Here is a 101,465-nt window from a genome sequence, read left to right on the forward strand (position 1 = left end):
GCGGCATCTTGAACAACGAAAACAGCCTCACCGGTTTCAACCCTGGCTTTCTGTGGCATTATCACGTCTTGAAGGGAGCAGCCTGTGCCGCTGCAGTCCTGGCAGGTCTCATCATCACAGAAATGACAAAAAAAGTTTGAGAACCTATTTTTTTGGTCATTCCCCAGTGTGGGTGCAATGGGGAAAAATGACTCACCGGTGTACCTGTTTGGCTGGTGATCATGTTGACTGGTGATATTTGCACACAAACAGTGACTAATCTAGAGGATTTCTGTTCAATTTACAAGCGCCATCTACAGGATTTTCATCAAAAGTCATCAAATTGAACATCGACAGAAAAAAAATAGATAGTTGACTAAATTGGAGAATAATGAAACCATCAAAACAACAATGATAATGTTTTGAAATCAGTTGCGAGCAGGCTGGGAATTTCAACATTCTGGGGGCAAGGCCACTTGGCCTTCAGTTGGGCATATTTGGTGGAGGGCACAAAGGCCACATGTCAGGGCACTAAGGCCAACGTTAACTATACAGTAGTAGGCTATAAAAATGATCAAAGTTGTATTTAGCCTATTCACTGCAGTAGACCTGCATCACTGTATGAAACATTACAAAAACATTAACATGACGCATTACAGTACATATAACTGTAAATCATCTGATCATCTAATATTTGCAGATATCTAGGCTATATTTAACATTAATTTGATATTTGTCCTGTTATGAAATCATGTATTGAACAATTTAAGCACAGCTCAGCTTTAAGAAAGTCAAATAGCCTAGATGCATGCTTAGCATTTTGTGATCATTAAGGCTACAAACAGCTGTCCTCTGATTTACCGATATCTAGGCGACATTTGTAATATTTATTTTGTATTTGGCCCGTTATGAAATAATGTGGAACAATTTAAACACAGTGTAAAATTTAAAGCCCAAATTTGGAGACATCCATGTATGTTGAAATTTACTGCAAATTCAAAACGGGATTACTCTGGAACGGCTAACTGTACAGGGGACTGCTTTACACCTTTGTGTTCGGTAAGGTCTGCTGTTTATTCTAATATATGGTTGGTCGTGTGTTAAACGAGGGGTTCGTGAAGTATTCCGCCGAGATGAATGGGTAGGGAGATGGACGCAAAACCTTCAGTAGAATTTATGATTAAATTGAATGATATTATTTACTTTTCTCGCGAACCGTTCACCACAGCAATTAGCAGCTGACATCGTTTAAAAGCTGAGAAAAAGTTCTTTACTTGTGATGTCTGTGTGATGAGTAGGCTACTTCGCTAGTTGTTCAACTGAGAAGAATGGGTGAATTTGGACACACTTTCTTTCTTGCGCTAACTTTCTCCACTGCGTAATTTGCGCTGTGAATGCTAAGATTGTTTTGACAGGCCATAGGCTAAATATATATCGCTATTAGTAGGACGCAAAGCAGAATATTGAAAGAAGGGGGCACCAAGGCCACCGTGGCATGTAAACCTCTGATTTTCAAAGGGCGTCACGGCCAACGCAAGGGGCTACGACGGCCGTCGTGAAATTCCTACCCTGGTTGCGAGTTTGATTGTCTTCAGTCTTGAACAAAACGAGTGAATGAATAAATAGGCTAGTAGGGCCTATAAACTCAAAAAGTGTAGCCGTACCGCATTGTACATAATTCACAGCCAGCCATTACGTGTTCACTTGAATGGTATTGTTGTAGTCACAGCTTGCTTTTACCTGTTGAGTCGTTGTGTACTGTTTACTGTGTCGTGTTCTGATGACGTTCGCTGGCGCGACTTGTGTGGACCTTTAAACTGACATGCGAACTAAGTTTTACGGTGATTAAAGTTTCCACGAGTTTGGGCTTTTAAACCTTCCCGCTGTGTCTGTGTCTCCCCATAGTATCGACTCCTTTACACTGGTGACCCCGACGACTCTTTGGATGGTAATCCTCCAAGTTTTTAATATGACGACTAACGCCATTGCACTTAAACTACCGGAGTTTTGGGAAGGACATGCGGCAGTGTGGTTTGCTCAGGCAGAGGCTCAATTCGCAATCAGAAGGACAACGGACGATGCTACGAAATATTATTATGTGGTCGTGGCCCTGAGTAGCTCAATCGCTGTCAGAGTGGTGAGTTTGCTGCAAAATCCTCCGGAGGAAGATAAATAGGACTCATTTACAGCAATGAGTGTCGGCCATACAGGCGGTTTGCTGTTCATCACCGATGCTGTTTCCGGACGTCGTTTCCTCTGTGACACAGGTGCGCAGGTAAGCGTTTTGCCTGCTACAGACTTGCACATTCAACAGGGTAAACCGGGTCCCGTCTTGGAGGCCGCGAACGGTAGCTCCATCCAGACTTTCGGTGAGCGCAGTGCCGTGGTGTGTTTCGGTGGACAGCAGTTTAACTGGAACTTTGTGGTGGCAAGAGTGTCCACGCCCCTACTAGGGGCGGATTGTCTTCATGTGTTCATGGCCTTCTGGTGGATGTTAAAAACCGACGCCTGGTCAACGCAGAGACCTTTACCTCACTCCCTTGCACACGTAGCAGTTCCAGTCCAGCACCTTTGCGGCTGATGAGTTTTCACGCCTCCTGGCCGAATTCCCTGCCCTCACCCAACCCACTTTCTCATCCGGCGTGGTCAGACATGGTGTGGAGCATCACATCGCAACGGTGGGTCCTCCGGTTTATGCACGCGCTAGGCGTTTGGATCCTGCAAAGCTCGCCATTGCCAAGGCAGAGCTCGAGACGCTGGAGCGCCTCGGCATCATACAGCATTCTAACAGCCCTTGGGCTTCACCACTGCACATGGTTCAGAAGCCTGGCGGTGGCTGGCGTCCATGCGATGACTACCGTCGCTTGAATGAGGCCACTACACCTGACCGCTACCCTGTTGCCCATATTCAGGACTTTTCTGCTTGCTTGGCGGGTAAGGTCATTTTTTCAAAGGTGTACCGTATCCGCGGTTATCACCAGGTCCCGCTGCATAGGACAGTCACAAGACTGCTCCTTTTGGTTTGTTTGAGTTCCTCCGCATGCCATTTGGGTTAAAAAAACGCCGCCCTGACATTCCAGCGACTCATGAACAGTGTTCTGCATGACTGTTCGTTTTTGTGTACTTGGATGACATCCTCGTGACTAGTACCTCCAAGGTTGAACACCTGGCGCACCTCAGGGTTCTGTTTCAGCGTCTGGACGATCACAGACTGATCATCAACACAGCGATGTGCCATTTCGGTTTGTCTGCCATTGACTTCCTTGGCCACCATGTCACGACCGAGGGGGCGGCTCCGCTAGCTGCTAAGTTGGAGGCCATTGGCCAGTTCCCACGACCAGCCACGGTCAGGGCCCTACAGGAATGTCTAGGCATGGTGACTTTCTACCACTGCTTCGTCCCATGTGCAGCTCACCTCATGCGTCCCCTCTACGAGGCGCTTAAGGCGAAGGCTGCTAAACACACCAGTGTTTCCCCTAGAAAATTTTCCAGCAGCGGTGCTGTTGATCGTAGGAAGCCCCCCCCCCAAAAAAAAGAGAAAAATTTGAAAAAATTATTCCTGAAATGGTGACTTCTGGTGGATTTTGTGAAAGAAATGGACAGATTGAGTTACAAATTATGACATAACCATCAACACAAGCATTTACAAAGCATGATTATTGCAGTACTTGAACAGGATTATTCATGTTATTCTTTCACCTTTTTCATTTACATTATTAGTAATTAGCCACTGAACAACGGTACACTGTAGGCCACTGTACAAACTATTACTATTTAGAATATACAGTGCTGTGCATAAGTTAAGACATGTATTTATATAATAACATTTGTTTATTTACGATACATGATACATTAAAAAATAATTGATGTCCTATTTTTTTTAATTAAGCCATTAAGACAAAAAGCAAAGTATTTTTTATTCCTCCCTTTAGTCAATTTCAGCATGGGTGTCTTAACTTTTGCACAGCACTGTATAAACTATATAGACTTCTCTTTAATGTCAGGTGCTGTGCAAGTTGAATTGAGTGCCTGTCACTTTAATGCCGTGACGGCTTGCTTGATTCTCAAGGTTTTAAGCTAACTTAGTAGCGTTGTTGTGACGGCTTGAAATCATTGCCTGTATCACAAACAAAAACGAAACAATGCGTGGAATTTATCTGGGAATAGGCTACTGAAGGTAGGGGCAGCTATCTCGCTGGTGTGTTTAATTTGGTTCCTTGGTTAACATAATGTAGGCTACCTTGCACAAAAATGCGTCTGCTAATAAACTTAAACATAAACACAAACAAACGTGATCTCCTGTGGAATCCTGACTGCGCCTTCAACGTTAGCCTACTATTATTTGTTGACATGAAACCTGAATGAACGGCAGCTGTTCCTGAAGTTCACTTGCGTCTTTTTTTTTTTTTTTAATTAGGCAACTTTTTTTTGCAGTGGCGCTTGATTTCCAGCAGCGGCGCTGCGCCGCTGATGAATACATTGTAGGGGAAACACTGCACACCATTGACTGGACAGGGGAACGGACACCAAAGCGGCCTTGGCCAATGCCACCATGCTAGCCCACCCATCCTCAGATGCACCTATCGCCATCACAACTGACGCCTCTGACTATGCGGTAGGTGCCGTCCACGAGCAGCTGGTTGATGGTGCTTAGCAGCCTCTGGCCTTTTTCAGCCGGCAGTTGCGCCCAACTGAGAGGAAGTATAGCACATTTGACCGGGAGCTGCTAGGCCTTTTCTTGTCCATACGACGTTTCCTGCTAGAAGGCCGATCATTCATTGCCTTTGTGGACCACAAGCCTTTAACCTTTGCTATGGCCAAGGTTCTGGAGTTGTGGTCTGCCCGGCAGCAGCATCAGCCTTCTTTTATTTCTTATACTTTTATTTCGCGTTCGTGAGTTCACAACAGATATTCTTCATGTGGCAGGAAAGGACAATCAGGTGGGAGACTGTCTTTCTCATCATTTTGCGGGGCCGGTGCATCTTGAAGTGGATTATGCCCGCATGGTGGCGGACCAGGTCCAGGTCGCTGACGTCCAGGACTGCCATCAGTGGACTGCTTTTGGCAGATGTTCATTTTAGCATCGCGGGTGTCACTCTGCTTTGTGATTTTTCCACAGGTCAGGCCCGGCCCATTGTCCCTAGCAGTTGGCGCAAGCAGGTTTTTGATGCTGTTCACGGCCTTTCCCATCCCAGCAGGTTCATTTGGCATGGACAAGGATATCCGTGACTGGGCCGCCACCTGCCTCGAATGTCATCGGGCCAAGGTGCACCGTCACTCCAAAGCCCCTCTGGAAACTTTTCATGTCCCAGAGAGACGTTGCATGTGGACCTAGTGGGACCTTTGCCGCTCTCCCATGGTTTTACTTACCTGCTCACCGTGGTTGACCGCACCACTTGTTGGCCTGAGGCTATTCCACTTCAGTCCATGTCCACTGCAGATGTCGTGCGGGCATTCGTGGGCTCGTGGGTCGTCCATTTTGGCATCCCTTCTGACATCACATCAGACTGCGGCTCGCAGTTCACATCAGAGTTATGGATTGCCTTCGCCAACAGCCTTGGAGCGCAAGTACACAGCACCACAGCTTATCACCCGCAAGCCAATGGACTGTGTGAGCGTTTTCACCGGTCACCAGGGTAGGAATTTCATGGCGGCCATGACGGCCATGGCTGTTGTTGCCCCTTTCGTTGGCCGTGATGCCTCTTTGAAAATCAGAGGTTTACAGGCCACTGTGGCCTTGGTGCCCCCTTCTTTCAATATTCTGGTTTGCGTCCGACTAATAGCGTATTTTATTAGCCTATAGCCTGTCAAAATAATCTTAGCATTCACAGCGCATATTAATTTAGTCTTTTACGCAGTGGAGAAAGTGACAGCGCACGGCAAGAAAGCAAGTGCATCCAAATTCACCCATTCTTCTCAGTTGAACTACTTGCGAAGTAGCCTACTCATCATACAGACATCACAAGTATCACATCAAATGAAAGAGCTTTTTCTCAGCTTCTAAACGATGTTACCAGCTAATTGCTGTGGTGAACGGTTCGCGAGACAAGTAAATAATGTTTTTTTGAATCATAAATTCTAGGTTCTGCGCCTATCTCCCTACCCATTCATCTCGATGGAATACTTCACGAACCCTTCGCTCAACACATGACAAACCATATATAAAAATAAACAGCAGACCTTACCGAACACAAAGGTGTAAAGCAGTCCCCTTTACAGTAAGCCGTTCCAGAGTAATCCGGTTTTGAATTTGCAGCAAATTTCCAAATTTGGGCTTTAAAGGAACACGCCACCCAATGTCAGTAGTAATATATGTTCTTACCTTAACTTTCACGAGTTGAGTCATACCTCTCCCGTGTCCGTACGTGCAGTCAAACGCTCTGGTGCGCGGCTGGACTGTGTTAGCATGTTGCTATGCTAGCGGGCTTTGACGGCAACTAAGCGTAGAAGTAATCAAAAACATCCACGTTTTAGCAACTTAAATACAGTTGCACGAGTAGTTGATAGAAATGCTACGGCCACGCAACGTGAAACGTGGCAATTTTCCAAGCGAATAAACCGGAGAACTAATGTGTGGCGCAATAGCACTTGGGAGTACTTCGACCTAGCGTAGTAGTATTGTTAACACCTAATTGTAGATCCTATCCACCACAGAGTTAAGAATCCATGCTGGATCGACCCTCAGCCTCTCCCTCCCCTTTGAGCGAGAGAGAGGCACGCACACTAGAGATGCGCTGATGGGCTATTATTTCAACCATAACTGCATAGCAAAACTTATCATCCATCAGCCATCCATCAACACCAAAGCACCCGCCCACCATCCGCTGGTTGTTTTAATGTAGGCTATATGGGTGATGCAGCGCTGCTGACGTGAGGCTAGAAAGCCCTTGCCTGTTCTAGGAAGACTGATCCAATGCAACAAATATATTAAAAGGCTAAAGTCGTACATTGGCTATGTTGTAGCCTATCCCCAGAATATCAGCAGCAAACTCAGTCTCTGTCTCGCAAAACAGTCTCCAAATAAAACGCACATCGGCCTGTTGCCTATACTGCCAGCTTGTGACAATATATCGTCCAAAATGCTTGATTGCATTGCATTCTCCACATTTTTAGCTACATTTTCATGTACCACATCAGCATTTTTATTCAGTGAATCTTTTGTAAATTGCTTTAAAATGAATTGCGCTGTCTGTCTGAAAAAGACGCGCTCGTGCAGTCAAAATGAATGGGAGTCTTCAGAACAGGCTTTCAGTCACCCTGACATAACAGTGTGTAAAGTAGCCTATAATGTGAATGACTTGTTATTTTATCAAGGATTTCTTTCTTTTTGCAAAAAATAAAGTACAATAGGCATTAATTAGTAGGCCAGGAGCATGTTGAAATTATGTGGCAAATTGCGTTTTTTATTACAATGATAAAATTGTAAAAGGACGTGACCGAAGCTGAGGCAAGCCAGGCAATAGGCCTATAGGCCCGACGGTAATTGTAAAGCAATTTACAAAAGATTCACTGAACAAAAATGCTGATGTGGTACATGAAAATGTAGCTAAAAATGTGGAGAATGCAATGCAATCAAGCATTTTGGACGATATATTTTCACAAGCTGGCAGAAAAGGCAACAGGCCGATGTGCGTTTTATTTGGAGACTGTTTTGCGAGACAGAAACTGAGTTTGCTGCTGATATTCTGGGGATAGGCTACAACATAGCCAATGTACGACTTTAGCCTTTTAATATATTTGCTGCATTGGATCAGTCTTCCTAGAACAGGCAAGGGCTTTCTAGCCTCACGTCAGCAGCGCTGCATCACCCATATAGCCAACATTAAAACAACCAGCGGATGGTGGGCGGGTGCCGTTTCGAAAATTGGTCAAAAAACTTTGGTGTTGATGGATGGCTGATGGATGATAAGTTTTGCTATGCAGTTATGGTTGAAATAATAGCCCATCAGCGCATCTCTAGTGTGTGTGCCTCTCTCTCGCTCAGAGGGGAGGGAGAGGCTGAGGGTCGATCCAGCATGGATTCTAAACTCTCTGGTGGATAGGATCTACAATTAGGTGTTAACAATACTACTACGCTAGGTCGAAGTACTCCCAAGTGCTATTGCGCCACACATTGTAGTTCTCCGGTTTATTCGCTTGGAAAATCGCCACGTTTCACGTTGCGTGGCCGTAGCATTTCTATCAACTACTCGTGCAACTGTATTTAAGTTGCTAAAACGTGGATGTTTTTGATTACTTCTACGCTTAGTTGCCGTCAAAGCCCGCTAGCATAGCAACATGCTAACACAGTCCAGCCGCGCACCAGAGCGTTTGAGTGCACGTACGGACACGGGAGAGGTATGACTCAACTCGTGAAAGTTAAGGTAAGAACATATATTACTACTGACATTGGGTGGCGTGTTCCTTTAAGTTTCACAATGTGTTTACATTTTTCTACACGATTTTATAACAGGCCAAATACAAAATAAATGTTACAAATATCGCCTAGATATTGGTAAATATTAAAATCAGAGGATATACAGCTGACTAAGAGTTTGTGAAAGTAGCCTTAATGATCACAAAATGCTAAGCATGCATCTAGGCTATTTGAGTTTCTTAAAGCTGAGCTGTGCTTAAATTGTTCAATACATGATTTCATAACAGGCCAAATATAAAATAAATGTTAAATATAGCCTAGATATCTGTAAATATTAGATCATCAAATGATTAACAGTTCTTTGTAATATGTCATGTTTCATGTTTTTGTCATGTTTCATACAGTGATGCAAGTCTACTGCTGTGAATAGGCTAAATACAACTTAGATCATTTTTATAGCCTACTACTGTAGCCTATAGTTAACTTTGGCCTTGGTGCCCTGACATGTGGCCTTTGTGCCCCCCACCAAATATGCCCAACTGAAGGCCAAGTGGCCTTGCCCCTAAAATGGTAAAATTCCAAGCCTGCCGGTCACTGAAAGCCGCACACACGTCTCTTCTGCTCTTGTAGATTGATTTTCCATCTGAAGGTCCATTTATTGGACAGTTGAGTGTAGATAGCTATGCGCAGGATCAAAGGTTTTACTCTTAAACAAAACCATGAATACTACCATCAGGTAATGGGACAAATGGGCATCACTGGGATGACCTGGTGTGATTTTTTTGTCTATTGTACTAAGACTACCACATGGAGAGAATCCATTTTGATGCAGGCAAATGGGAGCAGATGAAGACAAAGTTGGACAATTTTTTCTTTGAGCATTTTCTGCCTGCCCTGTGTAAATAAAAGCTTCTACGTTTGTGTTAACCAAAAAACAAATAGTTGACAATGTTTTAAAATGGTTAATACACTGTTTATTAGTGCAAATTGTTCAGTACACAAATTATATCAGTTATATGTTCATATTTTATGATATATAATATACATACATGGATTCATATGATCTAATGTGGAAACTACAATCTGACGTCACGTGCAAGATACATTCAGTATTGAGATACATTCAGTATTGAGACACAATTTAGTGTAAACATACACATTCTAGTATGAAAAGATCCAGTATGAAAACATCCAGTATGAACAAATCTTCCAGTGTGTAAAGAGACATTCCAGTATGAAAAAACATTTCACTATGAGAACTCTTCATTTAACCCTCTATTCAATCTATCAATCAATCGGTCATTTTTCTAATGTGGGTGAGTGTGTGTGTATGTGAGTGCATGCAAGATGTCTGACAGAGTGTTGTAAATGCATGTTAAACAGGATTAAAAGTTAGGTCCCTGAAAGTTAGTAAGTAGAGCACAAACAGTCCATAACTGGTTAACTGAACCACACAGTGAAAGGGCCATGACACCATCAAATATATGATAGTCTTTAATACGCCTGATTGCCCTCTCTACGTGAATCCTCAAGCGGGCAATCTCTTGTGTGTGTGTAATTTCTTCTTTGGAGAACTGCCAACTTGGCCCCAAGAATGTTGGAATTATAAGTTTTACATTTATGTCAGCAAGGAGGTCTTTTATAAGAAATCCCTTATCTGCCATGACTTCGTCTCCTGGCTGTAAGAGGTTGAGAATGCCAGACTCTTTGGTGATTTCTTTATCTGAGATGGAACCGGCATACAGATTGCTGACTAGGCTAATAGAACCAAAAGGAGTAATGGCAATCAATGACTTTAGTGTTGTGGTACCCTTGTAATGGGAGTATGTGACCGAATTCAGAACCTTTGAGCTTGCCGTTTGATTGAATATGGATCTCGGTACAGTCTAGCACTACCCGTGTGTTGGGGAATGTCCTTTTAAAGGATGGTGGCATCATTTCATTAATAGCCTCTCTACTTGGCCATATTGGCAGTGTGCTTAGCATGAAGAACAAGTAGTTCCCCCATGTTATGCAGGTCCTACTGACTGTCGTTGGTGATACGCTAAACCGTACAGCTAAATCAACAGCAAAAAAACCTTGCCGCACAAAGGAAAAGAAAAAACTGGTGAAAGAGAGATAGGTGCTGGGCATGGAACCCCGGTTTCACAATGTGGTCTTCATTGTGATTTAACCTTTGCATTTGACTCCATCTAATCATTGACTCTGCTGTGGGTTTTAATTAAAGCTAGGAAGACTGCTTTCAGTGTGTCATAATCTTTAAATCCAGTGTAAAACATTATCAACTGTGGCTCACACTGGAAACGTTGGAGATTAAACTGCTCCCATCTCAAACTTTGGTTTTCCTCCTCCAGACGGGCCATCTCTCTTTTTGCCGCTTCAAGCTGTTCTTCCAGACAAGGAGTTCACCACATAGTCATGGTCAGGCACTGCCTCTGAAACCTGTATGGAACTGTGTGAGAAAAAGACAAAAAGGAAATGAGATTACAAATATATTATTTAGGCATGTCATAAAACCATGCCATAGACACACAAACAATAGTCTCAGTCATCAGCTTGTGTAACTGATCCTACCATTTCATTGACCATAAAATAGGCCTACCAACTTGATCAAAGTAACATGTGTTAGTATTATTGATAAATGCAATCCAGCAGCCCTGTACCAGGTAACTCACTTTTCCTCATCATGCAGAGGCCTATCTGAAATGTTTTCCTCACCAATGTTACCAGTATCACTAAAAACAAATAAAAACACATATGTATATATTTAACAATAATAAGAACAGTATTCAAGATCTTCGTTCAATTATCTCAGGCAGTTCCTACTTAAACATCAAAGTTTAAGGTTTAAAAAATGACTGGCTACTAACAAAAGTTTTGCTCCAAACAGGATCCCTATATACAGCTTTTACTTATGAATACCAAATGCTTCAGTGCTTAGTTATGCTTACAAATACCAATGCAGTTAACATCTTTATCATAGCTTATAGGCATGAACATGGCTAATGTCAGATGATGGTTACCTTTGGTGGCGTTGAATGACCCTTCTGACTTTCGGCTGACACCATGAAAACAGAGACGGCACACTCCCACTCTTTAGTTTTTTTAAACCAGTGAGTGACCTAACGATGCAATCATCGGTGAAATGTATGGAGCACACCCTTGTATTGTCTGTAATCTGAGATGAGAGACGGGTTAATGTCAGTACAGTCATGTAGCCTAAATGATTTACTTGTAGAGGTAACTGTCAATGCTTGAGAATGTTGTAAAAACACTCGTAGAAGTAGGCTACGAGTGAGCCAGAGTTCTTGTTACTGGCTAAGAGCATCTTAACGCACCAGCAGGAAAATCAGTGACATTACAGTGTCTATGTAATGTCATTCACTGATCTTCCTACTGGGGACTCCACTGAGGCATATGCTTTTAGACTTCTGCAGATAAAATGTGCTGTATAAATAAAACTGACTTCACTTGTGTGAGTTTGTATATATTCCCAGAGACTTTCTAATAAGGAGACACAGCACTCAAAAAATCCTCCATAAAAATGCATGGGGTTAGTTTGTATCACACCCCTTCCGCGGCAAAACATCGACATGTGAATACATTGAGCCAATCATGTCCTGTGTTGTGAATACAATAAACCAATAATATGGTGTGTTGTGAAGACATTGTGCCAATCATGTGTTGTGATCTCGCAGCTAGAGCAAGATTGGTGTCGTGAAGCCTTGTGCACACGCATTTCTGCCGAAATAGATGCCCGATAAGTGCCCAAAAAGCGTTGCAATATGGTCGCCGAGTGGAGGGACTTGCCTAAAAGGACTTTGATATTCCTAGGTAGGCCTAGGTCATACATGGGCAACATACGGCCCGCGGGCCACATCCGGCCCGTGCGCTTTCCCTGACCGGCCCGCGTAAGGTCCGTGAAAGAACAATAGTCAAGAGCCTAGCATAGAGATAATGCATGCAAATCAATATCGTTGTTTTTATTTTGAAAGCGACTGCTATTTGTACGCCCATACATTTGTGCGTGGATGCATACGACGTAAACACCCTCACTGATGTGCTGGTGAATAGAATTTATGCTTCTGCGTCGACACAATGCAGTTGCCTTTACGTCGGCGTAAACCTTTCAAAGTTTTGTGTCTCTTATGCCTGCGTCGCTCACCACCGCAAAGGTTGTTAGAACGAACTCCTCCTACTGCTGCTCGTTGGCGATACGAAGTGTTCATTTCAAAACGTTACTGGCAGATAGACAGTTTACAATCGGATAACCCCGTAATTGTAACCAAAATATGTCTGAGTTTATTTGCAAAGCTTATGTTAGCGAACTAGTATGATGCTACTACCCACAGGTTGCTTGAAGCAGCCGGCTCAACACACAGAGCGAGTTGACCAATCACAGTTATGTGCATAAAGTTAAAGCAAAAACATAGCCTACATTTTTAAAATAGTTTTCTTTGTGCATGTTGATCAACTAATGACAGCCTACTATTGTCTGCTCCACATTTTCGTAGTCTAATTCTGCATAGAGTTAATTTAATGATGGTAATGATTTAATGATGAAATATTGCTGAGTGTTGATGAAATGGTGGCACAGGCCTATCGGTTGTACTGACTCCTTCACATTTTCATGACCTAGCCTAATTATATAGATATTGTAGTACTTTTTTATATCTGTCTTTGAAAACTGAAAAAAATGTCAATGTCAAAAAATAATTTTCGAGAATGAGGATTAAATACTGGACATAGATTAAATATTGCTGTTTTTCCTTTGTCTCCCTCACATTTTCATCTGTTCTTACGACTAGTAAACAAAACCATATGATTTACTTAATATTATACAAGAAAACTTGAGTTCGGTATTTTGGGTCCGGCCCTCCTCAACAGTCCCAGTTTGTCATGTGGCCCCTTGGGGAAATTAGTTGCCCACCCCTGGCCTAGGTGGTTGGTGCATGAATTATTTAGACTAATGCTGTTAAAGTCATATAGTGTTTTTAAAAAAGGAAAGGCCAGAAAAATAGATATTTTATATTATAAAAATACTATTTTTAGAAATAAAATAATTATTTTATTTAAAAATAAAAATAGGAGGATGTGAAATGTGCTGGTGGTGATTGGTGACACGGCGACCTGTGGGGAAGGGAGGCAACCCAAAACATAAAAAAAAGTTCTGGATCACTTCACAACGGGCCTCAAAACAAGCCAAGTAGTGCTGAGTTTGATCGTCAGGATCCAGTCTTCCCTCACCTGGCACGCCATCAGCCTCCTCTTCATCGTCCTCAGGCTCATCCAGCTCAAGCCCTGCCCGCACTGCAATATTGTTCAACATTGCGGTTGTAACCGGTGGTAATTGGCTCTGCGTTGTGATTGGATGAAGTGGTGGTATATAAATTGTGACGCCGACACAGCTGTTCCTTTCGTTCTTTTACTGTAAACAAATTAATTGATTAATTGATTGATTGATTAATCACCCACTATGTGATTACTGTTCTTTAGAATTGATTTAGATTAAGTTTTATTTAGTATAATTTGTATTTTAGTATATTAGTATATTCTTTATCTTCTACAGTCCTTATTGCTTAGTTGTGTTTTTTTATATTATATACTTTTAATTACTTTTTCTGCTGTTAGTGAATGTGTGTGTGTATGTTGTCTGTATGCTACTGTGACCTTGAATTTCCCCTAGGGATCAATAAAGTATCTATCTATCTATCTATCTATCTATCTAAACCAACATACAGTAGGCTACACAGCTGGGTGTTAATATCTCCTTCCCAAACTCCTCTTCCCCAGGGTGACAGAAACAGGGCAGGTAACTCAATTACAATTTAAACATAAAATAAAGTTAAATAAAACCCAACAAATACATTTTAAGCTACCGTGACAAATCGCCAGGGTCTAGGTTCTAGGGAGTAATTCAAGGCAACACATTCAAAACCTAGCCTAGCCTCCCATTCAGACAGTGTAGCTAGTTAGCTCGCTAGCTAGCGGGAGCTAGCATAAAACAGAAATGAGCTAACTTGCTAGGATCACACTAACAGAAACACACAAACCACAAATCAACAAACCAATCGAAATTAATGACACACCTGTAAACCAACATACAGTACACAGCTGGGTGTTAATATCTCCTTCCCCAACTCCTATAAGAAGCAACAAAGAAAATGCTAAGTCGTTAGCCACGATGCTAATCGCTAGCCATCAATTGCTAACCAGAGTACATAGATATATGTATATCTATGACCAGAGTAGAGTAGCCTACACACTACAGTAGGCTAACTAGGTAGCTAATTAGTCACTGGCTTATGTTACATGAAACCAAACAAATTACCACTACAATACATTAAGGGAAATGTGCAGAAAGAAATAATATACAAAATCATAGTTTTAAAAGTGATGGATGGTAATGTAAAGAAGGGATAGATATTAGATTTAGAAACGTGAATTAGACAGAAAGCATACCTCTTCCCCAGGGTGACAGAAACAGGGTAGAGGTGAAAGGGGCAGGGACATAAAAATAAGAAAAAAGGAAATATTAGAGGGGGATAAGAGGAGGGGGGCAGGAAGCTCCATAGGCACCCAGAAGAAGAAGACACTGTACATAGATATGGTGTATCAAAATAAGAACATCTTTGTGTAATTATAAATACTGGAAAATGTACTCTGTTACACTCACCCCCCTAGAATTACACAAAGATAAAAAAAAAAAAAACATGTCAAACATAACAGCACCCATCAATAGCCTCCAACAGCCATTATACCAGCGTGGCAGCTACCTAGAAAGGTCAGGTGTGAACTGGGGTGATCAGTTCCCAGGACACCCACTGGGTACGCAAGGTGCATATACACCTCGGCAGTAAGGCTATAACTAACCACAGACTATGACAGGTAAACAAAAACTCTGTTATGTCACACACAAAGAACAGTTCACACACACAGAGTAAAGGCTCCATAAACCATGAACAGTGCCGGCGCTCCGCACACGCACATCACGCACTGCGAGTAGGGCACCAAGTGCCTAGGGGGGCACCAAAAAAATCTTGGTCGTGAAAAATCATCACAATAGGCTACTAGTATAAATAACAAATAAAACATGTCTAAACTATGTTAATATGCAAAAGCAATACAAATGTAATAGGCCTAGACTAAATTAGTCGAGAAAAAGGTGAATCTCCTGTGCGGCCCTCTCTCCAGTCTCCCTCTGGTGCCCCCCTCCCCCACCTCCCAGTGGTCTGTTCGATTACGCCTCAATCTTTAGGCAGACACCTTTGACATGGCCTCAAGAGTCGGGGGAGGAAAAAAGGAAAAAGAAGAGACAGCCGGATGATACTCGCGCGGCGCTTGCAGGTAAGACAATGTTTTAAATTAAAAAACAAAAATGTTAGTTTTGTAGCCCTTGCGTGTATGCATGTCTATGCTTTAAACTTTGTAACGTAAGCTCCTACTAGCCATGTTCATGTTCAAGTGTTAACGTTGATTGATGCTGGCTAGCTAGTTATTTTACGTTGTGGATATGGATATGGGTTATTGAATGCAATTCAACTCTCGGTTTCTGTTAACGTTAGCAATCGGTGCATAATCCTTCCTCAGGTTGCTAGCAATGGTATTTCTGATTATGCTTAAACTGGGCTTGCTATTTCTTTTAGCCATCAGATATAGTCAGATAACGTTAGCCTATTAGCCTAGTTTACTTTGCATTTCAGGACGGTTTTTCGGCGTTTGTTATCAATTATGATCAAACGATCTGATTGTGTAGTGAAAAAGTAACGCTACAAGTGACACTTTCATAACGTAGGCCTAGATGAGTGGGAAACGGCTCTTCTTAAGGTGAACTTTGGAAAAACCCTGTAACTGAACGTGATGTGATTTTGCCAAATTAGACAGCTTTAGATAAGTTTAGTTGTTGTTCTATGTGCTTATTTTCAAGAGGTTCATAGAGGGCAACATGTGTTGGTGGAACTGCAATTAGAAAAAAAAAACACAATCTCAGTGTTTGTAGATTTCCATATTCACAGAGTTGTCAAATTATGTACAGAATTATTATATTGTGCCTAGACCTCTTTTAAAGGTAAAATAGAGTTTTGAATTTTACATTTTCACATAGTGTCACATGTGACACATAGGCCTATAAACCTAAAAGACTAGACTAATGTGTGCAATATCTTTGTATGATGGTTCAATCAAAAATGCATTTTAGTAGAATCCCTGAATGTTTTGTCTTGTATTTCTGAATGCAGGGTCAATGCTAAGATACATGCAAGGAGCAACTCAAGGCCAGGAGGAAGAATTAGATCAACCATCAGTTCTAGTCCACAACACCAGCCACCAACCAGCTCTGCAGACTCTGCAACAGCACTCAGCCCTGACCAACAATCATCAAATAGCCCAGGTACAGATACAAGTCGACACACAACCGCATCTGCTTCTGAAGGCAGAGTGAGTCCTGTTACTGAGGGGCCATCAGCAAGTGACACTGCAGAGACATATCTGCCCCCTCCAACTGATCCTGGTCTTTGGTCAGCTCACATTTTGAATGGTTGTTATTCCTTTGGTGGGGGGGGGGGGGGGGGGTAGATTGACTCTATCAATCTACACACAGGTCTAATAACTCTACCAAACCTAGATGCAGGAGGGGGAGGTAAAGGATCAGTGTGGTGAGTATCAGTGTTGTGCAGTGCAAATGCGGAAGTTAAGTTACCAACGTGGGATAGAGAAAACGTTTGAAAAGGCATATGACTTAGATCTTTTTTCGCGTACCCCCTGAAATCAGTCCACTTACCCCTGGGGGTACGCGTACCCCAGTTTGACAACCGTGGGGCTAGAACAACACTGGTCATTAGTGCCCCCTTGAGGTCCTCAAAAGCTTTAACACAGGCTGGAGTCCAATCACCCGGAGACAGCTCACATTAGGTGCCAGGCCTCTGGAGCTTCCTGTCATGCCTACCCCTACGCTTCTGTCTAGCGGTCAGCGCAAACAGTGGCTTGGCGATAGAGGAACAGCCAGGGATAAAATGTTGGTAATACATCACCATTCCCAGGAGAAGGTGTGCACCCGTCCGCCATCATTAGATCCTGTGTGGTGAAGCCTGAGTTTAATATTTTTACACCAGCAAAGACTAAAACCAGCTACCAGCATAAGCTGGTTTCTAGCTGTTTTTTTCTGCAGGGTAATCATAATCATTTGAGTTTAATATTTTTAGACTCTCATGGACTTTAAAGGGCATTGACTGTGATGTACTGATTAGAGCCCGACCGATTTATCGGCGGGCCGATATTATCGGCCGATATTAGCCATTTTCCAAACTATCGGTATCGGCATTTATAATGGCCGATAAATGAATATTTTAAAAATAAAATAAAAACGGACAAAACACCCTTCAACCATGTCATGAGTGTTTGCGTTGTATAGGTTGTCCACCAGAGGGCACTCTACACCGTCCCTGCTGGCAACACTCGTGTATAACGCGCCACACATCCTGCAACCTGCTGATCCAGCCAGAGTCGGGCAGAGAGAACCAGTTATCCGCGAGTGAGATCATCAGTGAAGTGTGTTCATTCATGGTGATTTGGTCACGAGACATACATTGCTTGAAATAACAATTAAAAGAACATCCCCATCAGTTCTCTTAACTCAAATAAGCATGACAAAATTCGTGAAAACAATGTCCAGTTTTGCTGCTGTTAAATAAGCCGAGAGTGAAGAGGAATTAGCTAGTAATTACGTTAAGTTGTTACAGTGTAGTTGACTGTCTGTCCTTTTAACTTTTGACAATGTGACTGAAGATGTATTTCTTTAATAGTGTGACAGTTATAGCAGTGAGACGTATCATCTCTCCCCGGCCTGTTACTTTGAAAGCGTATGTTTTACAATTTGCAGTATGACGTTATCCATTGCTTAATTAGGGCTCATCATAGACTAGCTAACCACAAAGCTAGCTAATGCCATGAATATCAGTGGAAGACCGCTAACGTTAACATTAATGAGCTTGGAAACCACAACAAACTTATTCTGCCTAAATAAAGTAATGATTTTTAACTAGTATATCTGTAGTTAGTCCCTGCATTGTAAAATGTAAGTTAGACGTGCGAGGAGTGAACATTTAGACATAGAGAAAAAGTATCAAACGTAGCTTGTGCAAAACGTAGCTTGTGCATAAAAGTTAGCTTTTCTTTTACACGTGTGTGAAATCCAATGACGCCAAGTGTGCGTTTCAGACTGTCGTTCAGCCGCAGCATTAACGAGTTACTGGATTTAAATCACTAAATAGTAGGTTTTAGAAGGCAGGCAGCAACTGATGATTGAAAATGGTTTGATGTAGCTTGATGGAAATAATTTTAAAAGTGCAGGTAAAGGGATAAGCAAGCTGACAGTGTAATTATAAGGTAGCTTATAAGGCAATAGGGACTAATTATTACACATGCACACTCAAACATTTAAGAGTGACCTTTATCTTGTTTAATGATAATACAAATGATGATGATAGCCTAGTAATAATGTCATCATTATGTTTTGTAATTATTAAGTCTTAGTTCAAAGTTATATTTATGAAGCTTACTAAGTCTTTTAATACTGGTAACTTTGATTTGGTTGTTGTTGTTATTATGTTTTTGTTCAAAAGACTAAGTTTCATATCTTAAGTTTCTATTTTTATACATTTTATTTATCAGAACTTTAATATATTTCGATGTTCCTCTGTTCCACTGTGACAATATTATTTAAAAATAAACAAGTAAATGCATTATCATATTATTTTAGTCAATACTCATATGTAACTACAAATAACTAATGTTAGGGAAATCTGTTAATGTTTTGTTGCGCGTTTCTGAAAAAAAAAATATATATATCGGAATATCGGATTTTTAAATCAACAAATATTTGTATCGGTATCGGCCTTCAAAATCCTTTATCGGTCGGGCTCTAGTACTGATCTTACTTTTAAAATGTATTTCACAACAGATTACACAATACACACACTAAAATGTGTTTTCTAAAGAATTCCGATAGATTACTCAAAGTGAAAAACGTATTCTGAATACTTTGGATTACATCAGCATTGTATTATATTTTATTATAACACTGCTCTTCAACACAAAGGAGTCATGTGTGCAGCCAGGCCATCTCGCCACGATGTCGAGGATGATGCCCCGGTGGTCACACACCAGCTGGCAATTGATGGTCATTGGTCACGTACCCCTTCCTGCAGATGTATTCATGGGTTTCATCAGGTCCCTTTCCACAGGTGTATAAAATCAAGCACCTTAATTATCAATGCAGACTGCATGGTGCTTGATTAAGGGACCTGATGAAACCCATGAATATATGTGACCATATGTATATGTGACCCCTTCCTACAGCGGTCTCAATTCAATTCGTCAACAATTCGTCTGCTGCAGCTCAACCTTGTTGCTGGAAGTTAGCCTACAGGGACTATTTTCAGGTGCTGCATGATATCACTGTGCTGCTGTGCCCATGGTGTTCCTTGATTATTACGCTGGAATGAGAGTATAGTGCCATGTGAAATCAGCCTAGAAAATAGCCACATTTCATTTTCCGTTGGTCTTATTACACTTTCTAACTTGAGAGGAGACAAGTATTAAATAGGAAAATTACCGGAAATCTTAGTCACTTTTAAACATGATGCTAGCAGGTGAGAAGCTAATGGTCTAATCAGATTCCATGATCTATGCTAGGCTGGAGCTAAAACTGGTATCGCCAGACTCAGAGAACGGCTGGGTAGGAAAGGTAAAAATCAATTGTTTAACTCAAGGGGAGGTGGAAAATGAAATTGCGAAAATGGTAGAATATCACTTTAAGTCAGTCCGAGTCAGTCTTTTTCTAGTCCTGGCATTATCAAACACACACAGACACTCTCTCTCTCTCTCACACACACAAACACACACCCTCTCTCTCTCACACACACACCTTTAATAGGCTATATAGAATTAAAAAAAAAAACACAAACAGGATGAGAATTGATACCTATGCCCCTTGAACATCAATATTTAACGTCATTTAGTGCTGAGACGATACAGTTAGTCCAAAACCAACAGAGAGGCTCAAGGTCACGATCCTACTCGATCAACAACGTTACATAGTGCAATATCAAGCGCTCTATGTGCGCACTACCAATGTCAAAGAATTCAGTGACGTTTCAGAATTAGTAAGAAAACTGAACTGTGTTGCTTTACTCTAAGATAACCTTTTAACTCGCACCTGAAGTCGTTGTGTTCTTGGAAGTTGAGCGTGCCTCACCACTTACTGTAAGATAGACATCCAGTTGTGCACACTGCCACCTACTGGCTATACTGGTGCACTTGTACAATCACTGATACTAGAAGAGATTCTGTTTCATTTCGACTTACGCAGATGATGTAGATTTAGGAAAACTTTATTTACATTTTACATTTACATTTATCTGGAATGGGATAGCTATGTAGAGAGACCCTCTATTCAATGCACTGACCAATATGTCCTTCATCAGATCAATTACCATTCACCTTTTAGACACTCATTGGTTATGAGGTGCAAGCTGTACAATAAAACAATGTGCAGATGTAATATACTGTATCCTCATGAGGTGCAAGCTTTACAATAACACACTGTACAGACATAATGTATTATTTGAGTTTAATATCGAGTTTAATATGAGTTTAATAATTTTGCTTGTCGTACCACCTCAAGCTGGTAATTTTAGCTGGTGTTGTTGGTCTACATTGCCGGTTTAATTGGCCATGCCAGCTTATGTTGGTCATTCTAACAAAACCAGCAGGACCATCTTACACCAACAATGTCAAGCTTGGCAGGCTGGTCACCAGCATGAGCATCTTACACCAGCTGTATCCCACATGACAGGCTGGTCACCACCAGCACAACCCAGCTTCCTCAGATGGTCACGCCAGCATGTTCATCTGGTGGCCCAACCAGCTACACCAGAAAAGACCAGCAAGAGCTGGAAGAAAACCAGCAAAGACCAGCTAAAACCAGCATAAGCTGGTTCCTAGCTGTTTTTTTCTGCAGGGTAATCATAATCATTTGAGTTTAATGTTTTTAGACTCTCATGGACTTTAAAGGGCGTTGACTGATGTATTGAGCTTACTTTTAAAAATTATTTCACAACAGATTACAGAATACACGCCCTAAAATGTGTTTTCTAACGAATTCCGATAGATTACTCAAAGTGAAAAACGAATTCTGAATACTTTGGATTACATCAGCATTGTATTATATTTTATTATTACAGGGCTCTTCATAATGCTGCAGAATACACCATTCACTTGAATGGGCCTTCCCAATGTTCGTGGTCTGACATTTCTCGATAACAGACCATTGGTATAACAGACCGCTGTCAAGGAAAATGGGTTTTGTGCATCTAATTCACGTCTTTCATGACACTCCGCAATTATCCCGGTGACTTCTTGCATTGGAACTTAATTCAAAAGGGAAAGCAGACGGTTGATCAGCTGTGTTCTAAATTATGTTTGATTAAAATTCTGTTGCGAACTATTTGTTTCTTAGCAAAAGCCACAATGAAACCGTAACAAATAAATGTAGAGTCATATCATGTGGAGTTTATTTTTTTGTTTTGGCAAGTAGCCGTGTAATAAGCGGGGTAATGTATAGAACACCGGTCATAATCAGAAAATAAGTCCCTTCAGGATGAAGCAAGACCCTTCCGCTGTTCGCCCTGTCGGGACTTATTTTCCGATAATGACCGGCGTTCTGTACATTATCCCTTACTTTATACTGGATGAAACGGTTATGTGAGGTTATTTGGACTTGTAAGACCCATGGTGTCAACAACTCAAAACCTGCTTTACAGTGAGGATGGATTGATATATAAACCTATGTGCTGCGAAATACCTATCTAAGACAGAACCGAGATACTTTGTCTGTATAGGCTGAAAGCCTACCAAATCTCAAACAAAGTATAGGCTACATATTCTTTAATGATTTTCAACAGCACATGGCAAGTTACATTCTTTTTTTGCAAAACACTCTGGCAAGAGACGAGAACCTATACTGGCCTAGAACATGCTGGCTGGATTTAAACCCTATTGGCTTACAACAAAACTAATTTCCATTCTACATTCTTTGAGAGGTTTTCCTAATGAATTATAATATATAATATAAATTATATTTATTTGATTTTATACATGTAACAAGAAATTGCTTATACCAGTACAGATACTATACATTAACCTTTACATTTACAGGCCTACTAACTAGGTATTAACATTACACACACAAATTCACCCACACCCACATAGGACACCCACACTATGACCCATAGTAACTCCATACATACACACTCACATAGGACACATCCACACACTATGACCCATACTAACTCCATACATACACACCCACATAGGACACACACACACACACTATGACCCATACTAACTCCATACATACACACCCACACTATGACCCATACTCCATACATACACACATACAGTAGGACACCCACACTATGACCCATACTAACTCCATACATACATACATACATATCCAACTGCTGGATGCCCTACCACACATAGAACACATCCACACACACCCACATAGACACACAAACACACCAGCTCACAAACATACTTTACTGTTGTCAGGGCACACAGACTCAGGAAACAAGGTTAGGATCAATCAAGTTGTTTTAATTTATAAAACAGCAACCAAGGCAAGATAATTGAAACAAGGTCTTGAAGTGAAGTTAACGCTCAGAAGATCTTGACTTGACAAACAAGGCAGTCCTACATAAAGGCTCCACTCTTGCAAGAGTAAATCGTCCAACAGAAAGAGTCCAATAGAAAATGTCCAACATAAAAGTTCTACAACCTGGGACGTAACAGGAAATTCCAGAAACGAGGAGCTGGGCTTGGAAACAAGGAGCAGTCCGTGCGCTGGAGTAAGTGTCTCCGTTGAAGAGGCCAGACAAAGAGAGCAGAGTGACAGGGGTTTATATGGGCAGTAGGAGATTGGCTACAGGTGCTGGGGAGTGGCAAACGGGAGATTGGATGATTGGGTAATCAGTAGACAGGGGAATTAGATTGGGAGATCGTTGTAGCAGAGTGACGAGGAGGAGAGACTGGTGGAGAACCTGGTGGTGTCGTGACAACTGTACTGTACACAAGGTTTTTTTTATTTAGGCTAACAATATAAACAGAGTGGGGAAGAGAGAGGAGCCACCTCAGAGATACATAGGCTACATGGTGTGGTTCAAATATTTGCATTTGAGTTTCATAAGCCACTGTACTGTACACAAGGTTTTTTTTATTTAGGCTAACAATATAAACAGAGTGGGGAAGAGAGAGGAGCCACCTCAGAGATACATAGGCTACATGGTGTGGTTCAAATATTTGCATTTGAGTTTCATAAGCCATGGCCTATGTGTTAAAATGATATATAATATAATCAAATATAATCCCTTAAATGTGTCAATGTACCTGTATTCTGAATACCACACATTTACATTTTACCTGTATTTAAATACAGTTTCATTTCATTTCATTCATTTATTTAAAGGACAGTGCACATTGATCAACATTTCTGTAAATGTGCCAGTGTTAGCCAGCAGGCTAATTTTCAAATGTAGTCCATTGGCAAGATGTTATACTAGGCACATGGTGGCTAAAAAAAAGAACATATTAAATCACATAGAAATGTATATACAGCAATAAAACATAATGCCATAGTACTGGCTCCATTAAGACATTTAGAACATAAGACATATAACCATACAGCCATACAACCCTTAAGGGATAATAACCATCTATCCATCTATCTACAGTATCATACATACACCATGGGTTACAGGACAGCTAAACTAGAGGCAGACCAACATTAATGCATTATGAGAGGTGCTCACATTACTCATCCATACTACTACTGTTCATGACTGTTTGTTCTCACTTCCCTCTCCTCAGCCCTTGTAGTGTCCCAGCTGCAGTAGTGATCTCACTGAGAGAGGTTTTTGTACGGCTCTGTATCACATTTAGTCGCTCTAAAAACATGAAGATACGGGGAGAGCATGCAAACTAGCATCTCTATGGAAATCACCTTCCTGACGTCACACTAAGCTGCACACAGCTATTACTCACACAAGACGCTAAATGTGTTTGCACACCGCCCCGACAAACACCAAAAAACACCAACAGTTGGGTCATTCTTTTCAGTTTGGAGGTGGAAGATGTTTTTGAAGATTCTAAAGAGAGTCTAAAGACACAATTGCAATCACCAGCGGCCAATTTTCGATATATACTGTAGTAGAACAAGAACTAAGAAAGTAAAGAAAATGCATAGATAGAAATTCCAGGTGTCTAAGTGATTCTGGGTGATTTAATACTAATGTGAATACTTTACTATGAATTTGACACTTCATTGTAATGTGTGACTATATTTGAGGCATGCAATATTTCTCTCCATTGTATTAAAACTCAAGTGAAACATCTACATTCTTTTGAAGGATTAACAAATATGGCCATTTGATTTCTCACATGATCATGCTGTTGAGCCATCAATCCATCACCCTAAGACAGACCCAGTTAAAAGTGATATGTTTGTTTCCTTTATTTTCTTCCTTTTCAAGAAGTAGCTTTTGTTGCCAAAAGATAGAAATGCACTTCATGTAACACTGACTTCATGATAAATTCATCTTTATGTATTTCTGTTCTAAATCATCATCAAATGTACAGTATATATAACATTTCATACATGGTACAGATTTCCTGTAAGGATGGGTAAGTCCTTGCGTGGTCTCCATCGTGTGTGTTCAACTCAGACGCTGTATTTACATAGTCGATTTTGCATTGCCAGCTTACGCTTCAGAGAGGGTTTATATCTGGAACATAGTCTGTTAGATCTACTGCTCATGTTGACAGAATCCTCCACAACAATGACCAACATCATTCTCATGTGGGCACTTTTATTCTGTGTGGAAGGTGAGACTTTTAATGAGTTATTGCAACACATGCAGGCTGCCTACAGTATATACATTGTCAATATGATACACTGAACAGTGTATTAATTATAATGTTATATTACTGCTACCTGTTGTATCTGTGTGTTTTTCAGAATGTCGAGGGCAGATTACTGTAACTCAGAGCCCCACAGCAGCACGTGGTCATCTGGGAGAATCCATCACTTTGACCTGCAAAACCAGCTCTGGCATTGATCGCTGGGGACTCTCCTGGTACCAGCAGAAAGATGCAGGAGCTCCTAAACTTTTAGTTTGGGGTGTGAATGAACTCCAGTCTGGGATTCCATCACGATTCAGTGGGAGTGGATCTCGTGGTGGATCTGACTTCAGTCTGACCATCAGTGGTGTCCAGGCTGAAGATGCAGGAGATTATTACTGCATAAGCCAACACCTCATCATCAGTGGTAGCTATGTGTTGACACAGTGATACAGAGCTGCACAAAAACCTCCCTCAGCCACAGGGACGGCAGGACTGGAACTGAAACCTGCTGCTGCTGCTGCTGCTGAGGGGAGTAAACAAACACTCAGTAAACACATGTTTACAGAGCGGCACATTGGGATGTTTACAGAGCAGCTGATTATGAGGTTATCATGGCATTGTGTTTAATTTATTTATATTTTCTCTAACACCTATTAGAGTCTTTGTGAGATGTACTCTGACCCAGCATGACTAGAGTTCTGCACTAGTTACTCTGCACTGGGCCTAAACACAGTGAGGATGGTTTGTGGTGTGGAATCAGAATACTCAGCAAGATACAGTTACGCAACTGTTGCATGTTTGTTCAATTGGATGTTGATAAGAAATAGTAAACATGAAGGGGAATGTTGTTGTAAGTGGCCACATATTCACACTTGAACAGAAGAGTAGATCTTCTTGTTGGTCGTTTCCCCCATAAACCAACACATATATTGTTTCATTGACTGTGTGAAATCCCAACAGATACAATACATACATACAATCAAATCCTCACTATGGTTATCACAAAGCATCAGTGTAACAGATCAACGCAAAACACAGTCTGCAATCACCACCCACCAGAGCCCACCCAACCTAACAGAACTAGTGGGAGATTTCACCAGTGTGATCTGAGGATGTGGAAACATTACTCATGGAATAATTTAACATTCCCTGCTGCACCCACAAACTAACTAGTGACCTGGACAGGTTTGGGGTGTATAGTAGAACAGGAGATCCAACAACTGTGGAATGCTATTGGGAGAAAGAAACTTTTCATTACAGGAATCTTGTTTCTTTGATTTACTGCATTTCCACTGAATGTTGCATTTGACTCTAATCTACTGAATGGTAATCAGTTTGATAGCACTGGTTGGCTGTTCATATGTATCAAAGGTGGGAAATGACTGCAGGCCCATGCTGGGAACTCATACTCTGTATAGTGTGCAGCCACTGACAGTCATTGAAGCATGAAGAGGTTTTTGTACAGCCTCTCTATGAGTTTGTATCACTGTGGTGGACTTTTGGTGGCGGCACCAGACTTGATGTGGGCAGTAAGTACATTTTTCTAATCATATATCAAAATAGTTTGTCATCATGTCTGTAACTTTGTTAATTTTTACTTTATTTTTATATTGATCTTTATATATTTAAGTGAATGTAGGAATCACACTAACTTTATGGAAAACATACATACAGTAACATCTGAAAGTAATTGTAGGTGAATAATTACTTAAAATTAATCTTAGACTGGCGAACTTCAGGAAAAACTCAGGAATCAAGTTTATTCTATTACAGGCAAAGAGGGTACAAAAAAAGGTCTATGTAGGCCTAGCCCAGGCCTAAAAGGCCTAGGTTGGACTAGAGCCAACTACTCTCTTCCGCTCTACATCCTTAGTCTGACAATCCAAAATCCGAATCTCACAAACATTGCAGTTTAGTTACTTTTAAATGGTTTAAACAAAGAACAAAATGGCGCCAAGAACAATCCCACTTGGTTGGCTCTTCACTTGGTATCAGACACACCTACTCACACCCACTTCACACCTATATGAATAGCATGAGGAGAGATATCTTATATATCAGAAATATCACTTATAGAATGTTCCAAACATTCTCACAATCACATCATTACAATCCTTGTAATGAGACTATCAAAATGATACCAGACATGAATACATTTACATTTCATGATACATGGATACATTATATCAAGGTAGCATCCTTTGTCTTGTGTAAGTGATAGGCCTTAAACCAGCACATTAGCATTCCATTGGGGGAGGGGATGGGGTCTTTGTTTAAAACCATGAAGGGTTACATGGCTAACTAAAAGTAGTCTTGAAGTTAAATTATTATCCATTTTAACCATACATTTTATTGCTATCACATCATAAACATCACACTTTAAAGCTGTGCAAAGTGCCTAATCATTTAAAAACAGACTCTACCTCATGCAAGAGGGTCACATACATATGAATTTGGCTTTTTTATGGCACCTGGTGCCTAAAAAGTTGGTTGTTGAGAATGTGAGTAGGAGGGGAGTTTTTGTACGGCTGCTAGTAGGGTTTGTATCACTGTGGTACACTTTCGGCAGCGGCACCCGACTTGATGTGGGCAGTAAGTAATCGTTTTCTCTCAGAAATAAATATCACATGATGTGAAATTGTGCTTATATAAAAAAGTCTGCCTATATGATGATTACATTTTTGATTTGAGAAAAAAACAAATAGATATAACAGATATATTTGTTATGCAATGCGCTGTTTATGTAGTTATTTTTTTATCGTTATGATTTTGCCAAAAATGAATACCTTTTAAGCCTGCAAAGAGGAACGTGATTGATTCTAAATGCAGGAAAATTATTGTAAAAATTAACATTTGGGTATACGAATATTTAATGTTCTAAGCTATTCCAAGTTATAAAATGAAGAATTATGCTCTTAAAAAAGTGCAGCATTGTCTTTCCCTCTGATATATTTTAAAAGAAATAGACTTGTTCACATTTTCAGCCATCTGAAAATGCTCTTTTGAACAGCAGTTCTGTTTTATCTGATTAGAGCGCCACTGAGGTATAACTGTAATTACATGTAGACGACTATTTCTGCTGATGACTAAACTGAATACAAATGTTTCTGTCTCAGTTCAACCGTGTGGTGCAGGACAGTATTTGATATTAATGTAATAGAGCCAATGCTGATATTACTCATTCTAGACACACTGTTTTTACTTTCTGCATTTAAATAAGGGGGAACATTATCCAATACTGACACTTGTTCTGTGTGCTGATACTTGAGAAGTCATCATTTAGAGATAACGAAAGCAATTGGTGTCTGTTTCTGGCCTTTCTGCTAACTGCCCCGTCCCATTTGTAATCTCCTGATCAATGGTGTGTTCCAGCAAACAGGCAGCCCACGCTGACCGTGCTGCCTCCCTCTAGTGAGGAGCTGAGCAGGAAGAGCTCGGCCACACTGGTGTGCCTGGCTGACCAGGGCTTCCCCTCCGACTGGAGCCTGAGCTGGAAGGTGGATGGGACCAGTAAGAGTGGAGTGGCCAGTCGTGGGCTCATGAAGGACGCTCTGTACAGCTGGAGCAGCACCCTGACGCTCAGTGATGCCGAGTGGAACGGGGCCTCTTCAGTGGTCTGTGAGGCCACCCAGGGATCTCAGACAGCGGTCACTAAAGCCCTGAGCAGAGCGGACTGCTCTCAGTAGGGTCCAGTCTTCTGCTCCGATGAGGCGGCTGCTATCTTAGCTTAAGTCCTAACGTGGAGCGCCACTATAGGCAGCTTCATCACATGCCGTGCTGCAGTTGTTTTTGTTACTTTCTTTTTTTATTCTGATTGTATGTATGGTCTTCCACTCAAGCTGAAATGCTGTCACTGATAAAAAATGCTTTTGCCTGATCAGATTTTTGTCAGTTGAAGATGTATTTTTTAAAGGCTCTAAAATAAAAGGTCAACATCAGTGTGTTTTTGTGTCTTTTTATGAGTTGTAATGTTTCAAGTGATGCTGAAAATAGCAGTCAGTAATTCAGTTGCTAAAACACAATCTTGAATCTAAAAACAGTGATGTTTATCATTTCTAAATTGTACATCTTATTATCAAAAATAGTAAAAAAACAACAACTTTGCCCTCGTTTCTCTTGAGACAGTTGAACATCTGGTAATGGAGTTGGTCTATTTGGGGATCTGAAAAAGCACCTAACCCTGACTATGCAAATAGTATCAACAGAGCACAACCTCCCTGTTTCACAACCTACAAGAGTCTAAACCACCACATGACATGATGTATTAATTTCACAGCTTCAAGGGTGCTTTCCTTTATAAGATAGTGACATGAAACTACAATTCTTACATTGATATAGATTTTTCCGTTCACAACAGAGACATTTTAGGTAATTGCATTTAACATGTTGAGCAATTCAGCACCACAGCCAGACAGGACAGCTCCCCACACTTGTACTAGTCATACTACACACCTTGTAGGCCACCATCCATCAGGAAGTACATTATGATGAACATTTGCTCTGTCAGTACATGGTCCAGTGATCTGGCAAAGTCTCTTGATGAGATGTAACAGCTGTGCTCCATCAGAAACTCATTCTAGATGACCTTCATCACCAGATCTCCTTTCACGTTGGTGTAATTTTGACATTCTTTAGATACAATGAGAATTACTAAAGAGTGGTGCAAGACATTTTGAGAATCCCTTAAAGCATCACTTTACAGTAAATGTTTTATTAGTTTAATTGCTGGATTGCTGCTGTCCCTATAAGATCACCATTCAACTCAATTTAAATCAATTCAATTCATTTCAGACTCAAAAAAGGGTCCATAGCATAGAAAAATAAAATAGATAAGATCATCATGTAATATAATATTATAAGTGAATTACATGTTATACATGTATTTTAGTTTGTCAAGACCAACCAATCAATCCACCAATCAATCAATTCAACAGTGACATGAAATTACAATTTTAATGTTTCTAGATGTAACACAAAAGATTTTCACTAATGGCATTTGTCATGGTGGTGGTGGTAGTGTAGTGGTTAAGGAGCTGGGCTAGCGTGCAGTAGCCTGAAAGTTGTTGGTTCAATTCCCGGCTTCCACTGTTGTGCCCTTGAGCAAGGCACTTAACCCCAAGTTGCTCCGGGGACAATGTGATTCCTTGTAATATAGCTGACATATGTAAGTCACTTTGGTCAAGAAGTGTCTGCTAAATGTAATGTAATGTAATGTAATGTAATGTAATGTAATGTTGGCATTTCAGCACCACATCCGGTAAGGACAGCTCCTCTTATGTCATTATTTAGTCTCTGGACACTTTTCATATCTTTTCAGGGTAATGTAATATTAGACTTAATTAATGCTTGTCATCCACAGATCATATAAACAGAATATCCCAATATCCCAAGCAGTATTTGTGAGAGGAAGCAATATATTTGCAATCCCAAGCAATATGTGTGTGATCTCTTGCACTGAAACACTGTTAATCCAGGAGCAACAAATCCACCTCCATATCAGGACTGCTGATGGGAAGGTGAACCCACAGGTGATCCATGACCATACCTGTCAACACTCCTGTTTTTCCCGGGTTCTCCCGTATTTCAAGGTCATCTCCCAGCACCCTCCCGTTTTGTTATTTCTCCCGGAAAACTCCCGTAATTTGCATGGCCATCAAACTTCATTTTAAAATCATTGATCCATTCATTTTTTCTATTAGTTTGACATCTCCCAGGTTGCCAGATTGTGTATGAAATACACCCTACACATACACGATCACTTAGTTTCAATTTCAACCGTTTTGTCATAGGCTAAAACCAGGCAACCCAAAACCCAAATAAGGAAGCGGGTGCCGACTGCGCAGTCTGAGTCTCGTGGGTCTCGTGGGCAACAAGCGGGCTAGTTGAATGGCCTACTCCGGAACTAGCTGTTGTGAAATTGTTGGGAATTTAATTGATTAACACATCACTGTTATTGAGTGTTGTTGATACACTGAACTTGTGCCCTCGGAACCAAATCTGACAGCAAGCAGGTTGGAGTTTTGGAAGTAGGCTGCAGGCAGGCAGCTGGTGGATACATAACTGGCATGCATAAGGTAATGGTAAGGTAAAAGTAAAAACCGAAATGCAGTGTTGAAACACGTGTATGAAACGTATTAAATATGCAAACACAGATCCGGTATAAACACTACACAGACACTACATCCGGTCAGCTCCAGTGGCAGAGGGTCAGGGTCATCTTCCCCCTGACCATTAGAGTGCTGCAGACTGAAGGCACAGTGTGGGTCATCTCAACTGGGTGTTCACACACAGGATTGAGGTCACTAGGCAGTCTGAATGAATTACAGCTTCTGTTAGGTTAGGTCTCCATGTTAATATCTGTTTACTAAATGACAGTAGAAACAGTCCTTTACTACAACTCCTTTACAAACAAACCAAAACACTAAATCAAGTTTACAGACACAAAGTCAAACACAGCAGCAAATCATTAGAGGCAGCAAGAGCCAACAGCAGTGGCCATCAGCATTTCTCCTGATAAATGATCTTGTTATCTTGAGAAATTGGCCTTTTGTTTTCTGAAGATAGTTAAATAAATTCAATTATTATTACAAGAAAAAAGCTTATGGATTTAACAAAAAGAATTAACTTGTGATCCCGAGATAACAGCATTTAAAAATAATTCCAAGGCTGTTCTTGGCCTCCATATTTTTAAGTAATTAAATAATTTCATCCTCAAGTCAAGGGTAGACAGTTGTGCTTCCAACATGGTTAAAAAGGTAAGATGTTGGTACGTGAGAGACTACTGTGAGAACCTGTCCGTGTGCTTCCAGCATTACATTAGACTAGATTAGATTAAACTTTATTGTAACTGTGCAGAGTACAAGTTACAAGACAACAAAATGCTATTTGCATCTAACCAGAAGTGCAAAAAAGCAGAAAAGTGCAATAGTATAGAATTTAGGTGGTGCATAGACAGGGCAGGATATAAAGTGCAGTGTAGACAGTAGTAAACAGTTGGTTTACAGAAGGTGGTTTACAGTAATATAAATTAAATATAAATATGTGCAGTATATTAGCAGTAACCTTATAAGAGCAGACTATAAATATGACTATGTAGTATGAGCAACATGCACAGATATGTGCAGTGTTAGCAGTAACTTTTAGGGCTGTCAATCGATTAAAAAATTAATCTAATTAATTACATACTCTGTGATTAATTAATCTAAATTAATCGCATATAAAATATTTGCTGTAAAAGTAAATATTTAAATTCAAATGAATCATTGAATAATCAGCATTAGTGACATTAAAGTTCAAAAACTATTTTATTATTATTTTAATAATGGCCATAATAATTTATGATATGACCTAATATGCTGAGGAAATAAATTCAAAAGTGCTTCGGGAAGAAGTTTTTTTCATATACAAGCTATTTCAGGCCACAGATATAACCTAGGGGACACAATGAAAATAAATTAATAAAACACTCCCCTCAATGTCAACACTATTTCTTTGCATTGATGTGCGACATTAGAGGTGATGAACTCCGGTGATATGCAAATTCTTTGCTGCAGACATTGCAGAGGACTTTATTTTAATCAACACCATCAGGCCGTTTTTTAAAAATAAATGTTCCAATCAATGATCTAGGCAGCACATTTTCTTCTCTCTCCTTCTTTTTACAGTCTAATGGTTATTGACTACAACAGCTCGGGGTCAACGGTCATACGGAATCGATTAATCTGCGTTATTTTTTTTAATCAGTTATTTTTTCTCAAATTAATTAATCGAAATTAATCAGTTATTTTGACAGCCCTAGTAACATTATAGATAAAAAGGTAAGGTGTTGGTGGTGAGAGACTAGCGTGAGAACCTGGTGTCATGTCCGTGTGCTTCCAGTATGGTTAAAAAGGTAAGGTGTTGGTGGTGAGAGACTAGCGTGAGAACCTGGTGTCATGTCCGTGTGCTTCCAGCATGGTTAAAAAGGTAAGGTGTTGGTGGTGAGAGACTAGCGTGGGAACCTGGTGTCATGTCTGTGTGACTCCTCTCCACTTCCCTCTTCTCAGCACCTGCTCTGGTCTCCAGCTGCAGCAGCAGGGCTCTCACTGGGGCTACTGACTGAAGCAGGTTTTTGTACAGCTCTGTATCACTGTGTGAACTCATAGACATCCTTTCTGATGGCATGATGACTCATGCAGTAATAATCTCCTGCATCTTCACTCTGGACTCCACTGATGGTCAGACTGTAGTCATTCCCAGATCCACTGCCACTAAACCGAGATGGAATACCAGACTGGAGGCTGCTCACTTCATAGATGAGGAGTTTGGGTTTCTCTCCAGACTGCTGTTGGTACCAGGAGATGCATTCTGGAGAACAGTCCCTATAAATGCTTCCACTGCGTTTACAGCTGATTCTAACTGAGCCCCCTGGACTGCTGGTCACTGCTGGAGGCTGCGTAAGAGTGACCTGTCCCATAGAATCTAACAGAAGAGGCAAAAACAGCATATGGTTCAGGAAGGTACATACTTATCAAATTAACATGTAAACATTGAATAATATAATGTTATCAGAGCTGGTGGTCACTAAATCTGTCAACAGTGAAAGTTCTGAATTCACCTTGAATGCAGACGACGAGAGACCACAGGAAGAGTGCAGTGAAGGCCATCGCTGGTCTGTGCTGATGGAGCAGTTGTAAGCGTTCAGCTGCCCCAACATCAAGCATCTGGACCAAATATGCTCTGCACATGCAAACACGTCCCTATGCAAATGACTCTCTAGCAGCCACTCTCCACTGAACACTGTTGTTGCTGCTGACACCACAATCTCTTCAAGACATGAGGTCAGGTTTGCCACTGGCACACAAAGTCATTTTTATATTCTGTCAACGTAATAGGAGTCATGAAATGCTCATTTTGTTCACATATTATATTTGTTTTGCTATGTTATGGAAAGTAGGCTACAGTGTGCATGGAATGTTTCTGGTACATTATGCGAATCAGCAAGTTACAGAAGGAATTCTGCTTCACACACATACAGGCACACACACACACACACACAAACACACACACACAAGCACAGACACACATGCACGCACACACACACATACACATACACACACATGCACGCACGCACGCAGGCACAACCACACACACACACACATACACACACTCCTTTAAAAAAACACAAAAGTTGCAAGAGTAGGGGATGGAGTAGGAGATGGCAAATTGACAAGCGTTATTTATTTTTGCGGAGAGACTGTGCAGGACTTTGTACCGCTTTGTGTAGTTTCTTAGTGCTTCATGTCAATACTTCATACACCTTTATGTATTTGTTTACATGTCAGGACTGTTTGAATCCTCATCAAATGTATGCAGCATCTGAAACACTGTTTAGATCCCTCTCTCCTGCAGGGTGTGTGAGACCTGGCATATTCAGCATGCTCAATCATCACACACACTCACTGCTGCTATCACAGTGCATTACTTTAACAACGCAAATGCAGCATGCTCAACCCCCCCCATTAAAATGTGATGTCAGAGTTGAGACAAGCATTAAAGCGATCGAGAAGTTTTCCCGAAAAGTTTTCCCCCTTTAGTCATTTTTTGGATCCTTCCATGGTTTCAGAGGTACTTTCATCACTTATAGCATATAGCAAATTGATAAGCAAGCATCTATATAATCAACTACCATTTAAAAATATATTGTCTGGTATGGTCATATCTTCTGAAGAGGATCAGGATTAGTATCAGGATTAGGTTCTGACTTCACTCTGATTGGTGTGGTCCCATCTTAGGTCTCCACCATGATGAGGACGCTCTGCTATGTGTGGACGTACCAACAGAATGCAGAGAAACATCCCTCTCTCTTCACCTCCTGTAGTTAGTGTGTTCACACCTGAATCTGCTCCATGTGCACTCCCACCTCACCACCAGCAGGGGGCTCCATCTGCAGCAGTAGATCACACTCACTGTGCCACCTGACTGACTGAGAGAGAGGGTGAGGTTTTTGTACGGCTCTGTATCACTGTGTGAACACCCAAGTACTGCTTCCAGTGGGCTTATGGTGACTCATGCAGTAATAATCTCCTGCATCTTCACTCTGGACTCCACTGATGGTCAGACTGTAGTCATTCCCAGATCCACTGCCACTAAACCGAGATGGAATACCAGACTGGAGGCTGTTCACTCTATAGATGAGGCGTTTGGGTTTCTCTCCAGACTGCTGTTGGTACCAAGAGATGCATGGTGTGCTAGTACAGTCCTGATTAATACTTCCACTGCGTTTACAGCTGATTGTGAATGTGCCCCCTGGACTGGTCGATATGGCTGGAGTTTGAGTAACGGTCACCTGTGCCCTGCAGTCTGTGGAAAGAAAGAAGCAATGTCAACATATTGTTTGTGTAAACTAGTTTAGTAAATACTACAGTAGAGTGTTTACATGGCGCACAGCAACATGTGCCAGTGTGTAGATGTGTCAGCACTCCAACTCCCAAACTCACCTTGGATGTAGAGGAGCAGAGAGTAGATGAAGAGGGTGATGAACGCCATTGTTGTGGATGATGAGGACAGTAGTCAGTCATGAAGCCCTTAGCCGCTCTAAAAACATGAAGATACGGGGAGAGCATGCAAACTAGCATCTCTATGGAAATCACCTTCCTGACGTTGCGCTGAGCTGCACACAGCTATCACACACACACAAGACGCTAAACTCCAATAATCTCCAACAAACTCCAACAAACACCAACAATCTCCAACAGTTGTGTCAGTGTTCAGCACCATCAGTCAGTGTGTTCGTGTTTGTAGATGGAGTTGGTTTAGTTGAAAAGTTTGTCCTTTCAGCTACTGTCTGGCAGTTTGGAGCTGGAAAATGTTTTTCTAAACATCCTAAAGAGGGTTTAAAGATAACAATTGCAATCAACAGCCATCCTCAGATATGCAGTAGAACTTCCAATAATTGGGCAATGTTATTAGGAGAAATAATGTCTATGGCTAGATGTAAATGAGGATTTCTGAGCCAATAGGTATGCTTCAAATTGGTGGTGGTGGTAATTAAACATGAATGGGGCCACATTTTAGCCTAGAAATCTAGACGCACCCTAGCGGCAGCAAATTACATTTGCTGCCAGGGCTAGTCTAGCAACTCTCTTTTGGCTTGTGAGCTCGAAATATTAAACTTCTGTCAGGCCAATCAAATCGTGTATAGAGTCGTTAGACGGGCTTAACATAATGATTGATGGCCGAGTTGCAACGGTTTGGCTTAAATTCCCTGCTACTTGAAAACAAATAAGATAATGTTGCTGTTGGTGAACGGTGTGACATGAGTTAAGCTTTTATTAAGTTGGCAAAAGTTTGAACTAGCCAACTAGCTCCGCTGGTGGGAAACGCATGGGACTCATAGCGCTGTCCTATTGCGTGCAGAGAGAATTTGAAAGACAACCGATTATCCCGCCCCTCGGACTGAGCACTGCGAACGGTGAGTGCCCAGACCCTACATTTTAATGTGGGTCTGGCTCGTCAGGCTAGCCACATTTATGAATGGGAAATGTTGATTTTGTTGACAAACAATTGAAAATGTTTTACAGGGGCCATTTAAGAATCCAACCAGAACAAAGACACTCTTAAATTACATATCAAATAGAAATGTGTATGGAGAAGCTATTTACATCTGGAGATTTTTGAACCATCAGGGGTATTTCTTATCAGGGTAACAGGAAACCAGGGCACAAATGGCCCATCCATGTGTGTATCCATATCAATGAAATATGTAGAATGGCTTCTCACTTTAAACGCATTTCCACCATGGTGCCCTTGAGCAATGCACTTAACCGCACATTGCTCCTGGGACAATGTAATATGTAAGTCATTTTGGATAAAAGTGTAAATATATAAATCAATGAACATATACTGTATGTCTTATGTTATTCCAAGGTATAAAAACGAAGAATTATGCTCTTAACAAAAAAAGTGCAGTATTGTAAGAAATAGTCTTGTTCATATTTCCAGCCATCTGAAAATGCTCTTTTTAACAGCAGTTCTGTTTTATCTGATTAGAGCACCACTGGGGTATAACTGTAATTACTCGTAGACGACTATTTCTGCAGATGACTAAACTGAACACAAATGTTTCTGTCTCAGTTCAACCGTGTGGCGCATGAGAGTATTTGATATTAATGTAATAGAGCCAATGCTGATATTACTCATTCTAGACACACTGCTTTTACTTTCTGCATTTAAATAAGGGGGAACATTATCCAATACTGACACTTTTTCTGTGTGCTGATAACTTGAGAAGTCATCATTTAGAGATAACGAAAGCAAGTGGTGTCTGTTTATGGCCTTTCTGCAAAGTGCCCCGTCCCATTTGTAATCTCCTGATCAATGGTGTGTTCCAGCAAACAGGCAGCCCACGCTGACCGTGCTGCCTCCCTCTAGTGAGGAGCTGAGCAGGAAGAGCTCGGCCACACTGGTGTGCCTGGCTGACCAGGGCTTCCCCTCCGACTGGAGCCTGAGCTGGAAGGTGGATGGGACCAGTAAGAGTGGAGTGGCCAGTCGTGGGCTCATGAAGGACGTTCTGTACAGCTGGAGCAGCACCCTGACGCTCAGTGATGCCGAGTGGAACGGGGCCTCTTCAGTGGTCTGTGAGGCCACCCAGGGATCTCAGACAGCGGTCACTAAAGCCCTGAGCAGAGCGGGCTGCTCTCAGTAGGGTCCAGTCTTCTGCTCCGATGAGGCGGCTGCTCTCTTAGCTTAAGTCCTCATGTGGAGCTCCAGTATAGGCAGCTTAATCACATGCTGTGCTGCAGTTGTTTTTGGTACTTTCTTTTTTTATTCTGATTGTATGTATGGTCTTCCACTCATGCTGAAATGCTGTCACTGATAAAAAAAATGCCTTTGCCTGATCAGATTTTTGTCAGTTGAAGATGTATTTTTTAAAGGCTCTAAAATAAAAGGTCAACATCAGTGTGTTTTTGTGTCTTTTTATGAGTTGTAATGTTTCAAGTGATGCTGAAAATAGCAGTCAGTAATTCAGTTGCTAAAACACAATCTTGAATCTAAAAACAGTGATGTTTATACAAACTAAATTGTAAATCTTATTATCAAAAATAGTAAAAAAAAAAAAAAACTTTGCCCTTGTTTCTCTTGAGATCGTTGAACATCTGGTAGTGGAGTTGGTCTATTTGGGGATCTGAAAAAGCACCCAACCCTGACTATGCAAATAGTATCAGCAGAGCACAACCTCCCTGTTTCACAACCTACAAGAGTCTAAAGCACCACATGACATGATGTGTTAATTTCACAGCTTCAAGGGTGCTTTCCTTTATAAGATAGTAGGGACATGAAACTACAATTCTTTCATTCATAGATTATGTCATTTACAATAGAGCCATTTTAGGTAATTGCATTTTATGTGTTGAACATTTCAGCACCATAGCCAGAGAGGACAGCTCCCCTCACTTGTACAGTACAGGCTGTGCCTCATCAGAATCTCATTCAAAAGATTACCTTCATCATCAGACTTCCATTCAAGTTGGTTTAATTTTGACATTCTTTAGATACAATGACAATAACTAAAGATATTGAGAATCCCTTAACTTAACTTTAAATGTTTAATTAATTTCACAGATGGAATGGTAATATACAATCATCATTCAATTCAATCCAATCTTTATTTCAGACTCAAAAAAGGGTCCATAGCACAGAAAAAATAAAATAGGTAAGATGTATGTATCTTTCATCTTTCATGCATTTATACTATTAGAAGGGAATCATGTGTAATACATGTGGATAGATAGATAGATAGATAGATAGATAGATACTTTATTGATCCCCAAGGGGAAATTCAAAAATATAATAATGTATAATAGTTTATCAAGACCAATCAATCAATCAATCAATCAATCAATCAATCAATCAATCAATCAATCAATTAATAAATCAATCAATCTACCAATCAATTGACCAATCAATTCAACAGTGACATGAAATTACAATTTTATAGTTTCTAGATTTACTATGACTCACATCCGGTAATGGCATTTGCCATGTTGGCAGTTCAGCACCACATCCGGTAAGGACAGCTCACCCAACATCATTATTTAGTCATCATTCTGCATACTAAACTCTATATAGGCCGCTAACCATCAGGAAGTACATTTTGATGAATCTTTGCATAGCTACTACAATGTACTACATGGTTCAGTGATGTGGGAAGGCTTATTAGTTCAGGATAAATGTAGCATGGCTGGGCTACATTTAAAAATCCCTCCAGACATGACTTTTATCTCCATTCACACTTTTCATATCTTTTCAGGGTAATGTATTTACATTATTAGACTTGATTAATGCTTGTCATCCTCAGATCATGTAAGCAGAATATCCCAATATCCCAAGCAGTATTTGTGAGAGGAAGCAATATATTTGTAATCCCAAGCAATATGTGTGTGATCTCTTGCACTGAAACACAGTTAATCCAGGAGCAACAAGTCCACCTCCATATCAGGACTGCTGATGGTAAGGTGATCCCACAGGTGATGCATGACAGTCCAGGTACTGTACAGCAGAAATGGGAGAGTCCCAGACACGACATCCGGTCAGCTCCAGAGGTTCTGGTGTTCCAGTTCGGTTCAGTGGCAGAGGGTCAGGGTCATCATCCCATGTTGCTTTTTTCTACCATTAGCCCAAGTAGTGACCAGTATTCTACCATTGGCCCGAGTAGTGAAAACAATTGTTTGAAAACAATCAATGGTATTATCTTAATATTCTGGCAAGTTTAAAATATGATGGTCGAAAGTAGGCCAGAGGTGGCAATCCAAAATCTGGCTCACTATGGGTTTGTGTTCACAATTTGGTCCCCCTCACTTTCAAAATATCTCCTGCGCCCCTGGTTTAAAAGGTAAGGTGTTGGTGGTGAGAGACTAGCGTGAGAACCTGGTGTCATGTCTGTGTGACTCCTCTCCACTTCCCACTTCTCAGCACCTGCTCTGGTCTCCAGCTGCAGCAGCAGGGCTCTCACTGGGGCTACTGACTGAAGCACGTTTTTGTACGGCTCTGTATCACCGTGTGAACTCAGCAACACCACTTCTAGGATCATGGCGACTCATACAGTAATAATGTCCTGCATCTTCACTCTGGACTCCACTGATGGTCAGACTGAAGTCATTCCCAGATCCACTGCCACTAAACCGAGATGGAATACCAGACTGGAGGCTGCTCACTTTATAGATGAGGAGTTTGGGTTTCTCTCCAGACTGCTGTTGGTACCAGGAGATGCATTTTGGAGAACAGTCCCAATGAATGCTTCCACTGCGTTTACAGCTGATTTTAACTGTGCCTCCTGGACTGCTGGTCACTGCTGGAGGTTGCGTAAGAGTGACCTGTCCCATGGAATCTAACAAAAAAGGCAAAAACAGCATATGGTTCAGGAAGGTACATACTTATCAAATTAACATGTAAACATTGAATAATATAATGTTATCAGAGCTGGTCGTCCCTGAAACTGTCAACAGTGAAAGTTCTGAATTCACCTTGAATGCAGACGACGAGAGACCACAGGAAGAGTGCAGTGAAGGCCATCGCTGGTCTGTGCTGACGGATCAGTTGTAAGCGTTCAGCTGCCCCAACATCAAGCATCTGGACCAAATATGCTCTGCACATGCAAACACGTCCCTATGCAAATGACTCTCTAGAAGCCACACTCCACTGAACACTGTTGTTGCTGCTGACACCACAATTTCTTCAAGACATGAGGTCAGGTTTGTCACTGGCACACAAAGTCACGATTATTAAATAATTAATTATAATTATTTTTTTATCAATTTAGTTGTTTTTTCCACTAACCATGTGACCGCCTCGGAACTAATCGCACAACGGGATAGCTCAGACCATTCGATTCTCTAGTAGTTGACCAAACTCTCTCTGTATACGGCTCTGACATCCAGTTGTGCACACTGCCACCTACTGGCTATACTGGTGCAGTTCTACTAACACTGATACCTAGAGAGATTCTGGTTCATTTCGACTTACCCAGCTATGTAGAGATGGCCCTTTATTTGGAATGGGATAGCTTAGCTATGTAGAGACGCCTTTATTTGGAATGGGATAGCTATGTAGAGATGCCATTATCTGGAATGGGATAGCTATGTAGAGAGACCCTATTCAATGCACTGACCAATATGTCCTTCATCAGATCAATTAACATTCACCTTTTAAACGCACACTTTAGACATTCACCTTTTAGACGCAAGCTGTACAATAAAACAATGTGTAGACGTAATATATCCTTACGAGGTGCTAGCTTTACAATAAAATACTTTATAGACATAATGTATCGTTATGATGTGCATACTTTACAATAACACACTGTACAGACGTAACGTATCATTTCAGTTTAATATTTTCATAAGGTTCAAGCTGTAAAATACAATACTTTGCAAACGTAGTCATAATCAACTTAGTTGAATATTTTCAGAATCTCATGGACTTAAAGGGCATTGACTGTGATGTACTAAAACAGAGTCCTTCTGAAATGGACATCACCAGCGCTGATTAGTCAGCAAGCCGGACCTGTGAAACTCATTCACTCAGCTGTGAAGAATGTACTCTTAGACACTCATCCACTTACATTTTATATGTGTACATGGTCCAGTGATCTGGCAACATCTCTACATGAGGGCATTTAGCATTTAGTGATCTCAGGTTCAACGTCTGGATAAACCATTCAGGCAAATGTGTAACAAAAATAAAGTAATTATAAATAAACGATGAACATAAATTAGTAGATGTTTGTGATGATGAACGCTCAATAAAGCTGTTTATTAAAACCATGGTATGTCAGTGGCAGCACAATTCATAGCAGTGCAGCCATTCAAGTTGAACACATGGGTTCTAATCCTGTTTGAATGGACAAATGCATCGGCTGAGCCAGGCCTGAATCAAAGCTTAAAGCAACACCAAATAACTTTTCCTTTGTTGCACGCACGCTATTTGTTTATCCAGCTCCGGCTTTGCAAATAACGATGTCCACAGACAAGGTAGAATATGTTGCATGATTTTATGAAAGTATGATGTATTGCGACATTATGCAAGTCAAATTTGTAGCTTCTTATGTCTCATTCCATCGAACTACAGATCCGCTACCCGATCTGGCAAACTTGCATAGTGCAGTTATAGCCGATAGAGGGCCACAAAGCGAATGCAGAATTGCCATTCACCCTGTTACGAGTTGATGAACCACTGAAACAATTTTGGTTCGACTCGACTCGACTCTGACCACCAGTGGATCCAGAACATGACCCCGGCCTGAGACAGGATAGTGTCCTGGCCTCTCGTCATGACCTAACGTCAGGTGTCTAGTCAGGTCTCTAGTCAGGACAATCACCAGGTGTCTAGTCAGGTTAATCACCAGGTGTCTAGTCAAGTCTCTAATCAGGTCTCTAATCAGGTCTCTAGTCAGGTCTCTAGTCAGGTCAATCGCCAGGTCTCTAGTCAGGTGTTTAGTCAGGTGTCTAGTCATGTCAGCTCAGGTCTCTAGTTAGATATTTCATCATATCCTTACATTAGGTCTCTAGTCAGGTCATTACGTCAGGTCTTTACAAGCTCATCTCATGTCATCTTAACTTCCCTCTTCCTCAGCACCTGCAGTGTGTCCCAGCTGCAGCACGGCTCTCACTGTTTTGTTTGACTGAAGGAGGTTTTTGTACGACTCTGTATCACTGTGTGAACTCCCGAGGACCGCTACTACCACTGATTCTATAATAACTCATGCAGTAATAATCTCCTGCATCTTCACTCTGGACTCCACTGATGGTCAGACTGTAGTCATTCCCAGAACCACTGCCACTAAACCGAGATGGAATACCAGACTGGAGGCTGCTCACTCTATAGATGAGGAGTTTGGGTTTCTCTCCAGACTGCTGTTGGTACCAGGAGATGCATGATGGTGTGCCACAGGAGTCATAAAAGCTTCCACTGAGTTTACAGCTGATTGTGACTCTGCCTCCTGGACTGGTCGATATGGCTGGAGTTTGAGTAACTGTCACCTGTGCCCTGCAGTCTGTGGAAAGAAAGAAGCAATGTCAACATATTGTTTGTGTAAACAAACTGTAGTTTAGTAAATAACACAGTAGAGTGTTTGCATGGCGCATAATAATTGTACTGCATCACAACAACATGTGTACAGTGTGTAGATGTGTCAGCACTCCAACTCCCAAACTCACCTTGGATGTAGAGGAGCAAAGAGTAGATGAAGAGGGTGATGAAAGCCATTGTTGTGGATGATGAGGACAGTAGTCAGTCATGAAGCCCTTAGCCGCTCTAAAAACATGAAGATACGGGGAGAGCATGCAAACTAGCATCTCTATGGAAATCACCTTCCTGACGTCACACTGAGCTGCACACAGCTATCACACACACAAGACGCTAAATGTGTTTGCACACCGCCCCAATAAACACCAACAAACATCAATAAACTCCAACAAACACCAACAAACTCCAATAATCTCCAACAAACTCCAACAAACTCTAATAATCTCCAACAAACTCCAACAAACACCAACAATCTCCAACAGTTGTGTCAGTGTTCAGCACCATCAGTCAGTGTGTTCGTGTTTGTAGATGGAGTTGGTTTAGTTGAAAAGTTTGTCCTTTCAGCTACTGTCTGGCAGTTTGGAGCTGGAAAATGTTTTTCTAAACATCCTAAAGAGGGTTTAAAGATAACAATTGCAATCAACAGCCATCCTCAGATATGCAGTAGAACTTCCAATAATTGGGCAATGTTATTAGGAGAAATAATGTCTATGGCTAGATGTAAATGAGGATTTCTGAGCCAATAGGTATGCTTCAAATTGGTGGTGGTGGTAATTAAACATGAATGGGGCCACATTTTAGCCTAGAAATCTAGACGCACCCTAGCGGCAATTACATTTGCTGCCAGGGCTAGTCTAGCAACTCTCTGTTGGCTTGTGAGCTCGAAAAATTAAACTTCTATCAGGCCAATCAAATCGTGTAATGTGTTTGTGTGTGTGTAGTATGTGTAATGTGTTTGTGTGTGTGTAGTATGTGTAATGTGTTTGTTAGGCGGGCTTAACATAATGATTGATGGCCGAGTTGCAACGGTTTGGCTTAAATTCCCTGCTACTTGAAAACAAATAAGATAATGTTGCTGTTGGCGAACGGTGTGACATGAGTTAAGCTTTTATTAAGTTGGCAAAAGTTTGAACTAGCCAACTAGCTCCGCTGGTGGGAAATGCATGGGACTCATAGCGCTGTCCTATTGCGTGCAGAGAGAATTTGAAAGACAACCGATTATCCCGCCCCTCGGACTGAGCACTGCGAACGGTGAGTGCCCAGACCCTACATTTTAATGTGGGTCTGGCTCGTCAGGCTAGCCACATTTATGAATGGGAAATGTTGATTTTGTTGACAAACAATTGAAAATGTTTTACAGGGGCCATTTAAGAATCCAACCAGAACAAAGACACTCTTAAATTACATATCAAATAGAAATGTGTATGGAGAAGCTATTTACATCTGGAGATTTTTGAACCATCAGGGGTATTTCTTATCAGGGTAACAGGAAACCAGGGCACAAATGGCCCATCCATGTGTGTATCCATATCAATGAAATATGTAGAATGGCTTCTCACTTTAAACGCATTTCCACCATGGTGCCCTTGAGCAATGCACTTAACCGCACATTGCTCCTGGGACAATGTAACATGTAAGTCATTTTGGATAAAAGTGTAAATATATAAATCAATGAACATATACTGTATGTCTTATGTTATTCTATAAAAACGAAGAATTATGCTCCTAACAAAAAAAGTGCAGTATTGTAAGAAATAGTCTTGTTCATATTTCCAGCCATCTGAAAATGCTCTTTTGAACAGCAGTTCTGTTTTATCTGATTAGAGCGCCAGGTATAACTGTAATTACTCGTAGACGACTATTTCTGCAGATGACTAAACTGAACACAAATGTTTCTGTCTCAGTTCAACCGTGTGGCGTATTTGATATTAATGTAATAGAGCCAATGCTGATATTACTCATTCTAGACACACTGCTTTTACTTTCTGCATTTAAATAAGGGGGAACATTATCCAATACTGACACTTGTTCTGTGTGCTGATAACTTGAGAAGTCATCATTTAGAGATAACGAAAGCAAGTGGTGTCTGTTTCTGGCCTTTCTGCAAAGTGCCCCGTCCCATTTGTAATCTCCTGATCAATGGTGTGTTCCAGCAAACAGGCAGCCCACGCTGACCGTGCTGCCTCCCTCTAGTGAGGAGCTGAGCAGGAAGAGCTCGGCCACACTGGTGTGCCTGGCTGACCAGGGCTTCCCCTCTGACTGGAGCCTGAGCTGGAAGGTGGATGGGACCAGTAAGAGTGGAGTGGCCAGTCGTGGGCTCATGAAGGACGCTCTGTACAGCTGGAGCAGCACCCTGACGCTCAGTGATGCCGAGTGGAACGGGGCCTCTTCAGTGGTCTGTGAGGCCACCCAGGGATCTCAGACAGCGGTCACTAAAGCCCTGAGCAGAGCGGACTGCTCTCAGTAGGGTCCAGTCTTCTGCTCCGATAAGGCGGCTGCTCTCTTAGCTTAAGTCCTAACGTGGAGCGCCACTATAGGCAGCTTCATCACATGCCGTGCTGCAGTTGTTTTTGTTACTTTCTTTTTTTATTCTGATTGTATGTATGGTCTTCCACTCAAGCTGAAATGCTGTCACTGATAAAAAATGCTTTTGCCTGATCAGATTTTTGTCAGTTGAAGATGTATTTTTGAAAGGCTCTAAAATAAAAGGTCAACATCAGTGTGTTTTTGTGTCTTTTTATGAGTTGTAATGTTTCAAGTGATGCTGAAAATTGCAGTAAGTAATTCTGTTGCTAAAACACAATCTTGAATCTAAAAACAGTGATGTTTATAATTTCTAAATTGTAAATCTTATTATCAATAATAGTAAAAAAAAAAAAAAAAAATTCCCCTTGTTTCTCTTGAGACAGGTGAACATCTGGTAGTGGAGTTGGTCTATTTGGGGATCTGAAAAAGCACCCAACCCTGACTATGCAAATAGTATCAACAGAGCACAAACTCCCTGTTTCACAACCTACAAAAGTCTAAAGCACCACATGGCATGATGTGTTAATTTCACAGCTTCAAGGGTGTTTTCCTTTATAAGATAGTAGGGACATGAAACTACAATTCTTTCATTCATAGATTTTGTAATTTACAATAGAGACATTGTAGGTAATTGCATTTTATGTGTTGACCATTTCAGCACCACAGCCAGACAGGACAGCTCCCCTCACTTGTACGAGTCATACTGCACACCCTGTAGGCCATCAGGAAGTGCATTACGATGCATATTTGCACTGTCAGTACATGGTTTAGTGATCTGGCGAAGTCTCTTGGTAAGATGTACAGTACAGGCTGTGCCTCATCAGAATCTCATTCAAAAGATTACCTTCATCATCAGACTTCCATTCAAGTTGGTTTAATTGTGACATTCTTTAGATACAATGACAATTACTAAAGATATTGAGAATCCCTTAAACCATCACTTTAAATGTTTAATTAATTTCACAGATGGAATGGTAATATACAATCACCATTCAATTCAATCCAATCTTTATTTCAGACTCAGAAAAGGGTCCATAGCATAGAAAAAATAAAATAGGTAAGATGTATGTATCTTTCATGTATTTATATTTCATCTTTCATGCATTTATAATATTAGAAGGGAATCATGTGTAATACATGTGGATAGATAGATAGATAGATAGATAGATAGATAGATAGATAGATAGATAGATACTTTATTGATCCCCAAGGGGAAATTCAAAAATATAATAACGTATAATAGTTTGTCAAGACCAATCAATCAATCAACCAATCAATCAACCAATCAATCAATCAATCAATCAATCAATCAATCAATCTACCAATCAATTGACCAATCAATTCAACAGTGACATGAAATTACAATTCTAGTTTCTAGATTTACTATGACTCATATCCGGTAATGGCATTTGCCATGTTGGCAGTTCAGCACCACATCCGGTAAGGACAGCTCACCCAACCTCATTATTTAGTCATCATTCTGCATACTAAACACTATATAGGCCGCTAACCATCAGGAAGGACATTTTGATGAATCTTTGCATAGCTACTACAATGTATTACATTGTCCAGTGATGTGGGAAGGCTTATTAGTGAAGGCTAAATGTAGCACGACTGGGCTACATTTAAAAATCCCCCCAGACATTACTTTTATCTCCATTCACACTTGTCATATCTTTTCAGGGTAAGGTATTTACATTATTAGACTTGACTAAAATGTTTGTCATCCACAGATCATATAAACAGAATATCCCAATATCCCAAGCAGTATTTGTGACCTCAGGAAGCAATATATTTGTAATCCCAAGCAATATGTGTGTGATCTCTTGCACTGAAACACTGTTAATCCAGGAGTAACAACTCCACCTCCATATCAGGACTGCTGATGGGAAGGTGAACCCACAGGTGAACCCACAGGAGATCCCACAGGTGAACCCACAGGTGATCCCACAGGTGAACCCACAGGTGATCCATGACTGTCCAGGTACTGTACAGCAGAAATGGGAGAGTCCCATACATCCGGTCAGCTCCAGAGGTTCTGGTATTCCATTTCGGTTCAGTGGCAGAGGGTCAGGGTCATCTTCCCCCTGACCATTAGAGTGCTGCAGAATGAAGGCACAGTGTGGGCCATCTCAACTGGGTGTTCACACACAGCATTGAGGTCACTAGGCAGTCTGAATGAATTACAGCTTCTGTTGCTTAGGTCTCCATGTTAATATATTTTTTTTGTTTACAAAATTAGTAGAAACAGTCCTTTACTACAACTCCTTTACAAACCAACCCAGACACTAAATCAAGTTTACAGACACCAAGTCAAACACAGCAGCAAATCTTTAGAGGCAGCAAGAGCCAACAGCAGTGGCCATCAGCTTTTCTCCTGATAAATGATCGATCTTGTTATATTGAGAAACATAACAAAACAAATGAACACATTACTAAAAGATTATTAGCTTTGTTTTTTAGAGGTCATAAAATAATACATTTTTGTTCTTAAGATAACAGCATTTGGAAATAATTTCAAGGCAGTTCTAGGCCTACATAGTTTTAAGCGTGGAGTATGAAATAATTTCACCCTCAAGTCAAAGATTCACAGTAGTGCTTCCAGCATGGTTAAAAGGTAAGATGTTGGTATGTGAAAGACTAGTGTGAGAACCTTGTGTCATGTCTGTGTGTGTCCTCTTCCAGCATGGTTAAAAAGGTAAGGTGTTGGTGGTGAGAGACTAGCGTGAGAACCTGGTGTCATGTCTATGTCCCCTACCAGCATGGTTAAAAAGGTATGATGGGTGTGATTAACTAGTGTGAGAACCTGGTGTCATGTCTGTGTGCTTCCAGCATGGTTAAAAAGGTAAGGTGTTGGTGGTGAGAGACTAGCGTGAGAACCTGGTGTCATGTCTGTGTGTTTCCAGCAAGGTTAAAAAGGTAAGGTGTTGGTGGTGAGAGACTAGCGTGAGAACCTGGTGTCATGTCTGTGTGCTTCCAGCATGGTTAAAAAGGTAAGGTGTTGGTGGTGAGAGACTAGCGTGAGAACCTGGTGTCATGTCTGTGTGCTTCCAGCATGGTTAAAAAGGTAAGGTGTTGGTGGTGAGAGACTAGCGTGGGAACCTGGTGTCATGTCTGTGTGACTCCTCTCCACTTCCCTCTTCTCAGCACCTGCTCTGGTCTCCAGCTGCAGCAGCAGGGCTCTCACTGGGGCTACTGACTGAAGCAGGTTTTTGTACGACTCTGTATCACTGTGTGAACTCATAGACACCACTTCTCAGCTCATGGAAACTCATGCAGTAATAATCTCCTGCATCTTCACTCTGGACTCCACTGATGGTCAGACTGTAGTCATTCCCAGATCCACTGCCACTAAACCGAGATGGAATACCAGACTGGAGGCTGCTCACTTTATAGATGAGGAGTTTGGGTTTCTCCCCAGACTTCTGTTGGTACCAGGAGATGCATTTTGGAGAACAGTCCCAATGAGTGCTTCCAGTCCGTTTACAGCTGATTTTAACTAAGCCTCCTGGACTGCTGGTCACTGCTGGAGGTTGCGTAAGAGTGACCTGTCCCATAGAATCTAACAAAAGAGGCAAAAACAGCATATGGTTCAGGAAGGTACCTACTTATCAAATTAACATGTACACATTGAATAATATAATGTTTTCCGAGCTGGTGATCACTAAATCTGTCAACACTGAAAGTTCTGAATTCACCTTGAATGCAGACGACGAGAGACCACAGGAAGAGTGCAGTGAAGGCCATCGCTGGTCTGTGCTGATGGATCAGTTGTAAGCGTTCAGCTGCCCCAACATCAAGCATCTGGACCAAATATGCTCTGCACATGCAAACACGTCCCTATGCAAATGACTCTCTAACAGCCACTCTCCACTGAACACTGTTGTTGCTGCTGACACCACAATCTCTTCAAGACATGAGGTCAGGTTTGCCACTGGCACACAAAGGCATTTCTCCGCTCTCTGCTATATGTGTAGGTACTGATGTAATGCAGAGAAATATCCATCTCCTTTCTGTGTAGCCTACTAATCACCCCCCATGTTATCTGTGCACTATTCAACCCCCATATTATCTGTGTCGTGACTTCCACCTCAGTACCAGCAGGGGGCAGTAGCTGCAGCACAAGGCTACACTCACTGGGCCATCTGACTGATGGAGGCTTTTATTGGTATATTGTGTATATGTATATGTATATTAGTAAACAGTGTTTCTAAGTATGTCTTAATGTTTCACATGCCTTTATGTACTTGTTTACATGTCAGGACCCTTTGAATCATCATCAAATGTATGCAGCATCTGAAACTCTTTAGATTTCTCTCTCCAGCAGGGTGTGAGAACCAGACACACACTCACTTCTGCTATCACAGGGCATCAGCAACACTAGTGCAAAATCCAGATTACCCCCCATCTACCAGATTACCACCCATCTGAACCTACCATATTACCACCAATTGAAACCTACCAGATTACCACCCATCTATACCTACTGTACCAGATTACCACCCATCAAAACCTACCAGATTACCACCCATCTAAACCTACCAGATTACCACCCATCTAAACCCAACGGAGAAGTTTAGTGGAAGATTTCACACATGGAAATATTTCTCATGGAAGAATTTATGATCCCTCACTTACTTCATTTGACTTGGAAAGGGTTGGAGAATACAGTAGAACAGGACTTCTAAACATGTAGGAGCAATATATTTTCCAGTATTGTGGGAGAAACTATTTCCTTTATTTCCATTGAATGTTCAGTGTAATCTGAAAGATAGTTCAGTCATATTATATGACTAGATCCATTTTATTGCACTGGCTGTTCATATTTACCAAAGTAGTAAAATTACAGTTGCACTGCAACACAACAACCAATTCAAAATAGGCTTCAAGTCAAATGACAGTATAGCACACCTGCCACTGATGGCTACACACACAGGTCAAAACCAGGGCACAAATGGCCGATCCAACAATGGCTTCTCACTTTAAACACATACTGTACATGTAGGGGAACAGAAGCACATGAAATGCAAAAGCTTTCCTCTCTTTAGTCCCTGTTTGGATTCTTCCACGGTTTCAGAAGTACATCAATTGTATACAGGCAATCAATAAGCAATATCTATATAATCAAATTATGTTTAAGTAAATATTGCCTGAAGAGGATCAGGATTAGTATCTGGATTAGGTTCTGACTTCTGATCCCATCTTAGGGCTTCACCATGATGAGGACGCTCTGCTATGTGTGGACATACTGATTGGTGTGGTCCCATCTTAGGGCTTCACCATGATGAGGGCTCTGTGTGGACGTACTGTACCAACAGAATGCAGAGAAACATCCCTCTTTCTTCCCCTCCTTTAGTTAGTGTGTTCACACCTGAATCTGCTCCATGCGCACTCCCACCTCACCACCAGCAGGGGGCTCCACCTGCAGCAGTAGATCACACTCACTGTGCCACCTGACTGACTGAGAGAGGGTGAGGTTTTTGTACAAGTCTGTATCACTGTGTGGACACCCAAGTACTGCTATCAACTTTATGAGAACTCATGCAGTAATAATCTCCTGCATCTTCACTCTGGACTCCACTGATGGTCAGACTGTAGTCATTCCCAGATCCACCACCACTAAACCGAGATGGAATACCAGACTGGAGGCTGCTCACTCTGTAGATGAGGAGTTTGGGTTTCTCTCCAGACTGCTGTTGGTACCAGGAGATGCATGGTGTGCCAGTACAGTCCCGATTAAAACTTCCACTGCGTTTACAGCTGATTGTGACTGTGCCCCCTGGACTGGTCAATATGGCTGGAGTTTGAGTAACGGTCACCTGTGCCCTGCAGTCTGTGGAAAGAAAGAAGCAATGTCAGCATATTGTTTGTGTAAACAAACTGTAGTTTAGTAAATAACACAGTAGAGTGTTTACATGGCGCATGATAATGTTGCTGCATCACAACAACATGTGTACAGTGTGTAGATGTGTCAGCACTCCAACTCCCAAACTCACCTTGGATATAGAGGAGCAGAGAGTAGATGAAAAGGGTGATGAAAGCCATTGTTGTGGATGATGAGGACAGTAGTCAGTCATGAAGCCCTTAGTCGCTCTAAAAACATGAAGATATGGGGAGAGCATGCAAACTAGCATCTCTATGGAAATCACATTCCTGACGTCACACTGAGCTGCACACAGGGTTGGGTAGTAACGGATTACATGTAATCTGGATTACGTGATCTGATTACAAAAATCAAGTAACTATAATCAGCCCAGATTACAATAAAAAAAATGTGTAATCAGATTACAGTTACATTGTTGGGGATTACCTGATTACATTTTATCATGCAAACAATGCAACTTTTTTATGATAGCCTGGCTATTTACTAACTTATTTACTATTGGGGCAGGTCTCTCGGCACACTGCCTGATCTTTTCCTCCTAATCTTAATGTAGCATCTTGTTTTAGTGTTACCGTTTACTTTGAGAAAGTCACCAGGTCCCCCTGGTTGAAAAACATCCCAAAGGAATGATTTTCTCACCCCCACAATTGAAATGGACATGGTGTCATTCAATCTCAGGCCATGTCCCTGGGTCAAAAAAATCCAGCGAAAGCTAAATTCATTGTCCAGGTGTGCCCTTATAAAGGTTAAGCTAAGTTGTGCATGTTTGGAGAATAGTGATCCATGATCACATCCATGATGACTAGGTAATACATTTTGGGATGGGGTGAAAATTTCAACCACCAAAACACCACCCCCAAAGTGGAGAATAGCTATAGAAACGTATTAGTTTTGGGTGTTTTTCAGACAATGGGACCTGGTGACCTTAAAGTAAATGGTAACACTAAAACAAGGGGCTACATTAAGATTTTTGGAGGAAAAGATCAGTTAATTCACACAGGAATGCTTTACTCAGAGCAAAGAGATTTCTTAGATGTAATGAAATAATAAAGAAGAAATAGAATGAGAATTCTTTCATCAATTCAGTGGTGGTGTCTTTTACTTAAGGGACATATTTATTGAAGTAATCTAAAAGTAATCCTAAAGTAATCAGATTACGTTACATGTTTTTGCTAATCCAACGGATTACGTTACTGATTACAAAAATTGCCATGTAATTTGTAGTCAGTAATGGATTACATTTCAAAGTAATCTGACCCAACCCTGGCTGCACACATCTATCACACACACACAAGACGCTAAAGGTGCTTGCACACCACCCCAATAAACACCAACAAACACCAATACATTCCAACAAACACCAATAAACTCCAACCAACTCAAATAAACACCAACAAATTGGTAGTTATTGGGAGAAATAATCTTTCCATTACATGAATCTTTATTCTTTGATTTACATTTCCACTGAATGTTGCATTTGACTCTAATCTACTGAATGATAATCAGTTTGATAGCACTGGTTGGTTGTTCATATGTATCAAAGGTGGGAAATGACTACAGGCCCATGCTGGGAACTCACACTCTGTATAGTGTGCAGCCACTGACAGTCATTGAAGCATGAAGAGGTTTTTGTACAGCCTCTCTATGAGTTTGTATCACTGTGGTGGACTTTTGGTGGCGCCACCAGACTGGATGTTGGCAGTAAGTAAACTTTTCTAATCACACATCACAATAGTTTATCATAATTTCTTTAACTGTTCATCTGCACCTTATATTTATATAGGTCTATGTATGTTTAAATACATGTAGAAATTTTACTTCACTTGACGTGACTTTATGGAAAATGTGCATACACTAACATTTTAAACTTAATAATTCAAGGCCGTGTAAAGTGCCTAATCAGAAAATCAGATTTTACCTCATGAAAGAGGGTCGCAAAAATATATTAATTTGGCTTTTTTATGGTACCCGGTGCCTTAAATGTTGGTTGTTGAGAATGTGAGTAGGAGGGGAGTTTTTGTACGGCTGCTAGTAGGGTTTGTATCGCTGTGGTACACTTTCGGCAGCGGCACAGGACTTGATGTGGGCAGTAAGTTACTGTTTTCTCTCAGAAATAAATATCACATGACATTGAAGTAATTACAGTGCTTATAGTCAAAAAAGCCTGCATTTAGGAAGATTTTTTATTTGAGAAAAAACTCATTCTCAGATATATTTGGTAAACACTGCGACACTGTGCTGTTTATGTACAGTTTTTTTTATCGTTATGATTTTGTGAAAATTAATAGATTTTAAGCCTGCCAGAGGAACATGATTGTTTCTGAAAACAGGAAAACTATTGTAAAAATATCTGTTTCGGTAGAAGAATATTTAATATTCTTACGTTGTTATAAAAATATGGTCTTAGCCAAATAAGTGCAGTATTGTCTTTCCCTCAGTATGTTGACAAGAAATAACCTTGTTCACATTTTCAGCCATGTGAAAATTATCTTTTGAGCAGTGGCTCTTTTTTAATCAAAGTAGTAGAACACCACTGTAATTACTCATAGAGGAGCTGAACACAAATGTTTCTGTCTCAATTCCACCGTGCGGTGCAGGAAAGTATTTGATATTAATAGAATCAATGCTGATATAACATTATCTAATACTGACACTTGTTCTGTGTGCTGATACTTGAGAAGTCATCATTTAGAGATAACGAAAGCAATTGGTGTCTGTTTCTGGCCTTTCTGCTAACTGCCCCGTCCCATTTGTAATCTCCTGATCAATGGTGTGTTCCAGCAAACAGGCAGCCCACGCTGACCGTGCTGCCTCCCTCTAGTGAGGAGTTGAGCAGGAAGAGCTCGGCCACACTGGTGTGCCTGGCTGACCAGGGCTTCCCCTCCGACTGGAGCCTGAGCTGGAAGGTGGATGGGACCAGTAAGAGTGGAGTGGCCAGTCGTGGGCTCATGAAGGACGCTCTGTACAGCTGGAGCAGCACCCTGACGCTCAGTGATGCCGAGTGGAACGGGGCCTCTTCAGTGGTCTGTGAGGCCACCCAGGGATCTCAGACAGCGGTCACTAAAGCCCTGAGCAGAGCGGACTGCTCTCAGTAGGGTCCAGTCTTCTGCTCCGATAAGGCGGCTGCTCTCTTAGCTTAAGTCCTAACGTGGAGCGCCACTATAGGCAGCTTCATCACATGCCGTGCTGCAGTTGTTTTTGTTACTTTCTTTTTTTATTCTGATTGTATGTATGGTCTTCCACTCAAGCTGAAATGCTGTCACTGATAAAAAATGCCTTTGCCTGATCAGATTTTTGTCAGTTGAAGATGTATTTTTTAAAGGCTCTAAAATAAAAGGTCAACATCAGTGTGTTTTTGTGTCTTTTTATGAGTTGTAATGTTTCAAGTGATGCTGAAAATAGCAGTCAGTAATTCAGTTGCTAAAACACAATTTTGAATCTAAAAACAGTGATGTTTATCATTTCTAAATTGTACATCTTATTATCAAAAATAGTAAAAAAAAAAAAACTTTGCCCTCGTTTCTCTTGAGACAGTTGAACATCTGGTAGTGGAGTTGGTCTATTTGGGGATCTGAAAAAGCACCTAACCCTGACTATGCAAATAGTATCAACAGAGCACAACCTCCCTGTTTCACAACCTACAAGAGTCTAAACCACCACATGACATGATGTATTAATTTCACAGCTTCAAGGGTGCTTTCCTTTATAAGATAGTGACATGAAACTACAATTCTTACATTGATATAGATTTTTCCGTTCACAACAGAGACATTTTAGGTAATTGCATTTAACATGTTGAGCAATTCAGCACCACAGCCAGACAGGACAGCTCCCCACACTTGTACAGTCATACTACACCAGGCCACCATCCATCAGGAAGTACATTATGATGAACATTTGCACTGTCAGTACATGGTCCAGTGATCTGGCAAAGTCTCTTGATGAGATGTACCAGCTGTGCTCCATCAGAAACTCATTCTAGATGACCTTCATCACCAGATCTCCTTTCACGTTGGTGTAATTTTGACATTCTTTAGATACAATGAGAATTACTAAAGAGTGGTGCAAGACATTTTGAGAATCCCTTAAAGCATCACTTTACAGTAAATGTTTTATTAGTTTAATTGCTGGATTGCTGCTGTCCCTATAAGATCACCATTCAACTCAATTTAAATCAATTCAATTCATTTCCGACTCAAAAAAGGGTCCATAGCATAGAAAAATAAAATAGATAAGATCATCATGTAATATAATATTAGAAGTGAATTACATGTTATACATGTATTTTAGTTTGTCAAGACCAACCAATCAATCCACCAATCAATCAATTCAACAGTGACATGAAATTACAATTTTAATGTTTCTAGATGTAACACAAAAGATTTTCACTAATGGCATTTGTCATGTTGGCATTTCAGGACAGCTCCTCTTATGTCATTATTTAGTCTCTGGACACTTTTCATATCTTTTCAGGGTAATGTAATATTAGACTTGATTAATGCTTGTCATCCACATATCATATAAACAGAATATCCCAATATCCCAAGCAGTATTTGTGAGAGGAAGCAATATATTTGCAATCCCAAGCAATATGTGTGTGATCTCTTGCACTGAAACACTGTTAATCCAGGAGCAACAAATCCACCTCCATATCAGGACTGCTGATGGGAAGGTGAACCCACAGGTGAACCCACAGGTGATCCATGACCATACCTGTCAACACTCCCGTTTTTCCCGGGTTCTCCCGTATTTCAAGGTCATCTCCCAGCACCCTCCCGTTTTGTTATTTCTCCCGGAAAACTCCCGTAATTTGCATGGCCATCAAACTTCATTTTAAAATCATTGATCCATTCATTTTTTCTATTAGTTTGACATCTCCCAGGTTGCCAGATTGTGTATGAAATACACCCTACACATACACGATCACTTAGTTTCAATTTCAACCGTTTTGTCATAGGCTAAAACCAGGCAACCCAAAACCCAAATAAGGAAGCAGGTGCCGACTGCGCAGTCTGAGTCTCTTGGGTCTCGTGGGCAACAAGCGGGCTAGTTGAATGGCCTACTCCAGAACTAGCTGTTGTGAAATTGTTGGGAATTTAATTGATTAACACATCACTGTTATTGAGTGTTGTTGATACACTGAACTTGTGCCCTCGGAACCAAATCTGACAGCAAGCAGGTTGGAGTTTTGGAAGTAGGCTGCAGGCAGGCAGCTGGTGGATACATAACTGGCATGCATAAGGTAATGGTAAGGTAAAAGTAAAGACCGAAATGCAGTGTTGAAACACGTGTATGAAACGTATGAAATATGCAAACACTGATATAAACACTACACAGACACTACATCCGGTCAGCTCCAGTGGCAGAGGGTCAGGGTCATCTTCCCCCTGACCATTAGAGTGCTGCAGGCTGAAGGCACAGTGTGGGTCAACTCAACTGGGTGTTCACACACAGCATTGAGGTCACTAGGCAGTCTGAATGATCTACAGCTTCTGTTGTTTAGGTCTCCATGTTGATATCTGTTTACTAAATGACAGTAGAAACAGTCCTTTACTACAACTCCTTTACAAACAAACCAAAACACTAAATCAAGTTTACAGACACAAAGTCAAACACAGCAGCAAATCCTTAGAGGCAGCAAGAGCCAACAGCAGTGGCCATCAGCATTTCTCCTGATAAATGATCTTGTTATCTTGAGAAATTGGCCTTTTGTTTTGTGAAGATAGTTAAATAAATTCAATTATTATTACAAGAAAAAAGCTTTATTAACAAAAAGAATTAACTTGTGATCCCGAGATAACAGCATTTAAAAATAATTCCAAGGCTGTTCTTGGCCTCCATATTTTTAAGTAATTAAATAATTTCATCCTCAAGTCAAGGGTAGACAGTTGTGCTTCCAACATGGTTAAAAAGGTAAGATGTTGGTACGTGAGAGACTAGTGTGAGAACCTGTCTGTGTGCTTCCAGCATTAGATTAGACTAGATTAGATTAAACTTTATTGTCACTGTGCAGAGTACAAGTTACAAGACAACGAAATGCTATTTGCATCTAACCAGAAGTGCAAAAAAGCAGAAAAGTGCAATAGTATAGAATTTAGGTGGTGCATAGACAGGGCAGGATATAAAGTGCAGTGTAGACAGTAGTATACAGTTGGTTTACAGAAGGTGGTTTACAGTAATATAAATTAAATATAAATATGTGCAGTATATTAGCAGTAACCTTATAAGAGCAGACTATAAATATGACTATGTAGTATGAGCAACATGCACAGATATGTGCAGTGTTAGCAGTAACATTTAGGGCTGTCAATCGATTAAAAAAAATTATCTAATTAATTACATACTCTGTGATTAATTAATCTAAATTAATCGCATATATAATATTTGCTGTGAAAGTATTTTAAATATTTAAATTCAAATGAATCATTGAATAATCAGCATTAGTGACATTAAAGTTCAAAAACTATTTTATTATTATTTTAATAATGGCCATAATAATTTATGATATGACCTAATATGCTGAGGAAATAAATTCAAAAGTGCTTCGGGAAGAAGTTTTTTCATATACAAGCTATTTCAGGCCACAGATATAACCTATAGGGGACACAATGAAAATAAATTAATAAAACACTCCCCTCAATGTCAACACTATTTCTTTGCATTGATGTGCGACATTAGAGTTGATGAACTCCGGTGATATGCAAATTCTTTGCTGCAGACATTGCAGAGGACTTTATTTTAATCAACACCATCAGGCCGTTTTTTAAAAATAAATGTTCCAATCAATGATCTAGGCAGCACATTTTCTTCTCTCTCCTTCTTTTTACAGTCTAATGGTTATTGACTACAGCGGCTCGGGGTCAAAGGTCATACGGAATCGATTAATCTGCGTTATTTTTTGTTTAATCAGTTATTTTTTCTCAAATTAATTAATCGAAATTAATTAGTTATTTTGACAGCCCTAGTAACATTATAGTTAAAAAGGTAAGGTTCTGGTGGTGAGAGACTAGCGTGAGAACCTGGTGTCATGTCTGTGTGCTTCCAGCATGGTTAAAAAGGTAAGGTGTTGGTGGTGAGAGACTAGCGTGAGAATCTGGTGTAACTGAATGTGAGCTGGCTGTTATATAGGGATGTTGGTGTCATGTCTGTGTGACTCCTCTCCACTTCCCTCTTCTCAGCACCTGCTCTGGGCTCCAGCTGCAGCAGCAGGGCTCTCACTGGGGCTACTGACTGCAGCAGGTTTTTGTACGGCTCTGTATCACTGTGTGAACTCATCCACACCACTTCTGGGGTTATGGTAACTCATGCAGTAATAATCTCCTGCATCTTCTCTCTGGACTCCACTGATGGTCAGACTGTAGTCATTCCCAGATCCACTGCCACTAAACCGAGATGGAATACCAGACTGGAGGCTGTTCACTCTATAGATGAGGAGTTTGGGTTTCTCTCCAGGGTGCTGTTGGTACCAGGAGATGCATTTTGGAGAACAGTCCCAATGAATGCTTCCAGTTCGTTTACAGCTGATTTTAACTGAGCCTCCTGGACTGCTGGTCACTGCTGGAGGTTGCGTAAGAGTGACCTGTCCCATGGAATCTAACAAAAGAGGCAAAAACAGCATATGGTTCAGGAAGGTACCTACTTATCAAATTAACATGTAAACATTGAATAATATAATGTTATCAGAGCTGGTGGTCACTAAATCTGTCAACACTGAAAGTTCTGAATTCACCTTGAATGCAGACGACGAGAGACCACAGGAAGAGTGCAGTGAAGGCCATCGCTGGTCTGTGCTGACGGATCAGTTGTAAGCGTTCAGCTGCCCCAACATCAAGCATCTGGACCAAATATGCTCTGCACATGCAAACACGTCCCTATGCAAATGACTCTCTAGCAGCCACTCTCCACTGAACACTGTTGTTGCTGCTGACACCACAATCTCTTCAAGACATGAGGTCAGATTTGCCACTGGCACACAAAGGCATTTTTATATTCTGTCAACGTAGTAGGAGTCATCAAATGCTCATTTAGTTCACATATTATATTTGTTTTGCTATGTTATGGAAAGTAGGCTACAGTGTGCACGGAATGTTTCTGGTACATTATGCGAATCATCAAGTTACAGAAGGAATTCTGCTTCACACACATACAGGCACACACACACACACACACAAACACACACACACAAGCACAGACACACATGCACGCACACACACACATACACATACACACACATGCACGCACGCACGCAGGCACAACCACACACACACACACATACACACACTCCTTTAAAAAAACACAAAAGTTGCAAGAGTAGGGGATGGAGTAGGAGATGGCAAATTGACAAGCGTTATTTATTTTTGCGGAGAGACTGTGCAGGACTTTGTACCGCTTTGTGTAGTTTCTTAGTGCTTCATGTCAATACTTCATACACCTTTATGTATTTGTTTACATGTCAGGACTGTTTGAATTCTCATCAAATGTATGCAGCATCTGAAACACTGTTTAGATCCCTCTCTCCTGCAGGGTGTGTGAGACCTGGCATATTCAGCATGCTCAATCATCACACACACTCACTGCTGCTATCACAGTGCATTACTTTAACAACGCAAATGCAGCATGCTCAACCCCCCCCATTAAAATGTGATGTCAGAGTTGAGACAAGCATTAAAGCGATCGAGAAGTTTTCCCGAAAAGTTTTCCCCCTTTAATCATTTTTTGGATCCTTCCATGGTTTCAGAGGTACTTTCATCACTTATAGCATATAGCAAATTGATAAGCAAGCATCTATATAATCAACTACCATTTAAAAATATATTGTCTGGTATGGTCATATCTTCTGAAGAGGATCAGGATTAGTATCAGGATTAGGTTCTGACTTCACTCTGATTGGTGTGGTCCCATCTTAGGTCTCCACCATGATGAGGACGCTCTGCTATGTGTGGACGTACCAACAGAATGCAGAGAAACATCCCTCTCTCTTCACCTCCTGTAGTTAGTGTGTTCACACCTGAATCTGCTCCATGTGCACTCCCACCTCACCACCAGCAGGGGGCTCCATCTGCAGCAGTAGATCACACTCACTGTGCCACCTGACTGACTGAGAGAGAGGGTGAGGTTTTTGTACGGCTCTGTATCACTGTGTGAACACCCAAGTACTGCTTCCAGTGGGCTTATGGTGACTCATGCAGTAATAATCTCCTGCATCTTCACTCTGGACTCCACTGATGGTCAGACTGTAGTCATTCCCAGATCGATCCACTGCCACTAAACCGAGATGGAATACCAGACTGGAGGCTGTTCACTCTATAGATGAGGCGTTTGGGTTTCTCTCCAGACTGCTGTTGGTACCAAGAGATGCATGGTGTGCTAGTACAGTCCTGATTAATACTTCCACTGCGTTTACAGCTGATTGTGACTGTGCCCCCTGGACTGGTCGATATGGCTGGAGTTTGAGTAACGGTCACCTGTGCCCTGCAGTCTGTGGAAAGAAAGAAGCAATGTCAACATATTGTTTGTGTAAACTAGTTTAGTAAATACTACAGTAGAGTGTTTACATGGCGCACAGCAACATGTGCCAGTGTGTAGATGTGTCAGCACTCCAACTCCCAAACTCACCTTGGATGTAGAGGAGCAGAGAGTAGATGAAGAGGGTGATGAACGCCATTGTTGTGGATGATGAGGACAGTAGTCAGTCATGAAGCCCTTAGCCGCTCTAAAAACATGAAGATACGGGGAGAGCATGCAAACTAGCATCTCTATGGAAATCACCTTCCTGACGTTGCGCTGAGCTGCACACAGCTATCACACACACACAAGACGCTAAAGGTGCTTGCACACCGCCCCAATAAACACCAACAAACTCCAATAATCTCCAACAAACTCCAACAAACACCAACAATCTCCAACAGTTGTGTCAGTGTTCAGCACCATCAGTCAGTGTGTTCGTGTTTGTAGATGGAGTTGGTTTAGTTGAAAAGTTTGTCCTTTCAGCTACTGTCTGGCAGTTTGGAGCTGGAAAATGTTTTTCTAAACATCCTAAAGAGGGTTTAAAGATAACAATTGCAATCAACAGCCATCCTCAGATATGCAGTAGAACTTCCAATAATTGGGCAATGTTATTAGGAGAAATAATGTCTATGGCTAGATGTAAATGAGGATTTCTGAGCCAATAGGTATGCTTCAAATTGGTGGTGGTGGTAATTAAACATGAATGGGGCCACATTTTAGCCTAGAAATCTAGACGCACCCTAGCGGCAGCAAATTACATTTGCTGCCAGGGCTAGTCTAGCAACTCTCTTTTGGCTTGTGAGCTCGAAATATTAAACTTCTGTCAGGCCAATCAAATCGTGTATAGAGTCGTTAGACGGGCTTAACATAATGATTGATGGCCGAGTTGCAACGGTTTGGCTTAAATTCCCTGCTACTTGAAAACAAATAAGATAATGTTGCTGTTGGTGAACGGTGTGACATGAGTTAAGCTTTTATTAAGTTGGCAAAAGTTTGAACTAGCCAACTAGCTCCGCTGGTGGGAAACGCATGGGACTCATAGCGCTGTCCTATTGCGTGCAGAGAGAATTTGAAAGACAACCGATTATCCCGCCCCTCGGACTGAGCACTGCGAACGGTGAGTGCCCAGACCCTACATTTTAATGTGGGTCTGGCTCGTCAGGCTAGCCACATTTATGAATGGGAAATGTTGATTTTGTTGACAAACAATTGAAAATGTTTTACAGGGGCCATTTAAGAATCCAACCAGAACAAAGACACTCTTAAATTACATATCAAATAGAAATGTGTATGGAGAAGCTATTTACATCTGGAGATTTTTGAACCATCAGGGGTATTTCTTATCAGGGTAACAGGAAACCAGGGCACAAATGGCCCATCCATGTGTGTATCCATATCAATGAAATATGTAGAATGGCTTCTCACTTTAAACGCATTTCCACCATGGTGCCCTTGAGCAATGCACTTAACCGCACATTGCTCCTGGGACAATGTAATATGTAAGTCATTTTGGATAAAAGTGTAAATATATAAATCAATGAACATATACTGTATGTCTTATGTTATTCCAAGGTATAAAAACGAAGAATTATGCTCTTAACAAAAAAAGTGCAGTATTGTAAGAAATAGTCTTGTTCATATTTCCAGCCATCTGAAAATGCTCTTTTTAACAGCAGTTCTGTTTTATCTGATTAGAGCACCACTGGGGTATAACTGTAATTACTCGTAGACGACTATTTCTGCAGATGACTAAACTGAACACAAATGTTTCTGTCTCAGTTCAACCGTGTGGCGCATGAGAGTATTTGATATTAATGTAATAGAGCCAATGCTGATATTACTCATTCTAGACACACTGCTTTTACTTTCTGCATTTAAATAAGGGGGAACATTATCCAATACTGACACTTTTTCTGTGTGCTGATAACTTGAGAAGTCATCATTTAGAGATAACGAAAGCAAGTGGTGTCTGTTTATGGCCTTTCTGCAAAGTGCCCCGTCCCATTTGTAATCTCCTGATCAATGGTGTGTTCCAGCAAACAGGCAGCCCACGCTGACCGTGCTGCCTCCCTCTAGTGAGGAGCTGAGCAGGAAGAGCTCGGCCACACTGGTGTGCCTGGCTGACCAGGGCTTCCCCTCCGACTGGAGCCTGAGCTGGAAGGTGGATGGGACCAGTAAGAGTGGAGTGGCCAGTCGTGGGCTCATGAAGGACGTTCTGTACAGCTGGAGCAGCACCCTGACGCTCAGTGATGCCGAGTGGAACGGGGCCTCTTCAGTGGTCTGTGAGGCCACCCAGGGATCTCAGACAGCGGTCACTAAAGCCCTGAGCAGAGCGGGCTGCTCTCAGTAGGGTCCAGTCTTCTGCTCCGATGAGGCGGCTGCTCTCTTAGCTTAAGTCCTCATGTGGAGCTCCAGTATAGGCAGCTTAATCACATGCTGTGCTGCAGTTGTTTTTGGTACTTTCTTTTTTTATTCTGATTGTATGTATGGTCTTCCACTCAAGCTGAAATGCTGTCACTGATAAAAAAAATGCCTTTGCCTGATCAGATTTTTGTCAGTTGAAGATGTATTTTTTAAAGGCTCTAAAATAAAAGGTCAACATCAGTGTGTTTTTGTGTCTTTTTATGAGTTGTAATGTTTCAAGTGATGCTGAAAATAGCAGTCAGTAATTCAGTTGCTAAAACACAATCTTGAATCTAAAAACAGTGATGTTTATACAAACTAAATTGTAAATCTTATTATCAAAAATAGTAAAAAAAAAAAAAAACTTTGCCCTTGTTTCTCTTGAGATCGTTGAACATCTGGTAGTGGAGTTGGTCTATTTGGGGATCTGAAAAAGCACCCAACCCTGACTATGCAAATAGTATCAGCAGAGCACAACCTCCCTGTTTCACAACCTACAAGAGTCTAAAGCACCACATGACATGATGTGTTAATTTCACAGCTTCAAGGGTGCTTTCCTTTATAAGATAGTAGGGACATGAAACTACAATTCTTTCATTCATAGATTATGTCATTTACAATAGAGCCATTTTAGGTAATTGCATTTTATGTGTTGAACATTTCAGCACCATAGCCAGAGAGGACAGCTCCCCTCACTTGTACAGTACAGGCTGTGCCTCATCAGAATCTCATTCAAAAGATTACCTTCATCATCAGACTTCCATTCAAGTTGGTTTAATTTTGACATTCTTTAGATACAATGACAATAACTAAAGATATTGAGAATCCCTTAACTTAACTTTAAATGTTTAATTAATTTCACAGATGGAATGGTAATATACAATCATCATTCAATTCAATCCAATCTTTATTTCAGACTCAAAAAAGGGTCCATAGCACAGAAAAAATAAAATAGGTAAGATGTATGTATCTTTCATCTTTCATGCATTTATAATATTAGAAGGGAATCATGTGTAATACATGTGGATAGATAGATAGATAGATAGATAGATAGATACTTTATTGATCCCCAAGGGGAAATTCAAAAATATAATAATGTATAATAGTTTATCAAGACCAATCAATCAATCAATCAATCAATCAATCAATCAATCAATCAATTAATAAATCAATCAATCTACCAATCAATTGACCAATCAATTCAACAGTGACATGAAATTACAATTTTATAGTTTCTAGATTTACTATGACTCACATCCGGTAATGGCATTTGCCATGTTGGCAGTTCAGCACCACATCCGGTAAGGACAGCTCACCCAACATCATTATTTAGTCATCATTCTGCATACTAAACTCTATATAGGCCGCTAACCATCAGGAAGTACATTTTGATGAATCTTTGCATAGCTACTACAATGTACTACATGGTTCAGTGATGTGGGAAGGCTTATTAGTTCAGGATAAATGTAGCATGGCTGGGCTACATTTAAAAATCCCTCCAGACATGACTTTTATCTCCATTCACACTTTTCATATCTTTTCAGGGTAATGTATTTACATTATTAGACTTGATTAATGCTTGTCATCCTCAGATCATGTAAGCAGAATATCCCAATATCCCAAGCAGTATTTGTGAGAGGAAGCAATATATTTGTAATCCCAAGCAATATGTGTGTGATCTCTTGCACTGAAACACAGTTAATCCAGGAGCAACAAGTCCACCTCCATATCAGGACTGCTGATGGTAAGGTGATCCCACAGGTGATGCATGACAGTCCAGGTACTGTACAGCAGAAATGGGAGAGTCCCAGACACGACATCCGGTCAGCTCCAGAGGTTCTGGTGTTCCAGTTCGGTTCAGTGGCAGAGGGTCAGGGTCATCATCCCATGTTGCTTTTTTCTACCATTAGCCCAAGTAGTGACCAGTATTCTACCATTGGCCCGAGTAGTGAAAACAATTGTTTGAAAACAATCAATGGTATTATCTTAATATTCTGGCAAGTTTAAAATATGATGGTCGAAAGTAGGCCAGAGGTGGCAATCCAAAATCTGGCTCACTATGGGTTTGTGTTCACAATTTGGTCCCCCTCACTTTCAAAATATCTCCTGCGCCCCTGGTTTAAAAGGTAAGGTGTTGGTGGTGAGAGACTAGCGTGAGAACCTGGTGTCATGTCTGTGTGACTCCTCTCCACTTCCCACTTCTCAGCACCTGCTCTGGTCTCCAGCTGCAGCAGCAGGGCTCTCACTGGGGCTACTGACTGAAGCACGTTTTTGTACGGCTCTGTATCACCGTGTGAACTCAGCAACACCACTTCTAGGATCATGGCGACTCATACAGTAATAATGTCCTGCATCTTCACTCTGGACTCCACTGATGGTCAGACTGAAGTCATTCCCAGATCCACTGCCACTAAACCGAGATGGAATACCAGACTGGAGGCTGCTCACTTTATAGATGAGGAGTTTGGGTTTCTCTCCAGACTGCTGTTGGTACCAGGAGATGCATTTTGGAGAACAGTCCCAATGAATGCTTCCACTGCGTTTACAGCTGATTTTAACTGTGCCTCCTGGACTGCTGGTCACTGCTGGAGGTTGCGTAAGAGTGACCTGTCCCATGGAATCTAACAAAAAAGGCAAAAACAGCATATGGTTCAGGAAGGTACATACTTATCAAATTAACATGTAAACATTGAATAATATAATGTTATCAGAGCTGGTCGTCCCTGAAACTGTCAACACTGAAAGTTCTGAATTCACCTTGAATGCAGACGACGAGAGACCACAGGAAGAGTGCAGTGAAGGCCATCGCTGGTCTGTGCTGACGGATCAGTTGTAAGCGTTCAGCTGCCCCAACATCAAGCATCTGGACCAAATATGCTCTGCACATGCAAACACGTCCCTATGCAAATGACTCTCTAGAAGCCACACTCCACTGAACACTGTTGTTGCTGCTGACACCACAATTTCTTCAAGACATGAGGTCAGGTTTGTCACTGGCACACAAAGTCACGATTATTAAATAATTAATTATAATTATTTTTTTATCAATTTAGTTGTTTTTTCCACTAACCATGTGACCGCCTCGGAACTAATCGCACAACGGGATAGCTCAGACCATTCGATTCTCTAGTAGTTGACCAAACTCTCTCTGTATACGGCTCTGACATCCAGTTGTGCACACTGCCACCTACTGGCTATACTGGTGCAGTTCTACTAACACTGATACCTAGAGAGATTCTGGTTCATTTCGACTTACCCAGCTATGTAGAGATGGCCCTTTATTTGGAATGGGATAGCTTAGCTATGTAGAGACGCCTTTATTTGGAATGGGATAGCTATGTAGAGATGCCATTATCTGGAATGGGATAGCTATGTAGAGAGACCCTATTCAATGCACTGACCAATATGTCCTTCATCAGATCAATTAACATTCACCTTTTAAACGCACACTTTAGACATTCACCTTTTAGACGCAAGCTGTACAATAAAACAATGTGTAGACGTAATATATCCTTACGAGGTGCTAGCTTTACAATAAAATACTTTATAGACATAATGTATCGTTATGATGTGCATACTTTACAATAACACACTGTACAGACGTAACGTATCATTTCAGTTTAATATTTTCATAAGGTTCAAGCTGTAAAATACAATACTTTGCAAACGTAGTCATAATCAACTTAGTTGAATATTTTCAGAATCTCATGGACTTAAAGGGCATTGACTGTGATGTACTAAAACAGAGTCCTTCTGAAATGGACATCACCAGCGCTGATTAGTCAGCAAGCCGGACCTGTGAAACTCATTCACTCAGCTGTGAAGAATGTACTCTTAGACACTCATCCACTTACATTTTATATGTGTACATGGTCCAGTGATCTGGCAACATCTCTACATGAGGGCATTTAGCATTTAGTGATCTCAGGTTCAACGTCTGGATAAACCATTCAGGCAAATGTGTAACAAAAATAAAGTAATTATAAATAAACGATGAACATAAATTAGTAGATGTTTGTGATGATGAACGCTCAATAAAGCTGTTTATTAAAACCATGGTATGTCAGTGGCAGCACAATTCATAGCAGTGCAGCCATTCAAGTTGAACACATGGGTTCTAATCCTGTTTGAATGGACAAATGCATCGGCTGAGCCAGGCCTGAATCAAAGCTTAAAGCAACACCAAATAACTTTTCCTTTGTTGCACGCACGCTATTTGTTTATCCAGCTCCGGCTTTGCAAATAACGATGTCCACAGACAAGGTAGAATATGTTGCATGATTTTATGAAAGTATGATGTATTGCGACATTATGCAAGTCAAATTTGTAGCTTCTTATGTCTCATTCCATCGAACTACAGATCCGCTACCCGATCTGGCAAACTTGCATAGTGCAGTTATAGCCGATAGAGGGCCACAAAGCGAATGCAGAATTGCCATTCACCCTGTTACGAGTTGATGAACCACTGAAACAATTTTGGTTCGACTCGACTCGACTCTGACCACCAGTGGATCCAGAACATGACCCCGGCCTGAGACAGGATAGTGTCCTGGCCTCTCGTCATGACCTAACGTCAGGTGTCTAGTCAGGTCTCTAGTCAGGACAATCACCAGGTGTCTAGTCAGGTTAATCACCAGGTGTCTAGTCAAGTCTCTAATCAGGTCTCTAATCAGGTCTCTAGTCAGGTCTCTAGTCAGGTCAATCGCCAGGTCTCTAGTCAGGTGTTTAGTCAGGTGTCTAGTCATGTCAGCTCAGGTCTCTAGTTAGATATTTCATCATATCCTTACATTAGGTCTCTAGTCAGGTCATTACGTCAGGTCTTTACAAGCTCATCTCATGTCATCTTAACTTCCCTCTTCCTCAGCACCTGCAGTGTGTCCCAGCTGCAGCACGGCTCTCACTGTTTTGTTTGACTGAAGGAGGTTTTTGTACGACTCTGTATCACTGTGTGAACTCCCGAGGACCGCTACTACCACTGATTCTATAATAACTCATGCAGTAATAATCTCCTGCATCTTCACTCTGGACTCCACTGATGGTCAGACTGTAGTCATTCCCAGATCCACTGCCACTAAACCGAGATGGAATACCAGACTGGAGGCTGCTCACTCTATAGATGAGGAGTTTGGGTTTCTCTCCAGACTGCTGTTGGTACCAGGAGATGCATGATGGTGTGCCACAGGAGTCATAAAAGCTTCCACTGAGTTTACAGCTGATTGTGACTCTGCCTCCTGGACTGGTCGATATGGCTGGAGTTTGAGTAACGGTCACCTGTGCCCTGCAGTCTGTGGAAAGAAAGAAGCAATGTCAACATATTGTTTGTGTAAACAAACTGTAGTTTAGTAAATAACACAGTAGAGTGTTTGCATGGCGCATAATAATTGTACTGCATCACAACAACATGTGTACAGTGTGTAGATGTGTCAGCACTCCAACTCCCAAACTCACCTTGGATGTAGAGGAGCAGAGAGTAGATGAAGAGGGTGATGAAAGCCATTGTTGTGGATGATGAGGACAGTAGTCAGTCATGAAGCCCTTAGCCGCTCTAAAAACATGAAGATACGGGGAGAGCATGCAAACTAGCATCTCTATGGAAATCACCTTCCTGACGTCACACTGAGCTGCACACAGCTATCACACACACAAGACGCTAAATGTGTTTGCACACCGCCCCAATAAACACCAACAAACATCAATAAACTCCAACAAACACCAACAAACTCCAATAATCTCCAACAAACTCCAACAAACTCTAATAATCTCCAACAAACTCCAACAAACACCAACAATCTCCAACAGTTGTGTCAGTGTTCAGCACCATCAGTCAGTGTGTTCGTGTTTGTAGATGGAGTTGGTTTAGTTGAAAAGTTTGTCCTTTCAGCTACTGTCTGGCAGTTTGGAGCTGGAAAATGTTTTTCTAAACATCCTAAAGAGGGTTTAAAGATAACAATTGCAATCAACAGCCATCCTCAGATATGCTGTAGAACTTCCAATAATTGGGCAATGTTATTAGGAGAAATAATGTCTATGGCTAGATGTAAATGAGGATTTCTGAGCCAATAGGTATGCTTCAAATTGGTGGTGGTGGTAATTAAACATGAATGGGGCCACATTTTAGCCTAGAAATCTAGACGCACCCTAGCGGCAGCAAATTACATTTGCTGCCAGGGCTAGTCTAGCAACTCTCTGTTGGCTTGTGAGCTCGAAAAATTAAACTTCTATCAGGCCAATCAAATCGTGTAATGTGTTTGTGTGTGTGTAGTATGTGTAATGTGTTTGTGTGTGTGTAGTATGTGTAATGTGTTTGTTAGGCGGGCTTAACATAATGATTGATGGCCGAGTTGCAACGGTTTGGCTTAAATTCCCTGCTACTTGAAAACAAATAAGATAATGTTGCTGTTGGCGAACGGTGTGACATGAGTTAAGCTTTTATTAAGTTGGCAAAAGTTTGAACTAGCCAACTAGCTCCGCTGGTGGGAAATGCATGGGACTCATAGCGCTGTCCTATTGCGTGCAGAGAGAATTTGAAAGACAACCGATTATCCCGCCCCTCGGACTGAGCACTGCGAACGGTGAGTGCCCAGACCCTACATTTTAATGTGGGTCTGGCTCGTCAGGCTAGCCACATTTATGAATGGGAAATGTTGATTTTGTTGACAAACAATTGAAAATGTTTTACAGGGGCCATTTAAGAATCCAACCAGAACAAAGACACTCTTAAATTACATATCAAATAGAAATGTGTATGGAGAAGCTATTTACATCTGGAGATTTTTGAACCATCAGGGGTATTTCTTATCAGGGTAACAGGAAACCAGGGCACAAATGGCCCATCCATGTGTGTATCCATATCAATGAAATATGTAGAATGGCTTCTCACTTTAAACGCATTTCCACCATGGTGCCCTTGAGCAATGCACTTAACCGCACATTGCTCCTGGGACAATGTAACATGTAAGTCATTTTGGATAAAAGTGTAAATATATAAATCAATGAACATATACTGTATGTCTTATGTTATTCTATAAAAACGAAGAATTATGCTCTTAACAAAAAAAGTGCAGTATTGTAAGAAATAGTCTTGTTCATATTTCCAGCCATCTGAAAATGCTCTTTTGAACAGCAGTTCTGTTTTATCTGATTAGAGCGCCAGGTATAACTGTAATTACTCGTAGACGACTATTTCTGCAGATGACTAAACTGAACACAAATGTTTCGGTCTCAGTTCAACTGTGTGGCGTATTTGATATTAATGTAATAGAGCCAATGCTGATATTACTCATTCTAGACACACTGCTTTTACTTTCTGCATTTAAATAAGGGGGAACATTATCCAATACTGACACTTGTTCTGTGTGCTGATAACTTGAGAAGTCATCATTTAGAGATAACGAAAGCAAGTGGTGTCTGTTTCTGGCCTTTCTGCAAAGTGCCCCGTCCCATTTGTAATCTCCTGATCAATGGTGTGTTCCAGCAAACAGGCAGCCCACGCTGACCGTGCTGCCTCCCTCTAGTGAGGAGCTGAGCAGGAAGAGCTCGGCCACACTGGTGTGCCTGGCTGACCAGGGCTTCCCCTCTGACTGGAGCCTGAGCTGGAAGGTGGATGGGACCAGTAAGAGTGGAGTGGCCAGTCGTGGGCTCATGAAGGACGCTCTGTACAGCTGGAGCAGCACCCTGACGCTCAGTGATGCCGAGTGGAACGGGGCCTCTTCAGTGGTCTGTGAGGCCACCCAGGGATCTCAGACAGCGGTCACTAAAGCCCTGAGCAGAGCGGACTGCTCTCAGTAGGGTCCAGTCTTCTGCTCCGATAAGGCGGCTGCTCTCTTAGCTTAAGTCCTAACGTGGAGCGCCACTATAGGCAGCTTCATCACATGCCGTGCTGCAGTTGTTTTTGTTACTTTCTTTTTTTATTCTGATTGTATGTATGGTCTTCCACTCAAGCTGAAATGCTGTCACTGATAAAAAATGCTTTTGCCTGATCAGATTTTTGTCAGTTGAAGATGTATTTTTGAAAGGCTCTAAAATAAAAGGTCAACATCAGTGTGTTTTTGTGTCTTTTTATGAGTTGTAATGTTTCAAGTGATGCTGAAAATTGCAGTAAGTAATTCTGTTGCTAAAACACAATCTTGAATCTAAAAACAGTGATGTTTATAATTTCTAAATTGTAAATCTTATTATCAATAATAGTAAAAAAAAAAAAAAAAAATTCCCCTTGTTTCTCTTGAGACACTGGTAGTGGAGTTGGTCTATTTGGGGATCTGAAAAAGCACCCAACCCTGACTATGCAAATAGTATCAACAGAGCACAAACTCCCTGTTTCACAACCTACAAAAGTCTAAAGCACCACATGGCATGATGTGTTAATTTCACAGCTTCAAGGGTGTTTTCCTTTATAAGATAGTAGGGACATGAAACTACAATTCTTTCATTCATAGATTTTGTAATTTACAATAGAGACATTGTAGGTAATTGCATTTTATGTGTTGACCATTTCAGCACCACAGCCAGACAGGACAGCTCCCCTCACTTGTACGAGTCATACTGCACACCCTGTAGGCCATCAGGAAGTGCATTACGATGCATATTTGCACTGTCAGTACATGGTTTAGTGATCTGGCGAAGTCTCTTGGTAAGATGTACAGTACAGGCTGTGCCTCATCAGAATCTCATTCAAAAGATTACCTTCATCATCAGACTTCCATTCAAGTTGGTTTAATTGTGACATTCTTTAGATACAATGACAATTACTAAAGATATTGAGAATCCCTTAAACCATCACTTTAAATGTTTAATTAATTTCACAGATGGAATGGTAATATACAATCACCATTCAATTCAATCCAATCTTTATTTCAGACTCAGAAAAGGGTCCATAGCATAGAAAAAATAAAATAGGTAAGATGTATGTATCTTTCATGTATTTATATTTCATCTTTCATGCATTTATAATATTAGAAGGGAATCATGTGTAATACATGTGGATAGATAGATAGATAGATAGATAGATAGATAGATAGATAGATACTTTATTGATCCCCAAGGGGAAATTCAAAAATATAATAATGTATAATAGTTTGTCAAGACCAATCAATCAATCAACCAATCAATCAACCAATCAATCAATCAATCAATCAATCAATCAATCAATCAATCAATCTACCAATCAATTGACCAATCAATTCAACAGTGACATGAAATTACAATTCTAGTTTCTAGATTTACTATGACTCATATCCGGTAATGGCATTTGCCATGTTGGCAGTTCAGCACCACATCCGGTAAGGACAGCTCACCCAACCTCATTATTTAGTCATCATTCTGCATACTAAACACTATATAGGCCGCTAACCATCAGGAAGGACATTTTGATGAATCTTTGCATAGCTACTACAATGTATTACATTGTCCAGTGATGTGGGAAGGCTTATTAGTGAAGGCTAAATGTAGCACGACTGGGCTACATTTAAAAATCCCCCCAGACATTACTTTTATCTCCATTCACACTTGTCATATCTTTTCAGGGTAAGGTATTTACATTATTAGACTTGACTAAAATGTTTGTCATCCACAGATCATATAAACAGAATATCCCAATATCCCAAGCAGTATTTGTGACCTCAGGAAGCAATATATTTGTAATCCCAAGCAATATGTGTGTGATCTCTTGCACTGAAACACTGTTAATCCAGGAGTAACAACTCCACCTCCATATCAGGACTGCTAATGGGAAGGTGAACCCACAGGTGAACCCACAGGAGATCCCACAGGTGAACCCACAGGTGATCCCACAGGTGAACCCACAGGTGATCCATGACTGTCCAGGTACTGTACAGCAGAAATGGGAGAGTCCCATACATCCGGTCAGCTCCAGAGGTTCTGGTATTCCATTTCGGTTCAGTGGCAGAGGGTCAGGGTCATCTTCCCCCTGACCATTAGAGTGCTGCAGAATGAAGGCACAGTGTGGGCCATCTCAACTGGGTGTTCACACACAGCATTGAGGTCACTAGGCAGTCTGAATGAATTACAGCTTCTGTTGCTTAGGTCTCCATGTTAATATATTTTTTTTGTTTACAAAATTAGTAGAAACAGTCCTTTACTACAACTCCTTTACAAACCAACCCAGACACTAAATCAAGTTTACAGACACCAAGTCAAACACAGCAGCAAATCTTTAGAGGCAGCAAGAGCCAACAGCAGTGGCCATCAGCTTTTCTCCTGATAAATGATCTTGTTATATTGAGAAACATAACAAAACAAATGAACACATTACTAAAAGATTATTAGCTTTGTTTTTTAGAGGTCATAAAATAATACATTTTTGTTCTTAAGATAACAGCATTTGGAAATAATTTCAAGGCAGTTCTAGGCCTACATAGTTTTAAGCGTGGAGTATGAAATAATTTCACCCTCAAGTCAAAGATTCACAGTAGTGCTTCCAGCATGGTTAAAAGGTAAGATGTTGGTATGTGAAAGACTAGTGTGAGAACCTTGTGTCATGTCTGTGTGTGTCCTCTTCCAGCATGGTTAAAAAGGTAAGGTGTTGGTGGTGAGAGACTAGCGTGAGAACCTGGTGTCATGTCTATGTCCCCTACCAGCATGGTTAAAAAGGTATGATGGGTGTGATTAACTAGTGTGAGAACCTGGTGTCATGTCCGTGTGCTTCCAGCATGGTTAAAAAGGTAAGGTGTTGGTGGTGAGACACTAGCGTGGGAACCTGGTGTCATGTCTGTGTGCTTCCAGCATGGTTAAAAAGTTAAGGTGTTGGTGGTGAGAGACTAGCGTGGGAACCTGGTGTCATGTCTGTGTGACTCCTCTCCACTTCCCTCTTCTCAGCACCTGCTCTGGTCTCCAGCTGCAGCAGCAGGGCTCTCACTGGGGCTACTGACTGAAGCAGGTTTTTGTACGACTCTGTATCACTGTGTGAACTCATAGACACCACTTCTCAGCTCATGGAAACTCATGCAGTAATAATCTCCTGCATCTTCACTCTGGACTCCACTGATGGTCAGACTGTAGTCATTCCCAGATCCACTGCCACTAAACCGAGATGGAATACCAGACTGGAGGCTGCTCACTTTATAGATGAGGAGTTTGGGTTTCTCCCCAGACTTCTGTTGGTACCAGGAGATGCATTTTGGAGAACAGTCCCAATGAGTGCTTCCAGTCCGTTTACAGCTGATTTTAACTAAGCCTCCTGGACTGCTGGTCACTGCTGGAGGTTGCGTAAGAGTGACCTGTCCCATAGAATCTAACAAAAGAGGCAAAAACAGCATATGGTTCAGGAAGGTACCTACTTATCAAATTAACATGTACACATTGAATAATATAATGTTTTCCGAGCTGGTGATCACTAAATCTGTCAACACTGAAAGTTCTGAATTCACCTTGAATGCAGACGACGAGAGACCACAGGAAGAGTGCAGTGAAGGCCATCGCTGGTCTGTGCTGATGGATCAGTTGTAAGCGTTCAGCTGCCCCAACATCAAGCATCTGGACCAAATATGCTCTGCACATGCAAACACGTCCCTATGCAAATGACTCTCTAGCAGCCACACTCCACTGAACACTGTTGTTGCTGCTGACACCACAATCTCTTCAAGACATGAGGTCAGGATTGCCACTGGCACACAAAGGCATTTCTCCGCTCTCTGCTATATGTGTAAGTACTGATGTAATGCAGAGAAATATCCATCTCCTTTCTGTGTAGCCTACTAATCACCCCCCATGTTATCTGTGCACTATTCAACCCCCATATTATCTGTGTCGTGACTTCCACCTCAGTACCAGCAGGGGGCAGTAGCTGCAGCACAAGGCTACACTCACTGGGCCATCTGACTGATGGAGGCTTTTATTGGTATATTGTGTATATGTATATGTATATTAGTAAACAGTGTTTCTAAGTATGTCTTAATGTTTCACATGCCTTTATGTACTTGTTTACATGTCAGGACCCTTTGAATCATCATCAAATGTATGCAGCATCTGAAACTCTTTAGATTTCTCTCTCCAGCAGGGTGTGAGAACCAGACACACACTCACTTCTGCTATCACAGGGCATCAGCAACACTAGTGCAAAATCCAGATTACCCCCCATCTACCAGATTACCACCCATCTGAACCTACCATATTACCACCAATTGAAACCTACCAGATTTCCACCCATCTATACCTACTGTACCAGATTACTACCCATCAAAACCTACCAGATTACCACCCATCTAAACCTACCAGATTACCACCCATCTAAACCCAACGGAGAAGTTTAGTGGAAGATTGCACACATGGAAATATTTCTCATGGAAGAATTTATGATCCCTCACTTACTTCATTTGACTTGGAAAGGGTTGGAGAATACAGTAGAATAGGACTTCTAAACATGTAGGAGCAATATATTTTCCAGTATTGTGGGAGAAACGTTTTGCTTTATTTCCATTGAATGTTCAATGTAATCTGAAAGATAGTTCAGTCATATTATATTACTAGATCCATTTTATTGTACTGGCTGTTCATATTTACCAAAGTAGTACAATTACAGTTGCACTGCAACACAACAACCAATTCAAAATAGGCTTCAAGTCAAATGACAGTATAGCACACCTGCCACTGATGGCTACACACACAGGTCAAAACCAGGGCACAAATGGCCGATCCAACAATGGCTTCTCACTTTAAACACATACTGTACATGTAGGGGAACAGAAGCACATGAAATGCAAAAGCTTTCCTCTCTTTAGTCCCTGTTTGGATTCTTCCACGGTTTCAGAAGTACATCAATTGTATACAGGCAATCAATAAGCAATATCTATATAATCAAATTATGTTTAAGTAAATATTGCCTGAAGAGGATCAGGATTAGTATCTGGATTAGGTTCTGACTTCTGATCCCATCTTAGGGCTTCACCATGATGAGGACGCTCTGCTATGTGTGGACATACTGATTGGTGTGGTCCCATCTTAGGGCTTCACCATGATGAGGGCTCTGTGTGGACGTACTGTACCAACAGAATGCAGAGAAACATCCCTCTTTCTTCCCCTCCTTTAGTTAGTGTGTTCACACCTGAATCTGCTCCATGCGCACTCCCACCTCACCACCAGCAGGGGGCTCCATCTGCAGCAGTTGACTACACTCACTGTGCCACCTGACTGACTGAGAGAGGTTGAGGTTTTTGTACAAGTCCGTATCACTGTGTAGACACCCAAGTACTGCTATCAACTTTATGAGAACTCATGCAGTAATAATCTCCTGCATCTTCACTCTGAACTCCACTGATGGTCAGACTGTAGTCATTCCCAGATCCACCACCACTAAACCGAGATGGAATACCAGACTGGAGGCTGTTCACTTTATAGATGAGGAGTTTGGGTTTCTCTCCAGACTGCTGTTGGTACCAGGAGATGCATGGTGTGCCAGTACAGTCCCGATTAAAACTTCCACTGCGTTTACAGCTGATTGTGACTGTGCCCCCTGGACTGGTCGATATGGCTGGAGTTTGAGTAACGGTCACCTGTGCCCTGCAGTCTGTGGAAAGAAAGAAGCAATGTCAGCATATTGTTTGTGTAAACAAACTGTAGTTTAGTAAATAACACAGTAGAGTGTTTACATGGCGCATGATAATGTTGCTGCATCACAACAACATGTGTACAGTGTGTAGATGTGTCAGCACTCCAACTCCCAAACTCACCTTGGATGTAGAGGAGCAGAGAGTAGATGAAGAGGGTGATGAACGCCATTGTTGTGGATGATAAGGACAGTAGTCAGTCATGAAGCCCTTAGCCGCTCTAAAAACATGAAGATATGGGGAGAGCATGCAAACTAGCATCTCTATGGAAATCACCTTCCTGACGTCACACTGAGCTGCACACATCTATCACACACACACAAGACGCTAAAGGTGCTTGCACACCGCCCCAATAAACACCAACAAACACCAATAAACACCAACAAACACCAATAAACACCAACAAACACCAACAAACTCCAACAAACACCAATAAACTCCAACCAACTCCAATAAACACCAACAAATTGGTAGTTATTGGGAGAAATAATCTTTCCATTACATGAATCTTTATTCTTTGATTTACATTTCCACTGAATGTTGCATTTGACTCTAATCTACTGAATGGTAATCAGTTTGATATCACTGGTTGGTTGTTCATATGTATCAAAGGTGGGAAATGACTGCAGGCCCATGCTGGGAACTCACACTCTGTATTGTGTGCAGCCACTGACAGTCATTGAAGCATGAAGAGGTTTTTGTACAGCCTCTCTATGAGTTTGTATCACTGTGGTGGACTTTTGGTGGCGGCACCAGACTGGATGTTGGCAGTAAGTAAACTTTTCTAATCACACATCACAATAGTTTGTCATCATGTCTGTAACTTTGTTCATTTTTCCTTTATATTCATATTGATCTTTATATATTTAAGTGAATGTAGGAATCACAATAACTTTATGGAAAACATACATACAGTAACATCATAAACATCACAAGCTGTGCAAAGTGCCTAATCATTTAAAAACAGATTCTACCTCATGCAAGAGGGTCACATACATATGAATTTGGCTTTTTTATGGCACCTGGTGCCTAAAAAGTTGGTTGTTGAGAATGTGAGTAGGAGGGGAGTTTTTGTACGGCTGCTAGTAGGGTTTGTATCACTGTGGTGCACTTTCGGCAGCGGCACCCGACTTGATGTGGGCAGTAAGTAATCGTTTTCTCTCAGAAATAAATATCACATGATGTGAAACTGTGCTTATATTAAAAAAAAGCCTGCCTATATTTTTTGATTTGAGGAAAAAAAAAAAAAAATTCTCTGATATATTTGTTATACAATCCGCTGTTTATGTACAGTTCTTTTTTATCATTATGATTTTGCGAAAATTAATACCTCTTAAGTCTGATTGACATTATTGATTCTAAATGCAGGAAAACTATTGTAAAAATGAACATTTGGATATAACAATATTTAATGTTCTTATGTTATTCCAAGTTGTAAAATGAAGAATTATGCTCTTAGCAAAAAATGTGCAGTATTTTAAAAGAAATAGTCTTGTTCATATTTCCAGCCACCTGAAAATGCTCTTTTGAACAGCAGTTCTGTTTTATCTGAGTAGAGCGCCACTGAGGTATAACTGTAATTACTCGTAGACGACTATTTCTGCAGATGACTAAACTGAACACAAATGTTTCTGTCTCAGTTCAACGGTGTGGTGCAGGAGAGTATTTGATATTAATGTAATAGAGCCAATGCTGATATTACTCATTCTAGACACACTGTTTTTACTTTCTGCATTTAAATAAGGGGGAACATTATCCAATACTGACACTTACTCTGTGTGCTGATAACTTGAGAAGTCATCATTTAGAGATAACGAAAGCAATTGGTGTCTGTTTATGGCCTTTCTGCAAAGTGCCCCGTCCCATTTGTAATCTCCTGATCAATGGTGTGTTCCAGCAAACAGGCAGCCCACGCTGACCGTGCTGCCTCCCTCTAGTGAGGAGCTGAGCAGGAAGAGCTCGGCCACACTGGTGTGCCTGGCTGACCAGGGCTTCCCCTCCGACTGGAGCCTGAGCTGGAAGGTGGATGGGACCAGTAAGAGTGGAGTGGCCAGTCGTGGGCTCATGAAGGACGCTCTGTACAGCTGGAGCAGCACCCTGACGCTCAGTGATGCCGAGTGGAACGGGGCCTCTTCAGTGGTCTGTGAGGCCACCCAGGGATCTCAGACAGCGGTCACTAAAGCCCTGAGCAGAGCGGACTGCTCTCAGTAGGGTCCAGTCCTCTGCTCCGATGAGGCGGCTGCTCTCTTAGCTTAAGTCCTAACGTTGAGCGCCACTATAGGCAGCTTAATCACATGCTGTGCTGCAGTTTTTTTTTACTTTCTTTTTTTATTCCAATTGTATGTATGTTCTTCCACTCATGTTGAAATGCCTTTGCTTGATCAGAGTTTTTTCAATTGAAGATATTTTCTAAAGGCTCTAAAATAAAAGGTCAACATCATTGTATTTCTGTGTCTCAAGTGTGTTTGTGTTTCTGTGTCTCAAATGTTTCAAGTGATGCTGAAAATAGCAGTCAGTAATTCAGTTGCTAAAACACAATGTTGAGGATTTCTATACTGTACACGTTATTATCAGAAAGAGTTTGACAAACTTTGCCCTTGAGACAGTTGAACATCTGGTAGTGGAGTTGCTCTATTTTGGGATCTGAAAAAGCACCCAACCATGACTATGCAAATAATATCAGCAGAGCACAACCTCCCTGTTTCACAACCTACAAGAGTCTAAACTGCGACATGACATGATGTATTAATGTCACAGTTGCAAGGGTGTTTTCTTTTATTAAATAGTATAGTGACATGAAATTACAATTCTTACATTGATATAGATTTAGCAATTCTGCAACAATTCAGCACCACAGCCAGACAGGACAGCTCCCCACACTTGTACTAGTCATACTACACACCTTGTAGGCCACCATCCATCAGGAAGTACATTATGATGAACATTTGCACTGTCAGTACATGGTCCAGTGATCTGGCAAAGTTTCTTGACGAGATGTACCAGCTGTGCTCCATCAGAAACTCATTCTAGATGACCTTCATCATCAGATCTCCTATCATGCTGGTGTAATTTTGACATTCTTTAGATGCAAGGAGAATTACTAAAGAGTGGTCAAGACATTTTGAGAATCCCTTAAACCAGGGATTCCCAAACTGTGGTACGCGTACCCCCCGTGGTACGAGATGCAAAGGGCTATGGCGGACAGGTGTAAAATGAAAATTATAAATCTTTTTTAATTAATTCATGAATAAATACATAATTTCGAATCAGGTCATAATGATATGGAAACATGAAATTAAAGGATATCATTTATAAACTCTGTATGTGTTCATCAAAAAAAGGGCAGCTTATTAAACATGACGCCTGGAATAGCTAATAGAATGCGTTACTTTTAGAAAACTTTTTAACTGACCAAATGCACGCACCTAAAACTGGGAAACGGACAAATATTGTCAACGCGGGGGGGGCGGGGGGATTATAGAATGCGTTACGTTTTTATGTGTTTATGTGTCGGATGGTGGGGGTACGCGAGCTGAGTCGGAATGTAGGCGGTGGTACGCGGGGGGGAAAGTTTGGGAACCGCTGCCTTAAACCATCACTTTACAGTAAATGTTTGAAGTGAATTACATGTTATACATGTATTTTAGTTTGTCAAGACCAACCAATCAACCCACCAATCAATCAATCCAACAGTGATATGAAATTGCAATTTTAATGTTTCTAGATGTAACACAAAAGATTTTCACTAATGGCATTTGTCATTTTGGCATTTCAGCACCACATCCGGTAAGAACAGCTCCTCTTACGTCATTATCTAGTCATCATTCTGCAGGCTAAACGCATTATAGCCACTAACCATCTTTTGATGATAGTACTGTATAAGTGCAGGCTGTGCTACGTTTACAATTCTCCCCAGACATGACTTTTTATCTCCATCTTTCTCTGGACACTTTTCATATCTTTTCAGGTTAATGTATTTCAATTATTAGACTTGATTAATGCTTGTCATCCTCAGATCATATAAGCAGAATATCCCAATATCCCAAGCAGTATTTGTAAGAGGAAGCAATATATTTGTAATCCCAAGCAATATATGTGTAATCTCTTGCACTGAAACACTGTTAATCCAGGAGTAACAAGTCCACCTCCATATCAGGACTGCTGATGGGAAGGTGAACCCACAGGTGAACCCACAGGTGATCCCACAGGTGAACCCACAGGTGATCCATGACTGTCCAGGTACTGCACAGCAGAAATGGGAGAGTCCCAGACACTACATCCGGTCAGCTCCAGAGGTTCTGGTGTTCCAGTTCGGTTCAGTGGCAGAGGGTCAGGGTCATCTTCCCCCTGACCATTAGAGTGCTGCAGGCTAAAGGCACAGTGTGGGTCATCTTACTGTAACTGGATGTTCACACACAAGATTGAGGTCACTAGGCAGTCTGAATGATCTACAGCTTCTGTTGTTTAGGTCTCCATGTTGATATCGGTTTTTGTTTACAAAATAACAGTCCTTTACAGTCTTTTACTGCAACTCCTTTACAAACCAACCCAGACACTAAGGGGGTAGCCTAGTTCTCCGCAAACATACAGTGTAACTGAACGTGAGCTGGCTGTTACATAGGGATGTTAACACCAAACCAGTTCAAATTGAACTGTTTAGAGAAAACATATTCGCCACGCTCGTTTTCCACTGTTTACCAAATTTGAACTCACTTCTGGTGTCATGTCTGTGTGCTTCCAGCATGGTTAAAAAGGTAAGGTGTTGGTGGTGAGAGACTAGCATGAGAATCTGGTGTCATGTGTGTGTGTGTCCTCTTCCAGCATGGTTAAAAAGGTAAGGTGTTGGTGGTGAGAGACTAGCGTGGGAACCTGGTGTCATGTCCGTGTGACTCCTCTCCACTTCCCTCTTCTCAGCACCTGCTCTGGTCTCCAGCTGCAGCAGCAGGGCTCTCACTGGGGCTACTGACTGAAGCAGGTTTTTGTACGGCTCTGTATCACTGTGTGAACTCATAGACACCACTTCTCAGCTCATGGAAACTCATGCAGTAATAATCTCCTGCATCTTCACTCTGGACTCCACTGATGGTCAGACTGAAGTCATTCCCAGATCCACTGCCACTGAACCGAGATGGAATACCAGACTGGAGGTAGCTGACGGAATAGATGAGAGGTTTGGGATTCTCTCCAGACTTCTGCAGATACCAGGAGATGCATTTTGGAGTACAGTAGTCCTTATAAATGCTTCCACTGCGTTTACAGCTGATTCTAACTGTGCCTCCTGGACTGCTGGTCACTGCTGGAGGTTGCGTAAGAGTGACCTGTCCCATGGAATCTAGCGAAAAAGGCAAAAACAGCATATGGTTCAGGAAGGTACCTACTTATCAAATTAACATAATAATAATAATAAATAATAATAATATAATGTTATCAGAGCTGGTCGTCCCTGAAACTGTCAACACTGAAAGTTCTGAATTCACCTTGAATGCAGACGACGAGAGACCACAGGAAGAGTTCAGTGAAGGCCATCGCTGGTCTGTGCTGACGGATCAGTTGTAAGCGTTCAGCTGCCCCAACATCAAGCATCTGGACCAAATATGCTCTGCACATGCAAACACGTCCCTATGCAAATGACTCTCTAACAGCCACTCTCCACTGAACACTGTTGTTGCTGCTGACACCACAATCTCTTCAAGACATGAGGTCAGGTTTGCCACTGGCACACAAAGGCATTTCTCCGCTCTCTGCTATATGTGTAGGTACTGATGTAATGCAGAGAAATATCCATCTCCTTTCTGTGTAGCCTACTAATCACCCCCCATGTTATCTGTGTACTATTCAACCCCCATATTATCTGTGTCGTGACTTCCACCTCAGTACCAGCAGGGGGCAGTAGCTGCAGCACAAGGCTACACTCACTGGGCCATCTGACTGATGGAGGCTTTTATTGGTATATTGTCTATATGTATATGTATATTAGTAAACAGTGTTTCTAAGTACTTCATGTCTTAATGTTTCACATGCCTTTATGTACTTGTTTACATGTCAGGACCCTTTGAATCATCATCAAATGTATGCAGCATCTGAAACTCTTTAGATTTCTCTCTCCAGCAGGGTGTGAGAACCAGACACACACTCACTTCTGCTATCACAGGGCATCAGCAACACTAGTGCAAAATCCAGATTACCCCCCATCTACCAGATTACCACCCATCTGAACCTACCATATTACCACCAATTGAAACCTACCAGATTTCTGCTCCATGTGCACTCCCACCTGTCCACCAGCAGGGGGCTCCACCTGCAGCAGTAGATCACACTCACTGTGCCACCTGACTGACTGAGAGAGGGTGAGGTTTTTGTACGAGTCTGTATCACTGTGTGAACACCCAAGTACTGCTATCAACTTTATGAGAACTCATGCAGTAATAATCTCCTGCATCTTCACTGTGGACTCCACTGATGGTCAGACTGTAGTCATTCCCAGATCCACTGCCACTAAACCGAGATGGAATACCAGACTGGAGCCTGTTCACGTAGTAGAGGAGTTTGGGTTTCTCTCCAGACTGCTGTTGGTACCAGGAGATGCATGGTGGGCTACAGTCAGCATTAATGCTTCCACTGCGTTTACAGCTGATTGTGACTCTGCCCCCTTGACTGGTCGATATGGCTGGAGTTTGAGTAACGGTCACCTGTGCCCTGCAGTCTGAGGAAAGAAAGAAGCAATGTCAGCATATTGTTTGTGTAAACAAATTGTAGTTTAGTAAATAACACAGTAGAGTGTTTACATGGCGCATAATAATTGTACTGCATCACAACAACATGTGTACAGTGTGTAGATGTGTCAGCACTCCAACTCCCAAACTCACCTTCGATGTAGAGGAGCAGAGAGTAGATGAAGAGGGTGATGAACGCCATTGTTGTGGATGATGAGGACAGTAGTCAGTCATGAAGCCCTTAGCCGCTCTAAAAACATGAAGATACGGGGAGAGCATGCAAACTAGCATCTCTATGGAAATCACCTTCCTGACGCCACACTGAGCTGCACACAGCTATCACACACACACAAGACGCTAAAGGTGCTTGCACACCGCCCCAATAAACACCAACAAACACCAATAAACTCCAACCAACTCCAATAAACACCAACAAATTGGTAGTTATTGGGAGAAATAATCTATTACATTAATCTTTATTCTTTGATTTACATTTCCACTGAATTTTGCATTTGACTCTAATCTACTGAATGGTAATCAGTTTGATAGCACTGGTTGGTTGTTCATATGTATCAAAGGTGGGAAATGACTGCAGGCCCATGCTGGGAACTCACACTCTGTATTGTGTGCAGCCACTGACAGCCATTGAAGCATGAAGAGGTTTTTGTACAGCCTCTCTATGAGTTTGTATCACTGTGGTGGACTTTTGGTGGCGGCACCAGACTGGATGTTGGCAGTAAGTAAACTTTTCTAATCAAACATCACAATAGTTTATCATAATTTCTTTAACTGTTCATCTGCACCTTATATTTATATAGGTCTATGTATGTTTAAATACATGTAGAAATTTTACTTCACTTGACGTGACTTTATGGAAAATGTGCATACACTAACATTTTAAACTTCATTATTCAAGGCTGTGTAAAGTGCCTAATCAGAAAAAAACAGATTTTACCTCATGAAAGAGGGTCGCAAAAATATATTAATTTGGCTTTTTTATGGTACCCGGTGCCTTAAATGTTGGTTGTTGAGAATGTGAGTAGGAGTTTTTGTACGGCTGCTAGTAGGGTTTGTATCGCTGTGGTACACTTTCGGCAGCGGCACAGGACTTGATATGGGCAGTTAGTAATCGTTTTCTCTCAGAAATAAATATCACATGACATTGAAGTAATTACAGTGCTTATAGTCAAAGAAGCCTGCTTTTAGAAAGATTTTTTATTTGAGAAAAAAACTCATTCTCAGATATATTTGGTAAACACCACGACACTGTGCTGTTTATGTACAGTTTTTTTTATCATTATGATTTCGTGAAAATTAATTGATTTTAAACCTGCCAGTATAACATGATTGTTTTTGAAAACAGGTAAACTATTGTAAAAATGTCTGTTTCGGTAGAAGAATATTTAATATTCTTACGTTGTTCTATGTTATAAAAATATGGTCTTAGCCAAATAAGTGCAGTATTGTCTTTCACTCAGTATGTTGACAAGAAATAACCTTGTTCACATTTTCAGCCATGTGAAAATATCTTTTGAGCAGCGGCTCTTTTTTAATCTAAGTAGTAGAGCACCACTGTAATTACTCGTAAAGGAGCTGAACAAAACATTTTTCTGTCTCAGTTCAAACATGTGGTGCAGGAAAGTATTTGATATTAATAGAGCCAATGCTGATATAACATTATCCAATACTGACACTTGTTCTGTGTGCTGACGACTTGAGAAATCATCATTTAGAGAAACAAAAGCAAGTGGTGTCTGTTTCTGGCCTTTCTGCAAAGTGCCCCGTCCCATTTGTAATCTCCTGATCAATGGTGTGTTCCAGCAAACAGGCAGCCCACGCTGACCGTGCTGCCTCCCTCTAGTGAGGAGCTGAGCAGGAAGAGCTCGGCCACACTGGTGTGCCTGGCTGACCAGGGCTTCCCCTCCGACTGGAGCCTGAGCTGGAAGGTGGATGGGACCAGTAAGAGTGGAGTGGCCAGTCGTGGGCTCATGAAGGACGCTCTGTACAGCTGGAGCAGCACCCTGACGCTCAGTGATGCCGAGTGGAACGGGGCCTCTTCAGTGGTCTGTGAGGCCACCCAGGGATCTCAGACAGCGGTCACTAAAGCCCTGAGCAGAGCGGACTGCTCTCAGTAGGGTCCAGTATCTGCCCTTCTGCTCACTTGGTCTCCTCATGTGGAGCGCCACTATAGGCAGGTTAATCTGTGCTGCAGTGTTCAATTTGATGCTGATCTCCTGCCACTAAAAAAATGTCTTTAGAGGTTTATAACATGCTGTGCTGTTGTTAGTGTTTAAATTGATGAATGTTCTTCCTCTGATGCTTAAATGCTGCCACTGATAATGAAAAATGTCTTTGTTTGACTAAGAGATTATTTTCAATTCAAGATATTTTTAAAAGGCTCTAAAATAAATGATCAACTTCAGTTTGTTTCTGTGTGAACATTTCAAGTGATGCTAGTGATCTAGTGGTTAGTAATTCAGTAATTGATACACTTTTGTACAATTGTACTTATCAAAATACTTTGAGAAACTTTGCCCTCATTTCTCTTGAGACAGTTGAACATCTGGTAGTGGAGCTAGTCTATTTGGGGATCTGAAAAAGCACCCAACCCTGACTATGCAAATAGTATCAACAGAGCACAACCTCCCTGTTTCACAACCTACAAGAGTCTAAACCACCACATGACATGATGTATTAATTTCACTGCTGCAAGGATGCTTTCCTTTACAAGATAGAGGTGACATGAAATTACAATTCTTACATTGATATAGATTTTTCCATTTACAACAGAGACATTTTAGGTAATTGTATTATTTGTGTTGAGCATTTCAGCACCACAGCCAGACAGGACAGCTCCCCTCACTTGTACTAGTCATACTGCACACCCTGTAGGCCACCAACCATCAGGAAATACATTATGATGAACATTTGCTCTGTCAGTACATGGTCCAGTGATCTGGCCACATCTCTGCATGAGGGCATTTAGCATTTAGTGATCTCAGGTTCGAATTCTGGATAAACCATAGACATTCAATGAAATGTCTAGCAAAAATAAAGTGCAAATATGAAAGCGTGTTTTCAGACCTGATCAATTGTAGACGTTTGATGATGAACAATCAATAAAGTTGTTTATTCAAACAATTAATAGCAGTGCAGCCATTCAAGCTGAACACCTGGGTTCTAAATCCTGTCTGAATATGAATGAATATCTGTTCTGAGCCAGGCCTGAATCAAAGCTTAATAAGTAAAGTATAGATAGAACTCGCAGTAGATTGGGGGACTACAAAAATACTTCTGATAATAAAGATGTAACATGTTAGTTACCCATCTCACTTTCTTATACACCATTTATTATGATCTTTCTAAATGATGATCTATAGAGTTGCAAGCTTATGTGGGGTTTTTAAAAATTTTATTGGGGTTACCTTCAATAAACATGTATGTTATGCATGAATTACACAGTGCATAATGTGTTTTGAGTGTCTTATAAACTATTTGTAAGTAATCTATTAGTGGATGGCTAACTGAATATAACACTAATCATGTAGTACCTGGTTAGTTAACACACCTTATTAAAAAGCATTACTGTAGATCTTCTTTATCAGAGAGGTAAGTCTGATATATTCACATCTATGTCATTCATCACCTCACACAATATTGAGTAATTATTAGCCCTCCAGTTTTGTCTCTTGACCTTCTGCTCCTATACTTTTCTCCTTTTTGGGTCATGGGGGAAGTTATGCAACTTTTTTCCACTTCCTGATCTTGCACTACAGCCATACGCACAACAGTTGGGCATTAGTTTTTAAATAATTAATTATATTTTTTAGTTATTTTTCCACTATCCACTGTACTATGTTAATGGGGATGTGATGAATGTTGGTATGAAACATGGCATCTACGGACCACGTGACCGCCTCGGAACTAATCGCACAACGGGGTAGCTCAGACCATCCGATTCTGTAGTAGTTGACCAAACTCTCTCTGTATACGGCTCTGACATCCAGTTGTGCACACTGCCACCTACTGGCTATACTGGTTCACATAACACTGATATTAAGAGAGATTCTGGTTCATTTCGACTTACAGTTTTTTCTGTAAGCAGCTATGTAGAGATGGCCCTTTATCTGAAATGGGATAGCTATAGTGACACTCTCTATTCAATGCACTGACCAACATGTCCTTCATCAGATCAATTACCATTCACCTTTTAGACACTCATCAGTTATGAGCTGCAAGCTGTACAATAAAACAATGTGCAGATGTAATATATCCTTATGAGGTGCAAGCATTACAATAACATACAGACATAATGTATCGTTATGATGTGTATACTTTACAATAAGACCCTGTACAGACATAATGTACAGTATTGTTATGAGATGCAAGCGTTACAATAACATAGGCCTACTGTACAGACATAATGTATCGTTATGATGTGTATACTTTACAATAACACACTGCACATATGTAACGTATCATTTCAGTTTAATATTTTCATGAGGTGCAAGCTGTAAAATACAATACTTTGCAAACGTAATCATATAATCATTTAGTTGAATATTTTCAGAAGGACTTAAAGGGCATTGACTGTGGTGTACTGAGACAGAGTCCTTCTGAAAGGGACATTACCAGCGGTGCTTAGTCAGCAAGCTGGACCTGTGAAGCTCATTCACTCAGCTGTGAAGAATGTACTCTTAGACACTCATCCACTTACATTTTATACAGGGGTGTAGTGGTAAAATAAGGGGTGGGTAAACTATGAATTCTGTGATCACGCTAAGGTGGACTGCGCCATGCGATATCGGATTTTTAAAAAAGGCATTCAGAACATGTTTGATGACGGTAGGGGTTATTGTCCAGTGGTATTAAATGGTTCCTAGAGTGTTGTTGAGTGTAGCCTACATATTGTGAATGTGGATAATACAGTGTGATTTTTGAATGTTAAAAGTTGCAATTGGTGCATAAACTCTTTTGAGAGGTGGATAAACTCTAACAAGAGGTGGATAAACTCGGTTTCTGAAATTTGCGTTTAGCCTCCACTACACCCCTGATTTTATAGTTTTAGCTGAAAATAACTACATTGAGATTTCCATACTCATAACCATACAGGCTGTCAGAAATGTGTAAAGATGATTGCTCACCTAATACTCAGTAGGTACAAATTATAACTGTTATTGCCATTAGCTAAACAGGGCACCTTGTGAATGGCCACATTTTTTTTTTTTTTTGAAGTATATTTTTTTGGGCATTTTATGCCTTTAATTGACAGGATAGTGGAGAATGACAGGAAGTGAGTGGGAGAGAGAGTCGGGGTGGGATCCTGAAAGGACCACGGGGCGGGATTCTAACCCGGGTCGCCGGCGTACGGTGCAGGTGCCCCAGACAGTTGCGCCACGGCTGGGGCAAATGGCCACTTTTTTAATGATACCGAATTTGGCTTTTCCTTTTGTCAAACTCAAGATCTTAAATCAACCAATCACTGTAATAGTCTAATCAATCAATTATCTTTGATACCTCAATCATCTGAGTGCTACTCATCCGTACCAGCTTATTATCACAATAAGTCATAATCAAAGGCCATCAGCAGCACACTAATATGCTTTGTCTGGTGCGCTTCTACATTCTGTTAATCCATCTTCATGCAGAGGAACAGGACCACAGTCTGGCCACCTCTAGTCCAGGTTGCTGATACAGAGGTTCACTACCAATAGAGCACCCTGACGTGTGTCCAAAAGACTGATGGAGGTCCATGCCTCCTTCTATACGTTATGTTGTTAATGTTGTTAATGTAATGGATCTCTTTCCTCTGTACGTTATGTTGTTAATGTTGTTAATACATTTTGTTGTTAATGTAATGGATCTCTTCATTATATACGTAATGTTGTTAGTGTAATGGATCTCTTCACAACAGGCCACCTCTCACCAGAGAGGACTGAAGCAGTTGGTGTTCATGAATGTTTGTTCTCACTTCCCTCTCCTCAGCGCTTGTAGTGTCCCAGCTGCAGTACTGATCTCACTGAGAGAGGTTTTTGTACGGCTCTGTATCACGGTGTGAACTCATCGACACCACTTCTGATGGCATGGTAACTCATGCAGTAATAATCTCCTGCATCTTCACTCTGGACTCCACTGATGGTCAGACTGTAGTCATTCCCAGATCCACTGCCACTAAACCGAGATGGAATACCAGACTGGAGGCTCTTCACTCTATAGATGAGGAGTTTGGGTTTCTCTCCAGACTGCTGTTGGTACCAGGAGATGCATGATGGTGGGCCACAGTCCCAATGAATGCTTCCACTGCGTCTACAGCTGATTGTGACTGTGTCTCCTGAACTGGTCGATACGGCTGGAGTTTGAGTAACAGTCACCTGTGCCCTGCAGTCTGTGGAAAGAAAGAAGCAATGTCAGCATATTGTTTGTGTAAACAAACTGTAGTTTAGTAAATACTACAGTAGAGTGTTTACATGGCGCATAATAATTGTACTGCATCACAACAACATGTGTACAGTGTGTAGATGTGTCAGCACTCCAACTCCCAAACTCACCTTGGATGTAGAGGAGCAGAGAGTAGATGAAGAGGGTGATGAACGCCATTGTTGTGGATGATGAGGACAGTAGTCAGTCATGAAGCCCTTAGTCGCTCTAAAAACATGAAGATACGGGGAGAGCATGCAAACTAGCATCTCTATGGAAATCACCTTCCTGACGTTACACTGAGCTGCACACAGCTATTACTCACACAAGACGCTAAATGTGCTTGCACACCGCCCCAATAAACACCAACAAACATCAACAAACTCCAACAAACTCCAACAAACACAGATAAACTCCAATCAACTCCAATAAACACCAACAAATTGGTAGTTATTGGGAGAAATAATCTTTCCATTACATGAATCTTTATTCTTTGATATACATTTCCACTGAATGTTGCATTTGACTCTAATCTACTGAATGGTAATCAGTTTGATAGCACTGGTTGGTTGTTCATATGTATCAAAGGTGGGAAATGACTGCAGGCCCATGCTGGGAACTCACTCTGTATTGTGTGCAGCCACTGACAGTCATTGAAGCATGAAGAGGTTTTTGTACAGCCTCTCTATGAGTTTGTATCACTGTGGTGGACTTTTGGTGGCGGCACCAGACTGGATGTTGGCAGTAAGTAAACTTTTCTAATCACACATCACAATAGTTTATCATAATTTCTTTAACTGTTCATCTGCACCTTATATTTATATAGGTCTATGTATGTTTAAATACATGTAGACATTTTACTTCACTTGACGAGACTTTATGGAAAATGTGCATACACTAACATTTTAAACTTTATAATTCAAGGCCGTGTAAAGTGCCTAATCAGAAAATCAGATTTTACCGCAAAAATATATTAATTCGCCTTTTTTATGGCACCTGGTGCCTAAAATTTTGGTTGTTGAGAATGTGAGTAGGAGGGGAGTTTTTGTACGGCTGCTAGTAGGGTTTGTATCACTGTGGTGCACTTTCGGCAGCGGCACCCGACTTGATGTGGGCAGTAAGTTGCTGTTTTCTCTCAGAGATAAATATCATATGACATTGAAGTAATTACAGTGCTTAAAGTCAAAAAAGCCTGCATTTAGGAAGATTTTTTATTTGAGAAAAAAATCATTCTCAGATATATTTGGTATACACTGCAACACTGTGCTGTTTATGTACAGTTTTTTTTATCGTTATGATTTTGTGAAAATTAATAGATTTTAAGCCTGCCAGAGGAACATGATTGTTTCTGAAAACAGGAAAACTATTGTAAAAATATCTGTTTCGGTAGAAGAATATTTAATATTCTTACGTTGTTATAAAAATATGGTCTTAGCCAAATAAGTGCAGTATTGTCTTTCCCTCAGTATGTTGACAAGAAATAACCTTGTTCACATTTTCAGCCATGTGAAAATTATCTTTTGAGCAGCGGCTCTTTTTTAATCAAAGTAGTAGAGCACCACTGTAATTACTCATAGAGGAGCTGAACACAAATGTTTCTGTCTCAGTTCCACCGTGCGGTGCAGGAAAGTATTTGATATTAATAGAATCAATGCTGATATAACATTATCTAATACTGACAAGTGTTCTGTGTGCTGATACTTGAGAAGTCATAATTTAGAGAAATCAAAAGCAAGTGGTGTCTGTTTCTGGCCTTTCTGCTAAGTGCCCCGTCCCATTTGTAATCTCCTGATCAATGGTGTGTTCCAGCAAACAGGCAGCCCACGCTGACCGTGCTGCCTCCCTCTAGTGAGGAGCTGAGCAGGAAGAGCTCGGCCACACTGGTGTGCCTGGCTGACCAGGGCTTCCCCTCCGACTGGAGCCTGAGCTGGAAGGTGGATGGGACCAGTAAGAGTGGAGTGGCCAGTCGTGGGCTCATGAAGGACGCTCTGTACAGCTGGAGCAGCACCCTGACGCTCAGTGATGCCGAGTGGAACGGGGCCTCTTCAGTGGTCTGTGAGGCCACCCAGGGATCTCAGACAGCGGTCACTAAAGCCCTGAGCAGAGCGGACTGCTCTCAGTAGGGTCCAGTCCTCTGCTCCGATGAGGCGGCTGCTCTCTTAGCTTAAGTCCTAACGTGGAGCGCCACTATAGGCAGCTTAATCACATGCTGTGCTGCAGTTTTTTTTGTTACTTTCTTTTTTTTATTCTGATTGTATGTATGGTCTTCCACTCAAGCTGAAATGCCTTTGCTTGATCAGATTTTTTTCAATTGAAGATATTTTCTAAAGGCTCTAAAATAAAAGGTCAACATCATTGTATTTCTGTGTCTCAAGTATGTTTGTGTTTCTGTGTCTCAAATGCTGTGACTGAAAATAGCAGTTAGTAATTCAGTTGCTAAAACACAATGTTGAGGATTTCTATACTGTACACCTTATTATCAAAAAGAGTTTGACAAACTTTGCCCTTGAGACAGTTGAACATCTGGTAGTGGAGTTGCTCTATTTTGGGATCTGAAAAAGCACCCAACCCTGACTATGCAAATAGTATCAGCAGAGCACAACCTCCCTGTTTCACAACCTACAAGAGTCTAAACTGCCACATGACATGATGTATTAATGTCACAGTTGCAAGGGTGTTTTCCTTTATTTAATAGTATAGTGACATGAAATTACAATTCTTACATTGATATAGATTTAGCAATTCTGCACCATTTCAGCACCACAGCCAGACAGGACAGCTCCCCTGTCCCCTGTTGTACGAGTCATACTACACACCTTGTAGGCCACCATCCATCAGGAAATACATTATGATGAACATTTGCTCTGTCAGTACATGGTCCAGTGATCTGGCAAAGTCTCTTGATGAGATGTACCAGCTGTGCTCCATCAGAAACTCATTGTAGATGACCTTCATCATTAGATCTCCTTTCATGTTGGTGTATTTTTTGCATTCTTTAGATACAATGATAATTATTACAAAACAGTGGTGCAAGACATTTTGAGAATAAGCCTATTTCACAGTGTCCAGGTGTCCGGCCTCGTTGATGTTAATGATGCCTTAATTAGCAGGTAAAACGTCTTCCTGCTTTTGTCTTTCCTGTGGACTTTTCTTTTGCTGTCTATGGGACAGTGCTGTTCCACAGGAAGTTGATTTACACAGCGGCCCCATCTTGTGAAATGGGCTAATCCCTTAAAGCATCACTTTACAGTAAATGTTTTATTAATTTCATTGCTGGATTGCTGCTGTCCCTATAAGATCACCATTCAACTCAATTCAAATCAATTCAATTCAATTCAGACTCAAAAAAGGCTCCATAGCATAGAAAAACCAAATAGATAAGATCATCATGTTAATATAAAATTAGAAGTGAATTACATGTTATACAGGTATTTTAGTTTGTCAAGACCAACCAATCAACCCACCAATCAATCAATCCAATATGAAATTGCAATTTTAATGTTTCTAGATGTAACACAAAAGATTTTCACTAATGGCATTTGTCATGTTGGCATTTCAGCACCACATCCGGTAAGGACAGCTCCTCTTACGTCATTATTTAGTCATCATTCTGCAGGCTAATCACATTATAGCCACTAACCATATTTTGATGATAGTATAAGTGCAGGCTAAACACATTATAGCCACTAACCATATTTTGATGATAGTACTGTATAAGTGCAGGCTAAACACATTATAGCCACTAACCATCTTTTGATGATAGTATAAGTGCAGGCTAAACACATTATAGCCACTAACCATCTTTTGATGATAGTATAAGTGCAGGCTAAACACATTATAGCCACTAACCATATTTTGATGATAGTACTGTATAAGTGCAGGCTGTGCTACGTTTACAATTCTCCCCAGACATGACTTTTATCTCCATCTTTCTCTGGACACTTTTCATTTCTTTTTCAGGGTAATGTATTTCAATTATTAGACTTGATTAATGCTTGTCATCCTCAGATCATATAGCCTAAGCAGAATATCCCAATATCCCAAGCAGTATTTGTGAGAGGAAGCAATATATTTGTAATCCCAAACAATATGTGTGTGATCTCTTGCACTGAAACACTGTTAATCCAGGAGTCACAAGTCCACCTCCATATCAAGACTGCTGATGGGAAGGTGAACCCACAGGTGAACCCACAGGTGAACCCACAGGTGATCCATGACTGTCCAGGTACTGCACAGCAGAAATGGGAGAGTCTCAGACACTACATCCGGTCAGTTCCAGAGGTTCTGGTATTCCAGTTCGGTTCAGTGGCAGAGGGTCAGGGTCTGACTTCCTCCTGACCATTAGAGTGCTGCAGACTGAAGGCACAGTGTGGGTCATCTCAACTGGGTGTTGATATCTGCATTGAGGTCACTAGGCAGTCTGAATGAATTACAGCTTATGTTGTTTAGGTCTCCATGTTAATACCTGTTTTTGTTTACAAAATGACAGTAAAAACAGTCCTTTACCACAACTCCTTTAAAAACCAACCCTGACACTAAATCAAATTTACAGACACAAAGTCAAACACAGCAGCAAATCTTTAGAGGCAGAAGGAGCCAACAGCAGTGGCCATCAGCATTTCTCCTGATAAATTATCTCGTTATATTGAGAAACATAACGAAACAAATAAACACATTACTAAAAGATAATTAGCTTTGTTTTCTAGAGATCATAAAATAATGAATTTGTGTTCCTGAGATAACAGCATTTGGAAATAATTCCAAGGCAGTTCTAGGCCTATATGGTTAAAAAGGTAAGGGGTTGGTGGTGAGAGACTAGCGTGAGAACCTGCTGTCATGTCTGTGTCCTCTTCCAGCATGGTTAAAAAGGTAAGGTGTTGGTGGTGAGAGACTAGCGTGAGAACCTGGTGTCATGTCCGTGTGCTTCCAGCATGGTTAAAAAGGTTAGGTGTTGGTGGTGAGAGACTAGCGTGAGAACCTGGTGTCATGTCCGTGTGCTTCCAGCATGGTTAAAAAGGTAAGGTGTTGGTGGTGAGAGACTAGCATGAGAACCTGGTGTCATGTCCGTGTGCTTCCAGCATGGTTAAAAAGGTAAGGTGTTGGTGGTGAGAGACTAGCGTGGGAACCTGGTGTCATGTCTGTGTGACTCCTCTCCACTTCCTTCTTCTCAGCACCTGCTCTGGGCTCCAGCTGCAGCAGCAGGCCTCTCACTGGGGCTACTGACTGAAGCAGGTTTTTGTACGGCTCTGGATCACTGTGTGAACTCAGCAACATCACTTCTGATGTCATGAGCACTCATGCAGTAATAATCTCCTGCATCTTCACTCTGGACTCCACTGATGGTCAGACTGTAGTCATTCCCAGATCCACTGCCACTAAACCGAGATGGAATACCAGACTGGAGGCTGCTCACTTTATAGATGAGGAGTTTGGGTTTCTCTCCAGACTGCTGTTGGTACCAGGAGATACATGGTGTGCTACAGTCAGCATAAATGCTTCCACTGCGTTTACAGCTGATTGTGACTGTGCCCCCTGGACTAGTCGATATGGCTGGAGTTTGAGTAACGGTCACCTGTGCCCTGCAGTCTGAGGAAAGAAAGAAGCAATGTCAGCATATTGTTTGTGTAAACAAATTGTAGTTTAGTAAATAACACAGTAGAGTGTTTACATGGCGCATAATAATTGTACTGCATCACAACAACATGTGCCAGTGTGTAGATGTGTCAGCACTCCAACTCCGAAACTCACCTTGGATGTAGAGGAGCAGAGAGTAGATGAAGAGGGTGATGAACGCCATTGTTGTGGATGATGAGGACAGTAGTCAGTCATGAAGCCCTTAGCCGCTCTAAAAACATGAAGATACGGGGAGAGCATGCAAACTAGCATCTCTATGGAAATCACCTTCCTGACGTCACACTGAGCTGCACACATCTATCACACACACACAAGATGCTAAATGTGTTTGCACACCGCCCCAATAAACACTAACAAACATTAACAGTTGGGTCATTCTTTTCAGTTTGGAGGTGGAAGATGTTTTTGAAGATTCTAAAGAGAGTCTAAAGACACAATTGCAATCACCAGCGGCCAATTTCCGATATATATAGTCGAACAAGAACTAAGAGAGTAAAGAAAATGCATAGATAGAAATTCCAGGTGTCTAAGTGATTCTGGGTGATTTAATACTAATGTGAATACTTTACTATGAATTTGACACTTCATTGTAATGTGTGACTATATTTGAGGCATGCAATATTTTTCTCAATTGTATTAAAACTCAAGTGAAACATTTACATTCTTTTGAAGGATTAACAAATATGGCCATTTGATTTCTCACATGATCATGTTGTTGACCCATCAATCCATCACCCTAAGACAGACCCAGTTAAAAGTGATATGTTTGTTTCCTTTATTTTCTTCCTTTTCAAGAAGTAGCTTTTGTTGCCAAAAGATAGAAATGCACTTCATGTAACACTGACTTCATGATAAATTTATCTTTATGTATTTCTGTTCTAAATCATCATCAAATGTACAGTATATATAACATTTCATACATGGTATGGATGTCCTGTAAGGGTGGGGAAGTCCTTGCGTGGTCTCCATCAAATGTGTTCAACCCAGATTCTGTATTTACATAGTCGATTTTGCATTGCCAGCTTACGCTTCAGAGAGGGTTTATATCTGGAACATATAGTCTGTTAGATCTATTGCTCATGTTGACAGAATCCTCCACAACAATGACCAACATCATTCTCATGTGGGCACTTTTATTCTGTGTGGAAGGTGAGACATTTAATGAGTTATTGTAACACATGCAGGCTGCCTACAGTATATACATTGTCAATATGATACACTGAACAGTGTATTAATTATAATGTTATATTACTGCTACCTGTTGTATCTGTGTGTGTTTTTCAGAATGTCGAGGGCAGATTACTGTAACTCAGAGCCCCACAACAGCATGTGGTCATCTGGGAGAATCCATCACTTTGACCTGCAAAACCAGCTCTGGCATTCAGCTGGGGACTCTCCTGGTACCAGCAGAGAGATCTAAGAGCTCCTAAACTTTTAGTTAAAACTGTGGAGGACCTTGCCACCGGGATTCCATCACGATTCAGTGGGAGTGGATCTAGTGGTGGATCTGACTTCAGTCTGACCATCAGTGGTGTCCAGGCTGAAGATGCAGGAGATTATTACTGCATGAGTCGACACATCATCAGCGGTAGCTATGTGTTGACACAGTAATACAGAGCTGCACAAAAACCTCCCTCAGCCACAGGGACGGCAGGACTGGAACTGAAACCTGCTGCTGCTGCTGTTGTGGGGAGTAAACAATCACTCAGTAAACAGATGTTTACAAAGCGGCACATTGGGATGTTTACAGATTGACTGCTGATGTTTACAGAGCGATGATTATGAGGTTATCATGGTAGTTTATTTAATATATTTCTATACAACCTATCAAAGTCTTTGTGAGATATACTGTACTGTGACCCAGCATGACTAGAGTTCTGCACTAGTTACTCTGCACTGGGCCTAAACACAGTGAGGATGGTTTGTGGTGTGGAATCAGAATACTCAGCAAGATAGTTACGCAACTGTTGCATGTTTGTTCAATTGGATGTTGATAGGAAATAGCAAACATAAAGGGGAACATTGTTTTAAGTGGCCACATTTTCACAGTCGAACAGAAGAGTGGATCTTGTACTGTATGTTGGCTATTTCCCCCATAAACCAACACGTAGATGGTATCATGGACTGTGTGAAATCCCTGCAGATATACAATCACAAATCCTCACTATGGTTATCACAAAGCATCAGTGTAACAGATCAATGCAAAACACAGTCTGCAATCACCACCCACCAGAGCCCACCCAACCCAACAGAACTAATGGGAGATTTCACCAGTGTGATCTGAGGATGTGGAAACCTCATGGAATAATTTAACATTCCCAGCTGCACCCACAAACTAACTAGTGACCTGGACAGGTTTGGGGTGTATAGTAGAACAGGAGATCCAACAACTGAGGAATGATACATGGGAGAAAGAAACTTTTCATTACAGGAATCTTCTTTTTTATCATTTGCATTTCCACTGAATGTTGCATTTTTTGCATTCTTTAGATACAATGATAATTATTACAAAACAGTGGTGCAAGACATTTTGAGAATAAGCCTATTTCACAGTGTCCAGGTGTCCGGCCTCGTTGATGTTAATGATGCCTTAATTAGCAGGTAAAACGTCTTCCTGCTTTTGTCTTTCCTGTGGACTTTTCTTTTGCTGTCTATGGGACAGTGCTGTTCCACAGGAAGTTGATTTACACAGCGGCCCCATCTTGTGAAATGGGCTAATCCCTTAAAGCATCACTTTACAGTAAATGTTTTATTAATTTCATTGCTGGATTGCTGCTGTCCCTATAAGATCACCATTCAACTCAATTCAAATCAATTCAATTCAATTCAGACTCAAAAAAGGCTCCATAGCATAGAAAAACCAAATAGATAAGATCATCATGTTAATATAAAATTAGAAGTGAATTACATGTTATACAGGTATTTTAGTTTGTCAAGACCAACCAATCAACCCACCAATCAATCAATCCAATATGAAATTGCAATTTTAATGTTTCTAGATGTAACACAAAAGATTTTCACTAATGGCATTTGTCATGTTGGCATTTCAGCACCACACCCGGTAAGGACAGCTCCTCTTACGTCATTATTTAGTCATCATTCTGCAGGCTAAACACATTATAGCCACTAACCATCTTTTGATGATAGTATAAGTGCAGGCTAAACACATTATAGCCACTAACCATCTTTTGATGATAGTATAAGTGCAGGCTAAACACATTATAGCCACTAACCATCTTTTGATGATAGTATAAGTGCAGGCTAAACACATTATAGCCACTAACCATCTTTTGATGATAGTATAAGTGCAGGCTGTGCTACGTTTACAATTCTCCCCAGACATGACTTTTATCTCCATCTTTCTCTGGACACTTTTCATTTCTTTTTCAGGGTAATGTATTTCAATTATTAGACTTGATTAATGCTTGTCATCCTCAGATCATATAGCCTAAGCAGAATATCCCAATATCCCAAGCAGTATTTGTGAGAGGAAGCAATATATTTGTAATCCCAAACAATATGTGTGTGATCTCTTGCACTGAAACACTGTTAATCCAGGAGTCACAAGTCCACCTCCATATCAAGACTGCTGATGGGAAGGTGAACCCACAGGTGAACCCACAGGTGAACCCACAGGTGATCCATGACTGTCCAGGTACTGCACAGCAGAAATGGGAGAGTCTCAGACACTACATCCGGTCAGTTCCAGAGGTTCTGGTATTCCAGTTCGGTTCAGTGGCAGAGGGTCAGGGTCTGACTTCCTCCTGACCATTAGAGTGCTGCAGACTGAAGGCACAGTGTGGGTCATCTCAACTGGGTGTTGATATCTGCATTGAGGTCACTAGGCAGTCTGAATGAATTACAGCTTATGTTGTTTAGGTCTCCATGTTAATACCTGTTTTTGTTTACAAAATGACAGTAAAAACAGTCCTTTACCACAACTCCTTTAAAAACCAACCCTGACACTAAATCAAATTTACAGACACAAAGTCAAACACAGCAGCAAATCTTTAGAGGCAGAAGGAGCCAACAGCAGTGGCCATCAGCATTTCTCCTGATAAATTATCTCGTTATATTGAGAAACATAACGAAACAAATAAACACATTACTAAAAGATAATTAGCTTTGTTTTCTAGAGATCATAAAATAATGAATTTGTGTTCCTGAGATAACAGCATTTGGAAATAATTCCAAGGCAGTTCTAGGCCTATATGGTTAAAAAGGTAAGGGGTTGGTGGTGAGAGACTAGCGTGAGAACCTGCTGTCATGTCTGTGTCCTCTTCCAGCATGGTTAAAAAGGTAAGGTGTTGGTGGTGAGAGACTAGCGTGAGAACCTGGTGTCATGTCCGTGTGCTTCCAGCATGGTTAAAAAGGTAAGGTGTTGGTGGTGAGAGACTAGCGTGGGAACCTGGTGTCATGTCTGTGTGACTCCTCTCCACTTCCCTCTTCTCAGCACCTGCTCTGGGCTCCAGCTGCAGCAGCAGGGCTCTCACTGGGGCTACTGACTGAAGCAGGTTTTTGTACGGCTCTGTATCACCGTGTGAACTCAGCAACACCCCTTCTGGGGTTATGCTGACTCATGCAGTAATAATCTCCTGCATCTTCACTCTGGACTCCACTGATGGTCAGACTGAAGTCATTCCCAGATCCACTGCCACTAAACCGAGATGGAATACCAGACTGGAGGCTGTTGGTACCAGGAGATGCATTTATTTGGAGAACAGTCCAAATAAATGCTTCCAGTCCGTTTACAGCTGATTTTAACTGTGCCTCCTGGACTGGTGGTCACTGCTGGAGGTTGAGTAAGAGTGACCTGTCCCATGGAATCTAACAAAAGAGGCAATAACAGTACACGATTCAGAAAGATACATACATATTAAATAAACATGTAAACATTGAATAATATAATGTTTTCAGAGCTGGTGGTCACTAAATCTGTCAACACTGAAAGTTCTGAATTCACCTTGAATGCAGACGACGAGAGACCACAGGAAGAGTGCAGTGAAGGCCATCGCTGGTCTGTGCTGACGGATCAGTTGTAAGCGTTCAGCTGCCCCAACATCAAGCATCTGGACCAAATATGCTCTGCACATGCAAACACGTCCCTATGCAAATGACTCTCTAGCAGCCACACTCCACTGAACACTGTTGTTGCTGCTGACACCACAATCTCTTCAAGACATGAGGTCAGGTTTGCCACTGGCACACAAAGGCATTTTTATATTCTGTCAATGTAATAGGAGTCATCAAATGCTCATTTTGTTCACATATTATATTCGTTTTGCTATGTTATGGAAAGTAGGCTACAGTGTGCACGGAATGTTTCTGGTACATTATGCGAATCAGCAAGTTACAAAAGGAATTCACATATAGGCACACACACACACACAAACACACAAGCAGAGACACACATGCACGCACACACACACATACACATACACACACATGCACGCACGCACGCAGGCACA

At 41.2% G+C, this 101,465-nt stretch overlaps 1 long non-coding RNA gene, 1 pseudogene and 19 gene segments (V, D, J or C); 9 read left to right on the forward strand and 12 right to left on the reverse strand.

Moving 5' to 3' along the window:
* Nucleotides 1-10,196: 10,196 nt before the first annotated feature.
* Nucleotides 10,197-14,480, reverse strand: LOC143141878 (uncharacterized). Its single transcript, XR_012990816.1, has 5 exons — nucleotides 14,425-14,480; nucleotides 13,583-13,763; nucleotides 11,359-11,513; nucleotides 11,011-11,070; nucleotides 10,197-10,787 (listed from the first exon to the last, which is right to left on the reverse strand). It is a non-coding gene; the product is annotated as an uncharacterized LOC143141878 (long non-coding RNA).
* Nucleotides 14,481-25,183: 10,703 nt separating this feature from the next.
* On the forward strand, nucleotides 25,184-29,229 carry LOC143142227 (Ig kappa chain V-III region MOPC 321-like). The segment is given in 4 exon segments: nucleotides 25,184-25,273; nucleotides 25,407-25,715; nucleotides 27,830-27,883; nucleotides 28,664-29,229. Coding segments are annotated over 4 exon segments (747 nt in total).
* A 3,920-nt stretch (nucleotides 29,230-33,149) lies between these two features.
* LOC143141880 (immunoglobulin lambda variable 2-18-like) lies at nucleotides 33,150-33,936 on the reverse strand. The segment is given in 2 exon segments: nucleotides 33,150-33,751; nucleotides 33,888-33,936. Coding segments are annotated over 2 exon segments (384 nt in total).
* Nucleotides 33,937-35,256: 1,320 nt separating this feature from the next.
* On the reverse strand, nucleotides 35,257-35,923 carry LOC143141879 (Ig kappa chain V region 4135-like). The segment is given in 2 exon segments: nucleotides 35,257-35,632; nucleotides 35,770-35,923. Coding segments are annotated over 2 exon segments (390 nt in total).
* Nucleotides 35,924-37,652: 1,729 nt separating this feature from the next.
* Nucleotides 37,653-38,105, forward strand: LOC143141711 (Ig kappa-b4 chain C region-like; the record flags this gene model as incomplete). The annotated part of the segment is given in 1 exon segment: nucleotides 37,653-38,105. A coding segment is annotated over 1 exon segment (324 nt), but the record flags the coding sequence as incomplete, so codon positions are not given.
* Nucleotides 38,106-42,870: 4,765 nt separating this feature from the next.
* On the reverse strand, nucleotides 42,871-43,552 carry LOC143141881 (immunoglobulin kappa variable 1-8-like). The segment is given in 2 exon segments: nucleotides 42,871-43,322; nucleotides 43,486-43,552. Coding segments are annotated over 2 exon segments (393 nt in total).
* A 1,930-nt stretch (nucleotides 43,553-45,482) lies between these two features.
* Nucleotides 45,483-45,975, forward strand: LOC143141712 (Ig kappa-b4 chain C region-like; the record flags this gene model as incomplete). The annotated part of the segment is given in 1 exon segment: nucleotides 45,483-45,975. A coding segment is annotated over 1 exon segment (339 nt), but the record flags the coding sequence as incomplete, so codon positions are not given.
* Nucleotides 45,976-51,245: 5,270 nt separating this feature from the next.
* Nucleotides 51,246-51,943, reverse strand: LOC143141713 (Ig kappa chain V region 4135-like). The segment is given in 3 exon segments: nucleotides 51,246-51,302; nucleotides 51,391-51,713; nucleotides 51,877-51,943. Coding segments are annotated over 3 exon segments (429 nt in total).
* Nucleotides 51,944-53,744: 1,801 nt separating this feature from the next.
* LOC143141714 (Ig kappa-b4 chain C region-like) lies at nucleotides 53,745-55,111 on the forward strand. The segment is given in 2 exon segments: nucleotides 53,745-53,853; nucleotides 54,546-55,111. Coding segments are annotated over 2 exon segments (423 nt in total).
* A 5,751-nt stretch (nucleotides 55,112-60,862) lies between these two features.
* On the reverse strand, nucleotides 60,863-61,533 carry LOC143141882 (Ig kappa chain V region 4135-like; annotated as a pseudogene).
* Nucleotides 61,534-63,297: 1,764 nt separating this feature from the next.
* On the forward strand, nucleotides 63,298-63,788 carry LOC143141716 (Ig kappa-b4 chain C region-like; the record flags this gene model as incomplete). The annotated part of the segment is given in 1 exon segment: nucleotides 63,298-63,788. A coding segment is annotated over 1 exon segment (324 nt), but the record flags the coding sequence as incomplete, so codon positions are not given.
* A 4,719-nt stretch (nucleotides 63,789-68,507) lies between these two features.
* On the reverse strand, nucleotides 68,508-69,189 carry LOC143141883 (immunoglobulin kappa variable 1-8-like). The segment is given in 2 exon segments: nucleotides 68,508-68,959; nucleotides 69,123-69,189. Coding segments are annotated over 2 exon segments (393 nt in total).
* Nucleotides 69,190-71,123: 1,934 nt separating this feature from the next.
* LOC143141717 (Ig kappa-b4 chain C region-like) lies at nucleotides 71,124-71,616 on the forward strand (the record flags this gene model as incomplete). The annotated part of the segment is given in 1 exon segment: nucleotides 71,124-71,616. A coding segment is annotated over 1 exon segment (339 nt), but the record flags the coding sequence as incomplete, so codon positions are not given.
* Nucleotides 71,617-76,855: 5,239 nt separating this feature from the next.
* On the reverse strand, nucleotides 76,856-77,423 carry LOC143141718 (immunoglobulin kappa variable 1-39-like). The segment is given in 2 exon segments: nucleotides 76,856-77,193; nucleotides 77,357-77,423. Coding segments are annotated over 2 exon segments (387 nt in total).
* Nucleotides 77,424-78,138: 715 nt separating this feature from the next.
* LOC143141884 (Ig kappa-b4 chain C region-like) lies at nucleotides 78,139-79,678 on the forward strand. The segment is given in 2 exon segments: nucleotides 78,139-78,376; nucleotides 79,131-79,678. Coding segments are annotated over 2 exon segments (480 nt in total).
* A 1,214-nt stretch (nucleotides 79,679-80,892) lies between these two features.
* LOC143141885 (Ig kappa chain V region 4135-like) lies at nucleotides 80,893-82,784 on the reverse strand. The segment is given in 2 exon segments: nucleotides 80,893-82,565; nucleotides 82,711-82,784. Coding segments are annotated over 2 exon segments (387 nt in total).
* An 820-nt stretch (nucleotides 82,785-83,604) lies between these two features.
* Nucleotides 83,605-84,253, reverse strand: LOC143141719 (immunoglobulin kappa variable 1-39-like). The segment is given in 2 exon segments: nucleotides 83,605-83,936; nucleotides 84,100-84,253. Coding segments are annotated over 2 exon segments (381 nt in total).
* A 223-nt stretch (nucleotides 84,254-84,476) lies between these two features.
* LOC143141720 (Ig kappa-b4 chain C region-like) lies at nucleotides 84,477-86,142 on the forward strand. The segment is given in 3 exon segments: nucleotides 84,477-84,500; nucleotides 84,589-84,682; nucleotides 85,768-86,142. Coding segments are annotated over 3 exon segments (432 nt in total).
* A 3,851-nt stretch (nucleotides 86,143-89,993) lies between these two features.
* On the reverse strand, nucleotides 89,994-90,587 carry LOC143141721 (immunoglobulin kappa chain variable 12-41-like). The segment is given in 2 exon segments: nucleotides 89,994-90,331; nucleotides 90,495-90,587. Coding segments are annotated over 2 exon segments (387 nt in total).
* A 316-nt stretch (nucleotides 90,588-90,903) lies between these two features.
* On the forward strand, nucleotides 90,904-92,723 carry LOC143141722 (Ig kappa-b4 chain C region-like). The segment is given in 3 exon segments: nucleotides 90,904-90,927; nucleotides 91,014-91,107; nucleotides 92,173-92,723. Coding segments are annotated over 3 exon segments (432 nt in total).
* A 2,850-nt stretch (nucleotides 92,724-95,573) lies between these two features.
* LOC143141886 (Ig kappa chain V region BS-5-like) lies at nucleotides 95,574-96,297 on the reverse strand. The segment is given in 2 exon segments: nucleotides 95,574-95,949; nucleotides 96,112-96,297. Coding segments are annotated over 2 exon segments (384 nt in total).
* Nucleotides 96,298-101,465: the final 5,168 nt, after the last annotated feature.

Source organism: Alosa pseudoharengus, unplaced genomic scaffold (assembly GCF_046254945.1).
Source record: "Alosa pseudoharengus isolate Yale_2024_CS ecotype anadromous, Long Island Sound unplaced genomic scaffold, YU_APseudo_1.1 YU_APseudo_1.1_scf_24, whole genome shotgun sequence".
NCBI classification, from domain to species: domain Eukaryota; kingdom Metazoa; phylum Chordata; class Actinopteri; order Clupeiformes; family Clupeidae; genus Alosa; species Alosa pseudoharengus.